Source organism: Anabrus simplex, chromosome 10 (assembly GCF_040414725.1).
Source record: "Anabrus simplex isolate iqAnaSimp1 chromosome 10, ASM4041472v1, whole genome shotgun sequence".
Classification (NCBI taxonomy): Eukaryota; Metazoa; Arthropoda; class Insecta; order Orthoptera; family Tettigoniidae; genus Anabrus; species Anabrus simplex.
In genome coordinates, this window is record NC_090274.1 from 29,303,025 (window position 1) to 29,447,203 (window position 144,179).

At 40.9% G+C, this 144,179-nt stretch overlaps 1 protein-coding gene across 2 annotated transcripts; it reads left to right on the top strand.

Annotated features, from left to right (window-relative positions):
- Positions 1–25,769: 25,769 nt before the first annotated feature.
- On the top strand, positions 25,770–113,204 carry LOC136882149 (lysosomal alpha-mannosidase). Of its 2 annotated transcripts, XM_067154693.2 has the most exons (19): positions 25,770–25,901; positions 55,829–55,935; positions 57,954–58,056; positions 60,764–60,845; positions 64,658–64,843; positions 70,561–70,769; positions 73,423–73,559; positions 76,157–76,290; positions 82,543–82,762; positions 85,544–85,734; positions 87,233–87,435; positions 89,309–89,526; positions 95,386–95,608; positions 97,128–97,245; positions 98,782–99,058; positions 100,893–101,141; positions 103,227–103,325; positions 106,064–106,213; positions 109,899–113,204. In XM_067154693.2, exons 2-19 carry the CDS (start codon positions 55,831–55,833, stop codon positions 110,106–110,108), a joined length of 3,114 nt encoding a protein of 1,037 aa, XP_067010794.2. In that variant the 5' UTR covers positions 25,770–25,901; positions 55,829–55,830; the 3' UTR covers positions 110,109–113,204. The 2 variants fall into 2 exon arrangements, with proteins under 2 accessions (XP_067010794.2, XP_067010796.2); XM_067154695.2 differs by lacking the exon at positions 103,227–103,325.
- The last annotated feature ends 30,975 nt before the right edge of the window (positions 113,205–144,179 follow it).

Sequence of the window (144,179 nt, forward strand, 5' to 3'; positions counted from 1 at the left end):
TCACACCAGGCAAATGCCGGGGCTGTACCTTAATTAAGGCCACGGCAGCTTCCTTCTACTTCCAAAGCTTTTCCTGTCCCATCATCGCCATAAGACATATCTGTGTCGGTGCGACGTAAAGCAAAAAAAAAAAAAAAGAAAAAAAATATATATGATCCTTTTTTTTGAGTTGAATCCACTAATCTTTTTGTTTGCTCGTTTTTTGTTGTTTTTTTGTTTCATGTCCATCCATTCCTTCTTCATGACGGTTTTTTTTCTTTTGGTCAGAGGATGATTCATTTTTTGTTGTCATTTCATTTCGTACCATTAGGGGCCGATGACCTCGATGTTAGGCCTCTTTAAACAACAAGCATCATCATCATCATCATCATTAATGTACCACCCCAGCATTTGCCTGTTATGAAAATAGGAAACCACGGGAAACCATCTTCAGGGCTTTCGACAGTGGGGTTCGAACCCACTATCTCACAGATTGCGCACCTAACCGCACGGCCATCTCGCTCGGTATATTTTCACTTTTAAGGCAAAGCCTCCTCTTAAAATTTTGGATATGGAAATCAAAATGTTTTCGGCTCGCTGTGACACGTCGACGAGATAACATATTCGTTTTGGAATGCAAGGGTTGTGTAGGAGACAGCAGAGTTCACTCGCGATGCAAATGGAAAGTGAAATAGGTAATAAATGTCTATAGCAGTGACCTATACAGGGTCTACATACACTCTGGATGATTAGTTCCATGAAGGGTACCACATGCGTGCGTGGGATAATGTAATTACTTCAAGAGGTTTCGTCACGCCATCCCTGTGATCTACTTAATGATGGCGACGAGTTCAACCTTTAAAACATTATTGTTGAAACCCAGTCTCTGAGAGGAACGCTTAAAAGTGTAAATAAAATATTTCGTGAACGTTAGAATTGAATATTACCATAACACTTGTTGAAAAAAAGCGCCATAAGGATGCAAGCAGGCAGCGTTAGTGGAGACATAATCAGATAACTACTGCTACCAACGACCTGTATTATACTACATACGTATAACTAATAATAATAATAATAATAATAATAATAATAATAATAATAATAATAATAATAATAATATGTCCTCAGCTACAGTGTTTATTTCTGGTTATTGTATCTCATAATCTGGTTAGATGAAAGAGAGGCCCTAATCTTATCAGAAAAAAAATTCTAATCTAATCTTCGCACACGCTATGAATGCCCTTGCATGAAAGGAAGGAAGATGGTTCCACTATTCTTCTTCTTCTTATTATTATTTTTATCCGTTTATCCTCCAGGGTTGGATTTTTCCTCGGACTCAGTGAAGGAACTCACTTCTAACGCCTCAAAGGCAGTGTCCTGGAGCGTGAGACTTTGGGTCGCGGGGGGGGGGGGGGGGTGTAAAACTGGGAAGCAGGACAAGTACCTCGCCCAGGCGACCCCTCTTGCTATGCTGTACAAACGCCTTGTGGCGGGGGTAAAGAAGATTGGAAGGGATAGACAAGGAAGAGGGAAGGAAGCGACCGTGGCCTTAAGTTAGGTATCATTCCGGCATTTGCCTGGAGGAGAAGTGAGAAACCACAGAAAATCACTTCGAGGATGGCTGAGGTGGGAATCAACCCCTCACCCCCACCCCCACCCCCACCCTGAGTGGACCACGTTCCAATCCTCGTGCCACTTTTCAAATTTCGTGGCAGAGCCAGGAATCGAACCCGGCCCTCCGTGGGGTGGAAGCTAATCACACTAACCACTACACCACAGAGGCAGATTGTCCAGCTCAAATCTCACAAGGAGTGACCGGGATTTGAACCACGGAACCCAGCGGTGACAGGCCGGCGTGCTGTCACCTGAGCCACGTAGGTATCGGTTCGACCATTCGTTGAAACAAATTGGAGGCTAGAATTCTTTCTCTTTCCTGACAGGGAATAGAACCCACGTCCTTCGAGGTGAACCGATCACGCATTTTCACTTTGGCTAGGCAGGCCCTGAAGTAATCATAGTAATTAATATTAATAATAGCAATAATAATTTTATTGTTTTAAGTCCCGTTATTTTGTAGTTAAACGGTTTTCGGAGTCAGTGAAGGGCCTAAATTCGTTCCACAGCTGTAATTTTACGTGCCATTAAATCTACCGACACGAGGCTACCTTAATATACCAGCGGAGTAATCCTGGATCGAACATGCCGATTTGCACGCAGAAAGCCAGCGTTCTATCATGTGCTCCAACCAATTAGATGAAAATATCCTCCAGTAATATGGATGACTTGTTAATCACCTTGTAATGACTGAGCACGTGTTTACTGACCAGTCTGTTACGCAGGATCAGCGTTGCCAACAGTGGAATGGGATTGCCGACTAAATGGCTGCTTGAAAACCACCAGAAACCATCAGCCACCTCTCCCCTTGCCCTCCCTGAACTTTGCTGAGTTAATAAAATAGTACTTCAAAAGGAAAAGCACGTGCAATCTTTTAGTTCAAAGGTATATATCGAGGTGATCTATTAATTAGTGATCACTGATGTCTTTTCTTAACACTTCGATTGGCACAGAAGAAGATGATGTCTGCTATGTTTTCACAGTCCCTAATTTTTGTAATATGTACTTCGTTTGGTAGCTCATTAACAGGGTCCGGATACTTGTGTAATTTTATTCCATTCTTTTACTTACTGAAAATTAAAAATTAAAGATGTGGAATCAGAGAAAATACTTTTTATTCCGTATAGAGTGATAAATAAGTCACAAGATTGTGATTAACTGCAAAATGACCTCGATAATGTTGTGAGATGGACAATAGGCAACGGTATGATGTTAAACGGGGTTGAAAGTTAGGTTGTGAGATTTAATAGAAAGAGAAGTCCTCTCAGTTTTAATTACTGTGTTGATGGGGTGAAAGTTCCTTTTGGGGATCACTGTAAGTACCTAGGTGTTAATATAAGGAAATATTTTCATTGCGGTACTCACATAAATGAGATTGTAAATAAAGGGTACAGATCTCTGCACATGGTTATGAGGGTATTTAGAGGTTGTAGTAAGGACGTAAAGGAGAGGGCATATAAGTCTCTGCTAAGACCCCAACTAGAGTATGGCTCGAGTGTATAGGACCCCCACCAGCGTCAAGAACTGGAAAAAATCCATAGAAAAACAGCTCGATTTGTTCTGGGTGAATTCCGACAGAAGAGTAGAGTTACAAAAATGTTGCAAAGTTTGGGCTGGGAAGACTTGGGAGAAAGGAGACGAGCTGCTCGACTAAGCGGTATGTTCCGAGCTGTCAGTGGAGAGATGTCCGGCTCCATGGCTAAATGGTTAGCGTGCTGACCTTCGGTCACAGGGGTCCTGGGTTCGATTCCCGGCAGGGCCGGGAATTTCAACCATAATTGGTTAATTCCGCTGGCTCGGTGCTGGGTGTATGTGTGTCTTCATCATAATTTCATCCTCATCACGACGCGCAGGTCGCCTACGGGTGTCAATTCAAAAGACATGCACCTGGCGAACCGAACATGTTCTCGGACACTCTCGGCACTAAAAGCCATACGCCATTTCATTTTAGCGGAGAGATGGCGTGGAATGACATCAGTAGACGATTAAGTTTGAGTGGTGTCTTTAAAAGTAGGAAAGATCACAATATGAAGATAAAGCTAGAATTCAAGAGGATAAAAAACCAAACCCCATGGCACTACAGACCTTGAACGGCCTTGGCCTACCAAGCGACCGCTGCTCAGCCCGAAGGCCTGCAGATTACGAGGTGTCGTGTGGTCAGCACGACGGATTCTCTCGGCCGTTATTCTTGGCTTTCTAGACCGGGGCCGCTATCTCACCGTCAGATAGTTCCTCAATTCTAATCACGTAGGTGAGTGGACCTCGAACCAGCCCTCAGGTCCAGGTAAAAATCCCTGGCCTGGCCGGGAATCGAACCTGGGGCCTCCGGGTAAGAGGTAGGCACGCTACTCCTACAGCACGGGGCCGGCATTCAAGAGGACAAATTGGGGCAAATATTCGTTTCTAGGAAGGGGAGTTAGGGATTGGAATAACTTACCGAGGGAGATGTTCAATAAAATTCCAGTTTCATTTAAGAAAAGGCTAGGAAAATAGCAGATAGGGGATCTGCCACCTGGGAGACTGCCCTAAATACAGATCAGTATTGACTGATTGATTGAAAATGTAGGTGAATGTGGTTCTGATGTGGTTATACCTGTATTTCATTTTTACATACACATATTCTTAGTAATATTACATTCTAGCTGTAGTGCCCGGGACAATGATAGAGCATGCGCAAAGTGATCTAACTCCCCAGCTACTTTCCGCCAACGTTCAGACAGGCTGTTTTACTCAGCACACAGCAGTAATCCCATCTAACGGAGATGAGTGGCAGCAGAAGAGATAAATCAAATCACAACAATTGTCAGTGTAATGTTATTGTTGATCAGTTTTTTATGGTAGAGTCTTCTGACTCTGGGATATTAGGGCATCTAATGTAAAGGGAGTCCGTCCTTTTTTCATGACTTACTTTTGTCTTATTCTTCAAACTATCGTTTCTTTATGTTTTTTTCTCATTTTTTGAAATCATCTTTACAATTTTCCTTGCTGATGATACGGACCGATGATCTCGCGGTTTTACACCTTCAGTCAATCATGACAAAAACCATCGACAGTTAACAAGATTGAACACTATTTCCATGTTAGCAATGCTCAGACCGGGCGAGTTGGCCGTGCGGCTAGGGGCGCGCAACTGTGAGCTTGCATCCGGGAGATAGTGGGTTCGAACCCGACTGTCGGCAGCCCTGAAGATGATTTTCTCGTGGTTTCCCATTTTCGCACCAGGCAGATGCTGGGGTTGTATCTTCATTAAGGCCACGGCCGCTTCCTTCCCACTCCTAGGCCTTTCCTCTCCCATCGTCGCCATAAGACCTATCTGTGTCGGTGCGACTTAAAACAAATTGTAAAAAGCAATGCTCAGCGTTGATATGGACTAAGCAACAGGTCTAAATTCATCAATTCTATTATCATAGTAGGTATCTTTAGTTATGCAGTATTAATGATAGGACTACTAATAACATAAATATTTGAGAATTAAATTTTAGGCCTTACCCTAAAGTACTATTTTACTCAGCGTGAATAACATTATTTACAGCCTAGATTGTAGAGCTTCATTCCCCCGACTTTACATACCGATTTTCATTAAATTCTGTTCTGCCATTTTCTCGTGATGCGCATACATACATACACTAGGAAAGTTTTGCAATGTGAGTGAACGTTTTAGACTTTTTCAAAGTAATTTCCACCACACTCAATACACTTCTCCATACGTCGAAACCAGTCACTGAACCAACTCTGCCACTTTTCTTCGGTTACATATTCACACTCTTGATCCCATGTTGCCAGAAGCTCCTGGTCGGATGAAAAACGCCGCCCTTTCAGCTTCATCTTCACTTCTGGGAGGAGTGCGAACTCACATGGGGCAAGATCAGGACTGTATGGAGGGTGATCAACCACAGTCAACCCTGATCTAGCAAGAAAATCCATTGTTACAATAGCACGATGTGCTGGAGCATTGTCGTGATGCAAGAGCCAAGTGTTGAGCCGTGACATTGGACGGAGCTGCTTGAGAACCTGGATGACCTGAGGCAGACAAGTCTCACTGTACCACTTCGCAGTAACTGTCCTTTGTGTTTCTAGTACAACCCGAATCTGGATGCCCCGTTTAGTGAAGAATACTGCAATCATCCTTTTCTTCACTGACCTTGACTTTCCGACGGTCACAGGAGTACCCTCATCTTCAAACAGCCACACCTTGTTCTGGGATTTCGCTGCGACTAATAAAGCCAAGTTTCTTCACCTGTAACGATGCTATTGACGTTACGCCAGGTCCCATTTTCAAACTGTTTTAGCATTTCTCGGCACCATTTCACTCGATGTGGCCTTTGTTCCTCTGAAAGTGAGTGGGGCCCCCAAAGGGTACAAACCTTTCTAACATGGATATGGTCGTGCAGAACTGAATGAATAGCTGGTGTAAGGATGTGGAGGGTCTCTTCTACCTGCCGATATGTCAACCGCCTCTCTTGCTGCAACATTTTCCTCACAGCTTCAATGTTTTCCTCAGTCACTGATTCAGACGGTCGCCCAGAACGAGGATCGTCTTCAACCTCAACATTTTCCCCCTGGAACTCTTTGTACCAGCGGAAAATTGTTGTCCGACGTGGACAGTCTTTCCCCAGCACAGGAGTCATTTCTTCCAGGCACTGGTCAACAGTTAATCCACGAGCAAAATTGGAGCGGATAATTGCGCTATATTCACCTTTAGACCACGTTGACATCTTAACTTGCTTTCAGTCCCACTGCTTGGTAACAACTGGTGTGAAAGTCGCGCCTTGCTGTCTTCTAGACCGGTTTTCACCCCTCACCATAACAGGGGTGTCCAGCCAACCGTTTTTGCGTATTGCAAAACTTTCCTAGTGCCCTTTGTATCTAGGTAATTATTCAAAACAATTAAAAATTGCATCAGCTCGTTTAATTTTTAGACTATAATAACTATAGTAAAAGAATTATTCATCCATATAGAACATGTTTCAATTCTTAAAGTTGGCTTTAAAATCTCTTTTAATACTGGGATTTCTAACCCTTTGTCTACGAAATACAGTAGGCCGAGTGCCTCAACTGAATAAAAAAACACTAATACTTTCTTAGAATCTGACATGACTAGGTGTCTTTTCATTGGTCAGAGTTTCTTTTATTTTTCTACACTGACTGACAGAGCAAATGCAACACCAAGAAGGAGTGGTCAGAACTTTATGCCAATTGCAGGGTAGACTGACGTCACTGAGGTATGCTCATGATGTGAAATGCGCCGCTGTGCTGCGCACGTAGCGAAAGATAAATGGGACACGGCCTTGGCGAATGGCCCACTTCGTACCGTGATTTCTCAGCCGACAGTCATTGTAGAACGTGTTGTCGTGTGCCACAGGACACGTGTATAGCTAAGAATGCCAGGCCGCCGTCAACGGAGGCATTTCCAGCAGACAGACGACTTTACGAGGGGTATGGTGATCGGGCTGAGAAGAGCAGGTTGGTCGCTTCGTCAAATCGCAGCCGATACCCATAGGGATGTGTCCACGGTGCAGCGCCTGTGGCGAAGATGGTTGGCGCAGGGACATGTGGTACGTGCGAGGGGTCCAGGCGCAGCCCGAGTGACGTCAGCACGCGAGGATCGGCGCATCCGCCGCCAAGCGGTGGCAGCCCCGCACGCCACGTCAACCGCCATTCTTCAGCATGTGCAAGACACCCTGGCTGTTCCAATATCGACCAGAACAATTTCCCGTCGATTGGTTGAAGGAGGCCTGCACTCCCGGCGTCCGCTCAGAAGACTACCATTGACTCCACAGCATAGACGTGGTGCCGGGCTAGAGCGACTTGGATGAGGGAATGGCGGAACGTCGTGTTCTCCGATGAGTCACGCTTCTGTTCTGTCAGTGATAGTCACCGCAGACGAGTGTGGCGTCGGCGTGGAGAAAGGTCAAATCCGGCAGTAACTGTGGGGCGCCCTACCGCTAGACAACGCGGCATCATGGTTTGGGGCGCTATTGCGTATGATTCCACGTCACCTCTAGTGCGTATTCCAGGCACGTTAAATGCCCACCGCTACGTGCAGCATGTGCTGCGGCCGGTGGCACTCCCGTACCTTCAGGGGCTGCCCAATGCTCTGTTTCAGCATGATAATGCCCGCCCACACACTGCTCGCATCTCCCAACAGGCTCTACGAGGTGTACAGATGCTTCCGTGGCCAGCGTACTCTCCGGATCTCTCACCAATCGAACACGTGTGGGATCTCATTGGACGCCGTTTGCAAACTCTGCCCCAGCCTCGTACGGACGACCAACTGTGGCAAATGGTTGGCAGAGAATGGAGAACCATCCCTCAGGACACCATCCGCACTCTTATTGACTCTGTACCTCGACGTGTTTCTGCGTGCATCGCCGCTCGCGGTGGTCCTACATCCTACTGAGTCGATGCCGTGCGCATTGTGTAACCTGCATATCGGTTTGAAATAAACATCAATTATTCATCCGTGCCGTCTCTGTTTTTTCCCCAACTTTCATCCCTTTCGAACCACTCCTCCTTGGTGTTGCATTGTCACTGTCAGTCAGTGTATTTGCTTTACGTCGCACCGACACAGATAGGTCTTATGGTGACGATGGGATAGGAAAGGTCTAGGAGTGGGAAGGAAGCGGCCGTTGCCTGGTGTGAAAATGGGAAACCACTGAAAACCATCTTCAGGACTGCCGACGATGGGGTTCGAACCTACTATCTTCCGGATGCAAGCTCACAACTGCGCGACCCTAACCGAACGGCAACCCGAACTCCATAACGAAATCTAGGTTATTTAAGCTCTTTATCTGTTTGCAAGATCATTAGTGGCGAACAAGAAGAGCCTCCGGAAGAAAACCTATTTCACCCAGTAAGTTTTATCTTTGAAAATATGCACTGGTGACTTTCTGCGATGTTGAACAGTCCTTATCAGCCCACAAGATAATTTTATCAGATCAGCGTCTAAACAACACAATGAAAAAGATTTGCATCACGATAAAACGAAGTTTCTTTCTTTCTTTCTTTCTTTCTTTCTTTCTTTCTTTCTTTCTTTCTTAATCTGTTTACCCTGCAGGGTTGGTTTTTCCCTCGGACTCACCGAGGGATCCCACCTCTACCGCCTCAAGGGCAGTGTCCTGGAGTGTGAGACTTTGGGTCGGGGATACAACTGGGGAGAATGACCAGTACCTCACCCAGGCGGCCTCACCTGTTATGCTGAACAGGGGCCTTGTCGGGGGATGATGGGAAGATTGGAAGGGATAGACAAGGGAGATGGAAGGAAGCGGCCGTGGTCTTACGTGAGGTACTGCACCCATCACTCTATAAGGGTGCAGTACCATCCCGGCATTTGCCTGGAGGAGAAGTGGGAAACCACGGAAAACCACTTCGAGGATGGCTGAGGAGGGAATCGAACCTCCCTCTACTCATTTGACCTCCCGAGGCTGAGTAAACCCCGTTCCAGCCCTTGTACCACATTTTTTCAAATTTCGTCGCAGAGCCGGGAATCGAACCCGGGCCTGCGGGAGTGGCAGCTAATCACACTAACCACTACACCACAGAGGCGGACTAAAACAAAGTTACCGCACTATTTGTGTTACTTGATAAGGTTTTAAGGACACATTCTATATTAACTTTATTGAAATGAAATGTCGTATGGCTTTTAGTGCCGGGATATCCCAGAACGGGTTCGGCTTGCCAGATGCAGGTCTTTCTATTTGACTCCCGTAGGCGACCTGCGCGTCGTGATGAGGATGAAATGATGATGAAGACAACACATACACCCAGCCCTCGTGCCATTGGAATTAACCAATTAAGGTTAAAATCCCCGACCCGGCCGGGAATCGAACCCGGGACCCTCTGAACCGAAGGCCAGTACGCTGACCGTTCAGCCAACGAGTCGGACATTAACTTTATTTAATAACATTTACTTGTTTCATTTTGAGGACATGAGGGCAACAGGAAATTAACTACAACAATACATTGTGTTATATACTCCGGGATTTACAGCGTATAACATTATGTTTTAAATATTTGAAGTATTTTGATTAAGCCTTTAATTCGATTATTTATACTGTCAAAATTAGAAAACAGTAAACTATATACATTATCTAAAGTAACAACGATGACTTTGTGATAACAAATGCGAGTACGAGTATTTAAAACGATTGCATAGTCTCATGTCATAACAAGAAATCATAATAAAAGGAATATACGAACATTGATGTAAATGTTGTGCATTGATACCATGACATATTATTTTGTGAATATTACATATTTCACTACTTACTATATTATGTACATATTTCGCACATATTGCGGGCCCTTCTTGTATGGCGGCATTGTTTTGCTTCCTCTGAGTCCTGTACGAATGGATAAAAGCAAATTTACCACTTCGGGTCTCATTGTAATTTTGGCTTAATTTTAATAATATTCTACTGACCATACGTTCTACGTATTTCCCGTATTTTAACCTTGGCAATACTAGGCGCGGCAGTTGTAATTTTGTCAGGTACTGGAATGGATTCGTGTTACTAGTACCGCAGTATTTCATCACTTTACAGCACAAATTAGCGGTGTCCATGGCTTGAGAACCTTATCAACTGATAAGTTCATCTTGCGCTGGTGTCCAAGTTACATGATTCAAGAAGGAGAATCACCGGACGAGTTGGCCGTGCGCGTAGAGGCGCGCGGCTGTGAGCTTGCATCCGGGAGATAGTAGGTTCGAATCCCACTATCGGCAGCCCTGGAAATGGTTTTCCGTGGTTTCCCATTTTCACGCCAGGCAAATGCTGGGGCTGTACCTTAATTAAGGCCACGGCCACTTCCTTCCAACTCCTAGGCCTTTCCTATCCCATCGTCGCCATAAGACCTATCTGTGTCGGTGCGACGTAAAGCCACTAGCAAAAAAAAAAAAAAAAAAAAAAAAAAAAAACATTAATTAAGGGAATGTTCTACATCTCAGCTCAGTGGCGTATACTGAGTCCAAGACGTGGGCTACCACTAGACTTAGGTTAACCCTTTTAGATTGTTGGTTTAGTGAATGTGAAGCCCCAAGCGTTCTGAGCTGCAGCCAGTAGCCAACGGAGTTGCCTGCTGTGTTGTCAACGCTGCTTCCTGGAGATGGTAGCCTAAGGTTTAGCAAATTAAAGTCCGGCGTTGTGGCTAAATGGATAGAATGCTTGCCTTTGCTCCGATGGCCCCGGATCAATTCTCAGAATCAACCCCCTCGTAATTCCCTTCGCTTGGGGACTGGGTGTTTATGACGTCTTCGCCATTCATTTCATCCTCATTAGGTCACTACCAAACCTATACAGATGCCATGCACCACCATTATTATTATTATTATTATTATTATTATTATTATTATTATTATTATTATTATTATTATTAAATACAAATGTTGAATTGTACAGCATTGCCAGAGGTCGTACGTATCGTTCACTGATTTATTAGCTTCCTCAGGAGATCAGTGGTGGTGTTCGACCCATGATCACGGGTTCGATTCCAACCAACAAAAGAGAACACTAAACCTGAAAGAATGCATTTCATTTTAGCAGATCTGCCTATAAAAAGGAAACTATATTACTCCTGTAACAGCAGCCCTGCAGCGTCTTCCTACAAGGATTTATAAGTAACGGAAGTAAAATATCAGCATTCTCTTATCTATGAGTATGAGGTGAGTAAATATATACGATGAGGAACGCATGGCTGTTAGTTAGCAGTGGCGATCTGATAGACCGAAGCCTAGCACAACTATTCCCTCGGTCCCCGCACCTATCGAGCATACATCAGCAAGCCGCGCGAGTTGGGTCGAGGGGAGAGGGACGCAGAGCTAGGGCTGCGAGATCTGTCTCCGATGCCTTGCTCTCAAAAATACGTGCGTCATATTTTCTCATTGGTTTGAAGTTTGTTAAATGGAGCAATGTGTCAGATGCTTGCATTATAATGTGCTTTAGATTTCCATCGTTCTCGTTTGATTTTTTTTTTTTTGCTTTACGTCGTGCCGACACGACACAGATATGTCTTATGGCGACGATGGGATAGGAAAGGGCTAGGAAGTGGAAGGAAGCGGCCGTGGCCTTAATTAAGGTACAGCCCCGGCATTTGCCTGGTGTGAAAATGGGAAACCACGGAAAACCATCTTCAGGGCTGCCGACAGTGGGGCTCGAACCCACTATCTCCCGATTACTGGATACTGGCCGCACTTAAGCGACTGCAGCTATCGAGCTCGGTCATTTGAGGTTTGGGCTTCACCGATAGCCTTGGTAGCCCTTAGCATACGCCACTGTCTCAGCTCCACCTACAGTTCATGTCTTTGCCGGCTCGTCTTTTGATGGCATCACGACTCTAAACGTCATGAACATAAAATTTCAACTATTACATTATGATACTATCATATTGCAAAAATAAAACAAAACCTTAAAATCGAAAACCACCAAAATATCACTGACGTTAGCATGAAAAAGACTACATTTCTCTCTGTGGACAGTGTGTGTGTTATACTTTACCTACATGCGAAGAGAAAAATAAATAAATAAATAAATAAATAAATAAATAAATAAATAAATAAATAAATAAATAAATAAATAAATAAATAAATAAATTTAGTGGGAAAACCACCGTGTGAGCAACACTGAGTAGTATACAATATGTATATTGACTTGTTGATCTCCATTAGGACCAGCATTGATTTGGATACGAAGACTCTCTGCATCTTGTACCGGGATTCCATACGACTGCGGGTTGATGCATGTACCAGAGCTAACAGAGGGCATTTAGAACATTTCCTGAAGAAAGAGGTTTTTTTTATTTTTTACTTTATGTCACACCGACATAAGTAGGTGGGATAGGAAAGGTCTAGGAATGGGAAGGAAGCGGCCGTAGCAAATTTAATTAAGGTACAACCCCAGTATTTGCCTGGTATTAAAATGGGAAACTACGGAAAACTATCTTCAGGGCTGCCAACAGTGGTGTTCGAACCCACTATCTCCCGAATGCAAGCTCACAGCCGAGCGCCCCTAACCGCACGGCCAACTCGCTCGGTAGAAAGAGGTATATGTGTAGAGGCATGATTTTTTTCGCATTAACGATAAGCGCGACAACAAATATTTTGATGCGATTTTGAGGTATCTCAACGAATTATATGATTCTGGTTGAGAAATTAGTGATGTTGTTTTCGCGAATTACTGCGAATTAAAGCGATAAGGCCAGTTTAAAGCGAATCTAATCTTTCACTTAAATAATTCACAAATCTCACGAATTAAACTTATTATGAATAATTTTCGGAAATGATTAAAGCGAAATTAAAGCGATGGGATCAGCGCTATTTCGCGAAATAACGCGAAAATTTGTTTCCTTTTCGCGAAATTGAACCTAAATTAATGCGAAAAAATCTATGTGGTATGTTGGTGCGTTCTATTCCTGTGTCTTTCCCATCATTAATGTACTATGCAGAGTTGCAGAAAATGATTTCTAATATGGAAATGAAGAGTTTCTGGCCCCATGTCCATATAAAATTTGTTGTTCTTCTACGTGTGAGGAATGTGAACTGAAAGTTTAGACATGACTTAACTAACCACACTGTAGTGCTTGCTGACTTTGCCCTGTTGTACTGTGCGTTACTTGCTGATCACCTTGTTACGACTTGGCACGTGTGTTTGACTTGTTGACCAAACTGTACTACCCGCGTGTATTAGATGAGTTGACGTTTACCCTGCAGTATCTGCTGCGGCTGCACTCCTCAGTTAACGGAAGTTGATATGCGCCAAGCTAGCAGTAGTCAGCAATATCCTGCCGAGTGCTGTTATTGGAGACATGTTCAGAGTGCCGGTGGAAACACCCAATTTACTTCCGACCTGTACGTTGTCTGAGTCTATTTCAGGGCTTTTGAGTGCAATCTAATGCTAGCTTCAAGTGGCCGGGTTACAAACCCTTTAGAAGGCTGGTGTGCATAGTTGGTTCTCGGAGACAGTGGGTTCGAACCCCACTGTCGACAGCCCTGAAGATGGTTTTCCGTGGTTTCCCGTTTTCACACCAGGAAAATGCTGGGGCTGTTCCTTAATTAAGGCCACGGCCGCTTCCTTTCTACTCCTAGGCCTTTCCTATCCTGTCGTCGCCATAAGACCTATCTGTGTCGGTGCGACGAAAAGCAAATTCTAAAAAAATATATATCATTATTAATGTCCACGAGGTTTGTTTGTACATAACGATTATTATTATAATGTAAGGAAATATTCTACTTGGTGCTAGGCGTCAGTTATAACCCGGAACAGTACTTACAGAGATGCATAGCAATAAAGGGTTTGGATTAATTGATATGTCCGTTGTTATAGCTCGTATTATGATTACAATGCTTGAGACATAAATGATCGTAAGTGGTCGTTCTTACCATTTTTGTAATGTACAGGTCTTAGATAAAATAAAATATTTCCAGAGATCTTTGGAAGTATGTGAAAAATATAAGAATATGCGGATATCTTCGTTCTTATTCCTCGTACGGTGAACACGCATCAACAATAAATGATCAGAAATTGCATTTTACACTACTTTCATTATGTTCTGGCTTTCGATTCAGCTAATATTTACGGAATACGACAATTCCTGTTTTGTCTCTCTCAATATTACTACCGTAGGTATGCCACCGTATTATTATTATTATTATTATTATTATTATTATTATTATTATTATTATTATTATTATTATTATGTAGAGAAAAACTTTGCTTGTTGCTAGGCGCCACTCATAACTTGCTACTTAAAAATAAACAATATTCGTGGTCCCGGGGTACTTGTATTCAATCAATCAATCAATCAATGAATCAATCAATCAATCAATCAATCAATCAATCAATCAATCAATCAATCAATCAATCAATCAATCAATCAATCAATCAATCAATCCTCACCAGGATTACTCGATTCAAGAACTGGAAAAAATCCAAAGAAAAGCAGCTCGTTTTGTTCTGGGTGATTTCCGACAAAAGAGTAGCGTTACAAAAATGTTGCAAACTTTGGTCTGGGAAGACTTCGGAGAAAGGAGATAAGCTGCTCGACTAAGGGCCGGTTCTACCATCTGCTGGTAAAGTGGCTGGCAGCTGCCCGGGAGGTAAACTACCTGGAGGTGTAAATCGGCTGGTACTTTCGCTTGCGTCCAACCACCTCCGCGCAAGCGCTAGGTAGCTACCCGGAGCTAGACACCGATATACGAAGTTGGCTAGACTGATTTTCAGCGATTTCTCGCTTTCGAGTGTGGTGCTATCTATCGTCAGATGCATGAAGCCCATTTCGATTGTCTTATTTCCCTGTGCTTGCGTCTGCTGATTATCACCAAAAAGCCTAATAAGGGGAGTCTTAAGAGTTATGGACAACGATTCATGTCAAGCTTCCGTGATTTTAATCTATGATCTTCAATATCAATACCTAATTGGGATTCAAATCTCGAGATTACATTTTCTTACGCCAGTTATAACCTGTCATGTAAGGCAGCGTTTTTGAAAAGTATTCTCGTAGTAGATTGGTCAAGTCACTCGTTCCGTAATAGAAGGTACGCAGGTTTTCATCGTATTTCTAATTTACATTTTAAAATGTATTTTCGTTCCCTGCCGTTGTTCTTAACTCTCTTTTACGCGCTTCCATATACGTATACACACACATCTTCTTTACGGACTTATTGCCTTTGAGCATTCTATCTGCAGGCTTCTGTGAATTGATTAAGTATCTCCGCGATGCTCTATTTGCAACTAGTTATGTGACCTCGTTTAGTTCCAGATGCTTCCATTTATTGAAAAAAGCATTTCATTTTAATTTTTAACTTTATGAAGATAAAGTTGGAAGGTACCGGTACTGTAAATGTAAAGAACTAATCGGGATAAATATCCATTCATAGGAAGAGGAATTCTGGAATGGAATAGTTTCCAATTTCTTCGAAATAATTTACAAGACTATGTAAACAACTAATAGGGAATCTGCTACCTGGGCGACAGTCCTATGTGCTATTAATCATAACATCACTTGCTATAAGTAGCATACATATAAAGCAATTTTCCTAATAGACATAATATTGCGATAAGAACGTATGAAAAGAGGTATACAGATTAACACGACGCTAATAATGGAATTAAAAAAGACTCGTCATAATAAAGACTCGAACCTGCACACTTCGTATTACGAAGCGAACGTGTTAACCATTACGCTACGAAAACCCTTGAGTTAGGTAGGATACATACATTAATATATATCTCGTGTCCGAAAACTGAAAAAGTAGAAAATTAAAGCCCATTTGAAATGATTTCCAAATAGATTTTGATTTTATATCCTTTTAGAGTTTCTTTACGAAAGCTTGACGTATAAAATGTGTTCCTTGCGCTGCCGATGAGAGAGGCTGGTGTGACCGTTGCAACTAGAGGGAAGCATTAATGTTCAAAATCCTGCAATACAATATCGATCACAGTTACAGTATACTACTTTTATCAGTATACTAAGCTAATTTGAGTTGCATATCACCAGAAATACAGCTAATAATGTTCAGCTCTCAGAACTTGCCCGGCAGGTAAAGTCTTATCGGGCCCTCGAAGTGGCCGATAAATTACGCGCCGGGTAACGACGATTTATGCTGCCGATAGCGCTACCTGGGAGTGGTCGGACGGAAATATCCTTTTACGCGGAGGGTAAATTACGCGCTACTTTACCAGTAGGTGGTAGAACCGGCCCCAAGTGATATGTTCCGAGCTGTCAGTGGAGAGATGGCGTGGAATGACGTCAGTAGACGAATAAGTTTGAGCGGTGTCTTTAAAAGTAGGTAAGATCACAATATGAAGATAAAGCTGGAATTCAAGAGGACAAATTGGGGCAAATATTCGTTTATAGGACGGGGAGGTAGAGCCTGGAATACATTACCGAGGGAGATGTTCAATAAATTTCCAATTTCTGTGCAATCATTTAAGAAAAGGCTAGGAAAACAACAGATAGGTAATCTGCCACCTGGGCGACTGCCCTAAATGCAGATGTGTGGTGATTGATTGATCTGCATTTAGGGCTGTCATCCAAGTGGCAGATTTTCTCTCAGTTGTTTACTTGCACGACTTCAAAGAAGTTGAAAATTGGTTGAACACCTCCATTGGTAAATGATTCTATTTCCTGATTCTTCAATTTCACCAATTTGCCCTCTCGAGTCTTAACTTCACCTTATGATCTTTCCTATTTTCAAAACCTAGATCTTGTAATTTCTCGCCATATCTCCGTTGACAGCTCGGAACATACCACGTAGTCTAGCAGCTCGTCTCCTTACTCTCAAGTCTTCCCAGCCCAAAATTTACAAGATTTACGTAACACTACTCGTTTGTTGGAAATCACTCAGAACAAATCGTGCTGCATTCCTTTGGAATTAAATAATCTCGGTGAGGGTCCCATACACTAGAACCGTACTTCAATTCGGGTCTTAACCGTGACTTTTAAGCCCTCTCCTTTACATCCAAGTACAAACCTTAAATACCCTCATAACCATATGAAGAGATATGCTTATTTACATCCTCATTAATGGGATTACCCCAATGAAGATATTTCCTTATGTTAATATCGTCGGGCTGAGTGGCTCAGACGGTTGAGGCGTTGGCTTTTAATCGCAGGTCTCCTGATGTAAGAGGAGTGTATAGAACAGGGATGGCGAACCTATGCCACGCGTGCCATTAGGTGACACGCAAACACGATTTCGGTGGCACACCACATGCACATATTAAAACTGTTATGTACGTTTGACTATACATATCTCGTGCATCGTATAGTCATAGTGTTTCAGGTTTAAGAAATAAATACGAAAATCTAAATTCTAGTTCCATTCGAACGTGCATTATGCCAGCACTACAACACTGATAGGTCCGGAAGTGAAGTGAAATAAATGTCAAATTCGGCCGACGAGCTGTTCGCTCACCCACATCAGTGAATTAGTGAAGTTTTGCTTGTGTGTGGTTGTACCAGCATCGCGTAATTATTCTTAGTGAGTAACTGTTTATTGTTGTGAATTTTGTAAGCCAAATAGTTGCCAAGAAATTATCCCAGTTTCCAGATTTGGAGAAACTATCGCACTTCAGGTATTTCAAAACTTCATATTGCACAAATGAGTCTGTTTTTTTCTTGAGTGGTTAGATACTGACAGTTTAGAAATGGAGTTGACTGAATTTTAAGAAAGCATGCATGGGTGAAAAAGTTTGTACAACTTGATGAAGCATTAGTGAAAATCGAGTGTGCTGTTGATGGTGAATGCTCTCTCCAGAAGCCGGAGAACTTAATACTTGAACAGTGGAACAGCCTGCCACAAAACTTTTCGGCGATGAAGAAACTTGCTACAGCGCTACTTACTTTGTTTGGGTCATCATACGCCTGCAAGCAGCTATTTTCTACAATGAACGTTGTGAAGACAAGTTATGAACCTAACATAAATGACATAGCTACAAAATACTTTTGCGGTATATTTTACAACATATACTGTATATAATAAAATACTATGAAACATACTTTGGAATTAGGGATGGAAGTCGGTGGTGGCGGTGGTGAGTGGGGGCGGGAGTTGTATCCATTATAAACGAAAATATCAAGTGGCACAGTAGACAGTTGAGAAAAATAATCCAGACCTAAAATGGCACACTAGTTGGAAAAGGTTCGCCATCCCTGCTATAGAACATCTGGAGAGAGGTACAACACCACTGCATTCTTCTCGAGGACTCCGTTTGGAGGCGGCTCGGAGATGATATGGGGTGGCATCAACAAAGTGGTGTCCATCGATCACGGGGACCCGCAATACCCAAAGGTACATCGAAGATGGATGATAATGTCCGCCCCCATACCGTTCGCCGTGTTGTGGAGTATCTGTAGGAAGTTAGGATTCGAAACCAGAACTGGCCAACACGTAGTCCGGACATAAACCCCACTGAACATGTATGGGGTAAGCTTGCAAAGAACGTCAGGCAACACAATCGAGAACGTTAGTACTGGAGGGGTGGGAACTTGTGAATAGTATGCCTGAGCGTTTACAGGCCGACATAGACGCTAGGGGTGGAAATACCCGTTTTAGTGACCTCATCAAGTGCAGTACAAACATAACTTCGTTTCGTTTGGCCATAAATTTAATAACAATTGACACATATACTGAAAGAAAACGTTTTTAAAAATGAAGATTCCCAAGAATTGCAAAATGTAAGGAAAATTATTCCGTAATTAATGTTGTAAAACAAGTTTTGGTATCTTCCATAGCCGAACATATAGCTTTTGTAAAATTGATTGGAAAACCGATACATTTTAGTGTGACAAATTGAGATTTTACATAAGCTAAAGTGGTCTACATTTCTTGCCAGTCAGTATATCAGCAATATGTCAGGTATATACTGATTTAATGTAATGCTTATTTTATCTAAGTAGGCCTGAAATATTATCGCAAATTTGTTCTGAGCTGGTAGCTAATAAGAGTGTAATAATATTATGATACAGAAGTATGCGCTAACGTTGCTCCTTCTTTTTTATCACTTTAGAATAAAATCTTTTCACCTGTCCAGTACAGAGCGCAGTGAAGGTCACCTTATCCCTACTGATATAGTGGATCTGAGAACCTGTTTACCCGACTATGAATATAAAGGAACAATTCGCAATAACTAATCAAAAAGGGAGTTACATAATAATAATAATAATAATAATAATAATAATAATAATAATAATAATAATAATAATAATAATAATAATAATAATGCACTCACTGACACTATCTCCAAAGTTAAATTCATGGGGGAAATCTCGGAACCATTCCCGATTAAAACTGGCGTCCGGCAAGGTGACGGCTTATCTCCGCTTCTTTTCAACCTCGTCCTAGACAAAGTCATCCGCGAGTGTGAGAAGGCATTGAAAGACATGGGATACTGGCGCCCGATTCCACTATGACGGTATTGAGATATCCTGCCTCGCTTTTGCAAATGACCTGGCCATAATGACGGATGATATAGTCATAGCCGTTAAACAAATTGAAAACCCCCCCTTTTTTTTTTTTTTTTTGCTAGTTGCTTTACGTCGCACCGACACAGATAGGTCTTATGGCGACGATGGGACAGGGAAGGGCTAGGAGTGGGAAGGAAGCGGCCGTGGCCTTAATTAAGGTACAGCCCCAGCATTTGCCTGGTGTGAAAATGGGAAACCACGGAAAACCATTTTCAGGGCTGCCGACGGTGGGGTTCGAACCTACTATCTCCCAAATACTGGATACTGGCCGCACTTAAGCGACTGCAGCTATCGAGGTCGGTGATTGAAACCCTTAGCGAATGTGCTGGAAAGGTTGGCCTACAAATTTCTTTTGAAAAGAGCAAGTTGTTCTGCTCAAAACGTGACATCCAAAATTTGAACACGACATATGGGCAAATCAGCCGAGTACCACACTTCAAGTACTTGGGAGAAATACTTGAACCGACGGGAGGCGAGAAGGCAGCCCAGAAAATTCGAAAATTTCCGAAAGCCTACGGTAGGATTTACAACATATACAATAAAAAGTGCTTGTCCCGCCATGCAACGATCAGACACTCTAATACAGTAATCAAGCCCGAAGTCTTATATGCGAGCGAGACCCTTACAGTAAACGGGAAAGGTGACCTACAAAACACTTTAAAAGAAGGAAGAAGAATCCTGAGGAAAATTCTCGGCCCTCGAAAACCAGAAGATGGTTATAGACTGAGGTCACGCAAAGTGACAGAAGAGATCTCCAACAGTACAGCAGACATCCGGAAAAAAGATGTCTGAATTTTTATGGGCACGTCCGCAGATTGCCGGCAAGTAGACTGACACACAAGATTCTCACCTACATAGAACATCTAAAAAATAAGCCATGGGTACTGGAAGTGAAGAAGGATCTGGAAAAAGCCCAGATGAACTCAACTGACACCGCGGACAGAAACCTCTATAGGAAAAAAAATAATTAATGGATGGAAAGTGCAACCAGAGAACGAAGTGGAAAAGAAGACTGGAGCAAAGTGGACAGAAGAACGAAAAAGGATCCACGGGGAAAGGATGAGAGCTATTTGGCAACTCAGAAAACAGAATCGTTAGAGCTTTGCGTGATCCATTGGGTCCATAAGCACATAATAATAATAATAATAATAATAATAATAATAATAATAATAATAATAATAATAATAATAATAATTGTTACGGAGAGACCGTGGTGGACAGAGGTGATTATATTTCTTTCTTAGATTTTTGTTTCTTTTCAAATTTTAAACATGGCTAGACAATAACCAAAACTCAGGTACAAAAGCTTAGCTCGAGAGCTTGAGTAACAGTATAAGAAAAGTCTAGAACATGATTTAACAACATGATCTTGAAGCTCCCCAGTTACAATTTTAACAAGAGCACCACTGCTCCCTTCAATAAATACTCAAGGAGACAGAGCTCCAAAATTTGCAACAGTAGAAGGAGCAACTTGCTCCACACAATTACTCACTAGTAGACTATTCTCGAACGTTTACAAGTTCCACACAATGCATTCAAGAAGAAATTCTGGGAGGAAAATAAGGCGAAGACTAAAGAACTATTTCAAACGCATTCTTTGAATGGGGTTAACGATAAAAAAGAAGAAGAAGAATTAACAGTATCAACTCCTGGCCAATGCACGTGGGAATATCGAAATTAAAAGCCACGTCCCTGTGTTCAGATTATAGAAAAACTGGATGCCTCATGGCTATGGTCACAATAGTAAGAGCCCAAAAGAAAAGGCCTTTTTTTACTAATGCCGCGACGATTTGGTCAGAATTGGTAGACTGTTATAAATTGCGATTTAATACTTTGGAGCTTGAAGATAAATGCAGCGAGTAAGATACGAACATGAGCATTTCAAAGACTAAAATGATGACAGCTGAGAAGAAACCTAACAGGCCAAATAGGAAGCAACATCTGGAACAAGTGTATCTTTTCAGGTAGTATGTGTATTCTCCCAGAATGGTAGTAGGCCTATAATAAGATGAGTCTAATCCAGGGGTTGTAGTAAGGATGTAAAGGAGAGGGCATATAAGTCTCTGGTAAGACCCCAAATAGAGTATGGTTCCAGTGTATGGGACCCTCACAAGAATTACTTGATTCAAGAACTGGAAAAAATCCAAAGAAAAGCAGTTCAAATTGTTCTGGGTGATTTCCGACAAAAGAGTAGCGTTACAAAAATGTTGCAAACTTTGGTCTGGGAAGACTTCGGAGAAAGGAGATGAGCTGCTCGACTAAGTGGTATGTTCCGCGCTGTCAATGGAGAGATGGCTGGAATGACAACAGTAGACGAATACATTTGAGTGGTGTCTTCAAAAGTAGGAAAGATCACGATGGAATTCAAGAGGACAAATTGGGCCAAATATTCGTTTATAGGAAGGGGAGTGGGGATTGGAATAACTTACCAAGGGAGATGTTCAATAAACACCCAATTTATTTGCAATCATTTAAGAAAAAAGCTAGGAAAACAACAGATAGGAATTCTTCCACCTGGGCGACTGCCCTAATTGCAGATCAGTAGTGAATGATTGATCGAAATGTAACAAAACTAATGCAGTCAGCTCTTCTGCAAGAAAGAACTGAATTTTTATATTTACATCGGTCTGTTTTTAGACAGACTTTCCTGTACAGAAGTGAAAGCTGCGTGGACACAGGGTTCATACATTAGAAGTAACAAACATGACTGTAGAGAGAATGATTGCTGCTACAAACAAATGGGCACAGTGGCAGAAGGAGACTCGAGATGAAGATTATTAAGCTAAGGTAGGAATAAGCTCGATGGATGAAGTTGTGCGCATACATTTACTTCAGTGGTGGGGTCGTGTGAGACGAATTAAGGAGGATAGGCTACTAAGGAGAACAATTGACTTGATCAAGGAAGGTAAAATAATAATAGTAATGTTATTGGTTTTACGTCCCACTAACTACCTTTACGGTTTTTGGAGACGCTGGGGTACCGGATTTTAGTCCCGCAGGAGTTCTTTTACGTGCCAGTAAATCTTCCGACACGAGACTGTCGTATTTGAGCACCTTCAAATACCACCGGACTGAGCCAGGATCGAATGGAGGATAAAAGAATGTGGCGATGGTTAGAGTCAGTTGTAAATGATACAATGATGAGAGGTGGGGGAGCTAAACGAGGTTATCTAACTGAAAATAAGAATCGTGGAGGCCTTTATTTAATTCACAGAGGGTTGAAGGCTGAACGCAGAAAGGCATAACAGTTTATAACGAAAAGTCCGTTTCGCTTGTTAGGCACTCCACCCCCACCAAACTCTCCGTGAGTTTTCTTTGTAAGTGGATGTAAGCTGATGTCATTTCAGCGTTGATGTGAACTTAACAACTTACAGTTCCGAAGAAAGACAATTTTTTTGTAACCCCCGAAGCAAATTAAAATCTTGGACGCAACATTAAAATCAAAATGTAGATCTTTGTTTTTAGGTTTATTTCGGCTAAACGGTGAGTCGTATATGTATTAAAAAAATGGAATGTACCAGCATTATGGGATTTTGACAGATCTGCAAGTTTGGCCCTATGACGTTTTGTGATATCTCCATCGGTTATGCCCTACATTGAGCGAGATTAAGTTTTTGCACATTTTGCAAACATTCTTCTAGTTTCCCCATACTAATAGGGCAGTTAAAAGTCATAAAGTTTGACATGCTAATGGAACTTGCTGAACTTGATAATTCTAGCTGTCCTATAAGTGTGTATGTAACACAATTGAATAATTTATGTGGAAAATAACAAAATCGGACGAACATCAAACAAATTAGCTCTATCTAAGGCATAACCAATTGAAAGTCATAGGACCAAATTTATACACGTCTCAAAATGAGGTACTGCTGGTCAATCCGTTTTTTTATACGACTTACACCGAGCGAGTTGGCCGTGCGTTTAGGGGCGCATCTGAGAAGTAGTGGGCTCGAATCCCACTGTCGGCAGCCCTGAAGATGGTTTTCCATGGTTTCCCATTTTCACACCAGGCAAATGCTGGAAGTTTACCTTAATTAAGGTCACGGGCGCTTCCTTCCAACTCATGACCCTTTTCTATCCCATCGTCGCCATAAGACCTATCTGTTCGGTGCGATGTAAAGCAACTAACCGACTTACCGTTTATCAACATTAAACTCCAAAGAAAAAGTCTCTGCCGACTTTAGAGTTGCAACTTACATTTTGAATTTTTTGGGTGGAGGAGGGGGGTAAAATTAAACATTTGAACTCTTTGGAATTTTCCCGTCGTTTAGAGACTGAAAGCTGTAAGTTTCCCAAATTTCATGTCTATAGCTCCTCTGGAAGTGGATAAACATTAATATCAGTGAATGAATCAATCAGCTATGTGGTTTTATAGAATATGGATGAGCGTATGAACTGTATTCTTCTTCTCCTTTTCTTCTTCTTGTTCCTTCGTTATGCTCGACTATAGGAAGCACGACTGAACCTATTTAACTGTTGATGTTGCCTTTTTCTTCTCCTGTTCATCTTCTCGCTGTGACTTTTCTTGTGATCTTCAGACCAGGTTTAGTTGGTGGTAGTCCTTGGATGGCGTGTAAAGCGGTGATTGGCGACCAACTTCCTGAACTTAGATCTGTCTAATACAATGCCGTCTGTGATGCCTGTTTCCTGAAGATCTTTTCCAACTTCGAGCATCCAATTGTTTTTTAATTTCACCATAGGGCAAGGTTTTGAATTATTCTTTTGGTCAATGTAGTTGCTGTTTTCATAAATCTGCATTGTATTATAAGAAGACGCTGCATAAAGGGACTTTTCAGTCTCAGTGGCATGTAAATCATGATCAATAAATTCAATTCAATTCAATTCAATGTCTCATTCTGAGAATATGTCCATATTATGTATTATTATTATTATTATTATTATTATTATTATTATTATTACTTATTGGTCAGCGTACTGGTATCGGTTCAGAAGACCCCAGAGATTTTAATTGCGTGTGGTTAATTCTTCTGGTACGGGGGCTGTGTGTGTGTTCGTTTTCATATCTTCCCTTCATTTCTACACACAACCTACCACACCACCGAAAACCAAAGAAATATGTAGGCAGTCAATAGTTGTGTTGTTTGGATCATCCGTCCATAGACTGGTTTGATGCAGCCCTTCATGCCACCCTATCGTGTGCTAATATTTTCATTTCTATGTAACTATGGCATCCTACATCTGCTCTAATCTCTCTTGGTCTACCCCTACCATTCTTACTGCCTACACTTCCTTCAAAAACCAACTGAACAAGTCCTGGGTGTCTTAAGATGTGTCCTATCATTCTATCTCTTCTTCTAGCTGCCTCTGTGGATCAGCGGCAGAGTGTCGGCCTCCGGATCCCAAGATAGTGGATTCAAACCCGGCAGAGGTAGTCGGATTTTTGAAGGGCGGAAAAAAGTCCATTCGACACTCCATGTCGTACGATGTCGGCATGTAAAAAATCTCTGGTGACACGTTTGGTGTTTACCCGACAAAATTCATTAAATCTCAGCCATAGACGCCCAAGAGAGTTTCGGTTTACTCGGTCTGCCATCTAGTGGGGGCCTAGAGTAAAACGGAACGTCGAAATTGACGAGCAGACAGCCAGATGGCGTCAAATTGAAATGTCTGCACACGGTAGCTGAGGCCATACGATTATTATTATTATTATTATTATTATTATTATTATTATTATTATTATTATTAACTCTTCTTCTCATCAAATTTAGCCAAATCGATCTCCTCTCACCAATTCGATTCAGCATCTCTTCATTTGCGATTCGATCTATCTATCTCACCTTCAGCATTCTTCTGTAGCGCCATATTTCAAAATCTTCTATTCTCTTTCTTTCTGAGCTAGTTATCGTCCACTTCCATACAATGATCCCTCCGCATATCGGTCACCTCAGGAAGGCCATCCGGCCGTGAAACTGCGCAGTTCCCAAGTGGCGACCCAAAGAAACTGAGAAAGATGCAAGGAAAAAGGGTTACTGCTTTCAATCTCTTATCAATATCTTTAGCAGGCACAGTTGAAGGTACGATATGCTACTTTCCTCTCTTTCTCTTTTTCTCTCCTGTAATCAGTGCATTGCTATGACCACAGACTATTCTGATGAGTTTGACCTTGACAGATGCGCAGACCGTATATTTTACTTCTGAATATCTCCTGCTTATCGCGGACATGAACTTACCTTTTTAGTGCCGATTTGTAACGCCAGGTGGACTACAGTGATCTGCGGTTCCGACAGTAGTTCAGTTTACAGGGGGCTGAGATCTAGGTGACACCTTCTCTTGTAGGATCGCTGGCTAACGGACGTGACATCAACTGCAGGCAGATTCAAGAACGGAAAGTAAGTACAGAGTTTACTATTTTAGAAGGAGGTTTTAATACATTTATTATTAACGGGATAGCAATACTTGCATTGAAATACCACTGTAAGTAATAATAGTGAAAATCCAGTAATAAATTACCTCTAATCAACCGGGTGTAGGTTAATTTTGTTTATTATATCGTATGGCTTTTAGTGCCGGGATTGTCGGTGGACGTGTTCTCTTGCCTAGTGAAGACCCCCTGTTGGTGGGGGGTGGTAGAATAACACACATGGTATACCCTGCATGTCGTGGAGGCGACTGAAATGCCCAGGGGCTCTTAACTTGGGAGCGTGGGTTGGCAACCACGGGATTCTTAGCTGAGTTGTGGCATTGCTTCCACTTACTTGTGCCAGGCTCCTCACTTTCATCTATCCTATCCGACCTCCCTACGTCAAGTCTTTTCCGACCCCGACCGTATGCACTTGAGGCCTACCCCCTGTGGGTGGGTGACGCAGACGGAGAATACACCCACGGTATCCTCTGCCTGTCATAAGAGGCGACTAAAAGGGGCGACCAAGGGATGATCAAATTAGAACCATGAGACTACTTGTGATTCGTACCACCACGCGGGGAACACCATGGGTCGCTTTTACTTGCGCGTAGTGCCACTATGTTAGGTACCAAATAGGTTTGTGATTAGTAGCAATAGAGTACGGTGCCGGCTTCTGCAGTACCTGTGATTCGTACCCCTAATGAGCAACACCAGGGGATTAGCGACACCACGGTTCTGCCTTGCCTATGCTTAGTACACACTATATAAGGAACACCCCGGGATAGTGCGAGTCCCTGTGGTTAGTCCACTTTTGTGAGGAACGTCATAGGTTTGGGTTGCCCGTAAATAGCGCCGCAGTGTGCGAAACACCATAAGTCTGTATTCCATGTGCGAATTTCATTACCTGTGAGTAGTATCATACTGTGTGGAATACCGCGAGTCTACGCTACTTTTGATTAGTGCCGCACCATGACAAATACCATGGTTCTACTTTTCTAACGATAAGTACCATTATGAGGAGCCGATGACTTGGATTTTGGACCCCTTTAGACTAAAAGCATCATCGATTCAGTATTGTGCTACAGAAGCAGTCCCTTGGTCAGTAATTCTATTGTTTTACGTCAGTTTCTGTGAATGTGAGGCACTGCGGGTCGGATCCACTGATTGTTTTAAGTTCATATCTATCCATTCTTCGTCCTCATGTTTTGAATTCTGGTCAGTGGAGGATTTTGAATTTTAAATTTGTCATTCCATTTCGCCTCATTTGGTACCATTGGGGGCGGATGACCTCGATGTTAGCCCCTTTAAACAAGCATCATCGTCATCATCATCATCATCATCATCATCATCATCATCATCATCATGAGCAGCAGCACTCGAGGCCTAGGGAGTCTTTCATTTTCACGCCCTTCGTGGCTCTTGTCTTTCTTTGGTCGATAACTTCATTTTTCGAAGTGCCGGACCACTTCCATTTTCTCTCTCTAGTTAGAGTAAAGGAGGGTGGTTGCCTCCACCACCACAACCACCACCTGGTGAAGATCTTTCTAATTAATGCCTATGGGTGACCTGCGATTCTGCGTGTAGAATGATGATCATAAGGAGGTAGGGAGAAGGTGAAACCAGGTACCGGCACATAGCCTATTCCTGTTGAATAATACCAACACCACCACCTGTCCTACGATGTTGTCCAGTATTCTGATGGTGAAAATTTTTCGACCAACGGGATTCGAACCGGCTAACCAAGGTGTCAGACCATATAGACTTGACGCTTTAAAACCCATGGCCACGGGGTAGGAAAGGAAATGGTATACAATTTCTAATCACTAGAATGTGTGCTAAAAGCCTGGATTCTATTCTAAACCTCCCCGCAATGTTCACATGAAGTGCGAATATATGAAGATGTCGATAGGATTCGTCCGTCGGAAACTTGTCTAGCACGGATTTTTTCTTTTCTTTTTCTTTTGTATAATGTGGAATATCCTCAACGCGGAAACAGAGACGAATAATGAAATCATTTTTAAAAATCAGCCTATACAATCCAGAAAATATTACGCACTTTTTGTAGTCCTACGTACAATATTTGTGCATTACTCCCGCAGATATGATCAATGTCAGTGTATGGACAAAGTGAAGCATGTTGTTTGGACAAGCACCTGCCTTTCTATTTCTTCACTGTCAGACATCAGGGATTTCTGTGAGGGAAAGGCGAGCACAGTGATGGAACGAATGAAACGCTTGAAAACGTATCGGCAATATCCGACCAGTGTCAAGCTGGAAGCGTTTTCTGCGAATCAAGGAACTGTATTCGAAGTGATGAGCATCTTCACAATTTCGAATCATCAACAGCTTTTCTAATAATGAGAAAGGCCGAGACAGAAGAGCAGAAGAAAGAAGGAGACGAGCAAGAAGATGAAGATCAAATCAAGATTCGAATCCACGAACAGTGCAATTCGCCACGACATTTAACTCTTCCACGCTTCTTGAATTAATGGAGTCAGCTCAGAACTGCGTTCTAGAAAGAGGATATAACAAGTTCCTTTGTGTTAGTGTTGTGGTGAAAATAAACCGAAGGAGCGTGTAGGTAGTGTTGTGTTGTGATAGTGTAGAAATGATACACATACTGTATATAATAATAATAATAATAATAATAATAATAATAATAATAATAATAATAATAATAATAATAATAATAATAATAATAATAATAATAATAATAATAATAAACAAATTAGTATGCTACAGTACTAAGTACATCAATAAAACTCTGATAAGCTCTATTTACACTTTCTGTATACTGTATCGTGTTTTGTGTAGCAGTAGTCATGATTGATGTTTTAAGGCAAAAATGTCGATGTTATGTGTAATGCGGAAACTTGGCTAATTCGGAAAAAAATCGTGGACCCTTGAGATTCCGCTATGAGCAAATTTTACTGTATTTAAATAAATAAATAAATAAATAAATAAATAAATAAATAAATAAATAAATAAATAAATAAATAAATAAATAAATAATCCTACCGCCCAAGATTCTGATGGTGAATTTTCTTCCACCAACGGGACTCGAATCGGCTAACCACATTATCAGACCAGACAGAGTTGACACCTTAACGGTCATGGCTACCAGGCGGGTAAACCGAGCAAGCTTCTCTTTCCTTTTCTTTTTTTTTTTTGGGCTTACGTCACACCGGCACACACGGTTCTTTTATGGCGTCGATGGGTTAGGACGGACAGGCTGGCAGCGCAGGCGACCAGGCGAGCGACAATAATCCCCTGTATAGATAAGAGAATGTCCCTGTATCAATTTTGTTAACATATACGAGATTATTTGCATACTATTTTTATTATTATATTTATGCGTGCACAAGACGTGCCTACGGTAACTGACCTAGTGCCCATGACGCTATCTGAAGATAGCCGGCAAATTAAGGTATTGTCACTTACTGTGCCCGTCGCTTGCGGCTGCTGTCGCCAACGTGACGTATATGGCGACCCCAGTAGTTGCGGCTTTGGCCGCCGTGGCGGCTACAGTCGCACCTTGGAAAACGCACCTTAAGGGTGGCGTGCCAGATGTGACCCGTGCCACTAGCGACCGCATAATCTGTAACGGTGCCGGATGCGACCGGTGTTGACAAGCAAATTGTCATTTGATAAGTTATGTCATCACCCAAGATAAAGTAAGCGAAACAGAGTGCAATGTCATTTCAATAAATCCTATAAGCAGCTACTGCCCCTACTTTACATAACACTTCTGGGGGAAACTCGTTTTACAACACGAAACATGGTGATGCGTTTACGTCTTTTCCCACCGGGCGAGTTGGCCATGGGGTTAGAGGCACGCGGCCCTGAGCTTGCATCCGGGAGATAGTGGGTTCGAATCCCACTGTCGGCAGCCCTGAAGATGGTTTTGCGTGGTTTCCCATTTTCACACCAGGCAAATGCTGGGGATGTACTTAAGACCAGGTCCGCTTCCTTCCCATTCCTAGCCCTTTCCTATCCCATCGTCGCCTTAAGACCTATCTGTGTCGGTGCGATGTAATGCCACTAGCAAAAGAAAATATCCTAATTCTCTGAAATTATTTACGACTTAGACCTACTTACTTATCGTGTCCTATTAGTACCAGGAGTGTCCGAGGACGTGTTCGGCTTGCCTGGTGCAGGTCTTTCTACCTGACTATCGTGGGCGGCCTGCGCGTCTGGATGTGGGATTATGATAATGAAGTAGGGAGAGATGAAACCCGGTTTCGGCACGTAGCCTACTCCTCTCGAATATTACCAAGGGGTCTGCTCAATGCTTTACGTCGCCATCCGACGGCCGAATCACCATCAACAGCATCATATCCCCTCACTCCATTTGAACGCTGCGAAAAGTTTTGGATTTGAATCCAGGCTTTTGGCATGCAATCTAGTGATTAGAAACTGTCTACCACCAACTTTCCTACCCTGCTGGCCAACATTCTGATGGTGATTTTTTTTTTCATCCAGGCTAAGTGGCTCAGACGGTTGAGATGCTGGTCTTCCGACTCCAACTTGGCAGGTTCGATCTTGGCTCTGTCCGGTGGTATTTGAAGGTGCTCAAATACGTGAGCTTTGTGTCGGTGGATTTACTGGCACGTAAAATAAGTCCTGCGGGACTAAATTCCGGCACCTCGGCGTCTTCTTAAACCATAAAAGTAGTTACTGGGACGTAAAGCCAGAAACATTATTATATTTTTCTTTCGACCAACGGCACTCGAACCTGCTAACCACGGTGTCAGACCTTTATTTTAGAAAAGGCCAAGTTAGCTACTTATAAGCAATCTGCCACTTGGTGACAGCCCTTAATGCAGATCAATTGTAAGTGATTGATGGGTCGCATGCGGCACGGTCGTATCTGGCAGGTAACCTTGTCTGACACTCGAAATCTCTTACCGCGGCGTGTAGACGTGTAGAGGCGAGTGAGGTTAGCACAGGATAGAGTGGCATGGAGATCTGCATCAAACCAGTCTATGGACTGATGACTCAAACAACATCATCACCAAAGTGAGAAAAATATGACCAAAACAACAGAAATGGCCGGAATATGCATATATAGGGCCTACAAACATAAAATTGCTTTAAACTGGGTTAAGGGCCCATCATGCATTTATATTTCAGATTTCGACTAAAATGAGCTCAGGGAAAAATGACTTCCCCTTAACATTCGAACCTTACTAATAACCAAATTAGTTTGCATTCTAACCTCTTACTGGTGATGGTGGTGATTGTTGACGCGGCTATTTTTAAAAGGTATAAAACCACGTGGATATCTAGCCCTGTTGACCGGGAAGATACCAGAAATTCGAGTATATAGCAAAGGGTTTTTATGTCAACACGAGTCGTTTCCAGAAAAAAATAATATTTTTTCTCTTTTTGATACATGCTTTCATCGTATAAAAATCGAAGTAACTGATAGACTGTTAAGTCTCATAAGAAATAGCTATTTGTTCGTGGAGTCGACGTATGAAGATCTTTTGCCCCTATGTGCACCACATGTGAGGAAAGGAACGTTAAGGGCTACACAAACACCCAGTCTCCAGGCCAGGGATATTAATCATTTACAATTAAAAACCCCTGACCCGGCCGGGAATCGAACCAGGGACCGCCGGGTGACACGTTGCCCCCTACACCGCGGGGGCCGGACATAGAAACACTTAGTTCAAAAATATCCATATATATATATATTTTTTTCGTAACAGATAATTACCAACAGTCTGCTTTATGTCGCACCGACACAGACACATCTTATGGCGACGGTTGGGAGAGGAAAGAGCCGGGAGTGGGAAGGAAGCGCCCGTGGCCTTAAATTAAGGTTCAGCCCCAGCATTTAGCTGGTCTGAAAATGGGAAACATTGAAAACCACCTTCAGGGCTGCCGACAGTGGGGTTCGAACCCACTGTCTCCCGAATGCAAACTCTCAGCTGCGCATACCTAACCGCACGGCCAGTTCGCGGGGTAGAATAATAATTATACGCCGTTATCTGTCTTCGAGTATGGTACAGGTGAACGGATTAGAATAAATATCGTTATTGGTATCGATTATTAGTGCTGCAAGTCCAACAGTCGCTTGCGAAACGTTTTAAAGATGGAAGGCGAGGGACAATGAAAGAAAACATAGAACAAGGCAGAAGGAAATGTACAGTTCTATATAGACTGGCTCATCTGTTGCCGTCGCAACAGTTGAAGTCTTACAGCGCATAGTATACGAAATATTGCCACAGCGAGCTGACTACACAGTTTGGGTGACGTATATCCTGTGGGTGGAAGCGGTAGAATAACACTCACGGTATCCCCTGCCTGCCATAAGAGGTGACTAAAAGGGGCCCTAGGGGCTCTGAACTTGGGGCTCTTAGCTGAGTCCTGACATTGCTTCCATTTATTTGTGGCATGCTGCTCACTTTCATCTATCTTATCCGACCTCCCTTGGTCAACTCTTGTTCTTTTCTGACCACCACCATCACCACCACCACCACTACTTGGGTGACGCGCCTGCGAGCTTGCATTCGGGAGATAGTGGCTTTGAACCCCAATGATAGCAGCCTATTTTCACGCCAGTGGTTGACTCAGCACTTTAATGGCCTTGAATTACTAAGGCGACTCCTGTTCGGTTGATGTATGGCCTGTAGAGATTAGGCTGAACACACACTTATTTATGGGCGTCCACAGGGCCTCTTAGCTTAGAAGGGTGGGTTGATGACCACGGGGATCTTAGCTGAGTCCTGGCATTGCTTCCATTCGCTTGTGCCAGGCTCATCATTTTCATCTCTCCCAGATCCAGTAATCGGCAGATAGTGGGTTCGAACCCCACTGTCGGTAGCCCTGAAGATGGTTTTCCGTGGTTTCCCATTTTCACACCAGGCAAATGCTGGGGCTGCACCTTAATTAAGGCCACGGCCGCTTCCTTCCTAGGTCCTTCCTATCCCATTGTCGCCGTAAGACCTATCTGTGTCGGTGCGACGTAAAGCAAATAGCATCTATCCCAGGGCCTCTCCGAAGGCATGCAGCGGTGCATTGTGCAGCGCATGGTGCAAAAAAAACGACTCCGCTAGGTTGACCAGAGTGCAGATCTTCACTCCTGGATGTTAAGCAGTGGCAGTGTCTCTCTCTTTCCCTATGCCTCCCTCCCCATTCCTCACTTGCACTTTAGCGCTCCACCATCCGAGCAGAGTTAAGCCGAGCTTAGCCGAGTCGCCCCGAGACAAAAGGAGTCGGACCGTTCCACTGTACACAGAACCTCTGCACCTCGGTTTGCAGGCGTGAGATTTTGGGCGTTTGAGAGGCTTTGCACTAACACATCGAAGCTTATCGGTGACGCAAGGATGGGAAACGGTTAGGACTGGGAAGGTAGTGGCCGTGACCTTAATTAAGGTTATGGTATTCACAAAGAAGCATACACGAGATGCTGTCAATAGTGTGCACTGTTTTATTTACATAATATATACACATTACTTCTTCTTCTTCTTTTTCTTTTCCTGCCGCTTTTCCCACACCTGTGGGGTCGCGGGTGCGAACTGCGTCGCACATGTGGATTTGGCCCTGTTTTACGGCCGGATGCCCTTCCTGACGCCAACCCTCTATGGAGGGATGTAAGCACTATTGCGTGTTTCTGTGGTGGTTGGTAGTGTAGTATGTTGTCTGAATATGATGAGAAGAGTGTTGGGACGGACATATACACCCAGTCCCCGAGCCAGAAGAATTAATCAGAAGCGATTAAAATCCCCGACCCGGCCGGGAATCGAACCCGGGACCCTCTGAACCGAAGGCCAGTACGCTGACCATTCAGCCAACGAGTCGGACAATAGTTTGACTGAATTTTACGTTCGTTTTCCACGGGAGAGATTTCATAGAGTGTACACATTTAATGCTCATACTGTAAGTACCTTCGGATTAACTTATTTATGTGAACATATGTTTTCATTAATGAAGATTTGTAAATCTAGACACAGAAGTAGGCTCACCGAAGAAAACTTGAAATGTGTTTTGCGACTTGCCAGTGTGCAAGCGATAGTACCAAACATTGGTACACTGCTAACTAAACGAGCCCAAAGGTCCTGTGAAGGAGGAGTACACTGATATGTTTCAGTTTATGTGTTTAATTTGTTGTCATAGTCATAAATGCCATACATATATTGAAACGTATGTTAACGAGAGTGCAAAGAATATGTACAAATCACATAAATGGTATTTTCTTTCGATAAATGTATGTACGTGTCCCAAAGCTTCAGTTAATCGTGAAAATGTATTTATTCAGGAAATATTGCAGCCTGCTGTACATTTCTATTGTCAATGAATAATGTTCTTGTCCTGTTATACTCTGTAATCTGTGTCCTGTTCGTCTCACATGATACATGCTCCAAATTATTATTATTATTATTATTATTATTATTATTATTATTATTATTATTATTATTATTATTATTATTATTATTATTATTAAAGCTGTTGTTTATATGGTAACATTTCCGAGCGGCAAGTACAGTACGACCACGGTACGCAACCCGCCTGTCCACTGCTCTCTTGTCACGTGACAAACAGCCGTCCAGAGCGGAGCAAGTAAACACGGGCTCCCTAGAGCAACTACCTGATGATGTCTGCTCTACATATTACCACATTCAGATTTTATCTATCTGTATATTGTAACATTGAAATAATATCCTGAAAGTGAATGGTCAAAACAAATCGTATATTGCCCACTCGGTTGACTGAATCAGAACGTATTATGTCCACCAATGACATATTTTCATTTTACTTTCCTTTCATAAAATGCAATAAGTGTAGCCTATTCTAGACAATAACATCCTGCCTATAACAAATTATACTGTACTGAAATAGTTTTTACACAGTACAGGGTGATCACAAAGTCCCATTACATAGATGGTAATGAATTGTTGTGTCTTATTGTTGTGGGATCATGGCAGAGGACAACTTTGAGGTGGTGTGACTATTCGTTATTATTTATTCCACGGTGTCTGTGTGTACACCATCGTTCCCATAACAGAGTATGATTCTCCTCCATATACGATGTGAAATTCTCCTCAACATTGCTGGCGTGATGGTAGTAAATACACATCGAACAGCATCCTTAAGTTTGTCAACTGTCTCGTAACGTGTAGCAACAACCTGCTGTTTAATGGACCCCCAAAGTGCATTATCACAGGTTGAGAGATCAGGACTTTCAGTCGTGTTGAAGGTCGTCCTGAGCGAGGCTTATCTTTTATGGAACCAGTTGCAAAGAGCTTTCTCTCCCACCGTAAAACTGTTGGTTTTGTTGGGGAAGGTTTCTGAAACCTAACAGTGAAATCATGCTGAAAATCTCTCATTGACTTTCCTGTATGCGGTCGTTCGTGAGCCCACGTGCTCATTACGATCCGTACCTCCATGGTGTAAGTGGACTCATCCGCCATGATTTAGATGTATATCAACACCTACAACAATAAGAAACAACAATTCATTAACATCAGTGTAATACATAGAAAACACGATCTATGTCATACATAGGGGGTAATGGGACTTTGTGATCACCCTGTAGTTTCAGTAATCGTTGAATTTCTTCTTCTACTGCATGGTGTCCTAAGTAGGTACTGTAAATTTGAAATGATAGAAAATCTAATTATCTAAGTTATAATTAGCAGGTATTAAAATTAATGTGATCAAATTATGATAAATACAGTAAACTCATCAAATCACATAGTGTCCGATAAAACAGATCAAAACGTAGGCTATATAAATTAACTTTCTAACATCCCCAATAACTTATTGATCTTTTGCAACATGACATCTAATTCGATAAGGAACTAACTGTGAAAACTGCATTATATTTTATTGAATACTTTAGGAGATCAGTTTTCACTCCTGAAAAATTTGTATTATTGGACATTACACGTTTTGATTGGTTGCTCCTCATTTCATCATGTGCTGAAGTTAGCCAATCAGATCGCTTCGCGGGTGAACTCAAATGGGCTTTGCGAGGCGGTGTTGCTTAATCTGTGCATGGCAGATAACTGCGGTAATTGTAAATTCTCGTGGTACATACAAACAATTCAGAGCCTTGAGAAACGAAGAACCCAGGCAGGTGACATGCGGATAATGGAGTGGCGTGATGACTTTTCTAATATTTCGTGACCGAGCTTCAGACGTACTAAAGAGTACATTTTCGTGTGTGCCTCACACAGCTAAAGATAAAAAATGCATTAACTGCTCTGTAAGGTCTAATAAAAAACGCGGTATCAATAGTTTTATGTAGTTATTATTCCTTACGATCATAATGGCCCTGTTACGGCAGTGTTTTCTACGAAGGCTCTGAATCGTGTTGCCATTGAACTTGATTAGTTCGGAGTCGTTTAACGCGTCTTTCGTGATCGCCTCTACTGCCAAAATGACGCATGCAATTGTTGAATTGTCTCAGCTATCAGTGGCAAGGGAGAAGGTGTGTTTCTTTTGTTCTGTATTTAAGATCTAATTGACAGATAATTTCCTGTAACGGAAGTAAAAATGGAGCCAGTCCTGCGGTTTAGTGGTAGCGATTTCCGGCCAGGTCAAGGATTTTTACTGGACCTGAGGGCTGGTTCGAGGTCCACGTGATTACTAGAGATCGGATTTACATCACCAATACAAGCAAGCAACTATCCTGCAAAAAGTGGTGAAATATGCATTTAAGTACGCACAAATTTCCACCTTATAAAACACTTATGTGAAATGCAAACGTAACATTCATTTCACGCGATTCACCCACACAAATACCTATCAGATGTATTCATAAGTTATTGCCGGATTTTATGGTAAAGAAAACTCGTAATTTTCAATGGAAATTCATTTTTTGTTTATTCAAAATATTGGCCATTGGCTTCTGCACACTTCGCCCATCTTTCAGGTAAGTTATGAATACCATGCCAGAAAAACTGCTTGTGTTTTGCGGCAAACTATTCGTCGAGCCATTTTCCAACTTCCTCAATATTGCTGAAGTGGTGCTCTGTGAGCGCGTGCTCCATTGATGGGAAGAGGTGACAGATGGGGCCAGGTCGGGGAAGTACGGCGGGTGCGGAATGATGTTTCATTCAAGCGATTTCAAGGAGTCTTTCACCGGTTTGCTGTGTGAGACGATGCATTGTCGTGTAACAAAATCACTTTGCCATGTCTTCTGGCCCATTCCGGCCGTCTTTCGATCAATGCATGATTTAAACTAATCATTTGTTGGCGATAGCGTTGTGCATTAACGGTTTTGCCGGACTTCAAGAGTATTCGCACTTTTGTGGTCTACCAGAGCGCGCGCTGTCTTTCACATTGAAATCACCAGGTTTAAATAGTCGAAACCATGTCTCACGTGTTCTAATCGACGGAGCGTGTTCACCATATGTTTCTACCAGCAAAAGATGACTTTCCATAGTCTTTTTCTTTTGATTAAATAAGAAAAGTAATGTGTGCCGCAAATGTTCATTTACAGGCACAAGCGTGGACATGATCTCTGAACGATTTTGACGGACTCAACTTGTGTGTGTTGGTAGGTTAATGTCAGACGAACAAACTGACGTATGTGTGAAGTTCATACGCTGCGTACTGTTTGCTGGCGCTATCTCTTAGTGAAACCGGAAAAGACTTACGCGTATATCTGATAAAAACATGATCATGAATACACAACTGTACAAAAAAAATCACTTTACTACAGTCCGCCTCCATGGCTAAATGGTTAGCGTGCTGGCCTTTGGTCACAGGGGTCCCGGGTTCGATTCCCGTCAGGGTCGGGATTTTAAGCACCATTGGTTAATTTCCCTGGCACGGGGGCTGGGTGTATGTGTCGTCTTCATCATAATTTCATCCCCATCACGACGCGCAGGTCGCCCACGGGAGTCAAATCAAAAGACCTGGTGAGCCGAACATGTCCTCGGACACTCCCGGCACTAAAAGCCATACGCCATTTCACTTTACTACAAACACTAGCGTCGATGCATAGTTTGTTAGACGTACCTATTTATCTATCTATCTATCTATCCATCTATCTATCTATCTATCTGTCAGTGTTCACTGCTAAAAGAATATGCACACGTCTCCTGGATAAGACGCAGTGTGTTAATTAATACACATGATAAATCAATTAGTAAGGTTGGTCGGTAGATGCAGAATGGGTCTCTGCCCTTAAGTGGCTCTACGCCTCTGCATTCGGAAGACGGGACCCCAACTGTCGGCTGTCCTGAGAATGGCTTCCACCGAGCTCGATAGCTGCAGTCGCTTAAGTGCGTCCAGTATCCAGTATTCGGGAGATAGTGGGTTCGAACTCCACTGTCGGCAGCCCTGAAAATGGTTTTCCGTGGTTTTCCGTTTCCACACCAGGCAAATGCCGGGGCTGAACTTTTCTACTCCTCTAGCCTTTTCCTGTTCCATCGTCACCATAAAACCTATCTGTGTCGGTGCGACGTAAAGCAAATAGCAACAAAGAATGGTTTTCCTTGGTTTTCCATTCTCCTGCACTAAGGCGAATGCCGGGACAGTTCCTAGTATATAGGGCCACGGCCGCCAACTCCTCACCTTCTCCGAGTATCTCCTTCACCGAACAAATCTCCCGGTCTGAGAGATGGCATCACCGTCTAAGGGGCCCGCCTCCCCCTTCAGGGGAGGAATGAAAACAGTTCAGTAGTAGTAGTAGTAGTAAGGTTGAACGATAATCGTGTAAAAAAATCAAACAAGTACACTTAAATACACATCATTCCTCTTTCCTTTTACACTGCGCACGGTACATTTTCTGTCCCACTACAACAGTCTTCTCCAAGTTTTCTGGTAAAAATCTGTGGCGTCTGTCTGTTAAAATGAGCTTCAATGCGGAGAATGAATGATCTCTCTATATCTACGGATGTGACAGGACTGTACTTGAATTTGGGAGCGAGTGTAGGTGTTAAACATTCTTGTAGATCCACATTATCAGTACCAGCCAAATATTTGTTTATAACTACCCGGATTTCCTTTAAGGACATCACTTTTTTGCAGACGGAATCCGAAGTTTCCTGGCACACCTTCCAGTTCACTCCTTACAGTCTGCATAAAGTCCAGCTGAATCACCAAAACACAACATACGTCTTTCTAGCTTCTTCATTGATTCTAGCTGGTATGATTTGGAAGTGTGTCTTGATAAGTGCCAGTTCCCTTTGACCCGTTTCATTGCCGAAAGAGTTCACGGCATTAATTACTTCACATTTTCTTGAAGACTTGCATAATAAATCGAAAACATGTACAATAAATCCGAAATTTTGAAATGTATGCACTGTTCTTAAATATATGCATTCTATTAAACTAAATATTTTGTCCAGTTTCACCTTCAAACCTTTTTCGGTCCACATATCGGCAAACAAAATATGCATTTGCAGACAAATCCAATGTCTAATGATTGCAGTTGAGGAGCTATCTGACGGTGAGATAGTGCGACAAATATTACAGTGACATTTCGTGGATCACATTCGTTCAAGTAACCAAAAGACTCTATCAAATGAAAAACCCGCACATTTTCTCACTTTTAAAACGATGCCGATCTAACAGTCCAAAGTTCCAGTGCTGGAATGACCAGGCCGCAGACAGCCGCGAACACTCCTCTGCCATTATTCCCTTAAATGGTTACTCTGCTCATTCCAATCAGTGCCTCAAAGTAGGGATTGAATACTGGAATGCTATGATGAACCAGTGTGTTACGTACCACTAGTAGCCTACCTATCAGAAAATTTATGAACCAAAGGAATGACATGCTAAAGAAGAGAAAGATCTAACTCCACAGCTACTTCCCGCCAATATTCAGGCAGGCTGTTATAGTTAGAGTTCTGCGCGGATATACAAAAATAATATCCTTATCCGCACCCGCGAATGGTTATCCGCAGATATTTTAAATATTTAACCACAGTATATATTACACCCAAGTTATTGAAATGGGTAGATCTGTTAACATAATACAGCTGCATGTATATGAGGCATTTTGTCTTGCGACAAATCAATCAATCAATCAATCAATCAATCAATCAATCAATCAATCAATCAATCAATCAATCAATCAATCAATCAATCAATCAATCAATCAATCAATCAATCAATCAATCAATCAATCAATCAATCAATCAATCAATCAATCAATCAATCAATCAATCAATCAATCAATCAATCAATCAATCAATCAATCAATCAATCAATCAATACTGATCTGCAATTAGGGCAGTCGCCCAGGTGGCAGATTCCCTATCTGTTGTTTTCCTAGCCTTTTCTTAAATGATTGCAAAGAAATTGGACATTTATTGAACATCTCCCTTGGTAAGTTATTCCAATCCCTAACTCCCCTACCTATAAACGAATATTTGCCCCAATTTGTCCTCTTGAACCAACTTTATCTTCATATTCTGATCTTTCCTACTTTTAAAGACACCATCCAAACTTATTCGTCTATTGATGTCCTCCCACGCCATCTCTCCACTGACAGCTCGGAACATACCATTTAGTCGAGCAGCTCGTCTCCTTTCTCCCATGTCTTCCCAGCCCAAAATTGCAACATTTTTGTAACGCTACTCTTTTGTCGGAAATCGCCAGAACAAATCGAGCTGCTTTTTCTTTGGATTTTTTCCAGTTCCTGAATCAAGTAATCCTCGTGAGGGTCCCATACACTGGAACCATACTCTAGTTGGGGTCTTACCAGAGACAAATATGCTCTCTCCTTTACATCCTTACTACAACCCCTAAATACACTCATAACCATGTGCAGAGATCTGTACCCTTTATTTACAATCCCATTTATGTGATTACCCCAATGAAGATCTTTCCTTATATTAACACCTAGATACTTACAATGATCCCCAAAGGGAACTTTCACCCCATCAACGCAGTAATTGAAACTGAGAGGACTTTTCTTATTTGTGAAACTCACAGCCTGACTTTTATCCCCATTTATCATCATACCATTGCCTGCTGTCCATCTCACAATATTATCGCGGTCATTTTGCAGTTGCTCACAATCTTGTAACTCATTTATTACTCTGTACAGAATAACATCATCTGCGATAAGCCTTATCTCTGATTGCACTTCTTTACACATATCATTTATATATATAAGAAAACATAAAGGTCCAATAATACTGCCTTGAGGAATTCCCCTCTTAATTATTACAGGGTCAGATAAAGCTTCGCCTACTCTAATTCTCTGAGTTCTATTTTTCTAGAAATATAGCAACCCATTCAGTCACTCTTTTGTCAAGTCCAATTGCACCTTTGTTCCTTCCTTCCACTAATTGCGGGCAGGAGCCAGTTAGGCTTAGCTCAGATTTACGGCTTTATGGTCTCAAGGCTCTTTATACTCGTATATCACCATTCTCCTATACCACTATCAAAGGTCATCTAACCACAAGAAAAAATAAAAATTTACCCCAGTAAAAATCAATAAATTGCATTACTTAGAAATTATGAGAAAATTTATCCGCACTGCCATTCAGTTTGCATCCACCAAGACACTAACGTCGCGGATATCCGCATCCGTACAAGGCTCTAGTTATAGTCGGTACTCAGCAGTAATCCCATCTATCGGAGATGAGTGGCAGCAGAAGGCACAAAGCACATCTCAAAAAACAACTGTCAATGAAATGTTATTGTTGATCAATAATATTATGGCGTCTTGTAAAATTATATATAGCGTAGACTGTAGTTTATTATTCCAGGACCTAACATACAGATTTTTTATTAAATTCTGTTTACCCATTTTCTCGTGACTCGCCGCTGGTATGGACTTGGAAACAAAACTCCAAATTCATGAATATCTCTGTTGTCTTAGCCGGTATGGTAAAAATGTATGAGACATAGATGATCGGAAATTTAAAACTATATAACTTTAGTTATGTAGTATTTATCGATAGGACTAGTAATAACATAAATATTTGAGAATTAAATTTTAGGCCTTCCCCTAAACTACCATTTCACTCAGCGCGAATAAAATTATTTATAGCATAGATTGTAGCGACTTATTCCCCGACTTTACATACCGATTTTAATTAAATTCTTTTCAGCCGTTTTCTTGTGATGCGCGTACATACAGACAGACAGACAAATTCCGGAAAGTTAAAACGTGCATTTCCTTCTTACTGTGGGCATGGCCAATACAGAAATACCGTTCTTTTTAAATTCTGAACAACGTACAGACAATACTTTTATTATATATATATATGGTATGACAATTAGCCTCTTGAAGACTAAATTGATGTTAGTAGGTAAGAAATTCAACATAATTGAATGTCAGATTAGTGATACAAAGCTAGAACAGGTCGATAATTTCAAGTATTTAGGTTGTGTGTTCTCCCAGGACGGCAATATAGTAAGTGAGATTGAATCAAGGTGTAGTAAAGCTAATGCAGTGAGCTCGCAGTTGCGATCAACAGTGTACTGTAAGAAGGAAGTCAGCTCACAGACGTAACTATCTTTACATCGGTCTGTTTTCAGATCAACTTTGCTTTACGGGAGCGAAAGCTGGGTGAACTCAGGATATCTTATTCATAAGTTAGAAGTAACAGACATGAAAGTAGCAATAATTATTGCTGGTACAAACAGGCGGGAACAATGGCAGGAGGGTACTCGGAATGATGAGATAAAGGCTAATTTAGGAATGAACTCGATGGATGAAGCTGTACGCATAAACCGGCTTCGGTGGTGGGTCATGTGAGGCGAATGGAAGAGGATAGGTTACCTAGGAGAATAATGGACTCTGCTATGGAGGGTAAGAGAAGTAGAGGGAGACCAAGACGACGATGGTTCGACTCAGTTTCTAACGATTTAAAAATAAGAGGTATAGAACTAAATGAGGCCACAACACTAGTTGCAAATAGAGGATTGTGGCGACGTTTAGTAAAGTCACAGAGGCTTGGAGACTGAACACTGAAAAGCATAACAGTCTATAATGATAATGTATGTATAGCCTAGATGGACACGCGTCCGGAAACGTTTAATTTCAATGTTAGAATTCATTTTCTACAACTCTACACAGTACAGTACATTAATCATGCACACCACACAGGCACAGAACGTATCCGCATACCACATGAAACTCTCTATCTTCTCGAACCATTCTGAGCCATATTCTTTTCTTTTTTGCTTTCGAATCCTTCCATATTTAAGTATTCTAAAACCTTTCTTGAATCCAGTTTGTTGTTGACATTTTCTCCCAAGGGTAATTGTAAGTTATATCTTTTTTCGTCCATCCTAAAGATATCTGAAAAATATAACAATCTCCTCTTTTGTATTGTTTACGTTATGTTTTCTGTGTTCTAATAGATTTGCTTATTATGTCTACATTTTCACAATTCTGCAGTTTATTTCTAATAAATCAGTTAATCTATCATCCTATCAGTCACAATGATCTGCGTTTAGGGCAGTCTCTCCGGTGGCAGATTACCTGTCAGTTGTTAAACCTATTCGCTTCTTAAATAATCTCAAAGAATTTCTTCTTCTTCTTTTCTTCATGGGGTCTCTAAATATTAGTTCCTAATAAGCGTCGGTCTCTGAGATCTTTTGCTACCATGTTTTTCCTTCATTTCCACCTAGATATACCTGCTCCCTTTACGAAGCTGCAGGTTGTTCTTATTTGGTCTTCTTGGGTTTTTTCTCTCTCTTTTCACCTGGTAGTCCTAGAGTGGAGAGCCTGATTCTACCCAGCGCCTCACATTCGGAAAGTATGTGTTCAGCTGATTCCTCTCCTTCATTGCATTTCCTACATATGTTGTCTCTTATTACTCCAATTCTATGTAGGTGCTTTTTTTCAGACAAAAGTGTCCTGTCAACAGTCCTATTTCCCATCTTATATTTTCTCGGCTGAGTTTCAACAGTTCTTTAGTATGCTTCTTGTTTGGTCCTTTTATCAGTTCCTTTGCGAGCCTGCATCCTGGAGTATTTTTCCAGTTTTCCATTTGTTTCTTTTGTACCCATTTTCATATGTAGTGTAGGGCTTGTCCATAGGAAATCCCGCATACAGGTTCTGGGCCTACAAAATATGTTTCTGCCCCTTTCCTGGCCAGTTTATCTGCCTTTTCATTTCCTTCTATACCTGCATGGCCTGGTACACATATTACTTTGACAATGTTGTACTTTGAGAGCTTCAGGAGAAGTAAATGGCAATACCAGACAATTCTGGGTATTATCCGGACTGTCTCTAGTGCCTTAATGGCCGCTTGGCTGTCCGTAAAAATGAAAATATTCTTATTCCTATAGTACATTTTCAGATTTTCTTCAAGACATGTTGTGATAGTTATCATTTTAGCTTGAAAGACTGTAGTGTGTCTGCCCAGGCTTATCTGGATTGATCTCTCAGGTCTTTCCCCATTGATTTCTCCTCCTGTGCCACAAAGAAGTTGGAAGTTACCCAATTTCTAAATCCTCTTCCTAAAAAGTAACGTAACGTTTGGCCGAATTTGTACTCTTGACTTCCAACTTTTCCATTTTGTGATATTTCTTACTTTTAGAAACACCACTCAACCTTGTTCATCTACTAATATGATTCCACGCTATCTCTCCACTGACAGCTTGGAACATACCACTTAGTCGAGCAGCTCGTCTCCGTACTCCCAAGTCTTCCCAGCCCAAAGTTTACGCTACTCTTTTCTCGGAAATCACCCAGAATAAATCGTGCTCCTTTCCGCTGGAGTTTTCCCAATTTTCGAATCAAGTAATCCTGGTGAGCGTCGCATAAACTGCAACCGTACTCTAATTGAGGTCTTACCAGTGACTTACCTGACCTCTCCTTTACATCCTTACTACAACAGATCAGATGTAAGGCTTTTCAGGCGTTTGCTCTATTAACCAGCGTTTCTTCTTAGGTCTGACACTGGACTCATCAAAGTTTCGCTGGTTAATAGAGCAAACGCCTGAAAAGCCTTACATCTGATCTGTTTTTGACATGCTCTATTGGTGAAAAATATCTAATTCCCTCCATGGGAACTTAGAATTTTCCATTCGGAATTGCTAGACGGGCAATAAGTCCATTGTGGAGATTTATCTCCCGTATGCAGTTATCAGACTGTGCCTCTTATAACGGGCTTCTGATAAGTTCACCTGCGTACACGCCAGCGTCGGTGGGTGGGGTCTGACACATCCCACTTTGATGAGTCTAGTGTCAGACCTAATACGAAACGCTGGTTAATAGAGCAAACGCCTGAAAAGCCTTACATCTGATCTGTTTTTGACATGCTCTATTGGCGAAAAATATCTAATTCCCTCCATGGGAACTTAGAATTTTCCATCCTTACTACATCCAGTAAACACCCTCACAATCCCGTTAATGTGATCATCCCTGGGTACTTACAGTGATTCCTATGAGGTACTTTCACCCCATCAACACAGTAATTAAAACTGACAGGGTATTCCTCTTGGTGAAACTTAACGCATCCACACGGACGCACACGAGATGCTGTCAGTTGGTACAATTAATTTTATTCACATATATTCACAAATTAACACACACATAACCTTAATCACAATATCAAAACACTTCACTTGGAGAATATCAACAAAGCCGCCATTATTAAAACAACTGCCAACACTTCAATATGGAGGTACAAGTTTGAAACACAGTTGAAAACAGATGACTGCATATTTCAATATGGAGACTGCAAATATTGCATGTCAGCCCGGGATATACACTTGCTACAAACTTACAACCAGACTTTTCACTCTGTTTAACACCATACCATTGTCTGCTGTCCATCTCATAACACTGTCGAGGTCTTTTTGATTCTTCCTCTTTGTAATATTTCAAGGTTATATAATCTTTAATTGAATACTACGCTTTCGGTCGCGTTTAGACATTCTAGTTTCACTGTATTATAGTGGCTTATTTTAAGACCTTTTGTAAGAGCCTTTTTATCGTAAAAATTGTGTTTATGCTTTCTTGTATAGCACACTTTTTAAAACGATTTTCTCGAATTATCTCCCACAAATATTTGAATTTCTTCACTACAGATAATCTCAAACCTGTTTTGTTGCCTATTTCGTTCAAAAGACTGGCATTGCTGTATTTTTTTAGTCACCCGCTTAACGTTCATTTTAAAAAGAAATACGATGGATGTAAAATAAATCTAGTGGCAACGTCGTTATAGGGTAGAGATCTGTCCACGTAGTTTTGAGGGTATTGAAGGGTTGTAGGAAGGATGTAAAGGAGAGGGCATATAAGTCTCTGGCAAGACCCCAATTAGAGTATGGTTCCAGTGTATGTTGATTCAAGAACTGGAAAAAAAAATCCAAAGAAAAGCAGCTTGATTTGTTCTGGGTGATTTCCGGCAAAAGAGTAGCGTTGCAAAAATGTTGCAAAGTTCGGGCTAGGAAGACTTGGGAGAAAGAAGACGAGCTGCTCGACTAAAGTGGTATGTTTCGAGCTGTCAGTGGACAGACGGTGTGGAAAATAAAGTTGGAATTCAAGAGGACAAATTGGGGAAAATATTAGTTTATACTTCAAAGGAAGGGGGGTTGTCCGCCTCTTTGGTGTAGTGGTTAGTGTGATTAGCTGCCACCCCCGGAGGCCCGGGCTTGATTCCCGGCTCTGCCACGAAATTTGAAAAGTGGTACGAGGGCTGGAACGGGGTCCACTCAGCCTCGGGAGGTCAACTGAGTAGAGGTGGGTTCGATTCCCACCTCAGCCAGTGGTTTTCCGTGGTTTCCCACTTCTCCTCCAGGCAAATGCCGAGATGGTACCTAACTAAATGCTACGGCCGCTTCCTTCCCTCTTACTTGTTTATCCCTTCCAGTCTTCCCATCCCCCCGCAAGGCCCCTGTTCAGCATAGCAGGTGAGGCAGCCTGGGCGAGGTACTGATCATACTCCCCAGTTGTATCCCCGACCCAGAGCCTGAAGCTCCAGGACACTGCCCTTGAGGCGGTAGAGGTGGGACCCCTCGCTGAGTCCGAGGGAATAGCCAACCCTGGAGGGTAAACAGATTAAGAAAGAAAGAAAGGATGGGGAGTTAGTGATTGGAATTACTTACCAAGGGAGATGTTCAATAAATTTCCAATTTCTTTGCAATCATTTAAGAAAAAGCTAGGAAAATAACAGATAAGGTATCTGCCACCTGGGCGACTACCCTAAATGCAGATCAGTAGTGATTGATTGATTGATTGATTGATTTACCGCGCTCGATAGCTGCAGTCGTTTAAGTGCGGCCAGTATCCAGTATTCGGGAGATAGTAGGTTCGAACCCCACTGTCGGCAGCCCTGAAAATGGTTTTCCGTGGTTTCCCATTTTCACGCCAGGCAAATGCTGGGGCTGTACCTTAATTAAGGCCACGGCCGCTTCCTTTCCACTCCTAGCCCTTTCCCGTCCCATCGTCGCCATAAGACCTCTCTGTGTCGGTGCGACGTAAAGCAACTAGCAAAAAAAAGATTGATTGATTGATTGATTGATTGATTGATTGAATGATTGATTGATTGATTAAAATGAGCATGATAGGAAACGACTTGAGACACACGGGACTTGCGCAGTTAGTAGGTGAAAGAAGTGCAGTTTTCTTCATCTTATCATTTTATCTGTTTACACCGATTTCGGTATTGTTTTAGCTGTCGTTATTTAGCTCAATAAGCTCATCATGGTGTCAAAACAAGTTATTTGCTTACTTATCTTATAGTACTCATTGTCAGTGATAGTGTTCATGATATCTTTCCAGGCTAGCTCGAGCATATCTTACTTAGTCTGTGATTTGGTGAGGTAAGTTGTTGTGTGCATATTGGGTTAGATAAAAGGGTGTGAATGATTGTGATATTTATGGATTTTTCTAAAGATTTTGTGGCAGCCTCCGTAGCTCAGGCGGCAGCGAGCCGGCCTTTCACCGCTGTGTTCCGTGGTTCAAATCCCGGTCACTCCAAATGAGATTTGTGCTGGACAAAGCGGAGGCGGGACAGTTTTTTCTCCGGGTACTCCGGTTTTCCCTGCCATCTTTCATTCCGGCAACATTCTCCAATATCATTGAATTTCATCTGTCAGTCATTAATCATTGCTCCAGAAGAGTGCAACAGGCTTCGGCAGCCGGCACAATTCCTATCCTCGCCCTGTATAACAAGTTGGAACACAACACTTTCACTTTTATTTGCATGCGAATCACCTACAGTAAAGGTCGATTCACACATCTCCGGGACGTGACGGCATCTTCCGTGAAAATAAAATATCGTCGCCATGTAAACGAAGGGATGAGTTCCAACACTTCCGTTGACGTCATTCGCCGTGACCTTCAGTGTTTCTCCGTGATCCGTGCCGGCAACACGTATTCGCTCGCCAACGATGTTTTCTTGTTTTCACGGACGTGATTTCTCTCTTCCCGCCTTCCTGCTTCTCTGCTTTCTTCGAGTACTGAGGTTATCTGTGTACGTTTGAACTGTTCTTTACCTCCCATAATGAAGCCCGACCTGCTGATTGAATAATTTAGCTGATTCGAAATATATGGATAGTGGTTTGAAGAAACGTGTATGGGACGAAATTGGCGAGAAAATGTGAGCTGAAGGTAGGTAACTAACATTTTTTGCTTTTAAGATTAAGAAAATCAGTCTGTATATAGGCATCGACTTTGGCGCGCGGCAAGGCACTTTCTGCCCCCAAGTCAGGGATATTAAAAATTAACCAACAATTTCATTTATTTAATTTTTCAAGTAATTAAAAGCAAATGTAGTGTATCTGTGAAATTTTACTTCGTCGTCCTTCAAGCACTTATATAGAGTAGAAAACTCTCCTTCCTTACCCCTGTGTTTCCATACAGGATGCACCCACTGTTTCTTCTTCTCTTTCTCCTCTTCATCCAAGATTATAGCTGTCATTAACAGTTCATCATCACTAAAAAAACTCATCATGGAACACTTGATTGCCAACTTTTGCATGGAACTGAAGTGTGAGAACAGACGTGAAATATTCATGTAGGAAAGGACGGTTACGGACCAGGAGAGCGCCGTCACGTCCCGGAGATGTGTGAATCGACCTTTTAACTGGTCTTTAATCCGGCGATTTTGCTGGATTATCGAACTTCAATGCTGTTTTTTTTCTCGTCGTTCTAGCAACTACGGATTTTGAAGGAAAACATAGAATACAAAATTAACCTCTAACACTGAATGTTTATTTAATTGGATGTTCTTGTATTAATAATAGACACAGTAGGACAAGGAAAGTAATATAGTACAATGATATTTAAAATAAGTTGTAATAAGCTGCTCTATGGCAAGAAAAATACACACGAACATTAATGTTTAAAGAAGTCTCTGATATTATGTTGCTCTCTGTGATTAGGATTTCTTCTTCAAAAAATCTTCAAGGAATTATGCACACATTTGTAAGTTCTGTAGAATACTAGGTAGTCATGAAATAGTCGAATACTTTTAAATATAATTCAGTTGTTGTTGTTGTTGTTTGAGTCATCAGTCCATAGACTGGTTTGATGCAGCGCTCCATGCCACTCTATCCTGTGCCAACCTTTTCAATTCTACATAACTGCTGCATCCTACATCTGCTCTATTCTGCTTGTCATATTCATACCTTGGTCTACCCCTACCGTTCTTACCGCCTGTACTTCCCTCAAAATCCAACTGAACAAGTCCTGGGTGTCTTAAGATGTGTCCTATCATTCTATCTCTTCTTCTCGTCAAATTTATCCACAACGATCTCCTCTCACCAAGTCGATTCAGTATCTCTTCATTCGTGATTCGATCTATCCATCTCACCTTCAGCTTTTTTCTGTAATACCACATTTAAAAAGCTTCTACTCTCTTTCTTTCTGATCTACTTATCGTCCATGTTTCACTTCCATACAATGCCACGCTCTACACGAAAGTCTTCAAAAGAATTTTTATAATTCCTATATCAATATTCGAAGTCAGCAAATTTATTTTCTTAAAAAGGGCCTTCCCTGCTTGTTCTATCTGCATTTTATGTCCTCCTTACTTCTGCCATCGTTAATTATTTTACTATCCAAGTAACAATATTCATCAATTTCCTAATCTAATATTTCCTGCGTTACCTGATTTCCTTCGACTGCATTCATTACTTCTGTTTTGGACTTATTTATTTTCATATTGTACTCTTCCTCCAAGACTACGTCCATACCATTCAGCAGCTTCTCCAGATCTTCTGCAGTCTCAGATAAAATAACAATGTCATCGGCAAATCCCAGGGTTTTGATTTCCTCTCCTTGGATTGTGATTCCCTTTCAAAATTCTTCTTTGATCTCCTTTACTGTCTGTACTAAATAAACATTGGAAAGTAAGGAAGGGGGGGGGGGGAGCCTTGCCTCACCCCTTTCTGGATTGCTGCTTCTATTCCATAGCCTTCGATTCTTATCACTGCAGACTGATTTTTATATAGCTTGTAAATAATTCTTATTTTTCGGTATCTGATCCCGATCCTCTTCAGAATCTGAAACACCTTGGTTCAATCAACATTATCAAATGCCTTTTCTAGATCTACGAACGCCATGTATGAGGACTTAACCTTCTTAATTCGATCCTCTAAGATCAGACGTAAAGTCAGGATTGCTTCACGTGTTCCTATATTTATTCTGAGTCCAAAATGATCTTTTCCCAACTCAGTTTCAACTTGTCTTTCCATTCTTCTGTAAATAATACGTGTTAGAATTTTGCAGACGTGAGACACTAAAGCAATGGTGCTGTAGTTTTCACATTTGTTAGCGCCGACTTTCTTGGGAATAGGTATAACAACATTCTGCCGAAAATCGGATGGGACTTCTCCTCTCTCATACATCTTGCACACTAAAGAGAATAACCCCGCCATGCTGGTTTCTCCTAAAGCAGTCAGTAATTCAGAGGGAATGTCATCAATTCCTAAACATATACATGAAATATGGAGAAGGACGGGTGAAACCGAGATGGCCATACAGATAAAGCGGCGGAAATGGAAATGGATAGAGCATACGTTGACGAAAGGGAAGTAGCCATTGAGAGAGAGGCCGCAGTGTAAAAGGAGGAGAGGAAGGCCCAAACAAACGTGGCGAAGATCTGTACACATGGAGGCAATGGAAGAAGGCAAGACCTGGAGACAGGTGAAGAGGTTGGCTGGCAACAGGATCAGATGGAGATGCTTTGTTGACCCCCTATGTTCCACAAGGAACAACAGGAATTAAGTTAAATCAAGTCCTGTTCGGCCCCGCGGTGTAGGGAGCAACGCGTCCGCCTATCACCCGGCGGCCCCGGGTTCGATTCCCGGCCGGGTCATGGGTTTTTAATTGTAAATGATTAATATCCCTGACCTGGGGACTTACACGCAGATTCCTATCATATGGCGAAAGTAGTGGCAAAAGATCTAGTTATCAAGTCAAGTTATCAATTCCAGGTGCCCTGTTCCTATTTAGGCCTCTCAAAGCTCTGTCGAATTCTGACCTCAAAATTGGGTCACCCATTTCATCAGCATCAACAGCCTCTTCTTGTTCCAGAACCATATCATCTACGTCCTTGCCTTGATACAACTGTTGGATATGTTCCTGCCATCTTTCTGCTTTGTCTTCTTTCCCTAGAAGTGGTTTTTCATCTGAGCTCTTAATATTCATACACCTAGATTTCCTTATCCAAAGGTTTCCTTGATTTTTCTGTATGTAGCATCTATCTTTCCTAGGACCATACTACTTTCACTTCTCCTTCAGCCATTCTTCCTTAGCTGCCCTGCACTTCCTATCCACTTCATTCTTTAATCGCCTGTATTATTCCCTTTTTCAGTTGCATCGCATAAAATATTCGGATGCATCATTAATCAATTTTTCGGTTTAAGTGTGGCGGATGGATAATTGTTTGAAATAAGCGAATAGATGAACTCATATGAAAAATAAAAGTAAGACTTTTTCCAAATGTATCTCATAATGTTGAAACAAAATGAATGAATCAACTCTCTTAATAACATTACTTTTCGTTCGATTATTTCGAAAGCATTCACAATTCAATTGCCACATTCATTCGAATGAAAAATCGAAAAATAATCGAATGAAAAATTCACTGTTCGATTGCCCCATTCATTCGAATGGAGTTTCGAATGAATAATCGGATGGAAAAAATATTCACTATTCGATTGTCTCATTCGTTCGAATGAGAAATCGAAAATAATCGAATGAAATATTCACTACTCGACTGCCTCATTCATTCGAATGAAAAATCGAAAAATAATCGAATGAAAAATTCATTATTCGATTGCCTCATTCATTCGAATGAAGTTTCGAATGAATAATCGGATGGAAAAAATATTCACTATTCGATTCCCATTCGTTCGAATGAGAAATCGAAAAATAAACGAATGAAAAATTCACTACTCGATTGCCTCATTCATTCGAATGAAAAATCGAAAAATAATCGAATGAAAAATTCACTATTTGATTGCCTCATTCATTCGAATGAATAATCGGATAAAAATATTCACTATTCGATTGCCTCATTCATTCGAATGAATAATCGGATAAAAATATTCACTATTCGATTGCCTCAATCATTCGAATGAAAAATCGAAAAATAATCGAATGAAAAATTCACTATTCGATTGTCTCATTCATTCCAATGAAAAAATCGTGAAATAATCGAATGGAATATTCACTATTCGATTGCCTCATTCATTCGAATGAATAATCGGATAAAAATATTCACTATTCGATTGCCTCATTCATTCGAATGAATAATCGGATAAAAAATACTCACTATTCGATTGCCTCATTCATTCGAATGAAAAATCGAAAAACAATAGAATGGAAATATAATGGAATAATCAAATAAAATGAAATAATCGAACAAGCGATTATTTTGTATTCGATTATCCCATCACTAATAGTAGGTTTCTTTTGGAATCGGTCCTAGACTGCACTGTATTACTGCGCGGAACACAGACGAACAGCAAGTGACTAAAAGATAATGGCGACCAAGGTCAACGAACGCACGAAATCGATAAGAAAAATCCAAACGTGAGCAGCTCGATCGGTGCCGGATTACAGAATGTGCGGAATCGTAGAATGCCGGATTAAAGAGCGCCTACTGTGCCACCTTTAACTCCGCATAAATTTGTGAACACATATTCTCAATCATGAATTTAATTAAGACTAATACTAGGTCATGTTTGTTTCATGTTGCTTTTAAAGCTGGATAATGAATTCATTCTGTTCAAACAATTTTCTTTGACATCACTAAGTTGGTGAAATAAACACAATACCAAGTGTTGTCCTGAATGAAAAAAACAGGATGTTTTATTTGGTTGTATTATTTTTTAAAGGTTAATTTTGGTAATTCTTCAGTTCTTTATATGGGCCATCAGATGTACTGTCCATACGTCTCACTCCCCCTCGTCTCTTTCCCAATTACTCTCTCTCTTTTGGTGCCCGCTGTCAGCCCTGTCACCCCTGTGTGATGTAACTGAATGCAGTTTCCAAGCTCGCCGATATTCATCTTGGCTGTGTCGGGCTATGCTCGAAGTGTTATCCTTTAGAGTAGATCGTCCCGCTATACAGATAAAGAGGAGAAGTTGCCGTCACATTAGGAGGTTTTTGGATAGAACATTCACGAAGCACTTGTTACTTCAGCCCAGTGAACTTACTGATAATGAGCTGTATATCCCTGAAGCTCGCTTTACATTAGTTGCATAAACCAACACTATCCATCCCAGACAAAGAACTTACTAAAAGTAATCGATATATCAGAGAAAAGAAAGGATTGCAACAACTATCGATGTATTTCTTTGACCAGGCAAAATGTTCACGGGTATTTTAGAGAAGAGTGTGAAATTAATTCTGTAAACCAGTCTGGTTTTAGACCACAGAACCAAATTTTCAATATGTGTCAAGTACCGTAATTTAAAAAAGCAACGAGAGAAATATACATTTATGTTTGTTTCGTAGATTGAGAGGCATATGACAAAGTACTGAGGGAAAATATTTTAGCGGTGCTGGGGGGATTATGCGATTAGGGGTAGGTTGTTACAGGCAATCGACGTAATTTGATTAATTTTTTAAAAGTTGCTTTACGTCGCACCGACACAGGTAGGTCTTATGGCGACGATTGGACAGGAAAGGGCTAGGAGTGGGAAGGACGCGTCCGTGGCCTTAATTAAGGTACAGCCCCAAAATTTGCTTGGTGTGAAAATGAGGAAACCACGGAAAAGCATCTTCAGGGCTGCCGACAATGGGGTTCGAACCCACTATCTCCCGAATACTGGATACTGGCCGCACTTAAACGACTGCAGCTATCGAGCTCGGTAATTTGATAATTTATAGTAGCGCGAGTTCTTACTTAAAAGTAGTTAATGGGGTTACGAAAAGTTGTAAACTGTCACCCTTATTATTCTTAGTACACATGGTTCATTTTGCTTAAAAGTAAAAAAGTTGCGGCAAGGGATTCAGTTTGATGGAAATGTAGTAAGTAGTTCGACTTTTGCCGTCGACTTGGTCTTAATGGCAGACTGCACTGAAAACTTGAATAAAAAATCTTGGAACTTGAAAAAAGGGACAGCAAGACATTGAGAAAATTTCGTATCAAGTGTAGCCTGTTCTACAACTCAGTTCGAAATGAAAATCCTTGAACTAGCCAAGAAACAAATCCAGGGCCTTGGAATAAGAGACATTCACATTACCTCTACACCATAGTGCTCGCTAATAATAATAATAATAATAATAATAATAATAATAATAATAATAATAATAATAATAATAATCATAATAATAATAATAATAATAATAATAACTAATCTAAGGCAACAAGGCCGAGATGGTTCCAGGAATGCGAAAAAGATCTGAGGCAGATTAGTATTTCAGACCAAGAAATTCGTGACAGGAACGCATTCAGAAGATTGGTGAACAACTATCAAGGTTTCCAAATGGCATCAACTTCCAGAAGACAGGCACTCGTTGCTGGGCTCAGAAGATACTGGCAGGAAGTCAAAGCCTGAACAAGAACAAGACCTAGACACTGAAATGAAGTTGGTTGTTACCACGCACTCCATAGAGGCTCAACTCGATGTATTAAAAAAAACCCACTATAATGCAGTAGTCAGACCATCAGTCCTCTACGCAGCAGAATGCCTATTCCTAACTAAAAAGACCCCACTGAGAGCTCTGGGTCTTTCATGTTCTCAAAATTCATGAGCCGCCTTATTATTATTATTATTATTATTATTATTATTATTATTATTATTATTATTATTATTATTGAAATATTGTGCATTTTGTATTCTCGCTCTGTTAACAAACACAATTGCATTAATTAACGGTGTACTATAATTAAAACAAAATTATGTTCTCACTCATAATTACAATTAAAGGAGAAAATAACTCCATGCTGTATGATTGAGTTGTTGTTGGTGTCGTAAGAGGTGACGAAAAGGGGCCCCAGGAGCTCTTAACTTGGGAGTATGCGTTAGTGACCATGGGGCCCTTAGCTGAGTTCTGGATTTGCTTCCACTTGTGTCAGGTTCCTCACTTTCATCTATCCTATCCGACCTCCCTTGGTCAACTCTTTCCCCTCTTCCGACCCCAACGGTTTTAGGTTGCGAGGTCTAGCGAGTCTTTCATTTTCGCGCTTTTCGTGGCCCTCGTCTTCATTTTTCGAAGTGTCGGATCCCTTCCTTTTCTTTCTCTCTGATTGGTGTTAATAGAGGATGACTGCCCAGTTGTACTTCCTATTTAAACAATAATCACCACCACGACCATTGTTGTTATTTGTGGTGGCGGTGATTCGATTCTACGGCAGACAAGGGAAACCAAAATGGACAGATTAAACATGGACAGAAAGGGCTGAACCTAATCACACTCTGTCGAATCTTTTATACTCGGTCGTCGTATACAATCCTGCTTCACAGAAACGTTGGGTGGTTTGCCTATGTATCCGGGAGTCAGGTTATCTTATTTAATCTATGGTCCAAGACTTCAATCATGTAATTAATATTATTACTGTTATTTCTCCGTTACAGACATGCTGTTCCTAACGCCACTGCTACTCCTCGCCATTGGTTCTGGATCAGCGGGACCTATCAATAATTGTGAGGAAGAAGACGTGGCCGCCACCTGTGGTTTCGAGGTCTGTATCGCACGGGTCGTAGTTCAGATATTGGTCACCAGGAGTTCTTAATGTACCCTAGTGGTTCTCCCCAGCTTCAACTGATCTTTTATTTATTTTAATGTGAAAATTTCTCATTTAGCCAGTAAGTTACACTGTATATTAACGAACTCATTCCCTCAGCAACAGGATGAATTATTGACATTCAAATTGGTGTAAGGCAATATGGGGATGAGATCAAAATCGCATGGAGACAGGTCCGGTGAGTATGGCGGTAGTTCAGTACTTTCCACCCCGTCACATCCATTCTGTACGCAGCATGGCTCACTAATGCTGTTCCATTGCCCTATGCGTGCTACCTCTCAAACGTACCGCCATCTCATGCTGTGTCAATGTATGAGGGTCATGCTTTCCATTGCGATGGGGGGGGGGAGAAGAGTTGCCATGATTTATGCCCCGGCTGTCGTACATCAACCTACCCTAAGCATCTTAAAATAAAATATTTACGTTGACAGCTATGTACTGTATTGTTAGATCACCAAACCTTTTCAGAATTTCCGGGGACAGATGTACACACAAGTAAAAACTAGTTTTTGTATTGTCCTGTATGTTAGTTTGCCATTCGTTTACATTATTTCATACACATTTTTTTTAGAATGAAGATACTCATTCTACTAACATGCTAAGATAATTCATTCTATATCTATACTAGTTATTTACTGAATTTTTGTTACCACTTTCACGACTAAAATAGTTTGATGCTTCGTCTGTTCCCATCTTTTCCACAACAGATGTTTTCCCGCTATTCCTGTCACTAAAGAACATAAAGAACAAACGGTAACAGATACATTTACACCTCGAGGGAGGAAAGGAAACTCCTTCAATATCGAAACACTGAACTGAACACTTTAGTATTATAGAAAATTGCAAACTCTATAAACTACTTAAATAACATTAATCAACTTGCAGGTGTACACGCATGAACATCAATGGTGTCCCGACGTAAACCATCAATACTGCCCCACTCCAGTAATGAAAAAAGAGGGGAGGGAGTGAAGGGGTAGTATTGAAGGCCACTCCAGTACCGAAAAGGAGGAGAAGGGAGTGAACAGGTAGTGCTGAAGGCACAGTGTGTGTATTGCGATATATCCACCACTGTGCCCATTTCAATCACAACAGTCTTGTAGCGGGCTGTCTACCTGCAGCAATACGTTAAGTGAGGAGGTGGAGACCATGCTTTGTTTATATGTGGATACCATTTCTGTGCATGCGTGTACCATGCGCTTACAGACATTCTACACTATTTCACACTAAAGGGAAGTTGCATGCTACGGATCTGATATTTACTTGTATGCAAAAAAAAAAAACATTGAATATTTATACAGGCTGTTTGGGATATATGTGCATATATTATTTCTGCTGGTTATTGGCACGGACTTGAACACATAAGCATAACATGTAAAAATAATGTCGTATGAAAATGAAATTACAAGATGTTTTTAGCTGAGGACGTATTTTGCATGTCCAATGTGCAAGAAATAATTCTAAGTATTTAAATTACGCATGCATAGTATCTGAAGCATGGTACGGCTGGGTGGTATAAGCGGAGGGGTAAACGAAGCTACTACCTGCCCCACAAACGCCGCATTGTACTTCAAGCTCCTCCCTCAGATAAAATATTCGCTAAATAAATGGAAAAAAAGAACTGCCAACCTTCATCCCTTCCTTCTGTAACGTTATCTGTACTTATCTCCCAAACACCTGTGTAGTTCATATTTGTATTTTAGTTCAGCTTTGAGCTATGCCATTAGGATGGGTGTGTTTAGGTTAGGAGTGGTTGTGATAGTCTTTTCGAGGTTAGGTTACACGTACATTTGTTAGATGTGGGGTTCAGTACACTAAATTAGTTACTGGTAATTACACATGCTATATTTTTCGTATAATTACTAGAATTCTCTTCGGGATTATTTTGCTGGCAGTCATTTATATGAGAGAATTTACTACGAAGGATTTTAGTAATGTTCTTCATCTTCTTACAGACGTGTCCACAAACAGAACCCGGCCTGCTCAATGTGCATCTCGTACCCCATTCTCACGATGATGTGGGGTGGCTCAAGACCGTGGACCAGTACTATTATGGGAGTGAGTAGAATTTACTTTACACACTGCAGTGCATGCCATATAACGCTTGTAGGGTCAAATAAATAAATAAATAAATAAATAAATAAATAAATAAATAAATAAATAAATAAATAAATAAATAAATAAATAAATAAATAAATAAATAAATAAATAAATAAATAAATAAATAAATAAATTTGTTTGGGTTAATTTTTTAATTAATTAATTAATTAATTCAGTCAATGTCCACCTCTGTAGTATAGTGGTTAGTGTGATTAGCTGCCACCACTGGAGACCCGGGTTCACTCATCCTTGGGAGGTCAACTGATTTAAGGGGGGTTTCGATTCCCTCCTCAGCCATCCTCGAAGTGGTTTTCCGTGGTTTCCCCACTCATCCTCCAGGCAAATGCCGGGATGTTACCTAACTTAAGGCCACGGTTGCTTCCTTCCCTCTTCCTTATCTATCCCTCCCAATCTTCCCATCCCCTCCACAAGGCCCCTGTTCAGCATAGTAGGTGAGGCCATGTGGGCGAGGTACTGGTCCTCCTTCCAAGTTGTATCCCCCGACACAAAGTCTCACGGTCCAGGACATTGTCCTTGAGGCGGCAGAGGTGGGATCACTCGCTGAGTCCGAGGGAAAAATCAACCATGGAGGCTAAACGGATTAAGAAAGAAGAAATAAGAAAGAAATTCAATCAATCTGTGGAAACTATTATGTATGCAACCTTGCCACATCCCAGACAATTGGCAGTAAAAAAGAAAAAACTTTGCGTGGGATTCAAACCTCCAACTATTACATCTCTGGCCGTACCCCTGCCAAGTGAGCTATTGCGAGGCTTCACATGCAGTGGGTCGCTCCCAGCCTATACAGTACCTGTTTCTGGTCTCTGTTTGCACCTCCTGTTGTAAGGTATGTGTTCTTCATTTATGTGCTCGTTCTAAGTGTTTATCGATAGTGAATTGATAGTGGCGCTCACGATTCTTGCGGTCTTCTAGCCCGGTTTAGGGAGAGGGACCGATGTGTTTCAGAATTGCAGGAAATTCGGTGGGTTGCATAAAACTAGATTGCAAGGGGGCAGGAAGTCCATCCGGTATTAATTGCTTGCAGTTTTACGAAGTGATGACCAAGGTTACATACTCGTTAATATTTCTAACTTCCATTATAAACGGTACAGAAGTAATCAAATTCTATACCGTACGAATAGCCCTGATGGGCCTTGGCCTACCAAGCGACCGCTGCTCAGCCTAACGGCCTGCATATTACGAGGTGACGCGTGATCACTGCGATGAGTCCTCTCGGCCGTTATTCTTGGCTTTCTAGACTGGAGTCGCTATCTCACAGTCTTCTCGTAATCATATGGGCTGAGTGGACTTCAAACCAACCCTCAGATATCCTGTCGGAAGAGACATCTAAAATGGGCCTCGGGATAGGGTTACCATACGTCCTGACAAAGCGGGATTGTCCTGAATTTGAGTATGTGTCCCGACGTCCTGACTGAATTTGTAAGAATCCCTATATGTCCTGAATTTTAAAAATCAGAGCAAATTATTTTAAAATTTTCTCAAATGCTTTTGATAGGGAATGTCCCATCTGTTAGTTTAAAAATCTATGCAAATAACATTGAATATTATAATTATAATTTTGAAGTGGTCTGTAAATTTCTTTTCATAAAATATGATTCTCTATTTGATTTTTAACATTAACATAATATAACAAGTGTGCCTTTTGGTAATGGATTGGACAGTTCACATGGAATTACTCAAATAGACTTGTTGGAACCATAGGCGCCAAATTTTGGCCTTGAGCACGGGGATAAGGATGAATATATCAAATATTTTTACGGAAGCAAAAACACGATTGCGTCCCGTACCACTATACATGGGGGCAAGTGCTCCCGTGGAGTCGGTGCCTATGGTTAGAACTTGTCGATGTTGGTGTCCTGAATTTCATCCTGAACCTTATGGCAACCGTACCTCGGGGGCTCGTATCTTGGTAGGGCGTTTGTTGGCGTCCACGGGTCCCTTAGCTGAGAACAAGAGACCTCCTGGCCAAAATAAGTTTGTAGAGTGTGTAATTCAGTTGTCCGACTCGTTGGTTGAATAGTCAGCGTACTGGCCTTCGGTTCAAAGGGTCTCAGGTTCAATTCCTGGCTGCTGGGTCGAGGATTTTAATCGCTTCTGATTAATTCTTCTGGCTCGGGGACTGGGTGTATGAGTCCGTCCCAACACACTCTCCTCATCATACTAAGACAACACACTAAACTACCAACCACCAGAGAAACACGCAATAGTGCTCACATCCCTCCATATACGGTTGGCGTCAGGAAGGGCATCCGGCCGTAAAACAGGACCAAATCTACATGTGCGGCGTAGTTCGCACCCGCGACCTCACACGTGCGGTTTAAAGTGGTAGAAAAATAAGAAGTGTGTAATTCAGTTCTTGTTATCAAAATCTCGTTTTCTATAATTTAACTGTCGCTATATTCCTAGAGTGCATACACAAAGCAATTTGACGTCATCAGTCAACAGCTACTTTTTAACGATCAACTGAAGCACGGCCATTGATTTTAATTGTAAAATGTTCATTACCACTTAATTTAGGCAATGCTAATTCTTGATCATTATACCGAGTCTATTTGAAATCTGCTTGGTCAGTTCCCTTCTTAGAGTACAAATTTCACTCGTAACTGGCCCAGACAGAGACGTTGATTCTCTTTGTTTGTCACAGGTAAGACGAACATCCAGAGGGCTGGTGTTCAGTACATCCTCAACTCGGTGGTGAACGAGCTCTTGAACAACCCGGAGCGCAGGTAAGCTTCTTCACCAACATACAGAGTGACATAGAAGTCTGTTAACATCTGGCAAGGCAATAATTCACAGAATATTTGAAGTTGAGCAGTAATAATTGGCACACATGGGGTTTCTATTGACACCAAAATGAAGTAAATAAAGCTTCACTAACAGTGCCTTTTCTGGTAACTTCAACGTGCCGCGGCACATCTGACGCCCTCTCTCATGACGGCTCATTTTATACCGTACACGGGTCTCATGCGACATCACTGACGTGTTGCTGTCCAGCGCCATCTATTGGTCATTTTGTGTACTTTATTTCGGTGTCAATAAAACTGTATGCCACACCAATCATGTGTGTCAATTATTACCTCTCTACCTCCGATATTCCGTGAAGTATTGCCTCGTCAAGTGTTAAGAGACTTATGTATCGCCCTGTACTTCAATTTTTTTCACGGTTTTTCATACAGCTCTCTTTCAATCGTTTTTCTTGCCTTTGTATCATTCTTCACGGTTACTATTTTGCCTTCTCTCTTCTTACGTTCCGTTCTTAATTTCTTTCTCAATTTCCTCTACCTTTCTCGCTCATCTTTATTTCTTCATTCCTTTTCCTTTTCCAGTTATTTCCTCCATTTTATCTCTGTATTACATACTTCCTTATTTTTCTCGGTTAATATTTTCATCTCCTTACTTGTGTGTTTCTTTACTTTGCTCTTTCAGGATATTTCCACTTTTACTCTTATATCTCTTCCCCCTTTTCTCTTCCCCTCTATTTGTCCTTTCATATTTTCCTTTGTTATCCCATTCTGTTTTATAACATTTGCAAGTATAATACTGTTACCATATGTTTTTACAGGTAGTTTATAAATTTACTACTCAAAGTTAGTTTCAGCAGCTGAAGAACCTGACCCGGTCGGGAATTGAACCTGGGACCCTCTGAACCGAAGGCCAGATGACAAAATGACTTCAGAGATTACAAAACATTCCATTTTATGTTTCTATTTTCTTTCTCATTTCGTGTTTCAATTTATTCCCATCCTATTTTTTGCTTCTCTTTTTCTTCTTCACTTCTATTGCCTCCTTTTCTTCTCCCTTCTTTATTTTCTTATCCTGTCTTTTTGTGGCTTTACTTTCCCATTTCCCTCTTTTTGCGTTGTCTTCCTGTTTTCCATTCTTGTCTATTCTTCCCCTACTATTCCTGTTTCTCTCTTTATTTCTTATTTCTATATTAACCTTCATTCCCCCTGTGGGTGGGGGCGGTAGAATAACACCCATTTTATCCCCTGCCTGTCGTAATAGGCGACTATAAGGGGCCCCAGGTGCTCTTAACTCGGAGAGCATGGGTTGGCGACCATGGGACACTTAGCTGAGTTCTGGCATTGCTTCTTGTGCCATGCTCCTTGCTTTCATCTATCCTATCCGACCTTTCTTGGTCTACTCTTGTTCTTTTCGACCCCGAAGGGTATTAGGTTGCGAATCCTTGGGAGACTTTCATTTTCACGCCTTTCATGGCCCTTGTCTTCCTTTGGCCGATATCTTCATTTTTTGAAGTGTCAGATCCCTTCCACTTTTTCGCTCTGAATAGTGTTCATAGAGGATGGTTGCCTAGTTGTACTTCCTCTAAAATAATCAGCACCGAGCTCGATAGCTGCAGTCGCTTAAGTGCGGGCAGTATCCAGTAAGCAGGAGATAGTGGGTTCGAGCCCCACTATCGGCAGCCCTGAAGATGGTTTTTCCGTGGTTTCCCATTTTCACACCAGGCAAATGCCAGGGCTGTACCTTAATTAAGGCCACGGCCGCTTCCTTCCACTTCCTAGGCCTTTCCTATCCTATCGTCGCCGTAAGACATATCTGTGTCGGTGCGACGTAAAGCAAAAAAAAAAAAAAAACAAAAAAAAAAAAAACCTCCACCACCTAACTTTGCTTTTTTTCTTGTGCCTGTCTTTACGTCCCTATTCCTTACTATCTCATACTCTTTTACGTTACTACATACCGAGCAAGTTGATCATGCGGTTACATTCGGGAGATAGTGGGTTCGAACCCTGTTGTCGGCAGCTCTGAAGATGGTTTTTCGTGGTTTCCCATTTTCACACCAGGCAAATGCCGGGGCTGTACCTTAATTTAGGCCACGGCCGCTTCCTTCCACTTCCTAGGCCTTTCCTATCCTATCGTCGCCATAAGACCTATCTGTGTTGGTGCGATGTAAAGCCAATTGTAAAAAAAAGTTACTATATTTCCTAATTCCAGACTATTTCTTTCCATTACTCTTTCAATTTTCTTTACTTATTCCACACATTTCTCCCTTCTTCCTTTTTATTTTCCTTTACTTTTTTGTTGCATACTTATCTTTTCACTTTTACTTTCTTTGCTTCCTTATTCCACATTACCTCATCTCTCTCCACCCTTAACTTTCTGTACTCTGTTATTCCACATTATCCCTCCTTGTTTTATCTTTGCTTCTTTATTTATTTATTCTCTTATTCCTTACTATTTCTCCTTTTACGCAATACATGTACGGAAGTGGCACATATGATAAAAGACTGTAAAAATGTGATAATATTCAGAGTAAAATTCAGAGAGAAATATGTAGATTTCAAAGAGATTATATAAAACTAAAAATGAACCTAGACTTAACACAGTTGCCAATCTATTAAACAGAGAATGGAAGACACCTGGAAGAACAGGAACAACATTATCATAGAAATATGGGAAAAGAAATCTAAAGGAGCCGAGAACAGAGAAGGTACATGTAGTTAACCATAAGAATACCAACCGACGGGGTTTGACAGCTGATAACATGACCAAGTTTGAAATAAGCTATGTCATTGTTCAAAGATCTCTTTAGTTGATTGTAAGGAATGTGAAGTAAGTTGTTAAATACTGTTTGTATAAATATCTTCGATGAAAATGAAATGTCGTATGGCTTTTAGTGCCGGGATATCCCAGGATGGATTTGGCTCGCCAAGAGTAGGTCTTTCTCTTTGACACCCGTAGGCGACCTGCGCGTCGTCATGAGGATGAAATGATGATGATGACAACACATACACCCAGCCCCGTGCCATTGGAATTAACCAATTAAGGTTAAAATCCCCGACCCGGCCGGGAATCGAATCCAGGACCCTCTGAACTGAAGGCCAGTATGCTGACCGTTCAGCCAACGAGTCGGACATCTTCGATAATACACATCATAGATTCCCAGAAATTTGACATTAAGTGGTGGTCACAAAGTACCCTCCTTCCCCACCATTGGTATACAATGAAATAAAAAATAGTTTGGCATTTGTAGGGTTAATAAGGACTATATAACATGATTATATAACTTAGTTAAATTCCAGAAAGTACCTCAGAAGGTTAAGGTTGTCCAGCTTTTTAAGGATATGTCCAAAATAACATTCATGGGATATATATTGTGTTAGTAAATTATATTTCAATGATTTCTTGTGACATTTTGTTGTTTGGAATATGTTCGGTATGTTCTAATAGTTACAAAATGGCATATAATTGTTATGAATACAATAAATTTATATTCTCTTCCAAGTTAGTCATCCATGACCTGGAGAGAATAATGTTTTATTCAATCATTACTCCCTTTTTCTTTTTTGTCTTTATTTAATTTCTCATTCCACAGTATTCATCCTGTTATTATCTTTTAGCTTCCTGTACTTCTGTATTCAACAGTATTCCTTTCACTTCACAATATTTCTCCCCTTTAATCCTAATTTCTTTGAACCATTCTGTTCCATTAGTGTAATTTCTCAGAGTGTTAGCTGCCTCGAAGTCATGTAAATGCTGTTCCGTCGCTATTATTTAGTGTTTGTTCTGTGTGTGTCAGGTTTGTACAGGTGGAGACAGCCTTCCTCTGGAAGTGGTGGCAGGATCTGAGCGAACGGAAGAGGAATCTGGTGAGGCAGCTCGTCAACTCGGGGAGGTTGGAGATTATAGGAGGCGCCTGGAGCATGAACGACGAGGCAGCCGCCCACTACCAGTCTGTCATTGACCAGTTCACCTGGGGATTCAGGTATGTAAACATTAGTGGCTTTGGTTAACCTCAAGACGGTGACGTGATGGGTTTTCAGCCCACTCTGGAGGTAGAGGTGGCCGTGGAAGTTATTGCCTAGTTACGGTCACGGCTGAAACACAGCCTGCCTAAATGAGGTAGCTCAAACAAGCTCAAGGCCAAACCTTCAGGCTTTACTCCTTACGAAGAAATACAAACAGGCAACAAAAGTCTTTTAACATTTGAAAAAATGAACGTATCAACCAAAGGAAAAAGTTCAAACAGGCCTGTGTCAGTGCTGTGGTAGCAAGTTTCAGCGTTAAATACTTACTGCATGATAGGTGTTGTTGAAATAAATTCCGGCACCTCAGTGTATCCATAATAATTGAGTTAGTGGGACCTAAAAGCATTATTATTATTATTATTATTATTATTGTTGTTGTAATTCTTGAGTTATTTCTAACTATACTGTTAATAAAAATGAGATGGTGTCTATCTGGACAGGCTCGAAAACTTCCTTACTTATTGTATTTATTTAGAATAAAGACAGCGACCATGCCCGTCCGGTATTTTAAGCTGAATATAAGAAAAGTTCCTACAAATTACAATTATTTACATATATACATGAAACATTAAATTATAAGCATAAAAATAGAAAACAGTTTCAGTAAAACTGTGCAAGGAGGATAAAAGTTGTTACACTAATGTAGACCTTCCAGAAATACTGTATCTTCAAGAGCAAAGAACTCTTTTAAGAACACAAAGGATGCTTTATAAGTAATTTTTTTAGTTTTGTTTTGAAAATTGAGTATGGAATTATCCGCCAGTCTAGCGATAATTTGTTGAACAGTTTCAATCCATGTATTAAGAAATAAGATTTTTTTTTTCCTAATCTCCAGTATGGTATGTCCAATTGATTCTGTGTTTGAGTATTATGATTGTGTATGTCTCTTCTGAGAGTTATTTCTCTATGGTTATGTCTTACTGGACCGAACGAGCTGAAGTTTATTAAGGATGTACGAGGCGTGTTTTTTAAGTAAGGTCTGTTTGAAAATAAGTCTACAACGAAAGGTTATTTCAGAAAAGTAAATTTATTTTCAGAAAGTACATACTTCACTCTATTTTTCGACATGTTCAAACACTTATCATACCTCGTAACCAATTTTAAAATACCCTCTTCATAGAAACTTGCCGCCTGTTCCGATAACCAAGAGTTCACTGCCATTTTCACGTCGTCGTCATCATTGTAATGGTTGCCACTGAGGTAATGTTTGAGGTGGAGGAACAGATGGTTATCGCTCGGCACAAGATCAGGACTGTAGGGTGGATGGTCTAAAACTTCCCAGCCAAAACTGTCCAATAAATCACGGGTCTGACCTGCAGTGTGAGGTCCTCCATTGTCGTGGAGAAGGACAATTCCCTTTGTCAGCATGCCGCGTGTTTTGTTTTGAATCACTCTGCGTAGCTTTCTCAGGGTTTGGCAGTATGCTTCTGCATTGATAGTGGTTCCTCGTTTCGTGAAGTCGACCAACAAAACACCATGCCAATCCCAAAACACTGACGCCATGATTTTGCGCTGGGACAGAGTCTGTTTGGCCTTCACCTTTAGAGGCGAGTGTGTGTGTGTCTATTCCATGCCCTGTTGCTTCGATTCGGGCATGATATGCGAAACTCATGTTTTGTCTCCAGTTACGATCTGACTCAAGAAGCTGTCACCTTCTTCGTTCATACGGAGTCAAGAACTTCATCGCACGCTCAAATCTTTGGTTTTTGTGGTTCTCTGATAGGAGTTTCGGGACCCAACGGGAGCACAGTTTCCTAAACTTTAGGTGTTCAGAAACAATGTTGTAAAGCACTGATCTCGACACGTTAGGAAATTCGTTTGAGAGACCTGTTATTGTGAAGCGCCTGTTCTCACGAATCTTCACTTCATCTGAAGCCACCAAATCGTCTGTAATCAAAGAAGGATGACCGGAGCGGTTCTCATCGTGGACGTTGTCACGGCCATCTTTGAATTGTCGTACCCACTTACTCTGCTTTTACTCATAACAGTATCACCGTACACTTCGCAAATCTGTCGATGAATTTCTGTAGCAGACAGGTTCCTTGCTGACAAAAACCGTATCACCGACCGAACCCCACATGCGGCGGGCGAGTTGATAGTCTTAAACATTTTGAAAGCACAGAACAGAACCGTACAGGTTAGCTACAGAGTTGAAACTGAGCACAGTTGTTCCCGAGGCATGCCGGTACACGACGCATGTGCTCGTTGCGATATGCGCACGAACTACTAGTGTCTACATCAAAAGGGAACTTACTTAAAAAAAAAAACACGCTTTGTAGCTTGTAAACAGCAGTCACGGAAGAGATACTTTCTATTTTGATATATTTTCCAGTTTCAAATTAGTGGGGGATTTTACAGGGGTACATCCCAAATTTAAGACTCTTTTTGCCCTCATCATCATCATCACCATCCTCATCATCTACTAAAGGCAATGCCTTGTCGCTGTAGCCACATCCGACGATCTTCTGCTTGCCTCTTCATGTTGCTATATGAACCACATGGCGGTTCCCCGACGGAGTTCTTGATGTTTGACATCCTTGGTAGTCCCCTGGGTCTCTTTCCCAGTACTTCACCTTCAGTGATGATTTAGAGAAGAGAGTCATGTCTCAGTACGTGCCCAAGGAACTTGGCTTTCCTCCTCTTTATTGTATTTAATAAACGTTAATTTACGTTCTTTAAAACAAAGTCATTTATATTTTTATCCATCCAACTTGTTTCTGTAATTCTTCTCCAACACCACATTTCTGCAGCCGCAAGTTTTGTTTCTTCCTGTTTTCCTAATAACCAGGTTCCTGCATCCATACAGTAGCACACTCCAAACAAATGTCTTGAGAAATGATTTTCTGGACACCAAACTGAGATGGTTGTTTAGCAATAAGTTTTTCTTATTTTTAAAGGCCTGTTTTTTCTACCACTATTCTTTTCTTTTCTTGATTTCTGAAAGGTAATTACACTGCCCAAATAAGAGAATTCTGTAACTTGTTCTATCGGTGTGTTATTTAAGTGTTTTCTACCTGTAGGCTCCTTTTTGTCTACTATCATGAATTTTGTTTCCTTTATATTTATTTTTAGTTTAAATTTTGCTAAGGATTTGTTGAATGTTTTTAATATCTTACTCATATCATTTTCAGAATTAGCTAAGATAGCAACATCATTTTTGTCCTACATCAGGTAAAATAATGGGTGTATGGTTAGACCTATCAAAGAATGAAGTGCACCTACACGAAACATTATGCATTTTCTTTGTATCTGTGAATGTTTTCAAGAAAATTCGTCTCTCTTGTGTTTTTGGCAGTGGTTGCCTTCACTAATGAACAGGCTACTCATTTCATGCTTACTGTTCTTCTTTATCTGTTTACCCTCCAGTGTTGATTTTTCCCACGGTCTCAGCGAGGGATCCCACCTCTACCGCCTTAAGGGCAGTGTCCTGGAGCTCCAGACTCTGGGTCGGGGAAACGACTGGGGAGGATGACCAGTACCTCGCCCAGGCGGCCTCACCTGCTATGCTGAACAGGGGCCTTGTGGGGGGATGGGAAGTTTGGAAGGGATAGACAAGGATAAGGGAAGGAAGCGGCCGTGGCCTTACGTTAGGTACTATCCCAGCATTTGCCTGGAGGAGAAATGGGAAAACCACAGAAAACCACTTAAGGATGGCTGAGGTGGGAACCGAACCCACCTCTACTCAGTTGACCTTCCGAGCCTGAGTGGAGCCCGTTCCAGCCCTTGTACCACTTTTCAAATTTTGTGGCAGAGCCGGGAATCGAACCCGAGCCTCTGGGGGTGGCAGCTAATCACACTAACCACTACACCACAGAAGCGGACTCACGCTTACTCTCTGATCATTATTATTAGCAGGCCAGCTGAAGAACGAGCGTGCCATTCTGTGGAAAGCGTATGGATTTGACAGTTGTGTTGTGAGAGTGCTTGAGAACTGCTGAGGGCTGTAGTAAATTAATTGTTAATTTCATTATCATCATGAATGTTTATATTCATATTTCACGTTTCTACCTCTTTAATTTTGTGTAGGTTTAGGGTTCATATGTAGAGGTTTATAATTAATAATAATAATAATAATAATAATAATAATAATAATAATAATAATAATAATAATAATAATAATAATAATAATAATAATAATAATAATAATAATAATGTTAATGTTATTTGCTTTACATCCCACTAACATCTTTTATGGTTTTGGAGACGCCGAGGTGCCCGAATTTAGTCCTGCAGGAGTTCTTTTATGTGCCAATAAATCTACCAACATGATGCTGACGTATTTGAGCACCTTCAAATACTACTGGACTGAACCAGGATCGAATCTGCCACGTTGGGGTCACAAGGCCAGCGCCTCAACCATGCAGGCTGTGTCTTATCGTCATATGAAATTAACAGCTGTTGATGGATGGCCATGACCAAGAGACGTATGTTTAATGATCATTTGTCTTTGTAAAGGTAGTAGTGGTTCTTTATTTACCCATTCCATTTCTCCAGTTTGAAAATGATGTATGTGATTTTTATAATTATTTTCACATTTTATTGTTTCTGTCTTTTTAAAAACTGAACTGCACGCAAATCACATCCTCCTCCAAGCAATCTCAATAATGATCCTAAGGCATTACATTACGTTCAAATATCTGATGGTATGTCACTCGCGTATGGCTTTCATAATGTTTGGTTCCTCTGTCAATTGATGACAGTTATTTTCTTCAAATTGGCTATTATCATATCAAGATACTTAAAGAAGAGGTACGCAGTAAAGTTTACAGAATTTATTTTTTGACAAAAATCCGTGATTTTCTTGGTTGGGAAATGGTATAAAATCAACCCCAACTCGGTAACTTAATGAGGTTATAAAGAAATTTCAGCTGAATTGTAAATAGGGCTGTCATCCAGGTGGCAGATTCCCTATGAATTGTCTACGTTGTCTTTTCTGAAATCATCCAAAAAATGTTGGAAATTTGAACATCTTCCTAGGTTAATTATTTCTATCCTTAATTCCTATTCCTATAAACACATACTTGGCCTAAATTTGTCTTCTTAAATTCCAACTTTATCTTCATATTATGATCTTTCCTTATTTTAAAAACTTCACTCCCGCTTATTCGTCTACTAATGTCATTCCATGCATCTCCTGACAGCTTGGAACATACTGATCATTTCCTTGCTCTCAAATCTTCCCAACCCAAAGATATATTTTTGAAATCACCCGGAACAAATCGTACTGCTTTCCTTTGGATCTTTTCCAGTCTTAAATCAAGTAATCCTGGTGAACTGCAGCCGTACTCAGTTGGGTAGTTACCAGTGACTTATATGCCCTTTCCTTTACATCATCACTACAACCTCCAAATGCCCTCATTGCCATATGAAGAGATCTGCAGTCCTTATTTACATCCTCGTTAATATGATTACCCTAAGAAGATCTTTCCTATACTTATAGCAGTCCCCATAAGGTACATTTATTTTTCATTTAAAACATATTTGAATATACTCAGCCAGTGTGTTTGATTGACATAAAATTTCTTGAAACAGTCCCATTAGAACTCTAGAAATAGGCGTTAATGAATGAAGCCATGGCCTTTTATATATAGTGAATAGTAGAGGCTGGATGTGTTTTATGGGTTGATAAATCCGTTGTGTAACCAATAAGCTTTGTAAAATCCAACTGGAACAGGAAACTGGATGAGATGCTCGGGAACTGTTCTCGACCGCGTGTGGCCTGGCAGATCGACCCGTTCGGACATTCTCGGGAGATGGCGTCTATCTTCAGCCAGCTGGGCTTCGACGGGCTGTTCTTCGCCAGACTGGACTTCCAAGATAAGAAACACAGGCTAGAAACCAAGACTACTGAATTCATCTGGAGGGGCAGTCCTAGAAACCTTGGTGAGTAAACAGTATCCTTAGCATTTGACGAGTGGGTGAGGTGATGTTCTAAAATGATTTCAAAATGTGTTTTATTCGCGAGATCTGCTTGAAAGTTTAAGAAACTCCATGAATCACCTATGTTTGTTTTAATGTCTTCAAACTTATATAACTAATTTAATGTTTCATTGTGATAATAAAAGGGTACAAGGAATTACTCTGTAAAACAGTTGAATACCCTTTAAAGGGGCGTTACACAAGAATGTCATAAAAAATCACAGATTTCTTGAAATGGATGTATCATCAAGAGCAGGGCCTCTCAAACGCCCAAAATCTCAAGCGTGCAATCAGCGGCGCAGAGTTCCTGTGTACAGTGTATCGGTCCCACTCGGCTCAGCTCGGACCAATGCTTCGTCTCTGGGCTACTCGGCTAAGCTCGGCTCAACTCGGCTCAGATTTGGAGTGCTACGGAGCATGTGAGGTAGAAGGAGACGGGGGAGCGAGCGAGGCAGGCGTGGGGAAAGAGAGAGACAGCGCTATTGCTCGAAATCGAGGAGTGGGGGTGTGCACTCTGGTCAACCAAGCCAAGTCGTCTTTTGCACCGTGCACAGTGCATGCACTCTGAGAGGCCCTGATCAAGAGTATTAGTTGCAAAGGTACAAAAATTGGCACATTTGTGAAACACACTTTGAACGTTTAAATGACACTGTAAAAATTTACAATGATCAATTATTGTTTAAACAGTTCCCATTTAAATGTTTACAACAATTTTTACACTTATGCCCTTACAGTGTACCTTTTCTCAGAAACCAATAAGTGAATATGGTTAATTTTGAATAGGAGCATACCTAAGACATAAACAAAATATCTGAATCAATTAGGTTTTTATATATTCTACTAAAACATTTTTAAAAATAATCACTTTAATTTTTTTTACAAATTTGGATAACTATTTTCTTTAAATAAGGAGTAAATCAACATTCTAAATGATTCAGATTGTTTTATATACAGTAAGAGACATACATAAAAAAAATCAGTTCATTTGGTTAGTTAATTTCAGAGAAAAGGAACAATGTGTAATCAAAATTATAAATTATGAGGAACTGTGAATAATGAAAACATTGCATTTTATACCTTTTTACTCATTTTTACCAGCTTCATCGTTCTCCAGCACCATAATCTTCATCTTCCTCCCTTTCTTTGTCTTACTTCTTGCTCCTTTCTTCCTTGTCCTATGTTGTTTCACACTGATTTTAGTCCTGCATACAAAGGTTGTCTAGTGTTTTCAGCACACTGTCACACCACGTTCCAGAAACAATGCCCATCTTCTGAAGAATTTCTTTTTTTTTCTTAGTGATGTTTCCATCATTGAAGCATGCTTTGGAAACATAAACAGCAATATCTAGAGTCTTTTTACCCACAAATGTAGTTTTTGGACACCTATCCCACATCATTGAGTTCAATGCCCCATTCACATTTTGGGTCTGTCCATATAAACATTTCTTTAGAAGGTCCACATTAGCGAAATCTTCCATTTTTGGTTTCCAGCAACAATAGAAGGTTTAAGATGAAAGAACTGTTTTGTTCTCTATATAAAGGATTTATAGTGTCAACTACAGATGTTGGAGACTGTTCTTGTGAGTTTACTTGGATCCATATAGCTGACTTCTATCATACTTGCACCATGTGCCATCACCCTTTGGACATGACATGTGCTCAGAATGGTCATCGGCAGTTTGAAGGCCTGGCATTTTCAACTTTAAATGGCAACTAGAGAAAGAGGCACATTTTCTAGAAAATGAAACAGTGGCTAAATTCCTTAGACTCTAAAGACTAATAATTTAAAAACAATTAAAATCTCATGTTAAAATGAGTGTAGACTCATTCAAACTTCCTGGTCAATGAGTGTATGAAAGAACAAAATTTGAAAAAACTCTCCACTTCACTAAACTAACGAGTCTATTGAACTGTCCCTGCTGTCTGATCACTGTGAGTAAAAACTAGTCTGGACAGATCTCGAAACTTGGAAGAGCAAGTTCTTCATGCATTGGTACACTGTTGCCAATTGTATTGGTTCTCGGCACGTATTTAGTCTTTTTCATGCCGTGACTGAATATGACACTTACATGCAGAAGAAACAAAGCAACAACACGTATTTTGATCACCTACTAAATGACAGAACAGATCATCGAGCCAACATATTATGAGTTCAAAATACTCTGTTATGTCTTATGTCTTTTTGGTGATAATAACACTAAAACAATTTAGTTTTGCAGTTAATATTTACCTGCCTGATATTATTGTCAATGCCCTGAGGGGGAATAAATTGAAAAGTTATCATTTTCATTTCTTACGTAGTATTTCCTCACCCGGAAACTCATTCATGCAGCTTGTCTGAAGAAACTTTCTGGGGAGAACACTGTAGAGCTTCGAGTTTAGGCTGGCACACACAGCTCACTGTTCAAATATCACTCACTCTGAGCAGCATTGTGTCTGGTTAGATTCTGACCAGACTCTTTCATTTATGAGTTTTTCTCGGTTCGCAAGCTCGTTCTCAGATCAGAAGTGAACAAATACAATCTGATGGAATGAGCACAGATTTATTCATTGCACAGCTCTAATTGTGACCCCTTCAGTTTTAAGGAGAGTAATATAGGTCTCGGTGTGTTTCCAGGTGACAAGGCCAGCATCTTCACATCCGTACTTTACAACCACTATAGCGCTCCTTCTGGCTTTTGCTTCGATGTGCTGTGTAACGACGAACCTATTATCGACAATAAGCGTAGTGGGGACTACAATGTGCCCAGGAAGGTAAGTAATGGGGTAAATATTATTGGTAATGAAGTCAGTCAGTCAGTCAGTCAGTCAGTCAGTCAGTCAGTCAGTCAGTCAGTCAGTCAGTCAGTCAGTCAGTCAGTCAGTCAGTCAGTCAGTCAGTCAGTCAGTCAGTCAGTCAGTCAGTCAGTCAGTCAGTCAGTCAGTCAGTCAGTCAGTCAGTCAGTCAGTCAGTCAGTCAGTCAGTCAGTCAGTCAGTCAGTCAGTCAGTCAGTCAGTCAGTCAGTCAGTCAGTCAGTCAGTCAGTCAGTCAGTCAGTCAGTCAGTCAGTCAGTCAGTCAGTCAGTCAGTCAGTCAGTCAGTCAGTCAGTCAGTCAGTCAGTCAGTCAGTCAGTCAGTCAGTCAGTCAGTCAGTCAGTCAGTCAGTCAGTCAGTCAGTCAGTCAGTCAGTCAGTCAGTCAGTCAGTCAGTCAGTCAGTCAGTCAGTCAGTCAGTCAGTCAGTCAGTCAGTCAGTCAGTCAGTCAGTCAGTCAGTCAGTCAGTCAGTCAGTCAGTCAGTCAGTCAGTCAGTCAGTCAGTCAGTCAGTCAGTCAGTCAGTCAGTCAGTCAGTCAGTCAGTCAGTCAGTCAGTCAGTCAGTCAGTCAGTCAGTCAGTCAGTCAGTCAGTCAGTCAGTCAGTCAGTCAGTCAGTCAGTCAGTCAGTCAGTCAGTCAGTCAGTCAGTCAGTCAGTCAGTCAGTCAGTCAGTCAGTCAGTCAGTCAGTCAGTCAGTCAGTCAGTCAGTCAGTCAGTCAGTCAGTCAGTCAGTCAGTCAGTCAGTCAGTCAGTCAGTCAGTCAGTCAGTCAGTCAGTCAGTCAGTCAGTCAGTCAGTCAGTCAGTCAGTCAGTCAGTCAGTCAGTCAGTCAGTCAGTCAGTCAGTCAGTCAGTCAGTCAGTCAGTCAGTCAGTCAGTCAGTCAGTCAGTCAGTCAGTCAGTCAGTCAGTCAGTCAGTCAGTCAGTCAGTCAGTCAGTCAGTCAGTCAGTCAGTCAGTCAGTCAGTCAGTCAGTCAGTCAGTCAGTCAGTCAGTCAGTCAGTCAGTCAGTCAGTCAGTCAGTCAGTCAGTCAGTCAGTCAGTCAGTCAGTCAGTCAGTCAGTCAGTCAGTCAGTCAGTCAGTCAGTCAGTCAGTCAGTCAGTCAGTCAGTCAGTCAGTCAGTCAGTCAGTCAGTCAGTCAGTCAGTCAGTCAGTCAGTCAGTCAGTCAGTCAGTCAGTCAGTCAGTCAGTCAGTCAGTCAGTCAGTCAGTCAGTCAGTCAGTCAGTCAGTCAGTCAGTCAGTCAGTCAGTCAGTCAGTCAGTCAGTCAGTCAGTCAGTCAGTCAGTCAGTCAGTCAGTCAGTCAGTCAGTCAGTCAGTCAGTCAGTCAGTCAGTCAGTCAGTCAGTCAGTCAGTCAGTCAGTCAGTCAGTCAGTCAGTCAGTCAGTCAGTCAGTCAGTCAGTCAGTCAGTCAGTCAGTCAGTCAGTCAGTCAGTCAGTCAGTCAGTCAGTCAGTCAGTCAGTCAGTCAGTCAGTCAGTCAGTCAGTCAGTCAGTCAGTCAGTCAGTCAGTCAGTCAGTCAGTCAGTCAGTCAGTCAGTCAGTCAGTCAGTCAGTCAGTCAGTCAGTCAGTCAGTCAGTCAGTCAGTCAGTCAGTCAGTCAGTCAGTCAGTCAGTCAGTCAGTCAGTCAGTCAGTCAGTCAGTCAGTCAGTCAGTTTCCAACCACAGGCTGGGCCTGCTTGGAACATAAGCCTCTGCTTTGTTTTCTGTCCTTCCACCACTTCTCTTCTTTCACTGTCATCCAGTTCCCTCTTCTTTACACCTTTCAGCCATCTGTCTCTTGGTCTTCTTTTAGGTCTCCTTCCCTCCAACTCCATTTCTAGCATCTTTCTTGATATCCTCCCTACTCCCATTCTCTTAACCTGTCCATACCACGGCAGTCTTGATTTTTCTATCTTTTTCTGTATGGGTACCTCATTTACCGTTTCCAGAATCTTACTCTGTCCATTCTTGTTAAACCTACTCGACACCTCTGAGACTTCATTTCCACTGCTTGTATTCTGCTTTTATCATCCTTGATCCATATTTAGGGTTGTCACCCATGTGTTTCCTTAAACGATCTATAAGTGTCACTTCCATACAATGCCATGCTCCAGACGAAAGTCTTCAAAAACATCTTTCTAATTCTTATATCAGTATTCGAAGTGAGCATATTTCTTTTGTTAAGAAAAGCTTTCCTTGATTGTGCTAGTCTGCATTTTATGTCCTGTTTACTTCTGCCATCATTAGTTACTACTACCAAAGTAACAAAATTCATCTACTTCCTTTAAGACTTCATTTCCTAATCTAATATTTCCGGCATTACCTGATGTCGCTCGGCTGCATTCCATTACATTTTTTTGGTTTTATTTATTTTCACCTCATACTCCTCAGCCAAGGTTGGGTCCATAGCATTCAACAGTGTCTCCAGATCTTCTGTAAACTCAGATAAAATAATATTATTGGCAAATCTCAGAGTTTTGTTTTCCCTCTTCTGGGATTGTAATTCCCTTTTCAACTAGGTTAATATACTGTTATTGGAATAAGCTTAGTGTCTGAGGAGTGGAGTGGTTTTGTCTGCAGGTTGACGACTTCATCAAGTTCTGTAACGAGCAGGGTCAGTATTACAGGACAGACCACATTCTGGTGACCATGGGCGACGACTTCAACTACCAGGATGCCACCATGAACTTCAAGAACATGGATAAACTCATCAAGTAAGATCCTCGATACTTACTTCTTTACAATAAAGGCCAAATAATGAACGAGTGGTTATGTGGTTTATGTCACATAGCTCTCAGCTTACATTCGTAAGATAGTGGGTTCGAACCCCACTGTCGGCAGCCCTGAAAATGGCTTTTAATACCAGGCAAATGTTGAGGCTGTACATTACTACTGATTTACTTTCAAAAATGTGGGAGTTAAATTGTGTGTTATGCATTGCTGTAAGAAATCAATGTCTTTGCCAATTTTGACTGTTTTAATTTTTAAACCTAAATAAAGATGGGCTTTCTTTTTTGCCTGGTTGGCTTTCACATTGTAAGTTATGAGTTTCATCATGATCCTTATTGACAAGGAATTACAACTGTTGAGAAACTTAACCATAATAGGTATTTGATTTCATCCTGTATTGACTTGTCTAAATCTATTAAAGAAACTATTTAAAATAGTTTATGTTGGGTCGACCTTGTCAATACACTTTTAAGGATTGAAAATTATTCATTCGTACATGTATCAGGAACAATATGCACAACCTCGTAAGACTCTACTTTGGGATAACAAAGTGCCCATCTATACTAATATTATAAAGAGAAAAAGATTTGTATGTTTGTATATATATTTGTAATGAATATACCGAGCTCGATAGCTGCAGTCGCTTAAGTGCGGCCAGTATCCAGTAATCAGGAGATAGTGGGTTCGAGCCCCACTGTCGGCAGCCCTGAAGATAGTTTTCCGTGGTTTCCCACTTTTCACACCAGGCAAATGCCGGAGCTGTACCTTAATTAAGACCACGGCTGCTCTCTTCCACTTCCTAGGCCTTTCCTATCCCATCGTCGCCATAAGACATATCTGTGTCGGTGCGATGTAAAGCAAAAAAATGAATAAATCTCCCCCTGTGGGTGGGGGCGGTAGAATAACACTCATGGTATCCCCTGCCTGTCGTAAGAGGTGACTAAATGGGACCCCAGGTGCTCTTAACTTTGGAGGGTGCGTTGAAAACCACGGGGCCCTTAGCTGAGTCCTGGCATTGCATCCACTTACCTGTGCCACACTCCTCACTTTCGTCTATCCTATCCAACCTCCCACGGTCAACTCTTGTTCTTTTCCGACCCTGACAGTATTGGAGCATTCAAGGTTTAGGGAGTCTTTCATTTTCATGCTGTTTGTGGCCCTTGTCTTCCTTTGGCCGATACCTTCATTTTTCAAAGTGTCGGATCCCTTCCACTTTGCCTCTCTGATTAGTGTTATATAGAGGATGGTTGCTAGTTGTACTTCCTCTTAAAACAATAATCACCACCACCACCTGTAATGGATAAATGCAAAAAATACTGAACTGATTTTAAAAATTCTTTCACCTATAGTAAGCTACATTACCAGTGAGTAACATGGGCTGTATTTTATTTCCAAAACAATGACCTTCTAGCCAGGTGAAGTGATGCTTGCATCAGAATCACTTTCGCGTGGCTTCCAAGCTATATTGGGATTGTGGGAAATGAAATTGCACATAAAGCTGCAGAGGAAGTGATACTTTTACCTCCAAGACTTATTAATGTACCTGCTAAAGATATTTGTTCTCAGCTACGTCACACCATCTTGGCGTTCTAGGAATCAGAATGGCTAGCTATCTGAACTCCCAACAAGCTGAGAGCAATTAAGAAGAGAACTACCATGTGGCGGTCCTCTTTCTGGCCTTCATGGAGAGAGGCCATTGTATTGTGTAGGCTGAGAATAGGTCATGGACGATCTACGCACTCTTACCTCCTAAAGAGGGAAGACCCCCCAGAGTGCGCCGATCTCTCTTGACCTACAGGAAACACTCGAACGCATATTAGCCGATGACGTGACTACTGCTGATCTCGTCATCCGCTTTATGTGCTACGGTGGATTATTCAAAGATATGTAAATTGCAAGTGTTCTATTACACAGGGAACTCACGTCCCTTTTTGATTCGCTAGTGAACTTTTTGGCTCAATACAATACTTTTTTGTTTCATTTTGTACTTCATTTCTAAATTCCTTCGTTAAATAAATAATTTTCTTACTTTTCCTAATTTCTTTTCCACTAAATTTGTTCAGAGAGGGTGATTACATAGTTTTACTTCCTCTAAAACAAAAATCACCATCACCACCACTAGTAAATTGCAAGCATGTGAAATGAAGTTCCTACATATTAACTTCATAAATGTACACAGTGACCGTGTAAGGAACGATGACATCAGAATGGAAATGGAAGCTGACTTGATAGAAGAGACATTAAGGACTTCAAGACTAACATGGTATGGACATTTAACCCTGGACAGGTGGTGCTCGTTTGTGGTGGTGTGGTGTTCTTTCTGACCACCATAATTGAACTTGCTCTAAGAACAAAATTACTCATTTATATGCACCATATTTTGATGTATTAGGTTTTTTCAACTCATTAGCATGATATTTTATTGAAAATAAATGTATGTATCCAATACTAATTTTTTGCAGCATGTAAAAATAAAATCTTGTGATACAGAGGGATAATTTTTATTAAAAACATTATCTTGCATAACTCAGCTGACAGGCTTAGATTCTGCTAACTATGTACCAGGTGTATACATGAGTTTCTGCTGGTTTTTGTGGTAAAGAAAACACATAATTTTCACGGGAAATTCAGTTTTTCTTTATTCATATTATTGGTCGTTGGCTTCTACACACTTCACTCATCTTTCAGGTAAGTTATGAATAGCATGCCAGAAAAACTGCTTGTCTTTTGCAGCCAACCATTCGTCGAGCCATTTTATATCTTCCTCGAAATTGCTGAAGCATTGGTCTGCGAGTGTGTACCCCATTGATACAAAAAGGTGATAGTCAGATGGCACCAGGTCTGGGGAGTATGGCGGGCGTGGAAGGATGTCCCATCCCAGTGATTTCAAGGTGTCTTTCACTGGTTTTGCTGAGTGAGACGACACATTGTCATGTAACAAAATCACTTTGCCATGTCTTTTGGCCCATTCTGGTCGTCTTTCGATCACAGTGATTTAAAATAATTATTTGTTGGCGATAGTGTTGTGCATTAACAGTTTTGCTGGGCTTCAAGAGTCTTCACACTTTTGTGGTCTACCAGAGCGTTCACTGTCTTTCACATTGAAATCACCACATTTAAATTGTCGAAAACATGTCTCACATGTTCTAATCCATGGAGCATGTTCACCATATGTTTCTACCAGTAAACGATGACTTTCCACAGCCTTTTTCCTTTGATTAAATAAGAACAGTACAATGTCGACATGATCAATGAACGACACAACATAGACGCTAGTGTTTGGCGGACTCAACTCTTGTGTGTTGGTAGGTTAATGTCAGATGAACAAACTGACGTATGTGTCAAATTCATATGCTGTGTACTGTTTGCTGGCGCCATCTCTTAGTGAAACCAGAAAATAATCATGCATACACCTGTTAATGCTATTCCTGCCATATATCCCTGGGTGGTGGGGAGGGATTCACTACTGGAAATAATTATCCTCTTCATGATAATCCATATCATGATAAGTTATTTGTTTGTGAGTATAATTTCCTGCGACTCTTTCAGTTTCCAGGTTCATACAACTTACAATGAGTTGCAACATATTATCATTCTTGCAAAGAATGCTCGAAGCTGCTTCAGGCAATAATGCACTTCTTGTTACGAGTTTCACTCATGGTAAATGAGTGCAATGTTGTGGATTTGAGTACATGAGTTTTAAGAAGGAGGAATTTTTGTCCAGTTTGTAACACTATCCTTTCCTGTTATGGTTGAAAACTGCTCAAAAACAGATAAATCATCATCACTAGTTCTACTACTTCTAATTCATCCTCACTCTTACTAAAACTTCTTCCTCTTCCACAGACTATAAAAGTCATATTTAACACCCTTGCCTCATACTCTTCATCATAAATCATTTCAGCAATAAGGGACTGACTGAATTAATTCCTAACATGATAACAAAAGGAACTTTCTGGATACACTCAACACTGCTGCTGTCGTACTTCCGACACTCGGGACTGGAGGCGCGGGGTCTAACGAGACGTTTTATTGCACCGCTAGACAATAATCCCTTTTTCTAAGAATGGACACCCTTCACTACAATGCCATTGACGTCAGAAAAAAAGGTAAGAAATGTGGGGAGAGGTATGTAGAAGCCAAGGTCTCTAAGTTTTAAAATAATTGCGATTGGACAAAATAAATATCCGCCAGGTCATAAAAGACCCCATACCACCACTTTCAGGTTAAAGCGAATGCCTAGCACAAGAACACCACATATATGTCTTGAAAGAACAGTGTTAGGGGCGTGTAGCTGTGAGCTTGCATCCGGGAGATAGGGGGTTCGAATTCAACTGTCGGTAGCCCTGAAGATGGGATTTCATATGAGGTCATTGGAGTTCTCATGCATTTTTTTGCATTATTTATTATTTTGAATGTTAGTACATAGTCTTTATCACCCGTTCAACTTCACAATCTAATATGTAAATCAGTGATGTCTTGTGGGTTTTTAAAACATAAAGGACAGCAAAACAGCCCTACATCCAATAGTACTCCTTGCACTCCGTGAATATTCAGACATACGAATGACTGTTTAATTTCCGTGGGCCCTCCCCATCCAGTTACCACAGGCTTCAGGTGTTCCTCTGGCATCAACCTCAAAGACATCAATGACCTACGGTTATGCAAGTATACTTGCGCTTTGCAATACGTACGCACAGCCATTAGACAATAATGATCGATCTTTGAACGTTAAAAGCTTAGAATAGTATTCGCTAAAAATTGTTTATATATATTCCATAATGGTAAACCACTCATGTATGAGTGTTCTTTGTCACCAAAAGTAAACGAAAAATAGTTCATGCATGAGAGGGTTAATATATTAAATTCTTCCCTGTTATCAAACATGATACCTTGACATTTTGAAAATGATTACTCTGTAAGAAAGTTTGCATTTAACGCTCATGTTCTCATTATTTTGAGGACCAGTTAATACAAAATATTTATTCAGATACAGGAATCTAAATTCCTTAACACCATCACATGTTTGTTCTGGTTCCATCATCCTTTCCTTTCCTTCTTTTTGAGTTCTTGCAGCTCCCCTGTTTAATTTAAAATCAGGTATTCTGAAGCATACAATCCTTCTGGTTTTATTATTGAGTTATAATGTCGGATTTTGGCCTTGTAGGGTATTGCCCATTTGTTATACCTGTTCTGTGTTACCTTGTAGACCAGATCTAATTTTCTGGCTCTTGCCTTGTTTGCCTCTTTATCCAGTCCATTGGGTGGGATCCAATCACCCAGGTATTTGAACTTGTCTGTCCTTTTCATCTTGCCATGTTTTATCACCATATACCTCCTGCTTTGGTGCTTGTACTACATATATTCAGGCTTTTCATAAGGGACTTTAAAATCCACTTTTTTGGCAATTTCTTGCAGACTCTCCAGCATCTGTGAGCATCTTCTTGGTTTTTGGCTAAGATGGCAAGGCCATCTGCAAAAGCTAAACACTTGATTTTTAGGTTCTGTCCTTTCTTCCCCAGGTGTATTCCACTTATTCCTTCCAATTTCAGAGCTTCTTCCCAGGTTTTTATTATTTTCTCCGGTACAATATTGAAGAGGATTGGGGATAATCCGTCTGCTTGTCTGACACCTGTCGCTATTTCAAACGGAGCAGAGATTTCTCCTCAGAACTGTACTTTCGAGATGGTGTCTGTCAGTGTTAGTTTGATGATTTCTCTCAATTTCTTGTCAATTCCAAACTCCTCTAAGATATTTATTATTATTATTATTATTATTATTATTATTATTATTATTATTATTATTATTATTATTATCCATTCAACTTCGCTAATCGGCGAACTAGGGACCACGGTAAGCCTCACTTTACATTCTGGCATTTGTTCATTTTTCGCTTGATCCACATCGTCTTCATTAGTTCACTGTGTTTAGCACGACGTTCTTCTGTCCACTTAGCATCTGTTGCCCATTTTTCATCCCAGAAAGTCCCAAAAGTCTTGATGGCTGCTCTGAAAAGATTTTGATCTTGTGCATCTTTTGCTTGTAGGCCCAGTTCTTTAAGATCTTTCTTGACATTAACATACCATGGCATTGCCGGTTTTGGTTTTGAGTCAAATATGCTGAAGATACGTTTCGTCCATCGAGAGTCGATCATCCATCGTATATGACCGTAGAAGCAAAATCTGCCTTTACGCATTATTATTATTATTAATATTATTATTATCTTGTGTCTTCAGGTACGTGAATGCTAAGCAGACCGAGGGCAGTCCTGTGAACGTTCTCTACTCCACACCGTCGTGCTACCTCAAGGCAGTGAATGACGCTAACTTGACGTGGTCTGTCAAAGAGGATGACTTCTTCCCGTATGCCAGCAGCTCTCACTCCTATTGGACGGGTTACTTCAGCTCCAGACCTACCAGCAAGTACTTTGAGCGTCAGGGGAACAACTACTTACAGGTCTATCTTCTTTCTGTTCTGTTTTAGGTTTATGTAATCATTTAATTTTAGAGAGCTCGTACGATAGAATGATTGAGGAGTGTCAGAAAAAGCATTTATTAGAGAATCTAATAAACACTCACAAAGTAAGTAAAGAAGTGGAATCGGAGATAGCACTTTTTTCGGATGATGTTGTTCTATATAGAGTAATAAATAAGTTACAAGACTGTGAGGCACTGCAAAACGACCTTGATAATGTTGTGAGATGAACAGTAGGCAATGGTATGATGATAAAGTGGGTTGAAAGTCAGGTTGTGAGTTTCAGAAATAGGAAAAGTCCTCTCAGTTTTAATTACTGTGTTGATGGGGTGAAAGTTCCTTTTGGGGATCATTGTAAGTAACTAAGTGTTATTATAAGGAAATTTCTTCATTGGGGTAATCACATAAATGGGATTGTAAATAAAGGGTAAAGATCTCTGCACATGTTTATGAGGATATTTAGGGGTTGTAGTAACGATGTAAAGGAGAGTGCATATAAGTCTCTGGTAAGACCCCAACTAGAGTGGTTCTAGTGTATGAGACCCTCACCACGATTACTTGATTCAAGAACTGAAAAAATTCCAAAGAAAAGCAGCTCGATTTGTTCTGGGTGACTTCCGTCAAAAAAGTAGTGTTACAAAAATGTTGTAAAGTTTGGGCTGGGAAGAATTGGGAGAAAGAAGATGAGCTGCTCGACTAAGCGGTATTCCGAGCTGTCAGTGGAGAGTTGGCGTGGAATGACATTAGTAGATGAATAAGTTTGAGTGGTGTCTTTAAAAGTACGAAAGATCACAATATAAAGACAAAGTTGGAATTCAAGAGGGCAATTTTTTTTTTGCTACTTGGTTTACGTCACACCGACACAGATAGGTCTTATGGCGATGATGGAATAGGAAAGTGCTAGGACTGGGAAAGAAGCGGCCGAGGTCATAATTAAGGTACAGCCCCCAGCATTTGCCTGGTGTCAAAATGGGAAAGTACAGAAAACCATCTTCAGGGCTGCTGACAGTGGGGTTTGAACCCACTATCTCCCGGATGCAAGCTTACAGCAGCGCACCCCTAACCGCACGGCCAACTCACGCTGTAGAGGAAAAATCGGGGCAAATATTCGTTCATAGGAAGAGGAGTTAGGGATTGGAATAAGTTACCAAGGGAGATGTTCAATAAACTTCTAATTTCTTTGCAATCATTTAAGAAAAGGCTAGGAAAACAACAGTTAGGGAATCTGCCACCTGGGCAACTGCCCTAGTGACTGAATTGAAAAAAAAATTGTGATTACTTTGTTATAAAGAAGAAGACTGTACCAAATAGAGTAACAGTTAACACTATTCCAAGATTTAAACCAAATGTGAAATATCCATTTTAATTATCCAGGTATTAAACTCAAGAAAATGGGGATATCTGGTTTTGATCAGACTGCCTGCAGTTATCGGATTTTGACTGGACCACAGCAGATATACTTATTCAAGTAGATAATTCAGAAGCATTTACTCTTGAGAATACAATTTAGTTTATTGCAAGCAAATGCAGTTTTATTATATTAACACGTTCCCTGTGGCAGTGAATTTTGATGGCTTAATTTTACTTCGTATTGGCCCACCGTTGACCCGATGCTGCCTTTAATTATTATCGGTTTGGGTCACTGGTGACCTGACGAATTTGGTTAGTCCCTACTATGATAGAAACAATTCTGGTGCCCTCTTTGTGCGAAGTTAATAATAGGTTTATCAGTTGTGTCGTTTGCTTTCTTCAGACTTTTTTTTGGATAGTTTATGATTTAATTTTGTTAGTTTATTTTTTCTGTGTTGTAATAAAATAATTTTTTTTAAACTGAGACTTTGGTTTCGACTATAAGTATTTAAGTTAAGTTAAGTTGGCTGTTGAGCAATTTAGCCATTAAACCACAGAGGCAGTCAAATAAAACCTATTAAACATTTTAATAATCTTACAGTAACGAATAATCCCTTTGTTCATATAAATTGACAGTATATTGCATTACTTCTAGCTGATGTAATCCAAAACTCCCTGACACATCATTACTTAATTAAAACTCCTTGGGAGCAGCCCGCAGGCTTTCATTTACCTCGATGACAGTGGTGTGTACTGAATAGGATAAGGACTTGCCAGGGAAGATGCAGAGCAACACCGAACAAAGTTGGGATGGAAGTCTTCTCCTCATTGCGACTGCGGTGGAGAGCAGCAAACCATGGATCATATAGTGCTCGAATGTCCGCTCAGAGAGTTTAGAGGGTCAATGAAAGATCTCCTCAACCTAACACAAGAAGCCGTTGAGTAGATTAACGATCTGGACATAGTATTATAAACATTTTTATGGACTTGAGAGTGTGTGTATATGTGTATATATGTGCGTGTGTGTTTTTGTATATAATGTATTTTGAAAATAGCTGATATTCCTCCTTTCATCATACAATAAATAAATAAATAAATAATTGAATGAATGAATGAATGAATGAATGAATGAATGAATGAATGAATGAATGAATGAATGAATGAATGAATGAATAACCTGATGTAATTAAATTTATTTAAAGAAATTCAGAGCTCTTACATTGTATTTGAGAGGCGCAATTTTTTATTTTGGCATACGGGCCTGTATCATATTTGTTACAATTTGTTTGGGTCATTTTCTTTGATTTGCAGTATTCACAGGTATTGAAATGATAGTGTTTGTGGTTCTTGATATGGATGTCCTCAAGGAAATGATGAGGGCCATACAAAATCGCACTATCATTGTACTTGCAGGTATGCAAGCAGCTTTCAGCGCTGGCAGGACTGGATGAGACAGGATTGGAGGATCTCAGAGAAGCCATGGGAATTATGCAGCATCATGATGCTATAACGGGCACAGAGAAACAGAAAGTAGCTGACGACTACAGCCGTATCTTATATGCCAGCATGAAGGTGTGTGAGGGTGCAATCAACGAGGCTGTGAGGTAAGCTGTTATGGGGGACTGATTATTATTCATAATGCACACCAATTCCAATTGTTGTTGTTGTTGTTGTTATTTACACACATGTATTTGAACTATTACTTAGCATTGGTATTCTTGATCATCTTGTTCTTCTTATCTTCCCAAAACTTCCCCATCTTTTCACTATGGGCCTGTCGTCTTTCTTGTGTCCACGCGTTTTTGATTTTCAAATTTCTTGTCGTTGGTTTCTTGGGCGCAAACTTGTGGGTGTTGATCTTTTGTCTATATGAAGTCCTTGTGGTTTCCAGTGGGTCAATGTCGACTTCTGTGAGATTGTTTTGGGTGTCTACTAGCCAGTGCACTTTGGTTTGTCATGTTCCATTGATAACGAAAAGATTTTCTTGGTCTATCGTGAGTCACCTGTTCGTGCTAAATGCCCATAGAATTTCATACTTCTTTTGCATGCAAGTGAAATGAATCGCTCAGTCAATGAATAGAGTTCCTCCGAGCTTTTTCGCATCCAAATGCCATCTTCAAACTTGGGTCCGAATATTTTCCTCAGTATCTGTTGTTCCATTTTCTCAATGTCTCTAATGTTGATGTTTCAATTGCGTAGAGTGCCCCTGGGAGAACAACAGTGTTGTAGTGTCAGAGTTTGGTCTTGGTGGAAATTGATTTCTTGTTGTAAACGTTCCAGGTGATGTTATAGGATTTAAGTAATTTTTCAGCACGGTTTTTCTTGGCTTCCCTTTCGTTGCCAGTGCTCCTGATAACTTCTCCTTTTAACTGTTTTACTTGTGTGACACTGCCATACTGGGTCATGAGTGGCACCAGGTTTGAATTCTTGGAGTCCATGTACTGTGTTTTTCTTAAATTATTATTAAATTATTAAATAATAATAATAATAATAATAATAATAATAATAATAATAATAATAATAATAATAATATATTAGATTATTACCCTATATTATTATATATCATGAGTCATCCATTTGTGCTAAATGCCCATAGAATTTCATACGTCATACAGTCACTCATCTGTTATTCAGGATCATATCATGCACTTGTTTAATATTGGCATCAGTTACGGCTGCAGATGGATGCCCGGATCTATCCTCATCCTTTACGATCGTTTGACTCCTTTTGAACGTTTCAATCCACTGGTAAACATTTTGCTGTGGCAAAATAGTGTCCCCGTATTGTACTGAAAGTCTTCTTTGAATTTCCACTCCCGGTACACCCTCAGACCACAAAACACTGACTACAGAATGCTGTTCTTCCTTTGTGCAAACAGAGAGTGGTGCGGCCATTTTTACGTTGCAACAGCGCAAGCTGTACTGATCTGATAACTCTGAAACTTATCACAAACGTATACAACGGTGCCATCTAGTGGCTGGTGAGCACACAACGCCTTAGAGCCAACCTAAAGATAATTACAGCAAAATTACTGATACTTACTGACTTGTCTACATATTTCCAACAGTTTCTTCATACGTACTGACTTTTTTTTTTCACAGCAAGTTGTCAGCACCCCATCCACAGATGACAGTGGCTCCTCTGGAACTAGATTCATGTCTCCTCCTGAATGTGAGCCAATGTACGGTGTCTGAGCTGTCCTCTATCTTCGTGGTGACAGTGTACAATCCTCTGAGCCATCCGGTCAGTCACTACGTGAGACTACCCGTCCTGGGGAGTTCCTACAGTGTACTGGATCCCACAGGTGAGTCCTGTACTGTCTCAGGGTGTTGGCAAAGCTCATTATGCTCCTTGTATACAGACAAACATTGACTTACATAAATAAATCCCTCCAAGGCACTTTGCTCAAGTCAAAACACGTAAGTCAAATTTTCCCCATAACTTTTATTGTAAACATGAATGAATTTTTTAAAAAACAATACTGAGTATTTCTATGCAAAAAACTCAATTACATGTATGAATGTGCAACCCTTGTCCAATTTCTCTACAGGGTTGGGTATATGATGAGTTTTGACCAGACTCCTTTAGGTAGATCAGAACAAGGACCACGTTCTGTGATGCAAGGTAAATCACGAAGTTCTAAAAATGAGAATATTTGCCATCCCTGGATCCATTGTTTGTTCAGGTCAAAATTGCTGGCTGTTAGGTCTTCATCTGGTTGAAGCGGAGGATGGTTTTGAATATAGTATGCCAATGAGATCTATATATGAATAGATTGTTGTCAATTCTGAGGTCTCTTACGATATTCACAAATAAGAACACTGCATCTGCAAAGATCAGTAGGGCGCTCTATATAGTTCCTGCAATCAAACACAGCAGTTATTCATGTAGTCAGTACTTATCTGTAGAATACGCAAGATCCAGGCCTGATAACCTCTATTCTTTACTTTGTTTACCATTGTTATTCTGCTCCATCCTTTTTTTCCTTCCCTCCTTTTATCATATCTTCAAGAGCTATTGTTAGGAGCCCTTTACCTCTGAAAATAGAGCCTATCCAGTTGGTTTTCCTCTTTAACTTTGTATTTGGGAGAGTTTTGTTTTCTGTGGCTCTTTTTATTACCTTTTCTATTTTCATTCTACTCACCCACTTTATTCTCCTCTTCCTTAATCCTTACTTTCACTTTCCCAAGTTCAGTCACCTTATGCAGCAGCTGTGCGTAGACTGCTGGAACTGAGCACAGGACTACGGGCCACTCAACACAGGATGACTGTTCGTTGGTTCAGCTCCACGGACAGTCAAGTAATTCACACAGTCACATGCAGTGGACAATTCAACAGCTCAGCAGTATTCAATAGCAGGACGATACTCACAACAGCAAACATTAACACAGGTCCATTTTCCCTTACACTCACGATAGCGGCTTCCCTCGTTGACTCACGCCTGATCTCAGTCCACAGAAATATACGAACACACAGTACAGTCTTCCGTTGTGTCATCTCCAGCCCACCTACTCACTGGATTCTGCGACACCATAACAACGGCTCCTCGTTCAGACCTCGGTGGGACACTAGCGATAGCCAACACCTCTGTCGCCTTCAGCCCAGCCACCGAACCTCAAAACACTGAGTCTCACACTGACTCGACCACCGAGCCCAACTCTGACTGACTGTCCGCAGCTAGCCTCCCCTTTTATAGCTCGGGTGATTTGAGCCAGAATTTTCACGAGGTGACTAGAGGCGGAACATTCCTGTTGAATCTCCAAGACACTCACAGGTAAGCCGGCCGACGAGAACAATACATGGAAAGGCTGGCCCCACCCCACAAGTCAGGTGGAAGATCCCAAGGCGTGTGAGTTACTAGCCACCTGCTGGTAGTACTGAAAGGCGCTACCACGGGGCTGGCACGTAACAATAATTTTCAGCTAAGTTTCGTTCGCCTTTTTTCTTGAACTTAGATACTGAGTTTCACAAATTTACGTGTCACTGTTTTCCTGTGATACCGTTGAGCAGAGCTGTTCGATACAGCAACAATGTTGTCATAAGAGCAATACTGTTTTCTTAACATGGAATGACCTATAGTTAACATATACATTTGAATATATTTATCTGTTTAGAAGTTATTTTATGTGACACTGTGTGTATCAGAAAGAACCATCATATCACGTTTGTGCCCACAGGTGAAGAACAAGTGGTGCAAATGTTGCCTCTCCACCCAGCCATACTTACTTTGCCGGAGCGCATTAGCAAGGCCACCATGGAGCTGGTATTCCGAGCGAAGGACCTGCCACCTCTCGGCTTCCGGTCGTACTACATCAGGAGAGAGAATGAGGTTGCCAAAGAGAAGACAGAAGAGGTCTCTGAGGTGCGCGAAGAGGACGCCGTCATTGGCAACGAGGTAAGTCTTCTAACTACCAAGTTTAAGCAACCTGTAGCTCCTTTAATTTTGAAAAACAGTGCCTTTCTGGAGCTTCAATCAGAAGAATAACAAATAATGTTCAGTGCAGATATTCTTCCTCTTGTGTCATTTGTTTTACATCCCGATAACTACCTTTGACGATTTTTCAGAAGTGTTGAGGTGCCGGAATGTTGTCCCGCTGAAGTCCTTTTATGAGCCAGTAAACCTACTGAGGCATCCAGGAGATAGTGGGTTCGAGTCCCACTGTCATCATCCCTGAAGATGGTTTTCCATGGTTTCCCATTTTCACACCAGGCAAATGCTGGGGCTGTACCTTAATTAAGGCCATGGCCGCTTCCTTCCAACTCCTAGGCCTTTCCTATCCCATCATTGCCATAAGGTCTATCTGTGTCGGTGTGACGTAAAGCCACTAGCAAAAAAAAAAACCCTACCGACAGGAAGGTGACTTATTGTGACTTATTTGAGCACCTTCAATTACCAGTGGACTGAGCCAGGATGAAACATGTCAAGTTGGGGTCAGAAGAGCAGCACTCCATAATCTGAGTCACTCAACTCAGCTTCTTCTTTTCAGTTTGAGTTTTGGCCAGGGGATGTGGGAACAGTAGAATACATAGAAGCACACCACGGAGCACTAAGCTAAGTGCGGCATTGTTTCCCCTTACTCACTTGCTCCTCACATTCAGCTTTACCGGGTGAGTCGGCTGTATGGTTAGGGTCGCGAGGCTGTGAGCTTGCATCCGGGAGATAGTTGGTTCAAACCCCACTGCCGGTAGCCCTGAAGATGGTTTTCTGTGGTTTCCCATTTTCACACCAGGCAAATGCTGGGGCTGTACTTTAATTAAGACACGGCTGCTTCCTTCCCACTCCTAGGCCTCTCCTATTCCAATGTTGCCTTAAGGCGACACCCTGGAGATAAAAATATATTTTTATCTTTTTCTTGTTTCCGAATTTGCCCGCCTATGGACTGCATTGAACCTAAGGCTCTTCTTCTACTTCTTCTTCTTCTTATCCTCCCAGCATCTCTTCATCCTTTCACTTCTAATCTTTCTTTCTCAGATATGACCAATTAGCGTCTACATTTTGGTGGTTTCTCCTGGAATGTTTTGATTCTATCCACTCGGCTTCTAAATTCTTTTCTGTTGTGAATCATATCCATTGTAAGTCCACTTTCTATTGTATCTCTTTTTACCTCTTCTACCCACTTCATTGAAGCTCTCAGTCCAATGATGTACTTGAATATTTTCTTAGTTAGTCGCTTCTCATCCATTCTTTCTAGATGCCCATAGAATTTTAGCCTTCGCTTTCTCATGGTGACAGTGATTTCTTTTTTGGTGTATTTGTAGAGATCATCAGTTTATCTATTCCTCCACTCCCCATCATCATTTTTCTGTGGTCCTAAAATTTTCCTTAAGATTTTCCTCTCCTTTGTTTAAAGATCTCGAAGCTCACTCTTTTTATTCATTGTCAGGCTCTCTGAAGCGTAGGGACCCTCTGGCTTTACCACTGTGCTGTAGTGTCTAAGTTTTGCCTTGTAAGATATTGCTCTTTGTTGTATCTGTTCTGGGTTAACCTGTAAGCTAATTCTAGTTTTCTAATTCTTGCCCTATTCACCTCTTTATCCAATCGGTTAGGTTCTATCCATTTCCCTAGATATTTAAATTTCTCAGTTCTTTTTACAGTCCCTTGCTTCACTTTTAAGTGTCTCTCCGGTTGTTGTCCATATTTTTATCAAATACATGGATTTTCACGAAACTTTGTGGGAATATCATCTAGATAAAAGTAGAGATATCACAAACATTTCTTTCATATACAATTAATACTTTTTCCAAAATAATTTTTTTGAAATGTTTAGTTCCAGCTTTTTCATGAAATTTAATTAACCTGTTAATGTAAATTTGTAATTAGGTAGATAATACTTCTTTTAAAAGCAGTACATATCATTTTTTTCTGTTCATTATTTATATAAGGAGATATATTGTACTAAAGTTTGTGTAATAATTACGTTCTAAAATTTTGGACTTAAAAATCCCTACTACTTGAAAAAAATTCTGCAATAAAAAATTCCATATGCAGATTTCTTAATATAGCTATGATACATATACCATACAAATTTTGTTACATTATGGGAGAAAAATGGGATTTAAATGTAAACTTACAATTAGCCCGCCTGGTGGCCATGATTGTTAAGGCGCTGAAGTCTAAACGGTCTGACACCGAGGTTAGCCGGTTCGAGTCCCGTTGGTCAAAAAAAATTTCACCATCAGAATATTGGCCGGCAGGGTACGGGAGGTGATGGTATACAATTGCTAATCACTAGATTGCGTGCCAAAAGACTGGATTAAATTCCAAACCTCTCCGCAGTGCTCATATGGAGTGAGGGCATATGACGCTGTTGATGGTGATTCGTCCGTCAGATGGGGACGTTAAGCCTTGAGCAGACCCCTTGGTGCTATTCGACAGGAGTAGGCTATGTGCCGGCACCGGGTTTCACCCTCTCCCTACTATCATATATCACGTCATTCATTTCATCTCATCTCATTAACTCCTCTGATGAGGTTGACGTCAGGAAAGGCATCCGGTCATAAAAACCCGCCAAGACAGATTCACCTCACCTCATACCCGACCCCGTAGGGAAACGAGACAAGGGTTGGACAAACAAACAAACAAATGTAGACTTACAATTACAGTAATAAATTGTTTGAATTCAGCAGAATAACTTTGTGACAAGGAAAAAAAAAACTCAATCCTTTCAATTTCAGTCATAAAAAAAATTTCACCAAAGTGACCAAAATATCGATTTTTATCTCCGGTGTGTCGCCTTAAGACCTATTTGTGCCAGTGCGATGTAAAGGAAAAAAAAACTTTCAGCTTTCCTATCTGACCTTACTTGGACAAATCTTGTTTCCTTCCAACCCCAATGGTGCTAGGTTTGCAAGTCCTCTGTAGCCCTTCCCTTTCTTTTTCCGATATCTTCATTCTTCGTTGGTTCGGACCACTTCTTTTTCCCCCCACTTCTGGTTAGTATTAAGAGAGGATGGTTTCCCACTTGTACTTCCTCTTACTACCACCACCTTAATAGCTTTTTATAACCTGCTCCTGATAGCATAACCCCTCAGTACAGATAACATTTCCACTTAATAGTCTGTTGTTGTTGTGGTCGGAAACAACGTGAACTACGTATATTAGCATCAGAGTGTTGGTCATACTGATAAATAATTTATTACAAGTAATGAACTTCATTCCAGTTTCGTAAAGAATTTACTGTAATTGTATAAAGTCCACCTGTCCAATACACATTTGCTATTTGATAGAGGGTCTGTCTAAAAAGCTACACAGAACATGTTTCGACCTAGCTTAGACATCATCATCAGGTAAAATAACATAAAGAAGAAAGGAATATATAAAAAAAAAGATACATAAAAAACTTGAGATGAAATACAATCGTTCGTACCCCACTGTCGGCAGCACTGAAGATGGTTTTCCGTGGTTTCCCATTTTCACACCAGGGAAATGCTGGGGCTGTACCTTAATTAAGGCCACGGCCACTTCCCTCCCACTCCTAGCCCTTCCCTGTCCCATCATCGCCTTAAGACCTATCTGTGTCGGTGCGACGTTAAGCAACTAGCAAAAAAAAAAACAATCAACAAATGCAATGGAAATCTATGTTTAAAATGTATATAGCTTCAATCTTAAAACACAATCAACAAATGCAATTTTTAAGTATTTCTCCATCCAACCAGTCATCATCATCGGTTTGCCCTTCCAGCGAGCCGGATAGGGTGTTTGAAAACGAGCGTCTTCCAAAGTTGCCTATTCAAAAACATTTCGTTGTCCAAGACAGATTCCCAGTTCCATCCTCTTCTCTCCACGTCTTCCCTCAGTTGGTCCATCCATCATCTTCTTGGTCTACCAGCTGGTCTTCTACCTGTTATTCTCTTTTCCAAATAAGCACATGGTAACCTTGTGCTATTCATTTGTTTAACATGCCAAAACCATTTAAGTCTAGATGACGTAGACCTAGGTTAGATCGGATCTCATCATTTTTCACACGATCAAGTTGGGTCTTTTGGAGGGCAGTTCTAAGAAATTTCATTTCACAGGCTTGAATCCTACTACAATCCTTTGATGTTAGTGTGCAGGTTTCCAGAGAATAAGTAAGGATGGGAATGAAATATGACTTGCACAGGGTCATTTTTGTTCTTTGTGGGACCTTCTCATCCCATAACGATACTGTAAAAGTTAGAGCCTTTGGTTACTCTGTTTGTTATTTCTATCTCAGCTCTGTTATTACTAGCGATTACGTTTCCTAAATAACTGAATTGGTGTACTACTTCAACTTGGTGGTCCTGTATTTTTATGTTGCATTCTGTATTATGTCTGCTGATTTTCAATGCTACTGTTTTTGATGGGTTCAATTTCATTCCATAATCATCAAACTTCTTACACCATGCATTCAGATTATTTTGCACTCCCTCCTCTGTTTCATCCCATATTGCCACATTGTCTGCAAACACCACACTTACAACTAAACCTTTCAGGAATCAAATCATCATGGGGGAGGGACATTACATAACAAAATACTCATAAGCACGGCTGATGAAGCAGCTGTGATAAATTTTACCTGAATGGGAAGCTACATATCATAGATGCTTGCCAGGTCCAAACACTAAGGACTGTGCCATGTGTTTTTGACAGGAAAGTGAAAGGAGGCAGAAATAAGACATTATTTTATTGTGAGACCTGTCCAGCAAACTCTGAACTACACCCAAACCCATGCCTCCAGAAGAACAGCACCTTCGCAGAATATTGCTGATTATTTTGTTACCAAGAAATGTGCAATTCATATTTTTAATGTAAAAGTTCAGCGTTTTGCTTATGTGAGTATTTCCTTCCCATACTTGCTTAATGTTAAATTGAACCTGTGCAAGATGCAGACAGGAAATTAACTGGACCCCAAAGGGTTCAGGAAGAGACAGCTGGAGCTGTCAGTCTCATTAAGCCTCCTTTGGCCCCTCCACTAGCCCGTACCTTAAAACAAAATTTTATCTGAAATTACAATGGTCTGCCAAACTTCTAAGACATAGACTGACAATGTATGGAGTGACTTCGAACCATGCGGGAGTAGTATTTGTGAGGAACCTGGGTGGCTACAGACATGCGTTTGCAAGTTATGCGACATATTGTGAAAGCAAAACACGTGAAATGTTGATTCAAAAACATGAAGTACAAATTTTTGTATTGCCCATCCGCAGTAAGTATTGTGGCATTTGGAAACTGATGAAAGCACTGGTCTGTTAAGCAAGATGCATGTCTGAATGAACATTTGTACTGCAGACTGGTTTATTCAAGCTTCTGCGTGTTTCAACTATATTTTTGATTAACTGAGGGGTGTAATTATGGTACAAAGTTTAGAACACATCTTGGAAACTTAATTGCATATTATCGAAATTTTAAGCACATAAAATTTCTGAGAAGTTGAGAACATAATTGTTGCCACTGATGCTTTCATGGCCCGAATTTGCAGGCAATATATAGGCTTTTGGGCTTATGCCGTGTCAAGAAAATAAGGTGAAATTCTTTGCATTTCGCAGAGAAGTATGCTTTGCATCATCAGAAGAAAATCTTGACTTTTGTTGAGAAAGGCCTTTAAGGCTTCTAAGCTTTTCTCGAGGACAGTCTAGATTTTCTTCTGATGGCGCAGAGCATATTTCTCTGTGAAACGTAAAGAATTTCACCTTATTTTCTTGACACGGCATGAGCCCAAAAGCCTGTATCATGTCTATGAGAACATAATTATTAGAGCCCGAATTGTTGCTATCCATGTTGTTTGTTGAACAGCGGATCCAGGTGGAGTTAGATGATATCACGGGTATGATCACTGCAGTCATTAACAATGGTGTACGTTTACCTGTGACTCAAGATTTCCTCTACTACAAGGCATACGCTGGTCACAACTTTGGCGAGAAGAATAGAGCTTCGGGGGCCTACGTGTTCAGACCATCTGAGCACGACCCAACCAGCATCACTAACAACACCAACAGCGTCTTCACCATTTATAAGGGTAAGCTATGCTCTAGATTATTATTTTCGAATCCTATTTGGATTATGGTTTTCATGACTAGGCTTGTGCTCATGAATGGGGTGTACTCCATACTGGGGATGTAACTACAATGAGAACTGGGCTAAAATCCACTCCTTGCTATAACTTTCTACAAATTCTTATTTGATTTCTATCTACTGTACACTGAGTAGCCAAAAGTGTCTTAATTTATTTTTAAAGCAGATTCCAAGTGCCAATTTTAACATCTGTAACATCTTCAGTTTTTGAGATATATGCATCCTCATATAAAGAATTCAACTCCTTCCTCACTTCTTCCCCCCCTACCTCCCCTCACCCCTTAATTGGATTATCTGAAAACAAAAATTTGTGTTCTTTTATTTTTAAAGGAGATTCCAAATACCAGTCTTCATGTCTGTAAAATGTTAGGTTTTGTGATATATTGTAGATAATTTCACTGCTGTAGAATCCTGGAGCTGACATTGCTATGGTTACGGAAGTTCATTCCTTTATCCGATTCCTAGAGCAAGGGTAGTGTGGTGCCAATATCTCCATGATGGATGGTTTTAGGACCTTAAAACATGGTTTTCAGGTCCATAGGGCTTGCTGAATTTTGTTTTTTTCATCAAGGGACTTAAATTGAGCTTTGTCTCGTCCTTGTATGACAAATTCGATATTTTGCCTATATTAGCCTATTCTTTTTATAACTCCCCCCATGCCATCACCCCTTCGAATTGTTTTGAAAATAAAATACAGCCCATGTCCCTCAGGGATAACGAATATTTACATTAGTAAAATAATTTTTAGAATTGGTCCTGTAGTTCCTGAGATTACCCATTACATACACACAAACTTTACCTCTTTATATATACAGTAGTATAGATAATTGAGCTTCAATACAGAACAAAAATTAAATTTATAGCTTATAACTTTGACTTGCTCATCGTATTCAAACAGTACCATTACACGTCACCTTCATTAACAACACTTCATTCTACAATACTCTTAAAATCCCACAGGGAAAATTAGCAGTAACATGCATTGTGTTATTATGTTGCATTTCTGAGCTTTGCACGGCCCCGTAATGAGCGTCAGGTTAACTTGGAGCAGCGAGGTGTCATGCAAACCGACCCCGGTGTTGGTAGCTGATTGAATAGACACTCCCGAATCCAGGTTTCCTACCATCTGCCATGATAAACTGAATAACCATTGCTGGACAATTCTGGACAAATTCATAGTAGAACTTAGCGAGTGATTTTGCTTTTGCACATACAAAGAAGCGCATACACTCTCCGATAATATCGATTTCTTTCTGACGTATGTAACCATCCACCAACGCATAGGCAATGTTCTTTCTTCAAATAGCAATGCTCGTACTAAAGTCTTTCATTTGAACAACCCTTATAGATTCAAAACAATAAGGTTTAGATCATTTTTGCGGACTGTGCAATACCTTTGGTGTATACCAAACGCAGATCTTCAACCAGGCTTGCTCATATGGATTTGGTTGTGTTATTTACAGGTGAGCTGGTGGAGGAAGTGCACCAGCAGATAAATTCCTGGGTGAGTCAGACTGTGCGGGTCTACAAGCAGGAAAACCATGTGGAGTTTGAGTGGATGGTGGGGCCCATACCCACGGAGTGAGTATTGTTGAGCCAGAATTCGATCTCACACGTCCAGCTGGATTGTGAGAGGCATTTTTGTTTAACTGCTAATAGGAGATATTTGTAGACAGAAGGCTTGAATTCAAAAGTGGCTTAATTTAAGGGGATTTAAATACTAGAAAGTTTTTACATTTTGCTCTTCTCGGTTCCTTCGTCTCTATCAACTTTCACGCAATACCCGTTAAGTTTCTAAAAGAAAAATATTCTGGAGAAGAGATGAATGCTCCAATCAGAATAGTAAGTGAGGCATACGAGCACAGTGATGAGCCGTACCTTGCATCATGTTCGTTTGAGTTGCATTATTTATTTTCTTGACCAACTAATAAGCAAACAAGAATCCAACAATTTTTTTTGACCTCATATTTTATAACTTAATAGGAGTTTCATTTTTAAAATGTCTGAATTCTTCAAATGTAACCTTTACTGTGGATAAACCAAAGTGGTCACTTTGAATTTAAGAATGAAAGGCCTACAAGCAAAACTCAAACAAATATATATTGTACTTCCAAAACTTGAAAATAGAATTGTTTTTCAAAAATCAATATAAATCTGTTACTCTCACGATGGTTCATTCTCTAGAGTTAAATCTCTGCTTAGAAGAGGAAATTTCCTAAACAGAGATTTATGTTTTATCTTCTAGTGGTGTAACTTCACATACACAAAAGGAAAAAAAGAAAAAAAAAAAGCAACCTTACTTCCGATGTAGCCTAGCCATGGCAGCATTTATTTGTGTTGAAATGTATTTTTCATAGTTACCAACACTTGAAGATCATACGAAGACAGTCACGGTAAAAAATGCTTACTCAGAACATCAGGCTCTAGTGTACCGACTGGCCTTCACACTCTCCAGAACTTACTCCACAACAATCCTTACTATCATACATAAACGTAAATTTTCAAACAAATTGAATATTACAGAATCTTTTGAAATGTTATATTTAATCTAGGTATCATTTTAAGAAACCCATTCAGTCTTAAATTCTTAAATTCAAAGTGACCATTTTGGTTTATCCATGGAAGAGGTTACATCTGAAGAATTCAGACATTTTTAGAGTGAAACTCCTATTAAGTTATAAAATATGAGCTCAAAAAATAGCTTGAACCCGTTAGGGGCAATATCATCTCATTTCTGAAGCTACAGCTCAATTAGCACGTAACCAACTGTCGAACAGGGTACTTTGACTGGCCATCGAGTTCACCTTACCTTATTCAATCCAGATTCTCATTAAGGGATAAGTTTTGAAGCCGCTGTGCCCATATCACTCGTATGACTTGAATCAATGTGCAGCTATTCTTTCTGTTCACAAAATTAAAACTTTTATTTCAACATTTCAGTGTTAACTAATTGTGAAAATCATTTTTATTCCTCTTTTTCTATTAGACACTATATACAGTAATGATAACTTTAGAGTAATGTTTCCTTGTACTCTGTGCCCTTAATAGTTCGGGTATCTTGGTACATTAAGAACATGCCAAGTGTGTTTCTATGGTAACCATTGTATTCCCTGACAGTGATAGTGTGGGCAAGGAGGTGATCAGCCGGTTCAGCTCGGACCTGGCCACTGATGGTGTCTTCTACACAGACGCCAACGGTCGGGAGATGATGAAGAGACGACTGAACTACCGGCCAACATGGGAAGTCCAGCTGGAAGAACCCATCGCAGGGAACTACTACCCTGTCACCACCAGGATCATGATAAGGGACGAGGAAAAGTCCTTGGAACTGGCCGTGCTCACCGACAGGGCTCAGGGTGGGTCCAGCCTGCACGATGGTGAACTGGAGCTCATGGTGAGACACTTCACTTAGTGGTTAATGTTATTACTAAGCCGAGGAGATTTCCTAAAATGCCTGATTGCTCCTGTAACTGCTAGAGTGAAGTTAAAATCCATTTGAGGTCAAATTATGGTTATTTTTTTTTACATCATTATGCCCTACTTAGGAGCTCGACTGAACCAGCTTAGCTGATGTGTTGGCCTTCTTCTCCTCCCAAAATCTCTTCATCCTCTCGCTGAGCTTCTTCCTTCATTGTTCTGTCCAAGTAATAGTGGCTCTGGTGTTGGGTTTGTCTTCAAACTGATGATTGTCGATTTTGGTTCTGAATTAACATCTGTCCTGTATAATGTCTTCTGAGATGTTGATTTCCTGGAGATCTGTTTCAAATTCACGAAGCCAGCTGTTCTTCGTTTTAGATGAAAGGGCCAAGTTGAGAATTCTTTTAGTTAGTCTGTTACTGTTCATTCTGATAATGTGTCCATAAAATTTCAGTCGTGCTTTCCGAAACGTGTGAGAGATTTTTTCAGAACGACAATATATTTCCTGGGATGAATGTTTCCTCCATATTCCCTCTATACAAACTGGGCCGAAATTTTTTCTTAAAATTTTCCTTTCCAGTTTCTCTATGTCTTTGGTTAGAGACCCGCCACCAATGATTAAGGTTTCTGAAGCATATAACACTTCAGGTTTGATTACTGTGTTATAGTGTCTAAGTTTTGCTTTACGAGATATTGATTTTTCATTGTACCTGTTCCAAGTGATGCTGTAAGCTTTCTGTAACTTGGAAATTCTTTCTTTATTTGCTTCACAGTTTAAACCAGAGGGCTGAATAATTTCTCCCAAATATTTGAATTGGTTCACCGAATTTAGTTATCATTGGTTGCCCATCTAAATATTGTTAAGCTCCTTTCATGTATTGAGTTTTCACGAGATTTGAAGTCCCGTTTTGATGGAAATTTCATATAATATTTCAATGGAATGAATCGCTTCTTGCCTGATATTGGAAAGGACTGCTATGTCATCTGCAAAGGCCAGACAGTGCAAGTGAATTCTATCCTTAAGTAGTCTGCCAAGGGTTATTCCTTTAATTTCTCTTTCCCAGGTCCTGATTATTTTCTCAATTATGAGATTGAACCGTAACGGAGATAATCCACCTCCTTGAAGGACCCCGGTGTTAATAGTAAACGGCTCAGATATTTTGCCTAGGACTTTAACTTTTGAAGTAGTGCCAGTTAATGTTTGTCTGATTAATGTCCTTGTTTTTTATCCACTTGAAATTTTTCTAGAGTATTGAATAGTGTTTCACGGTCTATAGAGTCATATGCTTTCTTGAAATCTACAAAAGTAATGACAGTTTGTCTGGTTTTGCATATTTGTAGGATAGTTTTAAGATTAAGGATTTTTTTCTGTACAAGATCTTCCTTTTCGGAAACCTGCCTGGTATTCACCAATTGTTTCTCAAGTCTAGTGAGCAGGGCTTTGGAAAATATTTTGTGAGCAACTGGTATGAAGCTAATTCCTCTATAATTGTTGATGTTGGTCTTATACCCTCTCTTGTGTAGTGAATGGATTAGTGCACATTTCCAATCTTCAGGGATTTCTTCAGTGATCCAGATATTTTCAAGAATCGAGTGCATTTTGCAGCTACGCTCTCACCTCCTATCTTCAGCGTTCTTTACCTGGGAATTTCTTGTTATTATTATTATTATTATCATTATTATTATTATTATTATTATTATTATTATTATTATTATTATTATTATTATTATTATTATTTTTGAAGGCTATTTCCTTTGTGTCAATCTTTGACATTGCAATCATCACTACTATGTCTTCTATCTGTTCCTAGATCCACCGACGCTTACTGTACGATGACTCCTTTGGCGTGGGCGAGGCACTGAACGAGAAGGCATTTGGTACAGGAGTGGTAGCTCGAGGCACTCACTGGCTGATGGCAGGCAGCAGGAATGAAAACGGGATGACTTTATCAGCCGAGAGTAGAGAACTGGTCCAGAGGAAACTGCTGAGTCCACGAGTCTTCCTCAGCACTTTGCATGATGTCAGCTTTGAGCAGTGGAAGAATTCTCGCACCATGGAGGTAAGTGTAAACTAGTTCCTTCCAGGTCTTGTTTGTTTCCAAGAGTGACTGAGAGTGACGAGGTGACGACAAAATAAATATACCCTTAGAAAAACTGAATGATTATTTTTCATCTAACTGCACATTAAATGCAGCCCTGAAACAGGAAGTTCTAGACGGGAATTACACAAAGACACAAACAGATGGAGAAAACATTTACTTCGAGCACCAACCAATTCACAAGTAAAGTTTGCTATAAAGTGGATAAAATCAACGGCAAAAGGAAATGACAGTATTGGAATAGAGATGATAAAAATTATTCTGGATGTGATATTACCCGCACTAATTAACATATTTAACTCTTCCCTTGTGGACAGCTCATTTCCCGAAACATGGAAAGTGGGCATTATACGTCCTCTAAAAAAGTAGTTCCCTCTCTGAACCATCTGATTACAGAGCCACTTTCTGCTTTATCCAAAGCGCTAGACTTATCACTCTTAGACTACATGATGACTTACAACTTACTTGACCCACTACAATCTGATTTTCGTCAAGCACACAGTACTATAACGGCACTACTGAAGGTCACAAACGACACTCGAAAAGCAATGCACAACAAGGAAGTGACAGTTTTAATACTTCTAGACTTGAGTAAAGCTTTTGACAGTTGACATTGACATTTTGCTCTCAAAATTGTATTCCCTCCATTTCTCAGAGAATGCCCTGCTTTGGTTGCATTCCTACCTGCATGGCCATCGGCAGTGTGTTACAGATACAGATAAACAAATCAACTTGGCGGTCCATATAGTGTGGTGTACTCCAAGGATCAGTGTTAGGGCCCCTACTTTTTTATATACATTAATATCTCATAAAACCTAACACACTGCAAATACTGTATTTATGCTGATGATGTACAAATGTACCTCCACACATCTCCAGATCTAATATTTTCGACCATACACAAAATCAATCACGATCTAACATCATTTTGTTCTTGGTCTTTGAGATGTGGTCTTACATCAAACCCACCAAAATGCAAGCCATCATCCTTGGATACCCGAAATTACTCGCAAAGGTCAATCAACCATAGATTCCATCTATAAGGTTATGTAATACTAATATACCACTCATCTCATCAGTAAAAATCTCAGGAGTTACTTTCGATGATGACGTCATGGAAAATTGCATATTACGAACATCACTCAGAAAACATTCTTTGCATTGCACATGCTGAATGGGTATAAATCCTTATTTCTTGAAAAACTCGAGAAAATGCTGGTTGAAGTTCTGGTTTTCCCTCATTTTGACTATTGTGACATGATTTATAGAGATGCTGAGTGCAAGTTATTGAGCAGCTTACAATGTGGTCAAAATACATGTGTGAGGTACGTCTGTAACCTTAGGTACTATTAGCATGTAACTTCTTCATATAACCACCTATCTTAGCCCCAACTAGAAATCCGTCGCACTGTGCATACCCTATGCCATCTCCATAAAATCCTTCATTCTTCACCTTACTTCATATTTCAAATACCTCTCATCTTACCACAGCCTTAACACCAGATCTACTAATAGATCCATCCTTGCTTTACCCACCCATAAAACTGCCATCTACGATAATTCATTCACAGTAATTGCCTGCCGTGAGTGGAACCTCCTTCTTGAAAGTTTCGGAGGATTAAGTGCTATTCACACTTTCAAGGAAGCACTTTGGAGACATTTTATGCACCAGTAAGGATCATCTGTAAACATGATTCTGTTACTCACAACCATTCTCTTGTCATCGATGCCCTGGTAGAAGATTAGTTTTTAAAATTCTTAACCGTTTTGTTTTTCAAATGTTATAAAACATTTATATGCTACCTCTATTTTTACATGTGGGATATTAGTTTTAAGAATTTTCCCTTTTATTATATCTAATTTATTTAATTTTAATTTAACCTCATCACTCATCATTCTTGTCTTATTATTATTTTAATTTGTATTTAATCTAATTAGGGTAATATATGTATATTTCAGTGCCTGGTTAGATGGAAGAGAAGGTTTGAAGGCCTTAATCTTGACAGGTAAAATAAAACATTACTAAACTAAACTAAACTTTATCAGGGGAGAACACGGAACGGGACCAAAGGAAACTCTGTAGTCTTCCTCGGCTCTATGCGAGACATCAGCTTTGAGCAGTGGAAGACTTCTCACACAAAGGAGGTATGTGTAAACTATTTCCCTCCAGGTTTTGTTTGTTTCTAAGAGTGACTTTATCAGCAGAGAGCGGAGAACTGGTCCGGAGGAAACTGCTGAGTTCACGAGCCTTCCTTTGATATTTTCTTTTGAATTTATCATTCATTTCCAGCATGAGACATTCTTCTTCTTTTTTACGATTTTGGCCATCTAAGGAGCACGGAAAGTAACCCTGTGCATTCATCTTAATCCTTCTTTTCTTGACTTCCAATTGTTCTTCATCCTTTCAGTTTGCTGTTTCCTCCTCTCTTGTGTCCAGATGTTATTATTACCCTTCCTCTTTTCCTTCTCCTGGAAACTTGAAATTTTGTAACAATCTTCTGAAAGGATGGAAATTCTAAGTTCCCAAGGAGGGAATTAGATATTTTTTCCACCACTAGAGCATGTCAATTTTTTTTTGCTAGGGGCTTTACGTCGCGCCGACACAGATAGATCTTATGGCGACGATGGGATAGGAAAGGCCTAGGAGTTGGAAGGAAGCGGCCGTGGCCTTAATTAAGGTACAGCCCCAGCATTTGCCTGGTGTGAAAATGGGAAACCACGGAAAACCATTTTCAGGGCTGCCGATAGTGGGATTCGAACCTACTATCTCCCGGATGCAAGCTCACAGCCGCGCGCCTCTACACGCACGGCCAACTCGCCCGGTCTAGAGCATGTCAAAAAACATATCAGATGTAAGGCTTTTCAGGCGTTTGCTCTATCAACAAGCGTTTTGTCTTAGGTCTGACACTAAACTCATCAGAGTGGGATGTGTCAGACCCTACCCACTGACGATGGGGTAGAGAATAAGAAGAATCCCTCAAGGAAAACTAAAATCAAACACTACAACACAGTAATCAAACCAGAATGCCACAGAATGCATGTTCTCTATGAAAACTGGTGAGAGAGAAGAGAGAGAGAAAAATGAAAGGAAAATTTGGGGTCCATTGGAAACAAAGGAAGGAGAGTTTAGACATCAGAGGAATAAAGATCTATATACGGATGAAGAAACTGACAAGCAGGGGTTACCGTGGGGTGTATTCTTCATCTACTACGCAGGTGTAGCAGGGGGAGAGGTGATACTCCCAGGTGGGGGATAGGGGAGTCCCAACCTGCTTGCCGGCGGACTTGAGGGAAATAAAGTACCTCTCGCGGACCAAACACACTACCCCCTGCGGGTGGGGGACGTAGATGAAGAAAAGCCTTACATCTGATCTGTTTTTTTACATGCACTATTGGTGGAAAAAATATCTAATTCCTTCCTTGGGAACTTAGAATTTCCATCCTTTCAGAAGATTGTTACAAAATTTCAAGTTTCCAGGAGAAGGAAAAGAGGAAGGGTGTATTCCGAATGGAAATACTAAGTTCACAAGGAGGGAATTAGATATTTTTTCCACCAATAGAGCATGTCAGAAAACAGATCAGATATAAGGCTTTTCAGGCATGTGCTCTATTAAGCAGTGTTTTGTCTTCTGAAAGTTGTTCTGTCTAGTATTACATCATCTGTTATTCCAATCTCTGCCATTTTTTTTTTTTTTTTTTTTTACTCCTTGGTTGCCATTCTTGCTCTTTTAAGAATGGTTAAACACTCGTTTTGTCAATCTACTGTTATTCATCCTCATTATGCGATCAAAAAATTTAATTCCCTTCTTTCTGATTGTGACTAACATCCTTTCAGTTTCTTCATCCGTATATAGATCTTTATTCCTCTGATGTCTAAACTCTCCTTCCTTTGTTTCCAATGGACCCCAAATTTTCCTTTCATTTTTCTCTCTCTCTTCTATCTCACCAGTTTTCATAGAGAACATGCATTCTGTGGCATTCTGGTTTGATTACTGTGTTGTAGTGTTTGATTTTAGTTTTCCTTGAGGGATTCTTCTTATTGTAGTTTTCTTGCTCTTCATCTATTTGCTTCCTTATTGAGTCCATTAACCTGAATTATTTCACCTACGTAATTTAAATTTATTAACCTTGTTGATTTTCCTGTACTCTGTTTTTAGCACTGTGGGTGAATCCCTAATATTTGACATGAATTTAGTCTTAATTCTGAAGTCCAACTTTTCCTGCTATTTCTTTCAGAGGGTTGATTTGCTCTAAGGCAGTCTCTATACTTCAGAGAGGATTGATATGTCATCAGCAAAGAATAGACAGTTTACACCAACCCCTTTGTGCTTTGAACCTAATATTATCTCATGATGCAGTCCTCTTTCTGTAAGTCTTTTTTCCCATACTCTTATTACCTTTTCCAGGACAATATTGAAAAGAATCGGGGAAAGACCATCTCCCTGCCTGATACTGGTTTTAATTTCAAATTCATCTGAGATCTCTCCCATAAATTTCACTCTGGACTTTGTTTCAGTCAGAGTTCGGCTAATTATATTGATTGATTTTGTGTCAACTCCAAATTCCTCTAAAATGTTCAGTAGCGAAATTCTGTCTACTGAATCGTACGCTTTTTTGAAGTCCACAAAAACGATGCCATAGATTTTGTTCTTTGTAACCCTGTCTCGTATTATAGTTTTCAGGTTTAGAATATGTTCTGCACATGATCTGCCTTTTCTGAAACCACCTTTGTATTTTCCAATTTGTTTGTCTATTATTGGTTCAATTCTATTATGAAGAGCTTCATTTGCTTTGCTCTGAAAGGAATGAGCAATTTCCTGTAACTGAAATGGTTTTCTGTTTAGAATCCACTGTAGACTGATGTGATTGTCTTTTCTGCCTAGTTCTCTGGCATGAAGGAAGCACTTCCAATCAACGTACAAATCCTCACCTTGGAGCCCTGGAAGAATGGTACTCTGCTACTACGGCTGGAACATATTCTGGAGAAAGGAGAAGATCCTCAGCTGTCAAAATCAGTCACCGTGGATCTACAGGTGAGATTCAGTATTTAAACTTGACTTCACCAACACTGTAAAATCTCTCTATCTGGAGTTGTATGTACCCTGCTGGATACCTTCAGATATAATTATTCTGTGCCTTTACTTGTCCTTAATGCTCCGAATGTTGGAGTTCAATTTCTTAGTATCTGAACTTGCCAGGTTGTGCGATGCTAGCACCGGAATCACTTTTGACGTTGGGACTGCGGGAAATGAACTTGTCGATGAAACTTTAATAGCAGTGATACTTTTACCACCTATCTGTGAATGTACCAGCTAGGGATATATGTTCTTGGTTTCATCTTAGCATCTTCGCATCCTGGGGATCGGAGTGGCTAGCTGTCTGTACTACCAATAAGCTGAGAGCAATTTAAGAACCGTACTTTTGTGCACAACAGATCTGATATTTGCTTGGAGGATTTTGGCAGAGAAACACTGGGAAGGAGTCAAAAGATCTAATTATTGTGTTTATGGACCTTGAAAAGGCATATGATAATGTTCCTAGATCAACTCCATTTCCGAAAATAGTCACTATGAATGGAAAGGTCATCAGTTAAAATGTTCTTGTTTTCTTTCAGGTTACTATGACTTGTAGCTAAAGTATATCATCAGCATAGCAAATTTTTTGGATTTTCTTCGTTGTAAATCTGATACATACATATTGAACAGGAGAGGAGCCAAGACTGATCTTTGAGGGAGGCCAGTATTCAATCTTCTCAGCTTGCTAGTCCTATTCCCTAGAACAACCTGAAAGAGTCTATTATTAACCCTGTTTCCAATTAATTGTACCATAGTTTTGCAGGGTAATACCCGAAGAAGTTTATACAGCAGCCCTTCTCTCCAAACCATGTCATAAACAACAGAAAGATCAAAAAAAACCAGCAGAGGTTTTCAGCTGTTGCTGAAAGCCTGCTTCAATGCATGTTGTGAGTGCAAGGACTTGGTCACAACAGCTATGATTCTGCCTAAAACCAGCTTGGTCAATAGGAATATGTTGATTAATTACAATGCTAATTCTGTTGTATAGTATTCTTTCAAGGAGTTTATAGCAACAGCTGAGGAGAGCGATTGTCTGTAGCTTTGTGGTATGTCTTTTGGTTTGCCAGGTTTCAATATGGCAAGGATTTTAGTCTTCTTAAACTCCTTAGGAAGAAAACCTGTCTGAAGTATGTGGGTAAAGAAGCACGTCAACCACCTTCTTGCATTTCGTCCCATATTTACGATAAATTCAGGATGTATTCCATCAAAACCTGGTGCCTTACCAACTTTCATGTCCTGGACAAATGCATGAGATGGATTCTTGCAATCAGCGATAATTATCAGAGATTTGTAGGGCTTGTGAAATCTGTTGCCAAGAAAACATCCCAAGAGGCTACAGGATAGAATATGCTCCTGGATGGAGTGAACAGAGCAATGCCCTATACAAAGATTTTCTTGAAACAGGTGCCCATACAACTGGTGAGGAGCTATTACGGAGTCTGGATGAAAATCTTAGTAGAGAGGTTTCACCTCTCTAGCCTCACTTACTCTTATTTTCAATATTCTACTCTATTTAGTCTTTGTCTCTTCTGGCCAGCCCATGTATTATGATTGTAATATTCAAGTAGTGTTCGGCTGTGTCCTTTCTCACTCTCAGAATGTATATTCTAGGCGACAACCTTCAGAAACTTTTACTTGCATCGTGTTCTAGCAACGTAAACAATTTGTAAATATTAGGTTAGGCAGTTTTCTGTAATAGATCAACCAGCCTATGCACGTTATTAGTTAAATGTGCATATTCAGGTAGCATGGTCATTCGACAGCAGAAACTATTTAAAGAGACTGTTTTTCGTTGTCTTTGTTATTCAAGTCTGGGCAAAGACAGCAAGAATAATTCAGTGGCTTGGTTCTAATAGAGCCATTGTCAAAATACCTGTTTTTGAGCTATGAGTATTTGAAAGTTTTGCTTATAGTTCTCCAACTATTTTTTCAACAACTAACTTTAAATAACTTTACACTTTCTTTGTGGAAATAATCTGATTAAACACTAATTTTTTCTATCATATTCTTTAAAAATTCCCATGTCTCTAATCTTTATTGGTGAAATGAAATGGCGTATGGCTTTTAGTGCCGGGAGTGTCCGAGGACAAGTTCGGCTCGCCAGATGCAGGTCTCTTGATTTGACTCCCGTAGGCGACCTGCGCATGATGATGATGATGATGAAATGATGATGAAGACAACACATACACCCAACCCCCGGGCCAGCGAAATTAACCAATTAAGGTTAAAATTCCTGACCCTGCCGGGAATCGAACCCAGGACCCCTGTGGCCAAAGGCCAGCACGCTAACCATTTAGCCATGGAGCTGGACATCTTTATTGGTAATTTTACATTATTGGCAAGGGCTTATTTAATTAAATGTTAACTGTTTGTTTAATACTTACCACAGACATTAGCCCTTTTAATATATTGTAGGCCAGGATAAAATGCCACAAAATTATTGTGCATAGCGAAAAGTGTTCACAAATAAACCATTTACTTTGTGTTGTGCATATCATCTCTTATGTATACAACAGTTTCCGAGGCCTAGGTAGTCTGTCATGTTCACACCCTTTGTGGCCTTTGTCTTTCTTTTGCCGATACCTTCATTTAGTGAGGTGCTGGACCTCTTCCATTTTCTCTCCAATTAGTGTTAATCAGTTGTACCGGTACTTCCTCTTAAAACAATAATCATCCATCCATAAACCCTTTCCAGCAGATCAGATGTGGCCTAGGCCACTGTAGCTTGATGCAGGTGTAAGGGACTAGTATAACTTGGAAACAATTCTCTAACCCATGGGTAAATAATGGAAATATCGAGCTGAATTATTCTTATTTTTCTTCTTACTTTTGGGGTGTGGCTATGAATTTGTTTACATCTGTTAGTATTATTATTTACATTGTTATGTACAGACTTTATTAGGTATAAATCATGATCGTATTATTTGTGAGGTTATGTCATGAAACATCTGCTGTATGTATATTAATACAAGTTTATTTAATGTAAGAACACATAATTAATAGCATATAATTTATTATTACCTGTATGTATGGTGTATAAATCCAGTGTAATGTTGTACAACACACTGTAATAGTCCAGAATAATGCATCTTCGGCACTAAAGAGTTACAGAAAATACCATTCATTGTAAATAGGTTATTGGAGACTATCAAAATTATGAGAAAACATGTGTCATATTCTTCTAGAAGCCTGGCCAGGCAATGTATATAAAGAGGCAGCCTTGGGAGTTGAAGAGTGTTGTTTAATGAGACTTTTAGTGGAAGTCAAGTATGTGAACTTTGTTGGATTGGTAGTTGGTTGACATGCAAGTGTTGCAGTCTTCTTCTCCTTCTTCATAACAGTGTTTTGTTCAAGAGGGCAGTTATTAGTAGTGTGACATGTGGGATGTGTATATCATTTGTAAACAAAACAAAACAGTACACAATTGACAGCATTTTGTGTGTGCGTCTTTGTAGTAACAACAAGCTGAGCTAATAAGAGCAAATCAAAAGATTATGGGTTCGTATCCCACTGGTGTTGAGTTGACCATTTTTGTTCTGTACTTAACATTTCTTCCGTGCATGCTTGAATGTACACTATTGAAAATGACCTAATATGATGAAAGTTTATTTCAAGTAATTTCTTCTTTTCCCTCTCTTTGCAGAAACTGTTTGCTCCTTTCTCGCTACTGTCTGCAGAGGAGATGAGTCTAGGAGCCAATCAACCACTGTCCGAGGTTCACAGACTGTCGTGGAGAATAGAACATGAGAGGAGGAAGAGCCATAAATCACGCCAGGCAACAGTACAGGACAGCTCTGGTGTCACGCTGGGCCCAATGGAAATCCGTACTTTCATCATACGAGTGAAATGGTGACAGTTACATACTCCTGAGTCAGCATTGTGATGGGAAAGACAGTCTGTCTCGAAACCAAATCCGCGCACACCAAACACAACTGAAAATGGTGCTGTGGCATTATCTCCCATAAAATTACCAATCATGCCTTTTCTGTGGCTTTAGCGACTGTGAGAACATTACGTATGTGAGAAGTGGCCATCTTAATTCCACTCTTCCCTCACACTTTATTACAGACTTAGTCTTGGCTATTGAGGCAGCATCTACTCTACTCTGTAAATCTTGTCCATGCCTTGGTTACTCCTACTGTTCTTACCACCTACACTTCTCTCAAATACTAACTGAACATATCCTGGGTGTCTTAAGAATTATCCTATTATTCTCTCTTCTTCTGGTTGAATTTCACCAGATCGTTCTCCTCTCTGGAACTCTATTCATTACCACTTCATTTGTGATCAGGTCAGTTCATTCAACATCCAACATTTTTCTGTAACACCACATTTCTCTTTCTTTCCGTCCGGCTCCATGGCTAAATGGTTAGCGTGCTGGCCTTTGGTCACAGGGGTCCCGGATTCGATTCCCGGCAGGGTCGGGAATTTTAACTATCATTGGTTAATTTCACTGGCACTGGGGCTGGGTGTATGTGTCGTCTTCATCATCATTTCATCCTCATCACGACGCGCAGGTCACCTACGGGTGTCAAATTGAAAGACCTGCACCTGGCGAGCTGAACATGTCCTCGGACACTCCCGGCACTAAAAGCCATACGCCATTTCATTTCATTTTCTTTCTTTCTGAGCTATGATGATTAGAGTCCCCATTTCTAGGCAGTAGTAGGGTAGAATGCAAACGTATTGAAGCAGAAAACAAGTATAGTCTTCCCTACACAACGGTTATGTTATGATACTTGCATAAACTTAGGAGTAAGGCCCATCGAAACCCCTGAAATTTATGTTTCTCTTGCTACACAACGGAAGAACAGGCTGGACGACACTTCCTAATAACCAAATTAGTGTGCGTTCTAACCTGTTACTGCCTAAAAATCCAGAGTTTAGTGATGATAGATTGCTGTAAAGACACAAACATGACGTAATCTTCTCACATAATTTGGGAAGATGTGTCATCTGTCTTGAAAACTGATTCTTACAATATACTCCATAATGTATAAGCTATAAATTTCATTATAAGAAATAAATTAACCTTTTCAATACAATATATCAATTAAAAAAATATTACATCAGTCTTGGGACTAGTTTCAGCCATTGAGTGGCCATCTTCAGCCAAAATAAAATTAAACAGATAAATGAACTGGATTAAAGCCACTATATATATATATAATAAAGCCAAGCTTTCAGCAAAATTGCATTGGCCTTCATCAGGGCATGTGAAGTTTTGCCTCCGACAGCGAGCAAAGAAATTCTCCGAAGGAACGTGGAAGTCATGCCCGTACTATCCACGGCGTACCCCACTACCCCACTAACTGGACTCAAGGATTGTGGCGCTGTGCTGTGGTGGTTGGGAGGGAAGTTTCTGATTCACCGCCCTCTGTCGACAGTTTGAGTGCATCCCGCTGTTTCATGGTGGTGTTACGCATGTATTTCTGCAGTACAGGTCTCCATGTATTTGATAACTTGAAGCCGTCTTCCCTGTTGATGTTATTTGGGCGCAGCTCTATCTCTATGGCTTCCCTCACAAGACGAGCATAGAAGTCTTTTACAGGTGTGATGACCTTCACCTGGTCAAAGAGGATTTCAGGGTCTGTACTGTAGAAATGTTCTGCAGTACAGACCATGAGGTCACCAACTTCCAGAGACCCATGAAAGTCAGATGTAATGCCGAACACAAGTTTTCATCTCGGGAGTATATTGCATACATATATTATCATTATAGACTGTTATGTCTTTCAGTGTCTGGCCCCATGGCTAAATGGTTAGCGTGCTGGCCTTTGGTCACAGGGGTCCTGGGTTCGATTCCCGGCAGGGTCGGGAATTTTAACCATAATTGGTTAATTTTGCTGGCACTGGGGTTGGGTGTATGTGTTGTCTTAATCATAATTTCATCCTCATCACGACGCACAGGTCACCTACGGGTGTCAAATCAAAAGACCTGCACCTGGCGAGCCGAACTTGTCCTTGGACACTCCCGGCACTAAAAGCCATACGCCATTTCATTTTTGTTATGCCTTTCAGTGTTCAGTCTGCATATTACAAAGGTTAATAATATTAATTAAACAATAATAATAATAATAATAATAATAATAATAATAATAATAATAATAATAATAATAATAATAATAATAATAATAATATTAATATCCATTAAGGATAATACTGTTTATGTCCGTAACTGTGTTTGATTTTAAACTGAATTTATCTGGTAGACCTATATTTAAAATCATCCCAATCCCTTTCCAGGCTTCCCTTGTCACTATTAGGGTTTCGAAGTTCTCTCTGTCGTTCCATAGGAAAGTTCGGGTTTGAACTTCAGAAATGAGCACTTTCATCTCTTCTCTTGTTAGTTCACTAACAGTCATTGCGAGCGGCGCAGCTGAAATCTCAAACAGGAGTGAACGGCTAGCGACGAGTAGTGTTGTCCTTGAACCAACTTTCCCTCCAAAATGATGCGCCGCTGGTACTGTGGCCACATGCATTTGCTAACACAGGTTTGAGTTTCATCTATGCCACCACACAACGCAATGCTCCTCTCGCCGTTTGCACTGTGGCCGAAGCCTAAGAGGTACTTTCTGTAGGAAGACTTGAAAGACTCTAATGAGTTACTGCTGTGGATGTTATGTGGAACAGAGTTCCATAATCTAGTTCCCGTTGCAATAAATGAGCGATTAAAGGCAGCTGACCTGCTAAAGGGAATGGCAAGAGTAGTAACAGAGTGGTGAAAAGAGGAAAGGTATGTAAAGTTTGATGAAAGGTACTGGGAAGCTCTCTCAGTAAGTGATCTGAACACCAACATGGCTACATGATGATTTCTGTGTTTTCAAATTTTGTCATACCGAGCTCAATAGCTGCAGTCGCTTAAGTGCAGCCAGTATCCAGTATTCAGGAGATAGAAGGTTCGAACCTCACTGTCGGCGGCCCTGAAATTTTTTTTTTCCGTCCACTTCCTTCCTGTCCCATCATCGCCATAAGACCTATCTGTGTTGCTGTGACGTAAAACAAGTAGCAAAAAAAAAAAAATTGTCATAGTGTCATAGTGTAACAAAAATATAAATCTGATGCAGGAATTCATATGTAAATATTCCCCCCCAAACAAATGCCTTCCTTGCTTCTATGATTACATACTTACTGATTAGTAGATTTTTCTTGCTGTGAAAGTCTTTCAGCCATAAATAGAAATCCTAGTCACTATTCATAGTTATTTTTATTCATTCATTATTCCTGTCTTCATCTGGCTTTCTCTATACCCAACCCTTCCCACATCAAGACTGACGATCTGTTAAGATGGTCTCTCAATGCATGTTGAAGCCCGCTCTTGTGATTGTGGGGGGGAGAGAAGAACTGGGATTGATGAGCGGAGAGTTCATCTGTGTCAAAATGGCATTATATGAAGAGGAGCAGGGTCCATTATTAGGAAATTAGGGCAGAAAAAAGTCCATTCGACATTCTATGTCGTAAAATATCTGTGGTGAAACGTTTGGTGTTTATCCAACAAAATTAATTAAGCGTCAGGCATAGATCACCCCAGAGAGATACGGTTTACTTTGCTACTTAGTAGAGTAAAACAGAACATCGAAACTGACATGGAAGTAGTCTAAATGGCATCAAATTTAAATACATGCACACTAAAGCTGAGACCATATGATTACTGTTTCTTTTCAGTGAGTCTTGTTTTACATGACATAAACTTTAAAGAATATCTTGTGCAAATCCTTTGTTATTTAAGGAAATTGCTAAATTAATGTTGGTGGGCACAGATTTAGTTTCGAGACAGACTGAACCTTGTTTACCTCAGAAAAAGAAGACATGGTGGGATTGTACATAGAAATTACTTATAACTGAAGAAAATCGCAGCAATATCAACACAAACAAGTTACCTGCTTCTCCAGCAGGTTCAGTAACTGAGATGCCGGGTGAGTGTTGCTATTTCTTCCTTCTAGCGTGTTTCTGCTGATACATGGTCCTGGTATTCTTATTTTGAAATTCCATTAGATGCAATCTTCAAACAGTTGTGTGTATATCCTTATTTATTTTGTCTTACCAGTGTTTTCTTGGATCCCTAAATAGGCATTGCCCTTGAACCTCAAATCTGGAGGGAAAATGGGCATTGTTGCTGTCATTGTAATTGAATACTACTGAAACCAATATCAGCAGCATGATGGGTTTCTTGTACATATTTTCATTTCCCACTTTTTTCAAACTTTAAAATGAGCGTGATAATAATTAAAAAAAAAAAAATCTATGATCTCCTTCTTGAAGAAAAGTCCAGCAAGATGGTAGAGAGCAGCAGACGATGGCACATTTGTTCAGAAGTCCTCAGAAACTGAATAAGTGTACCCCTGATGATGACTGTTAAAAAGGAGTGAAACATCATAGGTGTTTGCAAGTTTTTGTACTGACTTGTTTTAGTCACATGTTATGAGAAATATGTTTTATCTTATTTATTAATGCTGGCATTAACTTGTGTGACACCAGCATATTTATTAAAGAAAATGAATTTGAAGTAGAATAATGTCTCTGTTGGTAAAATATTCATCTTGAAATGAGATTCTATATTCAACAATAATTAAATCTACAACCGCTTGAGAGCATTTCTGTCGTCAAGTTTAACGCAGGAATAAATCTGATTAAAGATTACATAAATGGCTTTACTATTAAGATTTTACGATCTATTATCTTTCTCTTTATTGCAGAAGAATTTTTATGTAAAATGTTGACAACAGTGAGCTTGAAAGCTATTTTGATAGTATATTTATCAAAACATTCTGTGCGAGGTATGAGAACTTTTATTCCCAATCCGTTATCTTTCTGCCTATAATACCGTAAAAGGCTTGTAAGACTGCATCAGAAGTAATCAGAAATTTATTCTTATAGAAAGTTTTTACAACAAATTCTACCAATACACAAGAGATGTTACTCCTGAACATTTCTCTTCTTCTACATCAGTAGAATTCTGGCTTGGAAAGTTGGCAACACTGCATTCGATATCTTTGATAATCCATTTTTATTTTGTTCAAGCCATGATGTGAACGAAATGTAGAAGGAATTTTGCGTTAAAAGGGAAAGAACTTTTTGATTGTTGTTTGTAATAAAATATATTAATTTTAGGGAAATGGTTTTGTTCTTATTTATTAACCTATTAACATCCTGTGTTATATTTTGAAGACAGCACCTTAGTCATTTAAAGAATAAATTAGCACTAGTCTGCCTCTGTGGTATAGTGGTTAGTGTGATTAGCTGCCACCCAGGGAGGCCCGGGTTCAATTCCCGGCTCTGCCTCGACATATTAAAAGTGGTACAAGGGCTGAAACGGGGTCGACTCAGCCTCGGGAGGTCAACTGAGTAGAGGGAAGTTAGATTCCCTCCTCAGCCATCCTTGAAGTGGTTTTCCATGGTTTCCCACTTCTCCTCCAGGAAAATGCCGGGATGGTACCTAAATTAAGGACACGGCCCCTTCCTTCCCTTTCCCTTCCAATCTTCCCATCCTCCCAAAGTCTTACACTCCAGGACACTGCCCTTGAGGCGGTAGAGGTGGCATCCCTCACAGAGTCCGAGGGAAAAACTGACCCTGGAGGGTAAACGGATTAAGAAAAAAGAAGAAGAAATTGGCACTAATAAGAAAAAAGTTTAAAATTACCTAAATATACAGAAAACATTAAACAGTCCAAGTATCCAAAAAGTGGATCAAAACTTAGTCTAACAAAACACAATTAAAATCAGTACAAGAACATCAGAGGTACAACATATGTGTGTTATGTAGTGGAACCATAGTGTTCTAATACACTTGTTTCTTTAATTGATAGATATGATGTACACGATTCCAACCTTGAATGGAACTGTCACCAGTCAGCCTACCAATCCCAAAAACTGTGGATTCAACACTAAACTCGGTCAGTTAGGACAACTTCTTTTTCACCTCTTCTCGCTCCCATGCCAATGGGGCTGAACTAGGAATTAAATGGCTTCCAGAGTGTCACAGTTCACCTCAATCTCTTCAGAAAATATAATATAGATTCAACACTAATATAGTTTTTTAAAACTATTTTTACATGTCACCCCGTCCTCACCCCCACAGTATTTTCCAGATAGTAAGTCATTTATTTGTGTGCCAAATTTGGTTGAGAGCTATGTTAGAACATACACACATATTTTTATAATCTGTCATTTTGGACATTTTATTTATTCACGATTTCTCACCCCCAAAAAGCCAATAGGGTCTGAACCTGGACTTAAATGGCATCCGGAGTATCGCTGTTCATCTCAGTGACCCTGAAAATTATGGGCTTGACACTGGTATTGGTCGCCTTGGATTATTTTTACATGTCACCTGTCTCCACTTCACCCCTAGAGGTGTCTTACCCCCACAGTTTTTTTTAAAAAATTCTTTTTTTACAGATAGTAAGTCATGGGTGTAAGAAGTTTGGTTGAAATTGCTCCATGTTATCGAGTGATTTATTGGAATATGCACACAAACATGCATCCATATATAACATAATATACCTGTAAAAATTAGCATGCTGGGCTGAGTGACTCAGGCCGTGGGGGCACCGGCCTTCTGACCACAGCTTGGCAGATTCGATCCTGGCTTAATCTAGTGGTATTTGAAGGTGCTCAAATACTTCAGCCCTGTGTTGGTAGATTTATTATCATGTAAAAGAACTTCTGCAGGACTAAATTTTGGCACCTTGGTGTCTCTGAAAACCATAAAAAGCTGTTAGTGGGACATAAAGCTAATAAAATTATTATTATCATTATTATTATTATTATTATTATTATTATTATTATTATTATTATTATTATTATTATTAATGACTGTGCTAGATTTTAAAAGTATATTTTCAATATAATGTTTTTGGTCACAGGGGTCCCGGGTTCGATTCCCGGCAGGGTCGGAAATTTTAACCATAATTGGTTAATTCACCTGACACGGGGATTGGGTGTATGTGCCCTGTTCATAATCATTTCGTCCGCTAATAACGGTCAGTGTTATTAGCTGCCGTCCTCGAGGGCCCGAGTTCGATTCCCAGTACTGCCAGAAATTTAAGAATGGCAGGAGGGCTGGTATGTGGTTGAAATGCTACATGCAGCTCACCTCCAATGTGGGTGTGCCTGAAGAGAGCTGCACCCCCTCGGTATGAGGTCACGAGTTTGGTCCGACTCGTTGGCTGAATGGTCACCTTACTGACCTTCGGTTCAGAGGGTCCTGGGTTCGATTCCCGGCCGGGCCGGGGATTTTAACCTTCAATGGTTAATTCCAGTTGCTTAGGGACTGGGTGTTTGTGCTGCCCAAAACATTGTTGCAACTCACACACCACACATAACACTATCCTCCACCACAATAACACGCAGTTACCTACAGGTGGTGGTGGTGATTATTGTTTTAAGAGGAAGTACAACTAGGCAATCATCCTCTATATAACACTAATCATAGGAAGGGCGTGAAAATGAAAGACTCCCTTGGCCTCCATACGTAATATCGTCGGGGTCGGAAAAGAAGCAGCGTTGACCCAGAGAGGTCGGATAGGATAGATGAAAGTGAGGATCTTGGCACAAGTAAGTGGAAGCAATGCCAGGACTCAGCTAAGGGCCCCTTGGTTGCCAACCCACGCTCCAAAGTTCAGAGCCGCTGGGGCCCCTTTTAGTCGCCTTACGACAGGCAGGGGATACTGTGAGTGTTATTCTACCGCCCCTACCCACAGGGGGAGCAGTTACCTACACATGACAAATACCGCCCATCCTCACATGCCTTACAAGGGCTCGGCTAGAAATAGCCACACGAAATTATTAATCATCATTTCATCCTTATCACGGCGCGCAGGTTGCCTACGGGTGTCAAATTAAAAGACCTGCACCAGGCTTGAAGATTTCGAAAATATTACGGTACCAAAACATTTTGAAGTCATATATTTATATTTATATTTATATTTATATTTATATTTATATTTATATTTATATTTATATTTATATTTATATTTATATTTATATTTATATTTATCCTTCTTCTTTATCTGTTTACCCTCCAGGTTCGGTTTTTCCCTCGGACTCAGCGAGGGATCCCACCTCTATCGGCTCAAGGGCAGTGTCCTGGAGCTTCAGACTCTGGGTCGGGGGATACAACTGGGGGATAACCAGTACCTCGCCCAGACGGCCTCACCTGCTATGTTGAACAGGGTCCTTGCGGGAGGATGGGAAGATTGGAAGGGATAGACCTTAAGTTAGGTACCATCCCGGCATTTGCCTGGAGGAGAAGTGAGAAACTACGGAAAACCACTTCCAGGATGGCTGAGGTAGGGAATCGAACCCACCTCTACTCAGTTGACCTCCCCAGGCTGAGTGGACCCCGTTCCAGCCCTCGTACCATATTTCGTAGTTTCCGGGGGTGGCAGCTAATCACACTAACCACTACACCACAGAGGCGGTCATATATATTTATTGCCATATTTGAATACTCTCTTACCTCATAAATGCTTACATACGGTACTTCCAACATTTTTAGGTCAAACACATCCGAGCCTTAGAAATGAAATTAATGTATTTGTAGAAGTGACAAAAATTAGCGAGGATCGAGAAGGCAGTGACTGATGATGTTCGCGAGTAATTATCTTGCTCAAGTTTTGCTATATAATAGAGGTTCGTAATCGTTACGTTAGTGTATGAGTGATTAGAAGTAAATATTTAGATCACCTACTACATTCTTGTAAGTAAGGTACCTGACGTTATATCCGTAGTATCTGCGAGAAGCGAAGAACTATACAGATAACCTAAAACCCTTTGTTGACCCACTCAAAATGGCCAGCTCTGTTTGTAGAGGTCGGCATCTATCAAATTCAATGAATGAAGAAAACAATGATATTTTTCCTCAACAGACACCAAGTAAGTCAACAAATAATAACAACACCGTAAATAACCCTCCACATCCTAACAGTGCATCAGGTAACCAAATGACAACCGTCACAACTAGGTCTAGTAACGAACGTAATTCAAGGGTAAGCTATTCTGCTGCAATACAGTCGTACCCCTCCAAAGAAGAAGGTATTGTAATCGAATATCATGATGGGATCAGTATCAAAGATTATGTGCTAGCTATAGGGAAACTTACAACCCCTAGCAACATTCGGTTTGTTTCACGGGGTATATCGAACGGAAGGATATGCATCTTTCTCTCCAGTAAGAAAACTGTTGAAGATCTGATATTGACAAACCCTAAGATCTTAATAAACAATTATTACTATTTAGTGTATGATGCTACAGTTGACAATCGACTATATACAAGTACCTAACACGCACAAAAATGACTTTATATACAAACTCCACATTAAAAAAGGTTAATGTGGGGGTCTTTTAGTCTTTTAGAGACGAATGTCCAGCTCTTCCAGCCAAGAGAGTGCCTCAGGGATCACTCGGTGAATGTCCTCGATGGAACCAGCAAGAGCTCGCAGAGGGCAGAATGTGCAGGATGGTTTGCACTTCTTCACCACAGTCACAAGCTGGAGAGTCTTTTCAGCCCCTATGACGCAGAGCAGAAGCACTTCTTCCTACTCCGCAGCGTATCCTGTTGAGTGTGGTCCAGGTGGAGCGAGGAAGCTTGAACCCAAGCAACTTTGTAGTTGGATCGCTGATGTTGACAATGCCATGAGGATGTGATTGAGACCATTTGCATTTCCATATTTCATCACGCCGGAAATGTGAATTAACTAATTCCTTTGCTGTCTTCCAGGCGGGTTTCCATGACTTGAGTCTCACTACGGCATTTTCATCTGTATCCTGATGTATTGGAAGGTAACTATTCTTCACTATCCTGGTCCACAGTCTAACAAGGGCGCTCTGTCGTCTGATGTGAGGAGGCTGAATGTTGCTCAGTAAGTTAATGGTAACCATTGAATGGGAGTAGAGCGCAATGTACGAGATATAATTCTCATTGTGCGGTGCAGTTGGACATCAACCAGACTAGTGTGGGAGCTATTGAGCCATACAGAGGAGCAATATTCAGCTGATGAATATACTATTGCTAGAGCAGTTGTTCGTAGTGTGCATGCATCTGCACCCCATGAAGTATAACCAGCTAGTCTACTCAGCAAGTTGTTACGGCTTTTAAGCTTAGCAGCCAACGTTGCTCAACGTGCGTAGGTTTAACCTTAAAATACCCTACACCTGTCCTCTGGGTGGTGCTAATAGAGCAATAACAACAATAAGATGCCGCCGTACTGCCCTACAGGGCCTCACGGTTATGACAATCAAGAAATCAACTTAACAATAAAAACAGTCCTTTTGAGGACTCGCATTTCCAGACCCGAACCTTCGGCTCTCAGTTAACAATCTGACAACTTAACATCGAAGGAATCAGTAAGGCAAAAAGTTAATACTAATAAACAATGCATCACTGGAAATACTATCCCTTCTAACCAAAAACAAGCGTATTATATTATCCAACGTATGTCCTGTGATCCCAAACTATGTTATCGAAGACGAATTGTTAAAACTCGGTGTAAAAATCATAACTGGAGACTTTCTACTCTTAAAATTTTATACAAAGGGAAAGGAAATATTAGGGATCCAAACGCATATCGTGGAATAGCTCTCGAATGTACTGCCCTAAAAATACTGACAAGCCTCATAACAAAACGTCTATACAGCTTGATTGAAGGATCAATATCGGAAGAGCAATTTGGATTCATGAAGGGAAAATCAACCCTCCAAGCGGTAAAATGTTTACAAGGGGATATAGAAGATGCATTAAGATTCCACAGAGGTAAACTACACGCTGTCTTTATAGACTACACTAAGACCTTCGACCTCGTGAATAGAAATATAGCAATCGATAAACTGGAAAAACTCACTGGGAAAAATTACATCACGAGGATTTTAAGGAACATTCTGAACAAAAATTTCATACAAATAGATGACAATGTTGATATATCACATCCGATATAACAAACAAACGGAGTTTTGCAAGGTGATCCGCTTAGTCCGCTACTATTTAACATAGTAACTGCGGACATAACTCAGAGCATTAGAACAGAAAAGGTCAAATTGTACGCATACGCGGACGACATGGTGCTTGTATCCACTGAGTTAGCGAATCTCCAGGAGGCTTTCAACAAACTTACAATATGGGCAACCGAGAACGAACTTCAATTAAATGAAAATAAAACTGTGTCAATGACTTTCAGGAAAGGAGGCAAACCGGCAGCTAGCGATGTTATAATTTATAAAAGAGACGCACTATCGATCGTAACACATTACAAATATTTGGGAATCACATTACAGACTCACGGAAATGTATACAGTATCCATGTCCGGGAGAGAGTTATCGCCGCTTTATCAACTATGAATAGTATACCGAATTTACGGAAGTTATCATTAAATACCGCGTTAAAAATTTTCAAGTTAAAAATCACTCCAATAGTGACATATGGTTTGACTTTAATTTGGGACCAATTAAGAAAGAAGAATCTGAAGGAAATCGAAAAATTAAAAGCAAGATTCCTGAAAAAAGCCTTGTGTATTTCAAAGTATACACCCTCACGTCTGGCATATGTTCTCGCCAGAGAATCCTTCTACATTGAGGATTTAAGATACGACTTATGCCTGCCATCAACAGAAGCATACTAGAGTCTACTCCGTGAACTGCAAGGAAAAAGAGAAGAAATATTTCCTGAATTTTATGCTACAGATGCTATGGTCAACAGAGAGGCACTTCATGACGCGTTTTGCTGTTCATGGTTTTCACCACGGTATCTGCACGAGACATCTACCACCAACCGAATGAACTATGCGTGTGCAAACTTTGTGATAACCCATGTGACAGATATCACGTAATGACATGTAAGCGCAGAGAAATATCTCTGACAAAATTCTGTGAAAATGCTTAAGAGTATGTCCTCTAATTATGCACATTGTACGAAATTAAAGTAAATTAAATTAAAATCATGTCTAAGATTACCCCAATTAGAGCAGGTTTGTCAATTCCAGGATTCGCCCACATTTTAAGCTTTCGAAGACAAATGTACATTCAAAATGAAGACTTTGATAAACTCCCCGAATCCCTTCATATTGAATACGATGGTACTAACTACTGGATTTGCCTATCATCCGACTCACCCACTTGTTTTCTTTGCCATACCGAAGGACATCTGGCTAAAGATTGTCCTAACAACATTTCACTTCCAAAAGATGAATCCTCTTCCAATCATTTTCCTCAGCTCCAAGATATTTCACAAAAGTCTGAGATCAAAAACCCCAAAACTGTCATTGGTACTTCTAGCTCCCTATCAAAAGATAGGCCTATTCAAGAAGCCACTTCACTGACCAACTCTGACTTAGCACTTAGCCAAGTCTGTAATGATCCTCTCTCCTCCGGAATTCAAATTGAGAGAGAAATTGCTGTACCTATGGAAATACACTCCACCCCTACAACAGTGAATTTTCCTGGATGTAAAAAGGCAAATTTCACTAGCTAGTAGTGAAACAACTAATCCAAATCCTCCTGATAGCAACAAATCCATACTGGCCTCTCCTGAACAAATCGAAAACCATAAGACAAATCAAACTTCCAAGAAACCTAAGACAGTCACGCAAAAATCAACAATAAGTGATATGCTACTGCCAGTGAAACAAGTTCTGGAAGCCGACCCATCATTATTCCCCCTCAGCTACCTACAGCTAAAATCCTTCTTCGAAAATTCAGTTGGAGCCAAGGACATATCAGCAATTGCTTCCAACTAGACACAAGACATAGAAGGTCTTGCTAAAGCCCTACAAAAACTCTATCCTTACTACACCGATAAAAGTATTAAAAACAGAAGCACTCGAATAGTAAAAAATACTACTGAAATCCGCCAGTCAAAGTGAAGACCCAACGCATATCAATGTAAGGCTAGACTATTCCAGTGACGACAATTCCTTCCCAGTATAATAATGGAGATAAATCTCGGTCTGCTTTTGATCATTGTTATGAAAACATTACTCCAATGTAATCTTAACAGTTATCGATCACAGTTAAAATATCTACAACTCCTAATAAATAAACACCTATGGAAACACACTCCAACCCTGCAACAGTGAATTTTTCCTGGATGTAAAAAGCAAATTTCACTAGCTAGTAGTAAAACAACTAATCCAAATCCTCCTGATAGTCAGAAATCCATACTGGCCTCTCCTGACTTTTCCTGATCAACGGCGCAATGCCATTGTAGTTCCAATATCCAAACCAGGGTAAAACAACTCAATTGCAGAAAATTATCGTCCTGTTGTTTTAACTTTGTGTTGTCTCCCAGAAACAAACTTTCAGAACGACTTTGCTGCCAATCTAGGACTCTACAGTGTCTACCACAAAAACAGAACTAATGTGAATTATGCGAGTTAAGGAGTAGCTACTTATATCAAAATCAATATCTATGCCAAAGAAATTACTGTTAACACTAATTCGGAAGCTGTAGCAATTTCAGTCCATCTACCACCTTCTCTGTGTATCTGTAATGTTTATATTCCAAACAGTTATTTGTTACAAGGTGACGATCTACGAAACTTTATCCACCAACTACCTAAACCATTCATCCTACTAGGTGACTTCAACAGCCACAATACGTTATGGGGTAGTCATAGTTCTGATGCAAGAGGAAAAGAGATAGAAAATATACTTGATGAATTTGATTTAATTCTAATGAACTCTACTGCTCCAACTCGCTTTTACATAGCCCATGGCACCTGTAGTAATATAGACCTAACCATCTGCACACCGGACATAGCAACCCTTTTCAACTGGTCTGTTTATTCAACACTCCAAGGAAATAGTGACCACTTCCCGATACTAATCAATAATGAGAATTCCTTTGTCAACTCCTTATTTATTAACAACCCTAAATGGAACTTAAATAAGGCAAATTAGACGAAATTTGGGCAGGCAGTCAATAATCCTTAAAAGACTTAAACCCTCCAAATGATTTACCTTTTAAGCACATAAATACCATTGTTCAAGATTTCACAGAAGTTCTTGTTAAATCTGCGGAGTAATCCAGAAGTAATCTCAAATTCCTTTAAGAAAATAGTACCTTGGTGGAACGACACTTGTAAGGAGGCTATTAAGAATAAGAATCACGCTTTCTACCTATACAAAAGAAAACCCACACATGAAAATAAAGCCCAATTTCAGAAATGTAGAGCAATCGCTCGAAAAGAAATTAAACTCAGCAAAAATAATTCATGGCTATAAATTGTCTCCTCGCTAAGTTCCCAAACCCCACAAAAGAATAAATGGCAAATATAAGCACTTCTACATTACTTCCCTCAGAAACTCCGTTGATGGAACCTTCATAAACAAACCTCGAAACATCCAGTGAATCCGTTGATCTAAGGAAAGCCATCTCTGACCCCAACTATAATCTAAACGATGCTTTTCAACTACAGGAAATAATGATTGAATCTGACAAATGTGGCAAATCTAGTCCTGGCCCAGATATGGTCCGTTATGAATTTCTAAAACAGTTTCCACTAAATGCAATAAATTATCTTCTGGTCATTTTCAACCACATATGGAGCTCTAAGGCTTTTCCTGATGAATGGCGCAATGCCATGGTAGTTTCAATACCCAAACCAGGGAAAGACAACTCAATTGCAGAAAATTATCGTCCTATTGCTTTAACTAATGCGATGTGTAAACTCATGGAGAAAATAGTCAACAAAAGATTACGCTGGTATCTCAAACACATAAATTTCTTCAGTAATGTGCAAAACGGGTTCCGTAAAGCACACTCCACAACAGACACTTTGATAAGTCTGGAATCTGAAATACAGGAAGCGTTCCTCAATAACCAACACCTAATAGCAGTCAGTTTAGATCTTAATAAGGGTAGTAATCAACAATGGAATCCCACAAGGATCAGTTATCAGTGTAACACTGTTTCTTGTGGCGATTAATGGTATGGTCTCTTAACATCCACTCACCAGTTAAGTGTTGCCTTTTTGCTGACGTTTTGATAATCTTCTGCCCAGGGAAACACATTACGACGACTCAAGTCCTATTACAAGAATCAATTGTAAATATTCAAAACTGGACTAAAAACACGGGGTTCAAATTTTCTAAAACTAAAACCAAATGTATTCTCTTCTCCAAAAATAAACATACCATCCCTAACCCTGAATTATATATGGAAGACCATGAAATTGAATCAGTTAAAAGTAGGAATTAACATTCTAGGACTTGTATTCGATAAGAAGCTCACCTGGGCCCCACACCTTAAAAATATTACAGATGAGTGTCAAAGAAGAATTAATATCATGAAAATTCTATCAGCAAAATACTGGGGAGCAAACTACCATGTCCTAATTAACACATACAGAGCCACAATCAGAGCCAAACTGGATTATGGCAGTATAGTATAGTTCTGCCAGACCATCTACTCTCAAGATCCTTGATACCATCCTATCTTCAGCTCTTCGAAATGCCCTAGGAGCCTATCGCACCAGCCCCATAGCCAGTATAGAGATTGAAGCAAACGAACCACCACTTGAAATCAGACGTAAACAGCTGAGTTTGACATACGCACTCAAGATAGCTGGCACAAGTAACCAATACTTAAAATCTCACCTAGTTTCAAAGAGACATAAAGGAAAACTAACTGGATCTCAACCCCAACCCTTTAACATCAGAATATACAATCTTCTCAAAGAACTAAACCTCAGCCTTCCACCCATTTTAATTCCACACAACTCCCTAGATACCCCTCCATGGAAAGCTCATTTGCCTCCAATCAACTGGAAATTGAACAACAATCTTAGTGCTCAAACTGACACAGCGAAATCCCAAGAGTTATTTCATGAAATTTGCAATAGATACTCTTCATTTAGTGCAATTTATACCGATGGATCAAAATTCAATGAGAGAAATGGCTGTGCGGTGAAATATGAATACTATAGTAAGCTATACAGATTACCAGATCTTTTCACAGTTTTTACAAGCTGATCAAGCAGCAAAAGAGGCTACTAGTCTTTCAATCAACGACCGTAAAATTGCCACGCCACATTCTGATATCATCGCTTATGTCAAATCAAACTACACGAACAATAGAAAATGAACTGGTTAAAAACTTCCACTAGCAACCTCCAAAAATTAAAATGATATCTACTGGAATACATCCTCTCCAAAACCTCACCAGACATGAACAAGTCTTAATCTCACGACTAAGGATAGGCCACACCCACAACTATCTCCTAGAAAAGAAACAACTTTCCACCTGCAGTAAATGTAACTGCTCTCTCACTGTCAAGCATATCATCTCAGAATGTCAACTGTATGACCATTGGCGCCAACACCACAACATACCTAGGAAATGGAAGTGACACTGGCTTCTTCAGCACTGAGTCATCAACTTCCTCAAGGACACTGGCTTGCACTCCAAAATCTAAATACATTATCATCATCATCATCATCATCATCATCATCTGTTTACCCTCCAGGTTCGGCTTTTCCCTCGGACTCAGCGAGGGATACCACCTCTACTGCCTCAAGGGCAGTGTCCTGGAGCTTCAGACTCTTGGTCGGGGGATACAACTGGGGAGTATGACCAGTACCTCGCCCAGGCGGCCTCACCTGCTATGCTGAACAGGCCTTGTGGAGGGATGGGAAGTTTGGAAGGGATAGGCAAGGAGGAGGGAAGGAAGCGGCCGTGGCCTTAAGTTAGGTACCATCCTGGCATTCGCCTGGAGGAGAAGTGGGAAACCACGGAAAACCACTTCCAGGATGGCTGCGGTGCGAATCGAACCCACCTCTACTCAGTTGACCTCGCGAGGCTGAGTGGACCCCGTTCCAGCCCTCGTACCACTTTTCAAATTTCGTGGCAGAGCCGGGAATCGAACCCGGACCTCCGGGGGTGGCAGCTAATCACGCTAACCACTACACCACAGAGGCGGACTAATTACATTATACCTATTTATATTTTCCTCATAATTTTCTATATTACAATATTATTATTATTATTAATATTACTCTGTAATCATATGTAAGAGTCGCGATAAGACCTTGGAGTTAACGCGACTATAAAAAGACCTAATAAAAAAAATATTAGCATTTAGCAATCGTCAACACGTGTCAAACAAGCTACTTCCTCCCCTACCGTCGCTCCTACTTCCCCTTCACCTCCACTTCCCCTCACCATTCAAGGCAAGCGAAGCGATAACTCTCACTCGCTATGACCAAACGAATGTGCCCAGACGACCATTTCACCTGACATCAACAGGTCGTAAGTCTTTGACTTCCATTATCTGCCGTATTTTATCACCGCAGCAATACGTAACCATTATCTTCTGTATTCTCTTTCTTTTTATATCTTGGCAATTTCTTTACGAATATTTTAAAGATTTCAACTAGTATAATATAAACGTATTGACAACCAAAATAACGAACATTGATATACCCAAGAGTGACAGCATTTCAACCAAGGTGTTTTCCTGTACCTTTCGACCGGCATCAAGCAAAACATATGTTGCAAATAAACAGTGTCTTCTTCATGTCATCAGTATTTCACTGTCCGAATCGTTAGCTGAACGGTCAGCGTACTGGACTTCGGTGCAGAGGGTCCCGGGTTCGATTCCCGGCCGGGTCGGGGATTTTAACCTTAATTACTTAATTCCACTGCCACGGGGGCTGGGTGTATGTGTTGTCTTCATCATCATTTCATCCTCATCACGACGTGAAGGTCGCCTACAGGTGTCAAAGAGAAAGACCTGCACCTGGTGAGCCGAACCCGTCCTGGGATATCCCGGCACTAAAAGCCATACGACATTTACATTTCAGTATTTCACTAACGACATTCTAAGCCAACACACAACATTACTTTATTTTGTACGTTTGTGGGTTTATAATGTGTACTTTTAATCATAACGTATCAATTGTATGGCCCCGGGTTCGATTCCCGGCCAGGTCAGGGATTTTTACCTGGACCTGAGGGGTGGTTCGAGGTCCACTTAGTCTACGTGATAAGAATTGAGGAGCTATCTGACGGTGAGATAGCGGCCCTGGTCTAGAAAGCCAAGGATAACGACCGAGAGGATTCGTTGTGCTGACCACACGACACCTCGTAATCTGCATGCCTTCGGGCTGAGGAGCGGTCGCTTGGTAGGCCAAGTCTAAGTGATCAAATAATTCCCGTTTTAGTTGAGGATGGCCACAAAAGGGCCGGGACATGCCCTAGATTTTTATTTTTAATATAATTATTATGATTAAGTATTTAATAGATGAAACTTTATAATAAATTATTTTTTACAATTGAGTTCATCAACATTATACGTCAATACTGAACCCGATATTAAATTTATAAGCTGCAAATCCATAAACTTGCCAATGATTGTAATTTGGTGATGTTATGAACAAGTGAGACAATTTTTTTTTTTTGCTAGGGGCTTTACGTCGCACCGACACAGATAGGTCTTATGGCGACGATGGGATAGGAAAGGTCTAGGAGTTGGAAGGAAGCGGCCGTGGCCTTAATTAAGGTACAGCCCCAGCATTTGCCTGGTGTGAAAATGGGAAACCACGGAAAACCATCTTCAGGGCTGCCGATAGTGGGATTCGAACCTACTATCTCCCGGATGCAAGCTCACAGCCGCGCGCCTCTACGCGCACGGCCAACTCGCCCGGTAGTGAGACAAATTATGAATGGAAAAGTTCCCCATTGTCACCTTAGTAACCTTGAGAAATGTTTCTGTACATATCTTAAGCTGCTAAGTTCGCATTACCTACCGCGACGATGTTTGGGCTGAAGCCAGTTTCCTTGCTCCGGTCGAGGTTTTCTATGTAGGGATGAGGAACTCCGCTCAGTGGAGAGGGTAGGGGAAGTGCTACGTGCTTATATTATATTTGTCTTGATGTGTATTAGCGAGTAAGTGCATGATACTGTTTTTGAAAAAAATGCGGAAATGAATTAAATAGTATCTTGTAAGATATTTTTAAAGAAAATTTCGTACAGGTAAGAATACCCTGACCCACATTTGAGACGTTTAGCGTCAGATCAGCCACCTGTGGGATTCATTGAGTGGCAATGAAAATAGCGCCAAAAGTTGTTCCGAAAATATAGTACAGCCGGCGTCACCACCATCACCACCACCACCACCACCACCACCACCACCACATTTCCTAGTTCCCACTGTGAGTTAAAATTTACCCAATGACGAAGAGTAAAAACAAACTAGATTTAGAGGGAAAACTTCGGTGTTGGCAACACTGCGTAGGATATATGTAATTGATTTGCTGATCACCGTGTTACTACTGGGCACGTTTATTTGACTTATTGATCACCCTGTAGTACCTACGTGTGTTAGATGTGTTAGGCTGTGGCCACGTGCGTGTATTCACGCCGTTGATCGAGAGTGTTTTCACGCAGCTTTAAATCATAAACTGCTCATGGCCTCACACGTGCGTGTTTTCACGCCGTTGATCAAGAGTGTTTTCACGCAGCTTTAAATCATAAACTGCCCATGGCCTCCCACGTGCGTGTTTTCACGCCGATGATCAAGAGTGTTTTCACGCAGCTTTAAATCATTAACTGCCCATTGTCACACACGTGCGTGTTTTCACGCCGTTGATCAAGAGTGTTTTCACGCAGCTTTAAATCACAAACTGCCCATGGCCACACACGTGCGTGTTTTCACGCCGATGATCAAGAGTGTTTTCACGCAGCTTTAAATCATAAACTGCCCATGGCCTCCCACGTGCGTGTTTTCACGCCGATGATCAAGAGTGTTTTCACGCAGCTTTAAATCATAAACTGCCCATTGTCACACACGTGCGTGTTTTCACGCCGTTGATCAAGAGTGTTTTCACGCAGCTTTAAATCATAAACTGCCCATTGTCACACACGTGCGTGTTTTCACGCCGTTGATCAAAAGTGTTTTCACGCAGCTTTAAATCACAAACTGCCCATTGTCACACACGTGCGTGTTTTCAGGTTGCAGTTCACACTCTGAGTGATGGCATCACGTCTATAAACGTCAAGAACTTTAATTTTAACTACTACATTGTTATACATCCGTCTCTGTGGTGTAGGTGTTAGTGTGATTAGCTGCCGGAGCCGGAGCGGAGCCGCCACAGGTTTCTGTCCGGATTCTCCGGTTTTCTCTCTATTCTTTCAGTCCAGCAACACTCGCCAATATAATTTCATGTTATCAGTGAGTCATTAATCATTGCCCCAGAGGAGTGCGGCAGACTTTGGCAGTCGGCACAATTCCTGTCCTCGCCGTTAGATAGGGACTTCATTAATTCAATTCCTGATCCGGTCGAATGACTGGAAACAGGCTGCGGGTTTTCAAGAATGAAGTTTGTGTACAGCGTTAGTCTTTTCTTGGCGACGGTGGAGTGGAACTGGATCCATCCCACGGCGAGAAACAGGCCAGCAAAGGGAAAATGTGTGCTCCGACGTAATGCAGTGAAGAACAAAATCCTTGCAGTGGATCAAAGGTCACACTGGAATTATACACAATGATACCGTAGACCAACTGGCAAAGCAGAGCATTACAGAAGGCCAGTTCCAAGCACTACGCCTACCATACACGGACTTCCAAAGCCACATCAAGAAACAGGCTTCCAAAGAATTGTCAAATTACTGGGCAACAACTCAACGCATCAAAGGCAAGCATTACGCCGCTATCCAGAGACACATCCCACAGAAACCATGGTTCAGTCTACTATCTCTCACTCGCCGCCATATGACATCAATTATCAGAATGCGACTTGGACATGCATCTTACCCCAGTCATCTGTTCAGACTCAAAGTCATAGACTCCTCAAATTGTCCCTCTGACCCCACTCAAGAAGCAGACCTAAACCATACAATTTTAGGATGCACTAGATACAAACCACAAGTGACCAATTTATATCAAACGCTTATACAACTGAAAGTTCCACTTCCCACCTCCGTTTCGTCGTTGTTCAGCAGCTATGACATCCGTATATATCAAGCAATAGCCAAATTTTTAAGTGAAGCCAATTTAACACTGTGATATGTTTGTTCTGTAGTCTGTAGTTAAACTGTTCTCATCCAACCAAAGTTCCCGTACCGTGGCTTTCCATCACCAATTAGTCACAATGCCATGAACGGTCCATGTTGTAAAGATGTTGCTCTTTGACTTTCCTGTTTTCTAAATGTACAGAGCTGGCAGCATGGTCTTACTGACCAAATGAAAAAAAAAAAAAAAAAAAAAATTCCTTGCAAGTTTTCAACTCAAGCGTAGTTTTGAACCTCCAAAATTATGAATTTACTGTCTGAAATATTCCAGATTCCAAAACGCACTAGAAATGTGACGTACACTGTTTAATAATAATTAAAAGCTGAGAATGTACTCGATGAAGATAACGCACGATATACATAAACACAGTTCACTATAGGTGTCTGTTATTTAACTTTTGAGTGCAATACTAGAACAGCGTGTTTCTCCGCGCGTGTGGCCAGTCAACGCTGAGACGCTAACGTGAAAACCAGCCAAACAAATGGACCCGGGCGCATCCTCCAGACGGTGACCTTGGATTAATTATTGTGTTGATAGCGCAATAGTGCCTCATGGGGAGCACAGTAAGTAACCAGGTGTTGATATAAGGAGTGATCTTCATTGATATAATCATATTAACGTTGTTGTTGAAAAAGATTACAGTTCTCTTCACATGGCACCCCTGTGAGTGGGGGCGGTAGAATAACACCCACGGTATCCTCTGCCTGTCGTAAGAGGCGACTAAAAGAGGCCCCAGGGGCTCTGAACTTTGGAGCGTGGGTTGGCGACCACGGGGCCCTAAGCTGAGTCCTGGCATTGCTTCCACTTACTTGTACCAGGCTCCTCACTTTAATCTATCCTATCCGACCTCTCTTGGTCAACTCTTGTTCTTTTCTGAGCCCGAAGCTATTAGGTTTGCGAGGGCTAGGGAGTCTTTCATTTTCACGCCCTTCGTGGCCCTTGTCTTCTTTTGGACGATATCATCATTTTTCGAAGTGTCGGACCCCTTCCGTACTTTCCCTCTGATTAGTGTTATGTACAGGATGGTTGCCTAGTTGTACTTCCTCTTAAAACAATAATCATCACCACCACTCTCTAAACATGGTTATTAGGCGCGTGGCTGTGAACTTGCATCCGGGAGATAGTAGGTTCGTATCCCATTATCGGCAGCCCTGAAGATGGTTTTCCGTGGTTTCCCATTTTCACACCAGGCAAATGCTGGGGCTGTACCTTAATTAAGGCCACGGCCGCTTCCTTCCAACTCCTAGGCCTTTCCTATCCTATCGTCGCCATAAGACCTATCTGTGTCGGTGCGACGTAAAGCCCCTAGCAAAAGTAAATAAATAAATAAATAAATAAATAAATAAATAAATAAATAAATAAATAAATAAATAAATAAATAAATAAATAAATAAATAAATAAATAACCATGGTTATGAGAGTTCTTAGGTGTTGTAAGTAAAGATGTAAAGGAGAGGGCGTGTAAGTCTATGGTAAGACCGCAGTTAGAGTATGGTTTCAGTGTATGGGATCCTCACATGGTCTACTTGATACGAGAAGTAGGAAATATTCAAAGGAAAGCAGCACGATTTGTTGTTCTGGATGATTTGCGACACAATGTTGCATACTTTGGAATGGGAAGACTTACTTACTTACTTACTTTAATCTATCCTATCCGACCTCCCTTGGCCAACTCTTGTTCTTTTCAGACCCTGACGGTATTACGTATGGAGGGCTAGGGTGTCTTTCATTTTCATCCCCTTCGTGGCCCTCGTCTTCCTTTGGCCAATATCTTCATTGTTCGAAGTGTCGGACCCCTTCCATTTTTTCTCTCTGATTAGTGTTATATACAGGATGGTTGCCTAGTTGTACTTCCTCTTAAAACAATAATCACCACCTTGGGAGTAAGGAGATGAGATGTTCGACTATGTGGTGTGTTTCGAGCTGTCAATGGAGAGTTGGCGTGGAATGACATCAGTAGAAGAAGAGTTGGCCTTACGTCGCACCGACACAGATAGGACTTACGGCGACGATGGGATAGGAAAGGTCTAGGAATTGGAAGGAAGCGGCCGTAGCCTTAATTAAGGTACAGCCGGGTGTGAAAATGGGAAACCACGGAAAACCATCTTCAGGGCTGCAGACAGTGGAGCTCGAACCCACTATCTCTCAGACGGAAACTCACATATGCGCGCCCCTAACCGCATGGGCAACTTGCCCGGTAGTAGATGAATAAGTTTGAGTAGAGCTTTTAAAAGTAGGAAGATCATAATATGAAGATAAAGTTGGAATTCAAGAGGAAAAAATTGGGTCAAATATTCATTTATAAGCCGAGGAGAAAGGGATTGGAATAAATTATCAAGGAAAATGTTCGATAAATATCTAAATTCTTTGAAAATCATTTAGAAAAAGGTAAGTAAAGGACTGGTAGTCCGCCTCTGTGGTGTAGTGGTTAGCGTGATTAGCTGCCACCCCCGGAGGTCCGGGTTCGATTCCCGGCTCTGCCACGAAAATTTGAAAAGTGGTACGAGGGCTGGAACGGGGTCCACTCAGCCTCGGGAGGTCAACTGAGTAGAGGTGGGTTCGATTCCCACCTCAGCCATCCTCGAAGTGGTTTTCCGTGGTTTCCCACTTCTCCTCCAGGCGAATGCCGGGATGGTACCCAACTTAAGGCCACGGCCGCTTCCTTCCCTCTTCCTTGTCTATCCCTTCCAATATTCCCATCCCTCCACAAGGCCCCTGTTTAGCATAGCAGACGAGGCCGCCTGGGCGAGGTACTGGTCATTCTCCCCACTTGTATCCCCGACCAAGAGTCTGAAGCTCCAGGACAGTGCCCTTGAGGCGGTAGAGGTGGGATCCCTCGCTGAGTCCGAGGGAAAAACCGAACCTGGAGGGTAAACAGATGATGATGATGATGATGATGATGATGATGATGATGATGAAAGGACTGGTAGGGAATCTGCCACCTGAGCGACAGCCGTAAATGCAGATCATTGATTGATTCATTGACGCGGCTTCCTTCCTCTTCTCCGGCGGGATATCACGCTGTGTCTGGCCGGTCTCATCCAAGTTATTGCGATCCATATTTTTTTTTGCGTATTTTCACGCAGAAACTCCGAGTGAAAACACGCACGTGTGGCCGTAGCCTCAAGGTCTATTCACACATATCCGTGACCTGTCAATTCGGTCAAATCGCATGCGTCAGTGATGATTCATATCGCTCCTTTGAATCTCTCTGCTGTGTCCACACTTGTTCGGCGTAGTGCCGTATTTTCTGTGTCAGTATCCGTTCCCTGCTGATATTGAATATCATCGCCAAGGATCATTTTTCTGTTTCACAGACGTGTTGTGGTGTGAATAAAGTTTGTACGTGCTTGTGAATATACAACGAATGACCAACAACTGTTGTAAACTGGTTTGCAATCATGTTCTTTGTGATTTGTCGCAGCCAAAGTACATGAACAGCTCTTTCAAAAAATTAAGTACAATAGGAAAAGAAATGGACGCAGACGGTAAGTACCCATTGTGTTGTACAAGCATAAGCTATTTAGGTTTTCAATTTGAAATACTGAGTAGGTCATGTTTACAGAGTACCGTTTACCTCAAAATACAATTTTCGATCGATTTCATTACTACAGGTTTCCCACAGCTTTGTGCGTTCCACCAACCAACCCACCAGTTGTTGTTTGAGTCATCAATCCATAGACTGGTTTGATGCAGCTCTCCATGCCACCCGATCCTATGCTAACCTTTTCATTTCTACGCAACTGCTGCATCCTACATATGCTCTAATTTACTTGTCATATTTATTACCTTGGTCTACCCCTACCGTTCTTCGTCTACACTTCCTTCAAAAACCAACTGAACAAGTCCTGGGTGTCTTAAGATGCATCCTATCATTCTATCTCTTCTTCTGGTCAAATTTAGCCAAATCGATCTTCTCTCACCAATTCGATTCAGTATCTCTTCATTCGTGATTCGATCTATCGATCTCACCTTCAGCATTCTCCTGTAACACCACATTTCTAAACTGCTATTCTCTTTCTTTCTGAGCTAGTTATCGTCCATGTTTCACTTCCATACAATGCCACGCTCCAGACGAAAGTCTTCAAAAACGTCTTTCTAATTCCTTTATCAATGTTCGAAGTGAGGAGATTTCTTTTCTTAAGAAATGCCTTCTTTGCTTGTGCTAGTCTGCATTTTATCTCCTCCTTACTTCTGCCATCGTTAATTATTTTACTACCCAAATAACAATATTCATATACTTCCTTCCTTCTGGCTAACATACAGTCCAGAAGCATTACAGACTCACCATCGTATTTTACAGTTGGGAGTGTATTTGCCAAATCATTGTCGGTACCAATTTTTCTCCATATTCTGCGGATACCATATGACCCGAAAAGGTTTATCTTTGTCTCATCAGACCAGATAACGTCATTCCAGAATTGGTTCTCCTTATTTATATGCTACTTAGCGAATGCCAGTCTAAGCCGTCTGTGTTTTCTACTTACGTATGCCCTTTTCCGAGACGTTCTTCCATAGTATCCATGACGATACAGGATCCGGTGGATGGTGGAGTTGCTGATCTTCTTTCCAGGTCGTTCTTCCCTAAGTTGCATTAATACTGGTGCACAAAAAATGTTCTTTCCTTTCAGTTTAACACTTTCTCCTGGGGTTCCTTGGAGTGTTCTTAATAGTACCTTTCTATTTCAATTTATCAATCACATATTGAACCGTAGAATGTATTCTATTGACCAGCTGTCCAATTTTTCGTAACGAAAATCCCTGAAGTGGCAGTTCGTACTTAACTCTGCACTCCTACCGATGTCCACCACAGATACACTAGGAAGAAGACTACAACCCTTCACTATACTGCTAATAATAAGAGTTGGTGTCTGACATTTCTTAGAGGGAGGTTCGTTTACTGCCTGCCGGGGCGGGATAAAGGGAGTGGCTGTGTGGTTGCCATGGAAACGAGGGTGGGGCGACTGCGGTTGCCATGGAGATAAAACTTCAGGGCAGCTCGTCTTGCTGGGAGTTGTCAAACCTGTCACTGATAAGAACCTGATTGTTTGTATAAGAGTGATCGCAAATGGGACGACACCGCCTGGCCAGGTAGTCTACAACAGATCACAGCGGTCAGAATGAAGGAGGGAACAAGTGAGCCGGAAGCGAGGGGTAAGAGTATGTAAAAAGGAATGCTGGAATGTGCCAACATCGTGAAATGGCACGTGCAGTGCTCCTCCCTCCAACCTTACCTGTCAGACACCAACTCTTATTATTAGCAGTATAGTCGTATGCTGTCACTGACACTTTTCCGTGCATCGCAAATAAACGGTGCGCATCATCCTGTCCATGTGTACGAACACAACTGGTACATCCGTTTGTCAATGCCGGCACATTCATCTTCCTGCCTGTATGTAGATAAGTATGGTTTTGAATAATGAATTATTATTGACAAATATGTTTTTACCCGCAATGTACGTTTTATTTCAGTTTTTCAATCGTTAATGTGAATATACGAGACTTGATAACAAATTGAAGCCTGTACGAATAACAGAGCCATATCTTCTCTTATTATTGTATTCTTCGGTTGCTGACGCCGGCCCCGTGGCGTAGGGGTAGCGTGCCTGCCTCTTACCCGGAGGCCCCGGGTTCGATTCCCGGCCAGGTCAGGGATTTTTACCTGGACCTGAGGGCTGGTTCGAGGTCCACTCAGCCTACGTGATTAGAATTTGAGGAGCTATCTGACGGTGAGATAGCGGCCCCGGTCTCGAAAGCCAAGAATAACGGCCGAGAGGATTCGTCGTGCTGACCACACGACACCTCGTAATCTGCAGGCCTTCGGGCTGAGCAGCGGTCGCTTGGTAGGCCAAGGCCCTTCAAGGGCTGTAGTGTCAAGGGGTTTGGTTTGGTTTGGTTCGGTTGCTGACGGAGTTGGGCAAGTCATTGACTTACAGGCTACTATTTTTCATTCTGTTGTCAACGGGCTACATATCTTTTGAACTACTCTAGAGCTCACACTGTCATTCAGTGCATTCGAACTGTTCTAACTTTTAATGTATTATGGAAATCATCGTGTGTTTTGGACTCATAGCTTCGTGCGCTCCTTAACGTATTTTGTATAAGAATTTAAGAACCTTAGCTTCTACTTCATTATATGTATAGCAAATTTTAGTGAATTTGATTGTTGTTCATGTTAAATAGGTTTATTTTCTTAACTGAATCTATATAGCACTTATTTATTGTGTCAATATATTTCCCTGCCACATTAGTGTTAGTAATAATTTCCGGCACAGATGTATGTGACTAGCTCAACTGCTTTTACTAAAGTTGTTTTCATCACCCTTTTCTTTTGTAATCACCTAACCATCTTGGGCTAACATTTTTGTTCCTCCTGTGGGTGGGGGCGGTAGAATAACACCTACGGTATCCCCTGCCCGTCGTAAGAGGGGACTAAAACGGGACCCAGGGGCTCTGAACTTTGGAGCGTGGGTTGGCGACCACGGGGCCCCTAGCTGAGTCCTGGCATTGCTTCCACTTACTTCTGCCAGGCTCCTCATTTTCATCTATCCTATCCGACCTCCCTTGGTCAACACTTGTTCTTTTCCGACCCCGATGCTATTAGGTTTGCAAGGGCTAGGGAGTCTTTCATTTTCACGCCCTTCGTGGCCCTTGTCTTTCTCTGACCGATATCTTCATTTTTCGAAGTGTCGGATCCCTTCTCTTTTCCCCTCTGATTAGTGTTACCTAGAGGATGGTTGCCTAGTTGTACTTCCTCTTAAAACAATAATCACCACCACCACTAACATTTTTGTGTAACTTATCTTAAACTCGCATTGGAAATTATTCCTGCAATTGTTAGTTATTATCCCCCACTGGTCGGGAATGTACACAGCAACTGTGGATGGGGGAGGCAGACGAAGAATTCACCCACGGTATCACCTGCCTGTCGTAAGAGGCGACTAAAAGGGGCGACCAAGTGATGATCCAATTACAACCATGAAACTACTTGTAATTAGTACCATCACGCAGGGAACACCATGGGTTGCATTTACTTGCGCGTAGTACCACTATGTTAGGTACGCAATAGGTTTGTGATTAGTAGCGACAGTGTGTGAATCAAGAGGTGGGTCCTACAGTACCTGTGATTCGTACCCCTATATCAGCGACACCGTGGTTCTGCCTTACCTATGCTCAGTTCCCACTATGTGAGGAATTCCACGGGATAGTACGAGTCCCTGTGGTTAGTCCAGTTATGTGAGGAACGCCATAGATTTCCGTTGCCTGCAAGTAGCGCCGCAATGTGCGAAACACCATAGGTCTGTGTTACATCAGCGCATTACACTACCTGTGAATAGTACCATAATGTGTGGAATACCGGGGATCTCCACTACTTTTTTTAAATACCGCAACATTACACATAGCATGGTTCTATTTTCCTAGAGATAAATACCTTTATGAGGGGCCGATGACCTGGATTTTGGACCCGTTTCGATCATAAGCATAATCGATTCAGCATCGTGCTATAGAAGCAGTCCCTTGGTCAGTAATACTATTGTTTTGTGCCAGCTTCTGTGCATGTGAGGCGTTCATTCTTTGTCCTCATGTTTTGACTTCTGGTCAGTGGAGGATTTTGGACTTTTAAGTTGTCATATCATTTCGTCTCATTTCGTACCATTAGGGGCCGATGACCTCGATGTTAGGCCCCTTTAAACAACAAACATCAATCAATCAACACAGTAACTGTTATTATTAAAACTCTCACTTCCTTTAACTACATTTATCATTGCTACTCTTTACAGTCGCGGAACCCTCTGGCCTTATTATTTTCCACTGCGTATGCTTGCTATAATAACTGTTTTATTATACACTGACTTAGTCACCTAATAGCGTGTGGGGTCTCCTCTGGCCCTGCGAACTGCAGTGAGACGCCGTGGAAGTGAGTCGACAAGTCCCTGGTAGTCCTCTGGACGCAGCTGACACCAAATCCTTTGCAGAGTGGCCGCCAATGCTGGTCTGTTCGTGGGTGCAGGATCCATGGCACGGAGCCTGCGTTCCAGGACATCCCAGATATGCTCGATAAGGTTCATATCGGGGCTCCTGGGTGGGCATGGCAGTCGTGGGACCTCCGCTGCATGTTCCTGGAACCATTCCCGGGCGACGTGGGAGCGATGTGGCGGCGGGTTATAATCTTGAAACACCGCAGAACCGTCTGGGCGCTGGAAGGCCAAAAATGGGTGGAGATGGTCTCCGAGCAGCTCAACATACCGCGTACCATTCAAAGTCTCTTCCAGAACAACTAGCGGGCCCATTCCATACCAGGAAAATGCACCCCAGACCATAACAGAGACACCAGTGCCCTGGACCACACCTTCGAAGTAGGCGGGATCCATCGCTTCATGTGGTCTGCGCCATACACGGTGCCTCCCATCGGCATGGTACAGTTGAAATCGTGATTCGTCCGACCATATCACGTTACGCCATTGTTCCAGTGTCTATCCCTGGTGACTGGCGAAAAATGCGCGTCGTTGTGCCCGATGACGTTGAGTTAACAGTGGCACCCGTGTGCGGCGCCGGCTCCCATACCCCATAAAACCCACGTTCCTACGGATTGTCCGCTGGGAGACGTGTCTAGCACGGCCTGTGTTGAATTGAGCCGTGATTTGTTGCACGGTTGCCCGTCTGTCACTATTGACAATCCATCCCAGATATCGCCGGTCACGGTCATCGAGGGTGGCTGGACGGCCGGTCGTTCGTCTGTTGTGGACGGTGACACCCGCATTCAACCATTCACGATACACCCTGGACACGGTTGATCGTGTGAAGCCGAATTCCCCCACCACTTTCGAAATCGCACTTCCCATCCGTCGGGATAATATCTTATACAGAAAAATCATTTTAACCTGGAGTGGTCACATGGGTTTTGTCAATATTAATGGTCGCACCGGGTCTCTCAGACCCATTTTTTCTCAGTGTTTTACTATTAGATTTTTATACTTTATTTCCAATTACAGTATTACAGGACATGATTTTGTTTATTTTAATGCATTTTACATGACTACAATATTTAACTACCCCGTTTGTTAAGCAAAAAGTGTATTTTTATAATTACACTGAAAAACTGAATATTTTCTGTTGACTTTTGAAAGGTAATACATGGTAACAGTAAAATGTATTTTACATAACTTTTCTCACTTTTTCCTGCATCTACATGCACAAAACAACACTTTCATATGTTTTCTACACAGTCTTAATAAAACATATTTTTGATAATTTCACACTTGAACTATTGGTACAAAAATATGAATTTTTTTAGGTATATGTGAATTATGTGTCACAATTCATAAAATAAAAATCAAATTAGTTTTACAAACACATCCAAGTACAGGGAAACATCACTTTAATAAATTTCTATGCACATTCTGCAGCCAAGTTGTCCATGTTCTCCACAAATGAAATTTTGGCACTTGTGGCAGATGAAGGATGTCTTTCTGTCTCTGTTTGTTGGGTAGAAATGATATCTCTTTCGTTTCCTAGGAACTTCTGTGACAGGTGCTTGCACAGGGTAGTTATACCCAGAATTAGCTTCATCCATTGTTACACGGAAGAAAAAGTGTACTAAACTAACAATGCAAAGTTTGACGAAAAAGACCAACATTAACAGTCGCACCGGGTCTGGGAGACCCTGAACAACCTGTACACTCAAAGTTTCTAAGGCAACTGAGAGCGGGCTACTGTGTTCGGTCGAAGGTCGGGAGCCAAGAAGCTACCAGGGAGGGGAAAGCGCTCGGTGCATTCCAACAATAGGGACACCAACAAGTATGTCTGCCCGGGTCTCGTAGACCCATCGCGACCACTCCAGGGTTAAAAACAATAAATGAAGAAGTTTCCGTCGTTTCCCAACTGTTGTCTTAAATCCTGCCACACGGACCAAGCATGGCAGGTGCTCAGATGCTCTCTATAAATGGGATAAATTATAATCTTCAAAACATGTGACCGAGGAGCTGAAAGGCAGACAATCCACCACATTATACAGGACTGTAAGACCAGGTCCTATAATGGGGACTTGACCGACTTCATGATGACAACTGATGATGTCATAAAATATGTCACCAATTTCAATGATTCTGATGATGTTTGTTGTTTAAAGGGGCCTAACATCGAGGTCATCGGCCCCTAATGGTACGAGATGCTACGAAATACAAATTTAAACTTCAAAATATATCCACTGACTAGAATCTAAAAGGAATGATGATAAAAATGAAGAAATGAAATGGCGTAGGGCTTTTAGTGCCGGGATGTGTCGAGGACTTCGGCTCGCCAGGTGAGGGTCTTTCGATTTGACTCCCGTAGGCGACCTGCACGTCGTGGTGAGGATAAAATGATGATGAAGATGACACATACACCCAGCCCCTGTGCCAGCGGAATTAACCAGTGATGGTTAAAATTCCCGACAACAATTATAATAGGAAATTGAATTGGTGGACAATAAATAATTTTCTTTTCTTTTTCTTCTTCTTCTTCTTGCGTTCCGGCCTTCTAAGGACCACGTTACAATTTCAATTGTTCCTCCGTAGTTGTTCTTTCCTTTTCTTCCAGTATTCTTTCATTGTTTCACTGTGTTTCTTCAGTCCACTTTGTGCCTGTTTTCTTTTCCTTCCTCCCTTGGAATCCTTCCATTTGTAAGGCTTTCTTCCTAAAAATCTTTCTTTCCAATAATTCTTCTTCTCGTATGTTGTTCCTTTCCAGGTCTTTCCTGACTTCTTGAATCCAGGTGGTAGTTGATTTCTTTTCCCAAAGGTACTTGAAGATTCGTTTAGTTAGTCTATTGTCATCCGTTCTGTAAATGTGTCCAAGAAATAGCAATCTCCTTTTTCTTATTGTTTCTGATATGTTTTCTACGTTCTGGTAAATTTCATTGTTACTTCTTAATTTCCAAAACTCTGCAATTCTTGGAGGACCTAATTTTCTATTATAAATGTTGTTGTTGATAACAGAATTCAATACGAATTAACCATGAGGATAATGACCTATAATATACAGATGTTATCACGAATTTACGATGGTGTCTTCTTCTCCACAATCACAGCATCAAAACATAAAATTAATTATCTTTACGACGATCACTGAATAAGAGTGGAGGGGACCGAACGCAGTAATTGCTAGAGATAAGAGCGAGGCCCGATAGTTATATAATACATTACCTGATAAGGGCGTTACATCTGGCATCCTTTATATAATATTATCAGTTATAGAAAAATAATCCTCCTCTGATTAAATCTTGTAGCCTCTAAATGACTCGTACGTATTTTCCTCACACTAAAAATACAATGGAACGTCCGGGTGCAGAATATGTATCATGTTACCAGACAATGACTTCAATCATCGCATTTTAAAATTATATGTAAGGACATGAAATTGAGAAAACTTACTGTTACGAATTAAACGCCGATCTAATTTAATTCAGTATGATCCAATTAGTGCACACACAGCTGACTGCTACTATTGAAGGGGGAGGCGGGCCTCCTAGACGGTGACTCTCTCTCTCAGGCCAGAAGATTTGTATCGGAGAAAGCGCGAGGGTTGGTGGCCGTGGCCTATACTAGTAATGGTCCCGGCATTCGCCTTTTTTAACACTTTTTTTACCGTATTAACATTTAACAATAAACTTGTATGATGTATACAAAAAACTGATGGCATACACTCTCTGAAGTTCATCGTCCTGGTTCCTTAATCTTCATCATTTGTTAACCCTCCAGGGCCGGGTTTTCCCACGGATTCAGCGAGGAATCCCACCTTTACCGCCTCAAGGGCACTGTCCTGGAGCTTCAGACTCTGGGTTGGGGATACAACCAGTACCTCGCCCAGGCGGCCTCACCTGCTATGCTGAACAGGGGCCATTTGGGGGATGGGAAGTTTGGAAGGGATAGACAAGGAAGAGGGAAGGAAGCGGCCGTGGCCTTAAGTTAGGTACCATCCCGGCATTTGCCTGTGGGAGAAGTGCGAAACCACGGAAAATCACTTCTAGGATCGGTGAGGAGGGTATCGACCCCCTCCCCCCCTCTACTCAGTTGACCTCCGTGGCTGAGTGGACCCTGTTCCAGCCCTCGCACTACTTTTTAAAATTTCGTGGCAGAGCCGGAAATCGAACCCGGGCCTCTGGGGGTGGCAGCGAATCACACTAACTACTACACCACAGAGGTGGACTCTGGTTCCTTATGCTAAACAAAAATATGACAAACACTGATCACATTTTAACTTTTTTTTTTGTATCGATGGCTTAGCGCACAAACAATGCATGTCCATTTATGGCCAGTTTGGATGTCTCTCAAACATATCTAGCTAATTCATAATTATAATATGTTCAAATAATAGGGAACATGCTGATTTCCAAGGTGCAAATATTGCACGTCCTAATTAAATCAACAACTCTACTTCACGAATTTTGTCATGTCCCGTATAATAACTTTAGCTTAGGTATGCCCATTTGGTTTTCATTTCACTTGAATTCGCAGATATTGTATCTCCGGGCATACTGTTTTGCTGTTGAAAATTTCAAGTTCTTACTGCTTTGATGGAGCACAAATATTGTATGTCCTGGACACTGTTTTGAAAGATTTGAGACACATTTTTAAGTGAACAATGATTATTCAACTTTATTTAATTACTTATTAGTCATACCTTGTGATTTTATTAAGAAAATAAAATAATTTAATAGTAAATGATGAAAAATAATGTCGAAATCAATTCCTTTGAGAAATACAACGTTTGCGCTTTGAAGTTCTCCTTCACATTGTTAGTGCCAATTGTTGTATGACCCAACCTTCCATTAAAATATAGGGAATAATTCCTTTACTGATGCACAAAAATGTGGCCCAGTTGTTGAAGTACAATTACAAAGAAACAATCTACAGATCAGTAACACTGGCTACAGCTATATTATTTG

Bases quoted from the DNA above. Each gene is read 5' to 3' on its own strand.
- LOC136882149 (XM_067154693.2), top strand. From the start codon at position 55,831: ATGCTGTTCCTAACGCCACTGCTACTCCTCGCCATTGGTTCTGGATCA. The intron at 70,770-73,422 runs GTGAGTAAACAG...GTGTGTTTCCAG, and splicing joins GGGCAGTCCTAGAAACCTTG to GTGACAAGGCCAGCATCTTC. The intron at 85,735-87,232 runs GTAAGCTGTTAT...TTTTTTTCACAG, and splicing joins GCAATCAACGAGGCTGTGAG to CAAGTTGTCAGCACCCCATC.